This window comes from Malania oleifera, chromosome 8, assembly GCF_029873635.1.
Source record: "Malania oleifera isolate guangnan ecotype guangnan chromosome 8, ASM2987363v1, whole genome shotgun sequence".
NCBI classification, from domain to species: Eukaryota; Viridiplantae; Streptophyta; class Magnoliopsida; order Santalales; family Ximeniaceae; genus Malania; species Malania oleifera.
The window spans coordinates 107,791,426-107,935,604 of NC_080424.1; the positions used below are offsets into that span (position 1 = coordinate 107,791,426).

General features: G+C 36.1%; 11 protein-coding genes and 1 non-coding gene across 26 annotated transcripts in view; 8 read left to right on the forward strand and 4 right to left on the reverse strand.

Moving 5' to 3' along the window:
- LOC131162227 (glutamate receptor 3.3) overlaps positions 1–9,050 on the forward strand; it is a 9,858-nt gene extending 808 nt beyond the window's left edge. For 2 of the 4 annotated variants that reach the window (XM_058118491.1, XM_058118490.1), the window contains 6 exons: positions 1–320; positions 454–1,796; positions 1,908–2,185; positions 6,716–6,747; positions 6,830–7,236; positions 7,965–9,050. The exon at positions 1–320 is cut by the window's left edge. In XM_058118491.1, coding sequence (XP_057974474.1) covers positions 56–320; positions 454–1,796; positions 1,908–2,185; positions 6,716–6,747; positions 6,830–7,236; positions 7,965–8,441 — 2,802 coding nt within the window. In that variant the 5' untranslated portion in view covers positions 1–55 and the 3' untranslated portion in view covers positions 8,442–9,050. Of the gene's footprint in view, positions 321–453; positions 1,797–1,907; positions 2,186–6,715; positions 6,752–6,829; positions 7,237–7,964 lie in introns of those variants that run through there. The other 2 variants (XM_058118492.1, XM_058118493.1) reach the window with 2 other exon arrangements.
- Positions 9,051–9,471: 421 nt separating this feature from the next.
- LOC131162228 (glucan endo-1,3-beta-glucosidase 12-like) lies at positions 9,472–11,861 on the reverse strand. The gene is made up of 2 exons (XM_058118494.1): positions 10,348–11,861; positions 9,472–9,763 (listed from the first exon to the last, which is right to left on the reverse strand). The coding sequence occupies exons 1-2, from the start codon at positions 11,690–11,692 to the stop codon at positions 9,732–9,734; spliced, it is 1,377 nt and encodes a 458-aa protein (XP_057974477.1). The 5' UTR covers positions 11,693–11,861; the 3' UTR covers positions 9,472–9,731.
- A 31,555-nt stretch (positions 11,862–43,416) lies between these two features.
- Positions 43,417–48,135, reverse strand: LOC131162229 (glyceraldehyde-3-phosphate dehydrogenase B, chloroplastic). Its single transcript, XM_058118495.1, has 9 exons — positions 47,803–48,135; positions 47,108–47,224; positions 46,856–47,020; positions 46,311–46,478; positions 45,366–45,526; positions 45,155–45,216; positions 44,760–44,809; positions 44,232–44,638; positions 43,417–43,721 (listed from the first exon to the last, which is right to left on the reverse strand). The coding sequence occupies exons 1-9, from the start codon at positions 47,905–47,907 to the stop codon at positions 43,586–43,588; spliced, it is 1,371 nt and encodes a 456-aa protein (XP_057974478.1). The 5' UTR covers positions 47,908–48,135; the 3' UTR covers positions 43,417–43,585.
- A 1,489-nt stretch (positions 48,136–49,624) lies between these two features.
- Positions 49,625–59,462, forward strand: LOC131162230 (uncharacterized). The gene is made up of 5 exons (XM_058118496.1): positions 49,625–49,985; positions 57,037–57,172; positions 57,972–58,068; positions 58,543–58,629; positions 59,119–59,462. The coding sequence occupies exons 1-5, from the start codon at positions 49,925–49,927 to the stop codon at positions 59,251–59,253; spliced, it is 516 nt and encodes a 171-aa protein (XP_057974479.1). The 5' UTR covers positions 49,625–49,924; the 3' UTR covers positions 59,254–59,462.
- A 1,354-nt stretch (positions 59,463–60,816) lies between these two features.
- On the reverse strand, positions 60,817–62,080 carry LOC131162887 (heavy metal-associated isoprenylated plant protein 8-like). The gene is made up of 5 exons (XM_058119495.1): positions 62,069–62,080; positions 61,733–61,904; positions 61,416–61,606; positions 61,241–61,328; positions 60,817–61,124 (listed from the first exon to the last, which is right to left on the reverse strand). Exons 1-5 carry the CDS (start codon positions 62,078–62,080, stop codon positions 60,817–60,819), a joined length of 771 nt encoding a protein of 256 aa, XP_057975478.1.
- Positions 62,081–71,904: 9,824 nt separating this feature from the next.
- Positions 71,905–80,503, forward strand: LOC131162231 (protein S-acyltransferase 21). The gene is made up of 10 exons (XM_058118497.1): positions 71,905–72,489; positions 74,665–74,778; positions 74,863–74,983; positions 75,225–75,427; positions 76,844–76,912; positions 77,283–77,354; positions 77,501–77,629; positions 78,016–78,096; positions 78,220–78,426; positions 79,284–80,503. The coding sequence occupies exons 1-10, from the start codon at positions 72,445–72,447 to the stop codon at positions 80,190–80,192; spliced, it is 1,950 nt and encodes a 649-aa protein (XP_057974480.1). The 5' UTR covers positions 71,905–72,444; the 3' UTR covers positions 80,193–80,503.
- A 1,403-nt stretch (positions 80,504–81,906) lies between these two features.
- On the forward strand, positions 81,907–81,978 carry TRNAD-GUC (transfer RNA aspartic acid (anticodon GUC)). Its single transcript has one exon. It is a non-coding gene; the product is annotated as a tRNA-Asp (tRNA).
- A 1,090-nt stretch (positions 81,979–83,068) lies between these two features.
- LOC131162888 (MLO-like protein 9) lies at positions 83,069–87,663 on the forward strand. Its single transcript, XM_058119496.1, has 15 exons — positions 83,069–83,188; positions 84,031–84,088; positions 84,191–84,429; positions 85,205–85,321; positions 85,435–85,492; positions 85,596–85,684; positions 85,893–85,967; positions 86,049–86,137; positions 86,248–86,297; positions 86,408–86,448; positions 86,532–86,705; positions 86,915–86,950; positions 87,034–87,101; positions 87,216–87,276; positions 87,409–87,663. Exons 1-15 carry the CDS (start codon positions 83,072–83,074, stop codon positions 87,661–87,663), a joined length of 1,527 nt encoding a protein of 508 aa, XP_057975479.1. The 5' UTR covers positions 83,069–83,071.
- Positions 87,664–90,196: 2,533 nt separating this feature from the next.
- On the reverse strand, positions 90,197–93,941 carry LOC131162232 (pentatricopeptide repeat-containing protein At1g03540). Its single transcript, XM_058118498.1, has 2 exons — positions 91,413–93,941; positions 90,197–90,777 (listed from the first exon to the last, which is right to left on the reverse strand). Exon 1 carries the CDS (start codon positions 93,939–93,941, stop codon positions 91,986–91,988), a length of 1,956 nt encoding a protein of 651 aa, XP_057974481.1. The 3' UTR covers positions 90,197–90,777; positions 91,413–91,985.
- LOC131162233 (peptidyl-prolyl cis-trans isomerase FKBP18, chloroplastic) lies at positions 91,183–113,333 on the forward strand. Of its 12 annotated transcripts, none has more exons than XR_009138724.1 (7): positions 91,183–94,358; positions 111,289–111,359; positions 111,435–111,521; positions 112,228–112,377; positions 112,527–112,595; positions 112,704–112,839; positions 112,958–113,333. XR_009138724.1 is itself a non-coding variant. In XM_058118499.1 (7 exons), the coding sequence occupies exons 1-6, from the start codon at positions 94,076–94,078 to the stop codon at positions 112,764–112,766; spliced, it is 723 nt and encodes a 240-aa protein (XP_057974482.1). In that variant the 5' UTR covers positions 91,183–94,075; the 3' UTR covers positions 112,767–112,776; positions 112,958–113,333. The 12 variants fall into 12 exon arrangements, 8 of the variants coding, with proteins under 8 accessions (XP_057974482.1, XP_057974485.1, XP_057974483.1 ...); XR_009138725.1 differs by having other exon boundaries at positions 112,527–112,586; XM_058118499.1 differs by having other exon boundaries at positions 112,704–112,776.
- An 8,364-nt stretch (positions 113,334–121,697) lies between these two features.
- Positions 121,698–131,163, forward strand: LOC131162234 (dolichyl-diphosphooligosaccharide--protein glycosyltransferase subunit 1A). The gene is given in 11 exon segments (XM_058118507.1): positions 121,698–121,909; positions 122,956–123,000; positions 123,179–123,813; positions 123,905–124,052; positions 124,141–124,317; positions 125,326–125,394; positions 125,522–125,611; positions 127,830–127,948; positions 127,950–128,004; positions 128,074–128,292; positions 130,609–131,163. Coding segments are annotated over 11 exon segments (1,842 nt in total). The 5' UTR covers positions 121,698–121,816; the 3' UTR covers positions 130,801–131,163.
- Positions 131,164–135,566: 4,403 nt separating this feature from the next.
- On the forward strand, positions 135,567–143,918 carry LOC131162235 (outer envelope pore protein 21B, chloroplastic-like). Its single transcript, XM_058118508.1, has 5 exons — positions 135,567–135,937; positions 142,291–142,365; positions 142,497–142,649; positions 143,339–143,437; positions 143,644–143,918. Exons 1-5 carry the CDS (start codon positions 135,845–135,847, stop codon positions 143,725–143,727), a joined length of 504 nt encoding a protein of 167 aa, XP_057974491.1. The 5' UTR covers positions 135,567–135,844; the 3' UTR covers positions 143,728–143,918.
- Positions 143,919–144,179: the final 261 nt, after the last annotated feature.

The following is a 144,179-nucleotide window of genomic DNA, read 5'->3' on the forward strand; positions in this document are numbered from 1 at the left end:
TATCCTGTCCAAGGGCGACAGCCAATCGAATTTTCTTTGGGCGTGGAAAGATCAAATGAGTGTGATTTGGATTCTTTTGTCTTTGTTTCTATCCCTTGGGGCGTGCTCAAATGGGTTGAGAAAGAATGTTTCCTCGAGACCTGCGGTTGTGAATGTTGGAGCTATTTTCTCATTTGACTCTACCATTGGAAAAGTTGCCAAGATTGCAATTGAGGAAGCGGTGAAAGATGTGAACTCTAATTCTAGCATTCTCCACGGAACTAAACTCAAAGTAACGATGAGCAATTCCAATTGCAGTGGGTTTATTGGCATGGTTGGAGGTATGCCCTTTCTGCATCACTTGCTCTAGTTTAGTAGTAGTTGCTGACCTGGCATGCTTGTTTATGAAATTTGTGTTCTAAAAAGATAAATAATATGCTCTGTACATAAAGAACTATTGTTTGTTGATTGCAGCAATGCAATTCATGGAGAACGAAGTCGTTGCCGTTATAGGCCCACAATCTTCCGTAGTTGCCCATGTTATTTCTCATGTTGCAAATGAACTTCAAGTTCCGCTGTTGTCATTTGCAGCAACAGATCCCACTCTTTCTTCTCTACAGTTTCCTTTTTTTGTAAGGACAACACAGAGTGATTTGTACCAGATGAGTGCTATTGCTGAGATTGTTGATTATTATAGTTGGAGGGAAGTCATTGCAATTTTCATTGATGATGATTTTGGACGGAACGGTGTGGCAGCATTGGATGGTGCACTTGCGGAGAGGCGTTGCCGAGTATCCTACAAGTCTGGGATTCCCTCTGGACCTGAAGTTAGTCAGGGTGACATTGAAGATGTTCTGGTTAAGGTTGCATTATTGCAGTCTCGAGTCATTGTTCTGCAATTAAATCCCAATTTGGGTTTCAAGGTTTTTGCTATGGCAAACCATCTTGGAATGATGGGTAATGGGTATGTTTGGATAGCTACAGATTGGCTTTCATCTGTGTTAGATTCATCTTTCCACCTTTCATCAGAGAGCATGGATTTAATGCAAGGAGTTCTTGTTTTGCGTCAACACACCCCAGATTCATACAGAAAAAGGGCCTTCTTTTCTAGGTGGAACAAGCTGACTGGTGGTTCTTTTGGGTTAAATTCTTATGGGCTTAATGCTTATGATACTGTTTGGTTGGTTGCTCATGCCATTGATGCATTTTTTAATCAAGGTGGGACTATCTCGTTTTCTAATGATTCTAGGATAAATTCTGTGGAAGGAGGTAATCTTCACCTTGAAGCAATGAGTATATTTGATGCAGGAGCAGTCTTGCTGAAGAACATATTGCAGACTAATTTTGTGGGTTTAACTGGTCCTTTTAAATTTGACTCAGACAGGTCTCGCATTCTTCCTGCATATGATATTATTAATGTGATTGGGACTGGATTTCGAAGAATTGGTTATTGGTCCAACTATTCTGGTTTGTCAATAGTGCCTCCTGAGACACTCTATGCAAAGCCACCTAATCGTTCAAGTGCAAATCAAAAACTATATAGTGTTGTTTGGCCCGGAGACATGACATCAAAACCTCGTGGATGGGTTTTCCCAAACAATGGGAAGCTATTGAGAATTGGGGTGCCTATTCGAGTTAGTTATAAAGAATTTGTGTATCGAGTGCAAGGGACCAACAACTTTAAGGGTTTCTGCATAGATGTATTTGCGGCTGCTGTAAGCGCGTTACCGTATGCAGTTCCGTATCAGTTTATTCCTTTTGGAGATGGCCGTCAAAACCCTAGCTACACAGAGCTTGTGAATTCAATCACCACTGGTGTGAGTACTACTACATTAACAATTTGAAATTTCAAGTTTATGCAAAGATAGTTTCTCTTGGCTAGCTAATATTTATTTATATATTTATTTATTTTTCAATATGTGTTACAGTTCTTTGATGGCGTTGTTGGTGACATTGCCATTGTCACTAACCGGACGAAGATTGCGGATTTTACACAACCTTATGTTGCATCTGGACTTCTTGTAGTGGCTCCATTTAAAGAGTCAAACACAGGTGCTTGGGCTTTTCTGCAGCCATTTACTCCACTTATGTGGTGTGTAATTGCTGGTTCCTTCCTTGCGGTTGGATTAATTGTGTGGATTCTAGAGCATAGGATAAATGATGAGTTCAGGGGTCCTCCTAAAAGACAACTTGTAACAATTTTATGGTGAGTTCTGAAGTTAGATTCTTGTTGATGTTATTGTGTTGATCATCTATTGTGAGTTTATAACATATTTTAATGCTGGATTATAAACTAGATAACTCATATGGTACCATGCTGGAACTGTTGGTTTCCAAGGTTTGATTGAAACCAGTTAATAGGGAAAGGTGACATTTGGTTTTTGGCATATTTGGAGATTCCGAAGAATGTGAGCTTTGGAATCTCAGATGCTTATATTTGGTTCAACATAAGAATCCTACATGATGGGCATCTAAGACATCTTGGACAAAACCATCTTAAGGAAGAAAAGGGTCATGCTATAAATTCTGACACCCTTTGATTTGATGCTCTGACATGAAACAATGGCATGGTTGTATTCACTAGTTAGATATCAAGCTAGAGGCACAACATAGATGCCCTTCACCTTGTGAAATTTCTCAACAATATAATGGTGGCATGTTGGGGGAAAAAAGCAAATATATTACTTGGGTGAATGACTAATATATGCCTGCTGTAAAATAAAGACCTTATGTTTTAGTGAAATGTATCAGAAATTTTCTGAATATGGTTTTGAATTCCTAAATTTTCAAACTGAAATCAGTGTAGCTTTTTGGCACTTGGATCTTCATAGACCCTGGACAGACATAAGAAGCTGAAAGCGAGAAATTACATAGAATATTTCTATGCTGCATGATAATGAGAGAGTTTTCTCTGTTTGTTTCTATGTTTTCTTCCAATAACTTTGAACAATGGAGCAGGTTGTTTGATATCTCCTTCTTGGCATAGAATTGCAATCTGAAACTTGCTCTCTTTTTCTTTTTTCCTTGTTATCTCTTTGCTAGAGTTACTTACTGTCATTACGCATGTACCATTACCTTCTTATATCCCAGCTCTCTTATCGTCATTTGTTTGTCCTAAATTTGAAGCTGAAGGATGGGATGATTCACTCACATGCAAAGAATGTGACCGAGTTGGTACTTTAGCATTCTGCTATAGTAAAGAAGTTGAAAACTCAACAGCAGACTTAAATAGGGCATGGATAGATAAAATTTTGTATGCACACACACTCACCTCCAAGAGTGGACAAAGTAGAAGTCAAATACATTTTTTCTAAACTTAAGGGTAGATTGTTTATCTTGTAAGAATTGTAAATTTATCTCAAGTTAAAGTTTGACTACACAACATAGAGTAAGTGTTAGATATATTGTCAAAGAATAGAATAGAAAGAGTAACACAAATCAATGCAAGAGAACTAGGTGGTTGAACCTAAAGTGAGAAAATATAATAAAATTCAACGATAAAATGATCAAAGATGGTGATTGGACAGGGATAGTGTACACGCAGTTGCTATGTGGACTAGGATAACTAGCTCTTTTAAAAAGATTTCAAGTATAGGTGAATTTAGAGAAAGATTCTCGACTAGTAAGGAAAGTTGGTGGTGGGATCAAGATGTTTAGAAAACTGCAAAAACAAAACAATTGGTTATAATAATGGAAAAAATATAGAAACATAAAGAACTTTGAGAAGTGTAAAGAGGCAATAAAAAATGCATTAAAAGGCCATTAGTGAAGCTAAATGTAGAGCATATAATAAGTTATTTGCTAGACTAGATGCTAATGAAGGGGCAAGAGACATATCTAAACTTGATAAAGCTATAGAGAGAAAGAACAAGGACTTAGGTAATGTAAAAATGTATAAAAATGAGGATGATGACTTCTTGGTTAAAGAAGAAAGACATGAAAGAAAGATGATGAAATTGCTTTGATAAGTTTTTTAATGAAAATCAAGTAGAAGGCTTAAACTCAAAATTGAAAAATGAGAAAAAGACTAAAAATTTGAGATTGCAAAATTAGAACTAATGAAATTACTTTTTAAAAAAAATTAAAAAAAACTATATGACTAGATGAAATCTCAATTGAAGTTTGGAAATGTCAAGATGATAACAAAGTTATATGGTTAACTAATTTATTTAACACAATTATAAAACTAAGGAAAGATGAATGGATAAAAAACACTTTAATACCGATATTCAAAAATGGAGAAAATATTCAAAATTGTAATAGCTAATAACTATGGTGCAACTAAATTCATAATTTATACAATGAAATTGCAGGAAAGGGTAATTGAGTAAAGACTAAGTTAGAAACGAGATTCTTAGAAAATCAATTTGGTTTTATGCTTGGGATGTTGACTACAAAAGTTATGTCTTTGAAGAAGATTAATAAAAAAGTTTAGTGAAAGAAGAGGGACTAGTATATGGTTTTTATTGATTTAGGGAAAACCATGATAAGGTGCCTAGGGAAGTTCTTTGGTATGTTTTAGAAAAAGAAAGGAGGTTGGAGTAGGTAAATAGATGTCATTAAGAATATGTATGATATAATAATGAATAGCACTAGGACTACATATTGAGAATCTAGAGAATTACCAATCACAATAGATGTACATCAAGGATCTGTTTTGAACCCTTATATATTGATGAACTACTAGGAGTATTCAAATCTTGGTTCCATGGTGCACGTTGTTTGTAGATGACGTTGTCTTGATTAATGAACCTAGGAGTAAAGTAGAATCTAAGTTAGGACTTAATCATAAAGGGAGATTTAGAATCTAGAGGTTTTTGGTTAAATAGAAATAAGACAGAATATGTGAAATGTAATTTTAGGTTTGATAGGAGGAATATTGGAGAAAAGATTAATATTGATGGTCAAGAAATAAATGATACACTAGTAAATTGCAATACTTTGGATCTATTATGCAAGTCGAAGGCAAAGAAGATGTAAGTACATAGAGTTAAAGTAGGTTGGGTAAAATAGAGAAGTGCTTTGGGCGTGTTGTTTGATCGTAGAATACCCTCAAAATTGAAAGAAAAACTTGATAGGATCGCTATAAGACCAGCCATACTATATGGATCAAAATGTTGGACAACTAAAAAACAATATATCCAAAAAGTAGAAGTTTCTGAAATGAGAATATTAAGGTTGAAGAGTGGTATAATATTAAAAAACAAATGAAAATATTCATGGTGAGTTAGGCACAACAATGGTAGAAGATAAGATAAGGAAGGGGCGACTTATATGGTTTGGGCATGTGCAACATAGCCAAATAGTGCTCCATTGAGGAGTGAGTCAATTATTGTAGGGGGTAGAGGTAGACCTAAAATAACTTGGAATGAGATAGTGAATAAGGATTTAATAGCTCTTAATATATCCTTGGAAATTTCCCTTGATCATGTAAATTGTTAGAAAACGATTCATGTAGTCAATCCCACCTAGTGGGATTCAAGGCTTGGTTTGTTGTTGTACTATAGACTAATGAATTGTGTGGCTTTGACATGGTTAGAATCATAATACCATAACAGATAGAGAAGGGAGATGATTGTTTTATTTTGTGGACTTGTTGAGAGGTGTGTGAAGAAATTGGTGTAGTTAAAAACACCTAAGGATCTACTTTGAGCCCTTATCTTTTTTTGCACTAATAATTGATGAACTTACTAGGACAATCCAAACCTAGGTCCCATGGTGCACGTTGTTTGTAGATGACACTGTCTTGATTAATGAACCTAGGAGTAAAGTAGAACCTAAGTTAGAACTTAGATTATAGAGAGAGGTTTAGAATCTAAAGGTTTTTGGTTAAATAGAAATAAAGCAGAATATATGTGTTGCGCCAAAAATTGGCTGGATAACGAGGACTAATCTCTGACCGTGGCCACTTGCAAAGAATCAAACAAGAGAGGCTTGGAGGACCCGGGGTGTACTTTGGAGGATTGCTTCGATGACTAAGTTAGTGAGTGTAGGAGGATAAGATTATTGCAACAGTAAGGATAGATGAGAATAAGATGCCCTATCTCTTCGTAGAGTGCCCCTTTTGTAGTAGTGGGGGGCCTGCCTATATTAAATTTAGTATTTATGGGTCACTTATTTTGATGATGGGAGGTTATAATTTAATTTATGGATATTTATATTGGGGATTAATGGAGATTTCTTAATTTTGGTCTCTTGGTTAAGATGCCTTATTAATCTTGGCTATATTAGTTAGTTGGCGTTGTCTGTGGGAAACTAGGACGATTTTTATCTTTGACCAAGGCCACGTCGCATAATTCCAAATCGGGACCTGCTGGGGATCAATCACCCCAATCGATCCATTCTACACTGGTAAACAATTCATCGCAATGTGACATTTTTGTAATTTATTGGGAAACTTAATTGGCCCTAGTTTCCAAGAGTTTTTAGTTGCTGAAACACTCCATCATTAGTATCTTAGGGATTTTTTAAAGGTAAATTAACTTGAATGGTAACTGAATTTATGCCCCATAAGGGGAGAAGTTATGCAGCATTTGATCTTAGAATCAGTCTGTTCCATTGGAGAAGCAATATGTTTTGAACCCAATAGACGAATGCGTACATGGCTTATGCTACATGAAACAGTTACGAAATATGAAGTATTATTTAGTACTTTTTTTCTTCCCTTAGCAGGAGTAAAATTTCCTTAATCAGAATAACTTGCATCTGATATATCCTTTGTTTGCTTATCTTGCAGGTTTAGCTTTTCGACCCTCTTTTTTGCCCATAGTAAGTGAGTTTCAAGTTCGTATGGATATTTTATGGATATGGTGACTTGTTTATTGAGTTTGGTACTCTCTTCCTTTTGCAGAAGAGAACACTATGAGCACCCTTGGTCGTCTGGTGCTTCTTATATGGCTTTTCGTGGTCCTGATAATTAACTCAAGTTACACTGCAAGCCTTACTTCAATTCTCACAGTGCAACAGCTGTCTTCTCCTATCAAAGGAATTGAAAGCTTGAAAACGATTGATGAGCCTATAGGATTCCAAGTGGGTTCTTTTGCTGAACATTACTTGGAAGAGGAGCTTGGAATACCTAAATCTAGACTTGTTGCCCTTGGCTCACCAGAAGCATATGCTTCAGCACTGCAACGTGGTCCTAAAAATGGGGGTGTTGCTGCTGTGGTGGATGAACGTCCCTACATAGAGCTCTTCCTGTCAAGCCAGTGTAATTTCAGGATTGTTGGTCAGGAATTCACAAAAAGTGGCTGGGGTTTTGTGAGTATCTTTGAACTGATATCTCATTTTTTATTCAGTAGTAGCAAATGCACTCAAATATAGTAAACATCTATTTATGTCTTTTGCGAAATTATGTCTGTTATTGGGAAGAAATTTTATGAAAATTTTTAGGTTGATATCTAATTTAGTTCGGGGTGGTAAATTTTGATTCCCATGGTGGTTGAAGGGCCAAAAATTAAAGCAAAAAACCCTTATTGAATGAATTCTACAGAAAATGGAACCTGCACCAGCCAAAAAGGAAAACTTCTGTAATGGATTCCACATAAAATGGAACCCTCACTCCAGATTGCTTTTCATTTCATGAAATCCTAAAATTTCCATTACATTAATCAGTATTTGGAGAATTCTGTAGACTCATAAATCAATATTGTAAGCACAGCAGACTTGTTCCAATCAAAAAGCACATGGATTGATTCAATTTCATATGATCTCAGAGCACTCTAGGAGGAAGTAGTTGGATATTATTTTGCTAATAAATTTTTGTTGCACCAGAAATTACCATCTATGCACAGAAATTTTGGGGTCCCATGTTTTAAAATGTTGTATTTGATTGTTTTCATGGTGAAAGTATGATTTTCCTTTTAGGTAACCAAAATAATCATGGACAATGTTGGTGATTTATGTTATGGCATATACTTTCTCCAATGATTATGCATGGGAAACACGAGTTCTGACTCTTTTCTTCATTTTCTTTCATTTCACTTAAGGCATTTCCACGGGACTCTCCTTTAGCTGTTGACTTGTCAACTGCAATTCTAGGGCTATCTGAGAATGGAGATCTTCAGCGGATCCATGACAAGTGGCTCAGCAGGAGCACTTGCAGTTTAGATAGTACGGAGATTGAATCAAGCCAACTTCACCTTCAGAGCTTCTGGGGCCTCTTTCTTATATGTGGGCTGGCTTGTGTTGTCGCTCTCTTCATACACTTCTTCCAAATCATGCGTCAATTTTGCCATGTTACTACTGCTGAGTCTGTTTCCACCGGTCAGGCTAGCTCTAGGCGCCTTCGGACTCTTTTATCGATAATGGATGAGAAGGAAGATCACTCAAAGAGAGAGAGAAAAAGAACAAAAATGGAGGGTTCACCCTCAGATGATAATGATCAGGAAGATGAAATAGGGAGGAGCCCCAAGAGGAGACAAACTCGGAAGTCATCAGACTGTGACATTAACCTCAATGAATAAGCTAGCTTAGCTTTGTTAGTGACAGTGAGGAAGGATCTTGGCCTACGGCGAACCTGCTTTATTGATCAACTATCTGATTTGAATGAAGAAAGGCAGAGGAATTCTTTGATTTTTGGTCTCCACAGATCAGGTACAATGATGAACACAAATGCGATATCAATAAATGAAGATTCAAAAATGTGTTGTTAAGAGTGAACTGTTGATATGTGGTGGACTCATTTTACTAATTTTAAGGGAATATCTGCTGAAAGCAATTATAATTCCTCAAGGACATGGATGATGCTGAAATGCAAAACTCAAATTCGTATTAATGATTCAAAATATCAAGTGTAGTATAAATATTCAGGTATACATAGTTACTGATGATCTATCTGATTGTGCCCTCTAAATGTACCAAGCGAACTCAACCATCCAGTGCTATTCAAGTCTGACTCGTTTAGCATTCCCATTCAAGCTTGAGTCGATTTCGATGTACTTGATTAGTTTGAAGAGTCAAGTTTGACTGCTGTAATACTGCTTTTTAACCTAATTGAACCTTATTCCAAGTTCTGTATTTTACTATGTTTAGCATTCTGTAAGACGATGAGCAATATTATCTTCATTCATATCCTCTGTTTGTGTGTGTTTTATATTATTTTATATATATATATATATATATATATATATATGCAGAGCCTCTTTGGTCAAACAGATCTTCACGATTAGTGTGGACATGAGAATTTCAAAGCTTACCAACTCTGAAATGATTTTTGGCATATATGATGATTGGCATCTTGGAAAGTTTTTTCAAACGAGAACTTTTCAATCAAACAAAAAGCCTTTGATTGCGGAGACAAGCCTCTCATAAGGTCTCGTTTTTTCTTATTATTTCTGCATCTCTGCATGCGCCCAATCACTTTTATCTTCTCCCCATGTAAAGACAAGCCAATTTTTTTGACAAGAACATCGATTGCCATTTGTATACCCAAAATCTTCCAATTGATTATGACCAAACCAAAACCGCATACATACTTTTAGATGCCGACAGATCTTAGTTAATTTATAAATTTGCTTAGACTCTGATTAAGAACAGCGACTGCATAATTAATTAATTAATTAATTAATTAATTAAGCAAAGAAGGCATAAGGTACAAAAGAGCTGTCAATAATAATCACATTAATTCGATCTGTCCTTAATTCATCGATCTCTTTCGAAATAATATGTCCGAGATCTTTTGAGCTTTCGACTAACACATAGAAATAATGGGTTGGCTCTTTTACTCTTTTTTCGCCTGGCTTGCTCGAGTTGAGTCACTGCCGACGATACCCGCATGTCCCATAACCTGCATTGTTGCATTGAATGTCATAAAAGCAAGCCAATATTTATTCATAAAAAAATTGTATTAAATTTGTGCAGACTAAAACAAAATAAATTGTTTTTATTTTCATTATTATATCCTCAATAATTTTTTAGCAAATAAATAATAATATTGTCAAAAGGTTAGTACTAATTGTTGACTTGGTCTCCGTCTGCACAAATTTAATGTGTACTAAAAAAATATTGTGGCATATAGAATTTTAAAAAAAATGCTTAACACCATGTGAGCCTGTGACACCGCTCAATTAAGTGATGCAGCATGGGGCTACAGTCCTACATTACATAACCTAAGGGTGAACATTTAATCGATTAAAAAAATCTAAATAATGCGAACTCAAAAATTGAATAAAATATTAAAAATCAAAATTTTTGAAAATAGGAATTGAACCAAACCAAATAAATTTTTATCGAATTTATTGGATTGGCCTGGACTAATATCATTGTGGATCCGTGATGCATAACACGGCTGACAATCTTAAAAACCAATGAACCAATACTAAATAATACCTCTAATGGAGGAACTGAGGTCCCGTGGAATTGTATACTTACTTGGATCCGTGAAGGTCACGAGGCCGGTGCCCTTGAAGTCGCAGTTCCAATAGTTCCTCCCGTGCATGTGGTAGTACGCGTTCATGGCGTACGATGCGTGCGCGTGAACCTTGCTGGGCTCGTAGCAGCTCCCGCTCTCGTAAATCTCCCTGCAGTCCACTCCCCCCGCCCCACAACAGAAGTCCAGCACCTCCTGCATCACGCGCTCGTCCGCGTGCGGCTTCGCCAAACACCATACCGACGGACCCATTCCACCGTTTCCGGGCTCCTTCTGGCCCAGCCCAAACTTTCCCCCACTACAAAACTGGCAGCTCAGGTCCAAATCGTACACCTTCGACCCATCCCCATTAAAAAGCCCAAAGTTCCTCTCGCTCGTACCCCCATTTTTCTTGTTCTCATTGAACAGAGCAAACACAAACACCTCCACACCCTCATTGGGCCTCATGGGCGTCCCCTTGTTGGACTTGGCCCGTTCTATTAGCCTCGTGTTATACGTCTCGGCGTTCTGCGGGGTTGCTACAGTGTCAGTGGGGTCACCCTTCGAGGGCCACCCCGACTCCGACACCGTAACGGGGATTGTCTGGTTCCCAAACCCTAGCGATGCGATTGCGTATCGGATCGCATCAACTTGCGCGTCTAGCATGTTGGTGTACACTACTCCTTTGCGGTCGTGCACTCCAGTCGCGTTTCCCAGCATCGCGTACCTGAGATCGATGGTTTTAGGGTTATCTCGATACGCGAAGTAGGGATACGCATTGACCATGAAGGGTGCACCGGTGCTGGCCAAGAAGTTGATGATATCGGTCATGGTCGGGAGTAGGGTGGTGGCGAAGGTGGAGGTAGAGGGCGGAAATGAGGAGGCAAGCACCGCCATGCTATGTGGGGTGGTGACCTTGATTTTACGGTCGAGCCCCCGGTCCCTGAGGGCCGCGTGCATGTTTTGCATAGCCCGGACGAGCGCGGTCGGGTCAGTGTGGTCCGGGTCCGTCGTCAAATACTCGTTGCCGATGACGATTGCGACGACGGAGGTGGCAGGGATGAAGGGGAGGACGCGGGTGGTGAGCCACTCATCTGCGGCGGAGGAGGCAGCACTTATGTTGGGGACGTGGGAGTTTTCCACGGCAACGATGAGGTCGAGGCCGGTGTTGGAGAAGGCCTCAAGGATTTCGGGGTTAGAGTCGTAGATTTTGACTTTGTCGAAGAGGGTGGATTGGAGGAGCTGAGCCACCTTCTTGGGCGAAGGGAGATTGCTCCCGAGGGTGCCGTAGTTTATTCCGACACCGGAAACGGAGGCGAATGGGTTGAGGAGGACGAAGAGCAGGAGGAGGAGGGGGAAGGGAACCATATTGGTGCTGTGAGTTATACTGGAGCTGAGTGTTGCAGCAGGTTAAAGAGTGGATATTGAGTAAATAGAATAAAGCCATTTCAAAATAACAACCTAATGTGGGTGATACAAAAAATACAGGGAGAGTGTCAGCAGATATATTATTAATTTATTTAAAAAAAAATGTCATTGTCAAGCAGATGTTGATGTTTCCAATATGCAGACATAATAATTGAGAATTTGAAAATAAAGCATCCCAAGTTTGAAAAAAAACAAATACATGGGGAGGAGGGAAATTGATACTTTTTGTCTTTTGGAGTTTTGACAGCTGGGTGATGGACTCATGGGGTGCCCATTACAAAAGTACAAATTTGCCCGTTACCGGAGTTCATGCTTGAAATATATGGTTGAGCAACGATTCACCCAAAAGTTCAAGTTTATTAGATCTTTAAGTTCAATTATATGTATATAGTTACTCATCATTCACTTATTTTTTTTAATATGGAATAAACTCACAAGTATAATTCTTAACAATCTCTCTCTTCACTTGTAAGTTTCAATTGCCTCCTTTTAATGGGGGTCATCTTCTCCCTTATAGGACTAATTTTCTAAGAATCGCTCAAGTGGACCTTTTTGTTGCACCTTATGCGCGTGTCCTAAATTGTATTCCATGTGGACCTTCGAAGCAATCTTATCTCCCACATCTTGACCCTATTCAGATTCATTTTCGGTCACACACTCCCACACCCAGAGTTATGAATCGTCGGATCTGATACCACTTGTTAACACCGGAGGAGTCCATAGGTGTGTTTGATACACATGAGTGAGTACCAACTTGATTCAAAAGTTTAAGCTTATTGGGTCTTTGACCCAATCATGTATATAAGCACTTATCATCCACTCTTTTTTTCCAATATGGGACAAACACACAAGTGAAATTCTCAACAGTGAGTGCATATGAAAGTTAGACTTAATGGTTTGCACGTCAAAACTAGGCAACCAATGGGAGGGAAAAGGCAAATGAAGCAACAAGAAAACGTTTTTCCGCAATAACATTGTAGCATTAGTTGATATGCATATGAAATAGTTGATATATTTATGCATTAGTAGTTTTTTTTGTATATTTGGTATATAACCTAGGAACCCTAGCCTCGAACCGACCCTTTGGGCCTTACCGAGTGGCATCAAACTTGGAGTGCAATGGTTGACCTCTGTGACATGCTCCAATTCAACAACCAGACAAGTGCACAGCGCACGGTTACTCAGCCAGTTACTCAGAGGGAGCTCGAACTTGGGATCACTTACTCTTTTCCCACACAGCCCTTCTCACATATGCACTGCGACTGCGCCAACCCCTACCATGCATTAGTAGTTGTGTGATAAAATAAAGTTTAAAAGACTATAACTCTTTTTTGAGATTCCCCAATGTACCTCTTTTTGAGATTTTAAAAATTAGTAGGGCCTTCCTTACTTTAAAATTAGTAAAAAAAATACAAACTTTTCTTTATATTTTTGATAAAAAAAATAAAAAGATAAACCTCTCAAGTGTTATGAGTGTCCCAAAAATCAAATGTTACAAAAGGTTTATGAGATTTTTTTTTTTGAAAATTGAGAAAATGTTTGAGAAATTTTTGAAATCTAAAAAAAAAAAAAGATGAATATTTTTTGCCTTTAAATAAAAAATTAGTAAATAAGTGAAGAGTCCTAACACTAACTTCAATCAACTTTGTTAATGTGCCGAGAGAATTTCTTTGTATATTTTGACTTATGGTTTTACTTGTTCACCTAAATTTGCAAACTATTGACTCTTATTTGAAACCACTTCTTATGGAGAATTTTTGTACAAGCTTGATGTGCAATGCTAATTTAACACAAAAATTTAATTTTATAAAGTTTAAAGGTCAATCATGTATATATATATATATGAGACTCACACTTTGCTTCCCCACAATAAAAATTTCCAATATGAAGAACATGTAAACTATACTAATTATATACATGCTAATGGTTGGTACTTAAGATTTTTATAAATTCGTCATGAAATTTATTCGAGGGATAAGTTCTTACTCTCATTAATTCATGTGAGTTCAATATTAATATATATATATATATATATATATATATATATATATATATATATATATATACCCTTTCTTCACTATAAAGTATAGTTTTAAAAATCGAGCCAGTCCAACCAAGCCGGACTAGACCGGGACTAGTCAACCTCAAGCATGCATTGGAGGGGCCTTGTCATGGAAGCCGTGTAAGAAAACTTTCATAAATATATTACAGCCAAGGATCTTCAATTATCATGAACTTCACATCAATTACTTTATGCGGAAAATAAATAAATCATAAAATGTAAACTTTACATACTAGAATCGGCCATATCAAACCTATCGAGGAGAACACCCGGAGAATCCGAAGAAATCGTTTCTCCCACTTCTCCTCTTTCTCTTTCCTTCCTTCATCAAATCTATAGGATCTCCTGATGATTAGAGAAGTAGAGGCAAAGAGAGGACAATTCCTTTCTTCCTATGCCTTTATAGCTACACCCATAATAGTAGCTAATATATATATATATATATATATATATATATATATATTATATACATATATATCTATAATATTTATGTATAGGAATCTCTTCAAACCTCCACCATTAATTTCTCATATTAAATAAGCTAACCTTTTAATTAACCCATACAAATTCATATCCTTATCATATGGGACACATTTCCTATATGTGGGACCCACTTCATTCATGTGGGACATATCCTTTGGGATATAAATCCTACATTCTCCCACTTGACCCATATGAATGATATTAATATGGATTAACAAATATCCATAATGTGCACAAAACATTAGCTTATTTATACTTTTCAATGAGATTAACATAATATCATAATCAAGCAACCCATTCGTACGAGTCATGGAGGTAAATATCATTAAAGCAACATCTTCCCTTCCATGTACCACAAAACTAATAAACTACTTAACTATGATCTATAATAAGAAGTTACCATACTGTCCCTTTAATGTCTTTGTCAAAGACCATTTTTGTTTAACAGTGAACTATCTCTATAATCATGCGATTTATGGAAAACAGAAATAATGTTCAGAAACACTTTTATTGATATCATTATACATATTATAGAACAAAACATAAAGATCCACTATTATACATCAAGGATTACAACAAAGACCCATGTGATTAGCATGTTCTTTAAATGCCTTTGGTGTCAATCCTTTCGTTAAAGGATCTGCTATCATGAGCTCATTCCTTATATGTTCTATAAGTACTTTCTGTTTCTGAACTTCCTCCTTAACGGCCAAATACTTGAGCTCCATATGCTTAGCGGCCATTAGAGTATTTGTCGTTTTTGGAGAAAAAGACTGCTACGGAATATCACAATAAATTCTCACCGGCCTGGCTATACTGTCGACAATCCCAAGTCCTAAAATAAAGTTCCACAACCACAAAGCCTAAATCGTGGCCTCAAAGCACGCCACAAATTCAGCTTCCATAGTAGATGCTGCTATGATAGTCTATTTGATGCTCTTCCATGATATTGCTCCTCCAGCTAACAGGAACAAATAGCCATACGTTGACTTACGACTATCAACGCATCCAGCAAAATCTGAGTCAGAGTAGCCAATCACCTCCAACTGATCTTTTCTCATATATGTGAGCATACAGTGTTTGGTTCCTTTTAAGTACCTCAAGACTTTCTTTGCAGCTTTCCAATGCTCCATTCCGGGATTACTTTGGTACCTCCCGAGCATCCCAACTGCAAAACTAATATCTAGTCTCGTACAAGTCTGCACAAACATCAAACTCCCAACAATAATTGCAAAAGGAATATTTTCCATACTTTTTTTTTTCGAATTCATTCTGCGGACAATCTTTTAGACTGAACTTGTCCCCTTTACAAATAGGAGCGGGAGTTGGTTTACAATCAGCCATACGAAATCTTTCTAAAACTTTATTAATATATCTTTTCTAAGACAACCCTAACAATCCAAGTGATCCGCCCCGGAATATTTCAATTCCAATCACATAAGTTGCCTCACCCATATCTTTCATTTCAAAGTTCATAAAAAGAAATCTCTTGGTATCATTCAATAAATCAAGATCATTACTGGCAAGTAAAATATCATCAACATATAGAATCAGAAAGATAAACTTGCTCCCACTGACCTTTAGATATATACACCGATCAACAGTGTTTTATTTAAAACCAAAGATCGTGATGGTATCATGAAACTTAAAATACCATTGCCTGGAAGCTTGTTTAAGTCCATATATTGATTTCTTTAATTTGCAAACCATGTTCTCTTTTCCTTTAATCATTAAACCTTCAAGAAGATCCATATATACCTCTTCATCTAAATTCCCATTTAAAAAAGCAGTTTTCACATCCATTTGGTGTAACTCTAAATCAAAATGAGCCACCATAGTCATAATGATTTTAAGAGAGTCCTTTTTAGAAACAGGAGAAAACGTCTCTTTATAATCAACACCTTCCCTCTGAGTGAACCCTTTGCTACGAGTCTAGTATTATATCGTTCAATGTTGCCATTACAGTCGTGTTTGGTCTTAAAGACCCATTTACACCCAACTGTTTTAAACCCTTCAGGAAAATCAATGATGTCCTAGACTTTATTCTGTTCCATAGATTTCAACTCATCATTTATGGCATTGATCCACTTTTTAGAATCATCACTTTCAATGGCTTGTGAAAACGTAACTTGATCCTTACTAGTTCCTAAATCATAATCAACCTCTTGCAGATATATTAAATAATCATCAGAAATAGCTGGTTTCCTTACTCTTTGAGATCTCCTTAATGCTATTTCTTGTGATTGTTCTGCAATTGGCTCGATGGTGACATTTTCACTACCAAGTGATACATCATTAGACTGTTGTTCAGTGTTATCATGGCTTTCAACAACTAAAGGAACAATAATGTTTGTTAAAGGTTTGGATATCGGTATAGGAACCTGAATTTCTTTAATGACCACATTTCGTGATATATCACTCCCACTGATTTCACCATTTTCAAGGAACTTTGCATTACCAAATTTAACTATTCTCACACTATGATTAGGATAGTAAAACCTATACCCTTTAGACTTTTCTGGGTATCCAATAAAAATACCCACTCATAGTCCTTGAATCCAATTTCCTTTCATTTGGATTATAGACTCTAATCTCTACTGGACAACCCCAAACATGAAAGTGCCTTAAACTTGGTTTCCTTCCCATCCACAGTTCAAAAGGAGTTTTTTGAACTGCCTTACTAGGAACCCGATTTAGCACATACACTGCTGTTTTAAAGGCTTCCATCCATAATGAAATGGGTATTGAGGAGTTACTCAACATACTCTTAACCATTTCTATAAGAGTACGATTCTGCTTTTCAGCCACACCATTCTGCTGAGGTGTAACACCCCGACCCCGAGAGGCCTGAAATATTAACTTTTTACTACTAATTTACAGCGGAAGCAAATAAACTCAATTTTTATTAAACCAAAGCGCTAATCATCCATATTACAATCATTTATTTCAAAAGAAGAAAAATTACACAAACATAAATATCTAAAACCATACTAATATTTCTAATCAATCTTTATTTTTTCTAATCCCCACCCGCATGCTTGCTAAGCTTGATTCCCGACATGTCCTTCAGAGTTATCTGAAATAAAATACGTTTGGGGTGAGACGACGCTCAGTAAGTAAATAAGATTATTATTAGTGTGTGGCCAAAATGAGCTTTTAAAGAATTTCGTAAAACAATATTCAATACTATAACTTCAATATTGCTTTTAGAATAAATATAAATTTAAAAATTTCTGCATAAAACTTTTGTCATCAATTTCAACAGTAAATTTTTATAATCATATACTATAACTGCTAAATTAAACTTTTAACTTTAAAACTGTAAAAATATTTTATGATAAACATACATATACTTTTCCTTATACGTTTTCCTTAGATCGTCATTTAAGCACCAGAATGATTCTTTTCACGCAAACTTACACTTTTCCTTCAAATCATCAGTAACTTTGTACACGTAATTAAATATGTATAAACATATATTATATAAAAAAATCACCCTTAGGCCTTTTTGTCGTAAGTCATGTTTACCCCCATGACTAGGTTGTGCGGTCCGAAGACTGGATTTAGCTGGTTGGCCGACCAAACTAAATCAACGTACGTAAACTTTAAGTGAGATTTTCCTTATTAAGTCCTGGTCCGGAACCAGGTGTGCACTCAGGAGAAATCCACTAACATAAATAACCACTCTGTAAACAGTGTGGGTGCACTCTGATCTGTATAAGCTTTAAGCTACGGTACCAAGCATCTGTAACTTTGAACTTTCGTTGCCATAAGGGGTTTTAAAATCATCTTATTATAATTTATGCAATTTAAATAATATCGTAAAAATCTCATCTTTACTCATATTTTCATAAAAAAAAATGCAACGTAGAAATAAACTCATGTCACACAATTTTTGTGTTAAAAATATATATATAATTTTATTTTTGAATAGAAAGAAATGCTGAAAATTTACCCAAGGGGATTAGAACATTTCTTAACTCAAAAATAGATGCAAGTATATTAAAGATAGAACTAGTATAATTAAATATGCGTAAAAATAAACTCATGGAAATTTTGTGGAACTAAGTAACATAATTAAAATTTACGTACAAAATAAACTCGGGTATGAATTTAAAATAAAAAAAAGAAACTAACATAATCAAAATTTACTTACCTTCTTCCTTACGAACACTGTAACTATCTCTAAGAAATGAGATCGGAAAGAGTGGGTGATTGAGAACTTACTCAAAAATTCTCTCTCCACCACAATTTCTTTCACTCACTAATTCTTCTCTTCCTTGGAAAATTGTTGTGAAAAATGAAGGTTGAGAGCTTCCTATTTACAGGAAAATTTTGGGGAAGAAATGAAATTTATAAAAGTGTGGGGAGATGGGTGAAATTATAATTTTTAAAAATTAAAGAATGGGCAAAGTATGGGTTGTGTATGGGATAGGGATGGAGGCCATGTGGGAGTGCTTGCCACTATTCCCACTAAATAATTTTTTAATTAATTACTTACCTAATTAATTATTTTATTATTTTATTATTATTTTTTTTCCTAATCATTATTATCATTATTATTATCATTGTTATTAATTTTAAACTACTTTTAGTATTTATTTATTTTATTATTTATTTTTGAACAAGAATTAAATTTAAATTTTGAAAACTCATGTGGGCCCCACATGGTCTTGTGGGCCCCACACAACTTCGAGACCCGAATGGATCCTACGTAACTCGAATAACTCTTATACGATATTATGCATCCTACATAACTTTGAGACTTGTGTAAACCTTCATACGGCTTCGGGACTCATGTGGGCCCCACACAGTCTTGTGGGCCCCGCATAGGATACCTATATTATCATTATTTTATCATATATTTCTTCAAATTATATCAGTTAAAATATTATTTTATGTACTTATTTACGTATATAAACAGTGTCTTGTGGCTCCAGGACTCATGTGGACCCCACATAGTCTTGTGGGCCCTACATATAATACCTATATTATTATCATCTTATTATGTATTTCTACAAATTATGTCTGTCAAAACACTATTTTATGTATATATACTTATTTACGTGTACAAACAGTGTCTATCCTGTTTATCCTATGAAATTTCATTTTGACCAGGCCGACCTCCAGGGAGTGACTGAGCCGCAATGGTCTCTGAGCACTCGCTAAGACAAGGTCTTTCTTAGGCATCAAACATGGAATCAAGGATCCTACAGAAAAACACTTCTGTATTGATATTAACTTAATGACTATTTTTATTATTTTATTATTATTGTACTTTAATCATATATATATATATATATATATATTTTGGGTCATCACATGAGGCGTACCAGGCATTGTGTATTGAGCACAAATACCATGTTGTTCTAGGAATTTAGCAAATGGTCCTAGACATTGTTTTATGCCATCATACCTACACCATAATACTCACCACCTCTGTCAGATCTAATGATTTTCACTTTCCTATCTAATTGTCGCTCCACTTCTGCAACATATGCCTTTAAAGCATCTATTACTTGTAACTTTTCATGCAACAAATAGATATAGCCATATCGTGAAAAATCATCAATAAAGGTGATAAAATACTTTTCTCCACCTAAAGATGGTGAGTCAAAAGGCCCACATACATCAGTATGAACAATTTTCAGTAGATTCTTACTTCTTGTGGCTCCTTTCTTTATATGTTTAGTTTGCTTTCCTTTAATGCAATTAATACATACATCGAAATCAATAAAATCAAGGTTCGTGAGAACCCCATCCTTTACTAATCTCTCCACTCTTTTCTTGGATATATGACCCAGTCTTTTATGCCACAAGAAAGAGAATTCTCGTTTATTCTACTACGCTTAGTTCCAATATTATGATGCAGAGTGAGGAGTGTTTCAACAAACTTTTCATTAAGATTAAATTTATACAACCCCTCATACAAAATACCAGAGCCAACACATAAGTCACCTTTCATAATACGAAAACCTTTATATTCAAAATACAAACCATAACCGTCATTATCTAATCTAGACATGGAAATTAAGTTTCTAGAAATATTTGGAACATACAAATTATCAAGCAGGTCTAAACAATGACCCGATTCAAGATACAACCGAACAGTTCCAACACCCATAACTGGCACTTGATTTCCATTCCCCAAGACTATCACGTGTTCATTTTCCTTTACGCTCTGGATCGTAAGGTATCCCTGCATCGAATTGGAAACATGAATAGTAGAACCAGAGTCAATCCACCAAGTGTTAGAAGGAACTTGTGTCATGTTTGATTCGAAACATACATAAGCTAAAGGCTTACCTTTCTTTTCGAAACATGCTTTATGTTTCGGGCAATTTTTCTTTAAATGCCCATAGCCACGACAAAAGTAACACTTGGGACCATAATGTTCCTTCCTGCGAGCCTCACCACCATACGAAGTACTCGCCACCTTCAATGGATCTTTCTTTAAACCTTTCTTTATTTTCTTTCCTTTACTTCCAGCTGCGTGACTTATGACATTTATTGAATGTTGTCCCTGTTGTTTGAGTCTTGCCTCTTCTTAAACTAACATGCTTGCCAATTCATTCACATTCCATTTTTCTTTAATTGTGTTATAGTGAATCTGAAAAGGCCCGTACTGAGGAGGCAAAGAGTTCAAAATAAATTGAACAAGGAAGCTTTCATTAACATTCATTCCCAAAGTATTAAGTCTAGCAGCCATATTAGACATTTTTAGGACATGTTCATTCATTCCTTTGCTACCATCAAATTTCATTGTGGTTAGTTCAGCCATCAACCTTCCTGCAAGGGACTTATCAGCTGAACGAAATCTATCTTCCACTGCCTTAAGATATTCCTTTGCGTTGTCTAGTTAAGGGAGTGTTGATTTAATATTATTTGCTATACACATTCGCATAAACATCATACTTAATTTGTTTTACCTTTCCCATGACTTATACAAAGCTTGTTGTTCCGAACTGCTGGTTTAAGTAATAGCAGCCGATTTATCCATTCGCAGAGCTAAGTCCAAATCTAGAACACCGAGGTGAAACTGAATCTGTTCATTCCAATCAGAGAAATTTGTCCCATTAAATATTGGAACAGAAGAAGCCAGCGAATGCAATGAAACATGAACAGACACTACAATAACACAAAATGCTCACTACATTAATGCTTTGAGTTTAGAACATTTCATTAGTAAATTGCGTTCAATTTTTGGATCAACTTATGCAATATACTAATCCTTACACTTACTGGTAATTTTCTTTCATCAAGACATAATTGATAACCTTTATTAAGTTTGATTGGTCTGTCACCTTTGGGCAAGCATCCCAATCTCATTATCATTCATTAATTATCTTGATTAAATCAATGACTATTTGAAAGTTGGTGCACCTTTGGGCCAATCATAATATTCAAATAATCATTCTGTAATAATTTTTGCAAGATTATATCTCAATACAATGTTTATAATTTTTCTTAACGAAATCACTTTGGTGATAACAAGCTAATCATAATATAAACATTGAATGACTCCATACTCAGCAAAATTAATCCAAGTTTAAAGCAGATAATTAATTTCTCACAATGACAATTTTACTTGGATTAATATTTTATTTTATTTTATGTAAAATCTGGTAGCCCATGAATTAAAAATACTGCAACCCGTATATTAAAAAAAAAAACTTACAGCCACTGCCAGCCCATGTATTAAAAAAAAAAAAAAAAACTGCAACCCATACATTTAAAAAATGGCAGCCCATATATTCAAAAACTGGTAGCCCATACATTTAAAAACTGGCAACCCATATATTAAAAAACTAGCAGCCCATACATTTAAAAACTGCAACCCATGTATTAAAAACAGTAGCCCATGTATTAAAAAACTACAGCCCATGTAACGACCGGAATAAAAATGGTATTTAAATAATAAAAGAAAGGGAAATGAAAGCCGGAAACAGAAGGAAACAGTCGTCGACATTGAACTTTGAATGGAATAATGGAAAAGGAATCAGCAAGGCTTCGTTGACGAATACAGGGGATTCGTCGACGAAGGCTTAAGAAAATTCATCGACGAAGACTGAATTTCGTCAACGAAGAGATACCGAGAGGGGGTTTGAGCCGACTGAATTTCGTCGACGAAATTAATAAAGAATTTGTCAACGAAGGATGGGCTCGTCGACGAAATCCCCTGTCTATATATATGGGAAATCCGGATTTTTAAAGCTTCTCTAAGAAGCTAACACTCTCTCTCTCTCTCTCTCTCTCTCTCTCTCTCTCTCTCTCTCTCCTCTTCGGTTATCTCTCTCTCTCTCTCTTCTATTTTGGCCCTGTCAGTCGCCGGATCAAAGATTTGAGGCTACCACGATGCTCCTGACGAAGTTCTCTACAAGTTTGCCGGAGCGAATCGTCAGGGAAACGAAGTTGGGAATCATCCCTAAGTTGAGGTAAGACTTTTTAAGTTAAATTTGACTTTGTGGTAGTTATAGAAGATGTTGTACATACGAAAATACTGAACTTTAATTCTGAAAGTTTTCATTTTCAGGGGTGTTGAGTTGAGAACCCTGCGGGTGTGGGGAAAATTTTCTTAGGGGCTTTTCAAGAATCAGGTAAGGGGATAAACTAAGCTAGTTTTGTTTTGAGAAAATGCATGTGTATATATATATATAACATCTGGTTTCAGGAAAAATAATTATATGTATTTATATGATTTATATTTTGAAAATACTATGAAAATGATCGTATGATGAATATGTGAAAATTCGTTAGTATGACATGAGTATAAAATGTATGAGATACTGTTTTTTGGGAATGTGATTATGACATGGGTTTTATGATGGAAAATCGGCGTACGGGCTAAGATATTTTGTATATATATATGATTTGCCGGCGTACGGACCGTGCTATGTGGATGAGACTTGTCAGCGTACGGGCTGTGTTATGTGATTTGCCAACATACGGGCCATGCTATATGACTGTGATTTTTCGGCGTACGGGCCGAACTATGTGATTTGTCAACGTATGGGCTATGCTATGTGATTTATCGGCGTACGGGCCGAGCTATGATAAAATGTGTAATACCGGTGTATGGGCCGATGAATTTCATGATACATGTATATATGTGAAATGATATGATTGATGTGAAAATAAATGATATGAGATATCTATGTATCACATTTTTAGTATATGTTATATGATATTAGAACCTGGTTGGCTTGGTCTAGGTTAGCACTTGCACGGTACCGTTGCTATGTGTCTATGGTCTTCGTGATCATGATATTTGTGTTAACGCCGCTGTACGGAGTGGTGTGAGATTGGATAGTCGATGTGGTTTATAAGAAGTGTGCTAATCGCCCCTGGTGTATGGACCAAGTCTGGCAAACCCATCAGACTTACAGACTATATGTTTGACTTGGCAGTGATCGGCCAACTATTGTCAGGTCCCGCCTTCGGGCCACATAACCTAGTCATGTGGGGGTAATACATGACAATAGCCAGATAACCTACTAGGAATGTTTTTATGTTATTATTATGATATGAGATGAGATATGCTTATGAAATGCAGTATGTTCTACCATGTGTTGATATACATATGTTTTCCCAGATTTGATAAACAGTATTGAATATGATATGTATGGTATATGTAGAACACGGTATACTCATGTTGCCACACACTAGTATTAGTTTATTTCTCTTACTGAGAGGTGTCTCACCCCTAAATTTTATTAACTTTTCAGGAGCCCTAGATAGGAGAGCGGGAAAAGCCCCGCTGATTTAGTACTATTTATCTACCCTTTTTGAAGGGTAAGTTTCTTTTTGTAAGGATAGTTAGATTTTGTGGGAAATGTCCCCAGATATATTTTGGGATGTATATATGGAAATACTGTGGACTATAGCAACTCTAGTACATTGTAATATATGGTATTGAGATGTACATTATTGTATGTTTTCTGCTGCTAGGGCTTCTGCTGTATGTTCAGATATATCTCTGGTACCCACGGGTCCAGGTAGATTGTGACCTGCTGAACTGAAATATGGGAAATATGCTACTGATATTATTATTAAAAAAAATATGGAAAAATGAGCAGGCCGTGACAGTTTGGTATCTGAGCCTAGGTTGCTAGGTTTTGTAGACTTTAGAATGTAGCAGAAATAATACTAGAGTTTAGGAAATGATTTGAGGTTTTGTTCTATAGACTAAAGGAAGGACTTCCATGGTAGTTTATGTGTTTTTCCTAGGGTGACGATTTCAGGAAAATCATAGTAAGCTATTGTCGGGTTGTAGACACCCTATTTTTACCCATGCCCAATATATTTATTACTATTGTTATTATTATTATATTATTATTAGTAGTATTTTTATTATTTCATTTATCCTTATTATTATTATTATTATTAGTATTATTTTGTTATTATTATTTTCCTATATTATTAGTACTTTACTTGTATTTTTATTATCATTATTATTTTTTTATTTTTTATTTTTATTTATTATTACTAGTACGTTTATTTTTACTTTACTATAATTAATTTTATTTTTCATTTATTTTATTATTTTTGATATATTATTTATTTATTACTACTATTATTATTATTATTTATTATTATTACTACTATTGTTTTTATTATTTTTGGTAAGGTTGTCATTATTATTATTATTATTATTTATTACTTTTAATAATCGTATTTTATTTTTATTAACATTATTGTTATTATTATTATTTTATCTTCATTTTTATTTTTATTTTTTTATTTTTATTATTATTATTTTTTTTACTATAATTATTTATTATTTACTAGTAGTATTATTATTATTATTATTTATTACTATTACCTTATTGATGCTATTACTATAATTATTATTACTATTATTATTATTTCTATATTTATTATTACCATAAGCATAAAAGTAAAAAAAAGAAAAAAGAAAAAAAGAAAATCAAAAGAAGGAAAGTTGTTTAGGGTTTGGGATATTTTTTTATAATAGGGGGCAGCGCACAGGAGGCCGAAAGCCAAAAAACAAAAAAAAAACGCAGTCGGAGACCAAGAAACCAACCAAAAGAAAAAAGAAAAAACCCTACGATTCTCCCATCTCTCTCAATACTCCATCTCACAGTCACCGACTCCCGGTCTCTCTTCTCACCCTCTCACTCACACTGCCCCCGCAGCCCGAAATAGCTCTCCTGCCCATTCTGCTTATTCTCCCATCACTCTCTCTGAACTCGCAGCCCCCCCTGCTACTCCTCTCGCCGCCAGCAGCAGCGGCCACCAGCAACTATACCAGCAGCGGCCACTAGCAACTACTCCGGCGGCCACAAGCAATTATTCCGATAGCCCCGAGCATCTTCACGGCCCTCCATACCCGACGAACCAGCCAAGGAGGCCAGCCACTAGCAGACCCGAGCACCACCCTCCAGCGGCTTCCAGATCGCTGCAACCCTCCTCTGCAACGCCCCTCCATCCACCATCCGAGTCCAGCGACCACGGCAGGCCGCAGCAAAAGTCCAGCAACCACCGTGTCTGTTGCCTCCCGAGACGACCACCGGCCACCACTTACAGAATATCCGTGAACCTCCCTGAAAAGAAGCCGCTGCCCAAGCCGAAGAGGTCTCCCGCTGCTGCTCCAGACCATCCACAGCCTCCATCCATTCCAGCTCCAGCACCACCCTCGGCCACAGACACCAGACTTCCTTCCCCACGGAGCCACCCCCCAGAGCCCCCTGCTGTTGTTCGTGAGCCACGATTCTCGACGGCAAGATCTCCCCGGTGAGTCCCCACTGTAAGTACCTCCTTGCCCCTCTGCTGTAATACACGCACATACAAATATATACATATATTGATTCAGCTTATGTTTTATTCCATAAAGTTTAAGTTTTTATTTTTTATTTTTTATTTTCTTTTTATTAGTTTACTGCTGCATCTGTGTGTATATCCTACACAGCACACACACACACAGCAACGCACTCACACTGTCACACACATGCCTGTATATATATATATATATATATATATATATATATATATATATTTTTGGATTCGTTTGGGGTTTTGACATATAAAGTTTGAATTTTTTTTTATTGTACATTTAATTGGTGTTTTATATATGTGTATAGCTAACATTAATCTATTTTTCTGCAGGATTTTTTTTTTCTACCTTTTGCAGTAATTTTAATTCAGGTTTCATATAAGAATATATATATATATATATATATATATATATTTGACGTCGATTTATTTCATTTTTTATTTATTTATTTTGCAGGTTTTGTTTTTGTCATAGTATTAATTTAGGTTTAAATTTTTATTGTTTATATTGATGTATGTTAAATAATGAATATGGTTGTCTTTTATTGCAATATTTTCATTAGTGTGTGATGTTTTGGTATGCTACTCGTTATCATGTTTATATTGTTTCTATGTTCATCTAATATATATTGTGGTATTTATAGGTATTATTATGTGTTTCTCTATTTATAGTTCATTAAGTTTGGCTTTATGTTTATATTATTCTTATGATGGTATGTATATCTTAGTTTGTAATTATTAGTTTATTACCATGTTATTTTAGTTCATTATTAGTTTATCTTTATTATGGTGTTTTGGTACTAATATTAGGTTATCATCCTGGTTATTGTTATTATTATTATTGTTAGTATTATTAGTTTATTATTATGGTGTTATATTGCTTTAGTTTATTATTAGTTTATCTTTATTATATTATGTTACTACTTCATTAGTTTCTCTTTATTATGATATCTTTAGTATATTAGTATGTATAACTTATTGAGAATTTTTAGTATTTTAATATATATAAAGTATAAACTTACTACAGTGTGTATTTATTATTACGTGTTATGGTACTTATTGTTATTATTTTAGTATTATTATTTTTTTTTCTATTAGTAAATATCTTCAATTTTTTATTTTATTTTATTTTTATTTTTTTATTTTTTTTATTTTTTATTTTTTTTTATCTCTATGATTTTATTGCGGGGGTATGAGCCTTTGGGCATCACATACCCTAAGCTCTGAGGGAATATATGTATATATTTATTTATTTATTTATTTTCATGTATAATTATAAATTCATAAAAAATGAGTAATGTAAAGACTTATTAATTAACTTAGGGATAATTTCAAATTAATTAGGTACCGTTCGTAAGAACGGGCGCGTAAGGGGTGCTTGTACCTTCCCCTCGCGTAACCGAACTCCCGAGCCTAACTCTGGTAATGTAGACCAATTCTACCCCTAACGGGATAGTAATCATGTGTTCTAACCGCACTAAAGGTTAGTGGCGACTCCTACACCATATTTTTCCTGAAAATATTAAAAAGATTTTAATTTCGCCGCCCGGGGCACACGCGCTCACGGGACGTCGCGACACGGGTTATGTTTCTATAATGTAGGACTAGCGATTAGAAATAAGTTGGAAATGTTGAGATAAGCAGTGAGGATAGGTGGGTAAATTATAAGGATAGAATTTCTAAGTTGTGTTTGTTGTTTCCAGGATGGATCCAGAAGGAAATAGTGCTCATGCGAGTGGCAGTGATGGAGCAGGACCATCAGGTGCAGCTGGGACCGACTCTGATGCGATATTACGTAGCGTGGCTTAGCAGGTTATGGCTTAGATCGCTAGGAGCTCGAGGGAGCAGAGTGGTCCATCTGCAGACCATGGGTGCACTATAGAGAAGTTTACGAAGATGAATCCTCTAGCATTTTTAGGTGGAGTTGATCCTGCAGCCGCTGAGAATTGGATGCAGGAGACCGAGAAGGTCTTGGCCGTGTTGCAGTGTACAGAGGAACAGAAAGTCCTCTTTGCCACATATAGACTAACAGAAGAGGCTGAGAGGTGGTGGACTGCGATGAGACTATTGGAGCAACAGAGGGTGGCTCTGATAACCATGACGTGGGACCGGTTTAAAGAGTTGTTCTTCGATAGGTATTTTCCAACTACTATCAGGGAAGCTAAAGTAGGAGAGTTCCTGAGTCTGAAACAGGGACAACTATCGGTGCAGCAATATGCAGCACGTTTCATCGAGCTCTCTCATCTCGCCCCATACATTGTTCCTGATGAGGTGAGGAAAGCCAAGCAGTTTGAAAGAGGCTTGAGGCGAAGTATATTCAAACAGGTAGTGGTGCTGCGAATTCAGGACTTTGCTGAGTTAGTCGACAGGGTGGCTTTGGCAGAGATTGGTGAGCGTCTGATGCAGAGGAGCAGGGACAGAGAAAGAGATCTGCATCTGCGGGCTACCAGCAGAGTCATAGACCGGGCCAGTGGATGAGAGGTAATCATGGTAGAGGGCGGAGATAAGAGACGGGAGGACGCGAGGTGCAGACAGGTCAGGGTCCTCTAGTCTATTAGACTTGTGGTAGGAGGCACTGGGGAGAGTGCCGAGCTGGTGGTGTAGTATGCTATCACTGTGGTAGATCGGGACATATAGTGCGAGATTGTCCTACCCCACCAGATGCACTCCCAGTGTGCTATCGTTGCGGTAGATCGGGGCATATGATGCGAGACTGCTCTACCCCACCGGATGCAGTTCCAGCTCCTAGACCATATTGGGGAGGTTATTAGGCGCCACATGAGGGCCAGTAGAGGAATACAGCTCCAGCCAGGGTTTTTACTCTGATGACGGGTGAGGCTGAGGCGTCAGGTGATGTGGTGATAGGTATTGTTATTATGCTTTTTTTTAAAGCTATTGCATTGTTCAATTCAAGAGCTACGCACTCGTTCGTGTCTTTGGGATGTGTTAAATTATATGGGGCTGAAACACAATCATTAGATGTTAAACTATTGGTATCTACACCAACCGGGTCAGTAATGAGGTGTAGTAGAGTGCTTTGAGGTTGCCTAGTTGATATTCAAGGAAAGACTTTGTCTGCTGATCTGATAGTGTTAGACATGCACGGGTTTGATGTTATATTTGGCATGGATTGGCTAGTAGCTAATTTTGCTAGCATAGATTGCCGAGCACGAGAAGTGATATTCAGATCTCCGAGGGAAGTAGAATTCAAGTTCATAGGGTCGCGAGTGCAATCCTCGCCTCTGTTAGTTTCAGCTATTCAGGCTAGGAGACTACTACTGAATGGGTGTCAGGGGTTTGTGGTTGTGGTGAAAGAGATGTCATAAAATGAATCAAAACTTGTTAGCACGCCTGTAGTAAGGGAGTTTATAGATGTTTTCCCATATGAGTTACCAGGCTTGCCACCCGATCGTGAGGTAGATTTTCCTATCGATCTACTTCCAGGTACAACGCCTATTTCCAAAGTACCTTACCGAATGGCGCCAGTAGAGTTGGCGGAATTGAAGAATCAGTTGCAAGATCTGCTTGATAAGGGCTTCATATGACCCAGTGTATCTCCGTCGGGAGCTCCAGTTTTATTTGTGAAAAAGAAAGACGGGACTATGAGGATCTGTATAGACTATAGGGAGATTAATAAAGTGACAATTAAGAATAAGTATCCTCTACCCTGTATTGACGATTTGTTTGACCAGCTCCAGGATACAAGGGTGTATTCGAAGATTGACCTCAGATCCGGCTACCATTAGGTAAAGGTGAAAGCAGAAGACGTCTCGAAGACGGCCTTAAGGACCAGGCACGGGCATTACGAGTTTCTCGTTATGCCATTTGGTTTGACGAATGCTCCTGCGGTATTTATGGACTTGATGAACAGAGTCTTCCACCAATACCTAGACCAGTTTGTTGTTGTTTTATTGATGATGTATTGGTCTATTCGATGAGCTATGAGGAGCATGAGACCCACTTGAGGAAAGTTTTGCGGACACTACGGGAAAAGAAGTTGTACGCCAAGTTCAGTAAATGTGAAATTTTGGCTTGAGAAGGTCGTGTTTTTGGGGCATGTTGTATCTGGAGATAGTATTTCTATGGATCCTAGCAAGATTGAGGCGGTTGTGAATTGGGCTAGACCAAGAAATGTCCAGGAGATCAAGAGTTTCTTAGGGCTAGCTGGCTATTATCGCCGTTTCGTTGAGGGATTCTCAGCTTTGTTAGGACCTTTGACACGACTGACAAGAAAGAATGTCAGATTTGAGTGGGACGACAGCTGTGAGCAGAGTTTTCAGGAACTAAAGCAAAGGTTAGTCACGACGCCAATGTTGGTTATCCCATTAGGGGGTGAGGGGTATGTCATTTACAGTGATGCATCCTTGAAGGGACTTGACTGTGTATTGATGCAGCATGGCAGGGTAGTTGCGTATGCGTCTCGACAGTTAAAAGAATATGAAAAAAACTACGCTACCCACGATCTTGAATTAGCTGCAGTGGTACACACGTTGAAAATTTGGAGGCATTACCTGTACGGCGAGTAGTGTGAGATTTTCTCTGACCAAAAAAGTTTAAAGTATTTCTTTATGCAGAAGGAACTGAATATGAGGTAGAGAAGGTGGTTGGAACTGATTAAGGATTTTGATTGTACCATCAGTTATCACCCAGGGAAAGCAAACGTGGTAGCTGATGTGTTGAGTACGAAATCCAGGGAACCAGTGTTGACGGCTATAGAGATCCAGCATCCAATCATGATGGATCTGGAGAGACTCGACATAGAGTTGGTAGAGAGTGATCTTCCAGTATGTATTGCTAGCCTAGTAGTACAACCTACTCTACAAGAAAGAATTAAAATCGCTCAAAAAGAAGATCCGAAATTGGCAGAGGTGATAGACAGAGTACAGATGGGTCAGGGGGAGGATTTCAATATTGCAGATGACGGAGCTTTACGGTTCTGTTCCAGATTATGCGTTCCTGTCGATACTAAGATCAGGAAGACTATTTTAGAGGAAGCTCACAGATCTTTGTATACAGTTTATCCCGGTAGTACGAAGATGTACAGAGATATGCGAGAGTCGTACTGGTGGAGTGGTATAAAGAGGGAGATTGTCGAGTATGTAGCCCAGTGTTTGACATGCCAGCAGGTAAAGGGTGAGCACCAAAGGCCAGCAGGGCAGTTGCAGCCATTATTTATCCCATAGTGGAAGTGGGATCATATATTGATGGACTTCGTGTCAGGACTGTCGACGTCATTACATGGTCAGAATGCCATCTGGGTGATTGTTGACCGTTTGACGAAGACCATCCACTTTATTCCTATCAAGATCAGCTACTCCCTCAATCGTTTAGCGGAGATCTACATTCAGGAGATAGTTTGTTCTCATAGGGTGCCTGTATCTATTGTGTCAGATCGAGACCCACGATTCGATTCACATCATGATTTTAGAGAAGTTTGCAGGAGACTATGGGGTTTCAGTTATCGTTTAGTACAACATTCCATCCTCATTCAGACAGGCAGACTAAGAGGACGATACAGATATTAGAGGATATGCTTCGTGCGGGCGTATTGGACTTTGGGGGTAGTTGGACTCAGTTCATGCCATTAGTAGAATTTGCGTATAAAAATAGTTACCAGTCCAGCATTGGCATGGCACCATTTGAGGCTTTATACAATAGGAGATGTCGATCTCCTTTGTTTTGGGATGAAGTGGGTGAGCGGTGAGTTGTGGGGCCAGAGCTTGTGCAGCAAACATGTGATAAGGTTCGGCTTATCAGGGATAGGATCAGTGCAGTTCAGAGCCGACAGAAGAGTTATGTCGACCATCGCCGCAAGAAATTAGAGTTTGATGTGGAAGACCATGTGTTTTTGAAGATAGCTCCGATGAAACGGGTTATGTGATTTGGGAAGAAGGGTAAGCTTAGTCCTAAGTTTATCGGTCCATTTGAGATTCTAGATAAAGTGGGACCAGTAGCCTACAGGCTAGCTTTGCCACCTGTGTTGTCCAGGATCCACGACGTATTCCATGTTGCGATGTTGAGGAAATATGTCTCAGATCCTTCTCATATCATCAGTTATGATGAGTTGGAGCTTAGTGATTCACTGGGGTATGAGGAGATACCAGTACAGATTCTGGATAGGAAAGTACAGGAGTTACGTAACAAGAAGATTCCTCAGGTAAAAGTTTTGTGGAGGAATTATGCAGTAGAAGAGGCTTCTTGGGAGTCTGAGGAGCAGATGAGGTAGAGGTATCCGCATTTATTTCAAGAGGTCTAAGTGGGTAAAATATAAGTGGTTAAGTTGTATTTCTTTTTGCAGGTACATGTAATGGTTTAATTAGTGTAACATTTTAGTTTTGGGAGAAATTTTATTTTGTATATGTAATCTCCCAAGACTTGGAATGTAACCACGGTATTCTTCCGCCATAAGTGGGGGTAGGTAATAAAATGAGTAGACCCTTTTTCCTGGATTAAGGGATGACGAGTTACGGGAACAGTAAATTTCGAGGACGAAACTTTTATAAGGAGGGGAGGATGTAACGACCCGAATAAAAATGGTATTTAAATAATAAAAGAAAATGAAATGGAAGCCGGAAACAGAAGGAAGCAGTCGACTTCGTCGACGAACGCTTCGCGTTCATTGACAACATTGAACTTAGGAAGGAATAACGGAAAGGGGATCAGCAGGGCTTTGTCGACGAATACAGGGGATTCGTTGACGAAGGCTTAAGAAAATTCATTGACAAAGACTGAATTTCGTCGACAAAGAGATACCGAGAGGGGGTTTGAGCCGACTGAATTTCGTCAATGAAATTAATAAAGAATTCGTTGACGAAGGACAGGCTCGTCGATGAAATCCCCTGTCTATATATATGGGAAATCCAGATTTTTAAAGCTTCTCTAAGAAGCTAACACTCTCTCTCTCTCTCTCTCTCTCTCTCTCTCTCTCTTCGATTTTAGCCCTGTCAGTCGTCGGATCGAAGATTTGAGGCTACCACGATGCTCCTGGTGAAGTTCTTTACAAGTTTGCCGAAGCAGATCGTCAGGGAAACGAAGTTGGGAATTATCCATAAGTTGAGATAAGACTTTTTAACTTAAATTTGACTTTGTGGTAGTTATAGAAGATGTTGTACGTACGAAAATACTGAACTTTAATTCTGAGAGTTTTCATTTTCAAGGGTGTTGACTTAAGAACCCTGCAGGTGCGGGGAAGATTTTCTTAGGGGCTTTTCAGGAATCAGGTAAGGGGGTAAACTAAACTATATATTTTGAGAAAATGCATGTATATATATATATATAACATCTGGTTTCAGGAAAAATAATTATATGTATTTATATGATTTATATTTTGAAAATACTGTGAAAATGATTGTATGATGAATATGTGAAAATCCGTTAGTGTGGCATGAGTATAAAATGTATAAAATATTGTTTTCTGGGAATGTAATTATGATATGGGTTTTATGATGGAAAACCAGTGTACGGGCCGAGATATTTTGTATATATATATATATATATATATATATATATATGATTTTTCGGCGTACAGGCCGGGCTATGTGGATGAGATTTGCCAGTATACGGGCTGTGCTATGTGATTTGCTAGCGTATGGGCCGAACTATGATAAAATGTGTAATACCGGTGTATGGGCCGATGAATTTCATGATACACGTATATATGTGAAATGATATGATTGATGTGAAAATAAATGATATGAGATATCTATGTATCACAGTTTTAGTATATGTTATATGATATCAGAACCTGGTTGGTATGGTCTAGGCTAGCACTTGCACAGTACCGTTACTGTGTGTCTATGGTCTTCGTGATCATGATATTTGTGTTAACGCCGCTATACGGAATGGTGTGAGATTAGATGGTCAATGTGGTTTATAAGAAGTGTGCTGATCGCCCCTGGTGTACGGACCAGGTCTGGCAGACCCATCAGACTTAAAGACTATATATTTGACTTGGTAGTGGTCGGCCAACTATTGTCAAGTCCCGCCTTTGGACCACACAACCCAGTCATGTGGGGGTAATACATGACAATAATCAGCTAACCTATCAGAAATGTTTTTATGTTATTATTATGATATGAGATGAGATATGCTTATGAAATGCAGTATGTTCTGCCATGTGTTGATATACATATGTTTTCCCAGATTTGATAAATAGTACTGAATATGATATGTATGGTATATGTAGAACACGGTATACTCATGTTGCCACACACTAGTATTAGTTTATTTCACTTACTGAGAGATGTCTCATCCCTAAATTTTATTAACTTTTCAGGAGCCGCAGATAGGAAAGAGGAAAAGCCCGCTGATTTAGTACTGTTTATCTGCCCTTTTTGAAGGGTAAGTTTCTTTTTGTAGAGATAGTTAGATTTTGTGGGAAATGTCCCCAGATATATTTTGGGATGTATATATGGAAATACTGTGGACTATAGCAACTCTGGTATATTGTAATATATGGTATTAAGATGTACATTATTGTATGCTTTCTGCTGCTAGGGCTTCTGTTGTATGTTCTGATATATCTCTGGTACCTACGGGTCCAGGTGGATTGTGACCTGCTGAACTGGAATATGGGAAATGTACTATTGATATTATTATTAAAAAAAAAAAAGTGAAAAAATGAGCAGGTCATGACAGCCCATGTATTAAAAAATTGCAGCCCATGTATTAAGAAAAAAAAACTGCAGCGCATGTATTCATCTCAAAATACCAATCCATAATATATAACAGATAATCAATTCCCCAATATAAGAATTTTACTAACTTACTTTCATGTAAAGTTCTCTAACTTATGCTTGTATAATATGTGAGTATTACATTATTAATAAAATTATCTGCATGCATATCATTCAGCAGCCCTACTTTAATATCACTATATAGGGGAAAACTGTCAACGATCCACGTGAAAGAAAATTTTCAAACCAACAAAAACCCCATAAATCAATCAAAGGAATCATTTATCATATGAATTATTCAGTTCGATTCAAGAAAATATCATGAACACAAATTTTCACATGAACCCATAACAAGATTGTAAGAGGTTAAAAGAAACGATTTTTATCATGAAAGGAAGATTATGATAATTTGAAACTTTGCTCTGATACCACGGGTAAGAAAACTTTCATAAATATATTGTAACTAAGAATCTTCAGTTATCATGAACTTCACATCAATTACTTTATGCGGAAAATAAATAAATCATAAAATGTAAACTTTACAAACCGGAATCAGCCATATCGAACTTATCGAGAAGAACACCCAGAGAATCCGAAGAAATCGTTTCTCTCACTTCTCCTCTTTCTCTTTCCTTCTTTCACCAGATCTATGGGATCTCTTGATGATTAGAGAAGTAGAGGCAGAGAGAGGACAATTCCTTTCTTCCTATGCTCTTATAGCTACACCCATAATAGTAGCTAATATATATATTTTTATATATGTATAATATTTATGTATAGGAATCTCTTCAAACTTCCACCATTAATTTCTCTTATTAAATAAGCTAACCTTTTAGTTAACTCATACAACTATTAATTCATATCCTTATCATATGGGACACATTCCCTATATGTGAGACCTACATCATTCATGTGGGACATATCCTTTGGGATATAAATCCTACAAGCCGCACTCATTCTATGTTCTAATATGTGCATACATATATACATATACATGTTCATATAAAATTATATGTAAAAAATATAGAATTTGCAATAATTTAAAATATTTTACTTTGAAGCTTAAAAATATTAAGAATGCCAAATATAAAAAATCTAAATTTTTCATATTTGGTCATAAAAAGTAAAAAAAAAAAAGAAAAAGAAAAGAAAATATGTAATAGATCAATTGAACACAATTTTTATTTTGCACACTATTAACATTTAATAAATATTTATTTTTGTAGTATCTAAAAATAATAATAAAAAAGAATTTTCTACTTAATTTTTTTTTAAAATTTTCTTTCTTCTAAATAAAGTTTTAGATCCAAACAAAATGATAATAATTTATTAATATTAACAAAAGAAGTCTCTTTGTAATACACAAATGTAATATATATACATATATATATATATATATATATATATATACACATAATATTGTTGGTTCAACGTCCATTTTGATCTATGAGTTCGACTGGTTGAACCGCTCCGGTGGCTTCACTGGGTCGATCACCGATTCGGATTTTAAAACCATCTTTAAAGGTTGATTTATTATCTTAAATATTTTTTTATTATATTTTGTTGTTAAAAATAATTCAATATATGGCTTGAGCCCTTGCAATATATAGCCAACTGATACTTTATTCTCCAACATCATTTAGCATGTTAAACGACACCGTTTTTAGAAGGTTTTCGAAAAACTCCCTCCGGAAGATTCACAATTTGGTTGCGAGGAGTTTGGCGCAGCGAATCATCAGTAATCCTTGCCGCCAAGGATATTTCTCGTTCTTCTCCAAAAGTTCCAATTAACAATTGAAGAAGCGACTGAATTCTGAACTCCTTTAAAGATGCATGTTTCTGACATATTAATTCGGTGAGTTCTTCGGATGAGTTGTTGCTGGTTAATTCTCCACCAATTTGCAGTAATTTCGCGTTAGCATTACCTCCTTTTGAATTCCCCTTTCAAGCATAAATTTCAATTTCTTTTATCAGAAAAGAAATTTCATGTTGCACTGACGACGAAGGTAATTTTAGAAAGAAAAGAAAAACTGATTCTTATGGAATATTATGGCAGTGTTTGGGAGCATGTTTCGGACCTTGGATTTGAATTTGAATTTGAGTTTGAGTGGATTTGGACAAATTTTAGTATAATTTTACATTATATTTTATTTAAATCTAATATAAATCTAAATCCAAGGCTCCCCAAATGGGTAAGGATATTTCAAATCATTGAAAACAAAAGTGAAATGGGTTGAAACAGATTGAGGATCCGGAGTTTATAGTTCAATATTTAAGGTTAATTAAAAATCTGGAAAGCTGTGCTTGGGATTATGAATTTGGGAACTTAGATTTGGATTTGGGTGGGTTTAAAAAAATTTCAATATAATTTTATATTATATTTTATCCAAAACTAACACCTCTCCAAACATAACCGAAGAGTGATTGTGTTATGGCCATAATCGCGAGTTTGGAGGTTTTGTCCTGACAGTTTGTGAAAAGGTATACTGAAAAACTAAAGGCCGCAGGGAAGAAAGGAATGATTATTTTGTTACAATCCCATGAATTATACAAGAACAAAATGATTTTGATCATTAATGAATTTACTATTAGTACAACTAGTTAGATTGCAGAACTATTTGGCTAGCCAAAGTATCTTCAGTTTCATAATACATACATACATACATACATAGGGCCCTATGCCCAGGCATCACAGATGAGGTTTTAATGGTCAATGCGGTTAGATTTTATTACACAGATGAGAAATGAACTCGTAACCTTCTTGTAAAGGAGCATGCACTTGTATTATTCGACTGCTAGCAAAATTGCAGAATTTGAAGTTCTGTTAGAAAAAATTAAAGACAGATTTGATTGAGTTCTGATTATGATATCTTCTGTGTTGTACTTTTTTTTTCCAGCTCTTTTCTTTTCCTTTTCTGTTTCTTGTTGCAGCTCAAGTATAATTCTTTCTTTTGATGCCTTCATTTTGGATGAATTTCCTGTATGCTATGTTTTGTTTTTGTTTGTTTGTTTGTTTTTTTTTTCTTTTATCATTGTTGAAATCTAAAATATCAAATTCTTGTTAGTTCTCAGTAGTTTAGCAAGCTTACCTTATAGAAAACATAATAGAAGTCAAGGGCTAGCTCAGTCATAAGAGCAGCTCTTACCATGAGTAAGTTCATGGACTCATGGTTTCGAACTTCATCGCTCTCCCTTATGAAAAAACGTAATATGGTATTTATAACATATCATATCAAACCAGCTTTTACAGACTCAAACTCCATAGTAGAGATACAACAATTATGAAGCAGTAAAAGGTTAACTACAGGGTGTTGAGACGGAGGTATTTAAGGTTCATGGATGTAATGAAACTTGAATGAATTCCTTAGTTTGACGTACATGCTTTTTTTCAGCTCTTGTAATTTTGTTTTGAAAGAGTATTAAAGATGTTTAACAAACAAAGAGTAATGACCGAAATCCTCCTTAACCATATGGAGGAGATAACATCTTGTATATATAGAATAATTACACTTGTGTGTTCCTATAAAATAGGAAAGAATCAAAATACAAATATTCAAAATATATTATATGATATATCTACAGTTATATCAATCAGATATTGCAGAATCGTATTTTTATAGCTATATCAATCGGATATTATTGAACCGAAATTGATTTAACAAATATCATGGAGAATCTTCGATTCTCCCTTGTCACCCCCCTGCAAGGTGAGCATGGCAGAAGGGATAATACTGAGCTTGCTTCGAAAGAGAAAAAACTGAGGTTTGGTAACACCTTTGGTCAATGAATCGGCAAGCTGCAAATGTGAGGGGACAAAATCAATTTTCAAAGTGCCATTAGCAACAAGTTCATGAACAAAATGGTAGTCGATCGCAATATGTTTGGATTGTGGGCGAGTAACTGGATTGATTGCCATAAAAATTGCACTTTGATTGTCACAAAGAATTTTGGGTGGCACTGAGAGTGTTACACGAAGGTCTTGAAGCAATTGAGTAATCCAGGCAATATCCGCAGTTGCAACGGCTAAGGAGCGATATTTTGCTTTGGCACTTGAACGAGAGACAGTGCTTTGTTTCTTAAAGGACAAAGAGACTAAATTGGTGCCAAAAAAGATAGCATAGCCTGTAGTGGAGTGACGTGTATCAGGACATCCAGCCCAGTCCGCATCAGAGTAGGCAAGAAAATCACGACTGGTCTGTTTATGGAGTTGAAGTCCATGATGAGGAGTGCCTTTTACATAACACAAAATACGTTTGAGGGCACGAAAGTTGTCCTTGGTGGGAGCATGCATGAATTGGCAAATAGAATTCACACTGAAGGACAGATTAGGCCTGGTGATGGTCAAGTACCGAAGAGCACCGACAAGAGAACGAAACATAGTACAGTCAGAGAACAACTTTCCTTCGGCTGAGAGGTGTTGTCCGACAACAAAAGGTGTAGAGATAGGCTTTGCATCAATCATTGAAGCACGCTGCCAGAGATAAAAAACATACTTTGTTTGACTGAGAAACAAACCTTTCTCATTAGATTGAACTTCAACACCGAGAAAATAATGAAGATCACCCAAATCCTTCATGGAGAATTCCTTGGAAAGCTGAGTGATAAGGGTTTGAACCATAGAAGGATTACTTCTAGTTATGACCATGTCATCAACATAAAGAAGTAGATAAACAGTTCCAAGTGAGGAGTGATAGACAAACAATGAGGAATCTGCTTGACTGGAAATAACCCAAGTTTAAGAAGAAAAGAACTAAAGCGATGAAACCAAGCTCGAGGGGCTTGTTTCAAGCCATAAAGAGCACGCTTCAGGTGACACACATGTCGAGGGAACTGTGGATCCGTGTAGCTCGGCAGTTGTTCCATGTACACTTCTTCATTGAGAAAACCATGGAGAAAGACATTTTTAACATCTAACTGATGTAAACACCATCCAGAAGTAACAACCAAGGACAAAATAATTCTGACCGTAGCAGGGCACACTGGGCTGAAAGTATCACCAAAATCAAGACCATGAATTTGAGAAAATCCTTGAGCAACAAGACGAGCCTTATGGCGCTCAATAGACCCATAAGAGTGAAGTTTGGTTTTGAAAACCAGCGACATCCAACCACATAATGATTTTGAGGACGAGGAACAAGAACCCACGTATCATTTTTCTTCAAAGCTTGAATTTTATCATCCATAGTCGGGAGCCATTCAGGGTGTTTTGTAGCAGATTTAAAACCCCTAGGCTCTTTGAGAGCAAGAAGTGCCTGAAAAGCCTGAGAAGAACACAAAACAGTCATAGCATGATATAACCATGGTTTGAATATACCAGCTTTACTTCTAGTAATCATTGGGTGGTTGGAAGTGGTCACACGAGGAATCGAAGACACAAGTGGAGGAAGAGGTGAGTCTGGAGCTGTAGAATCCGAGAGGAGTTCCACATGAAGAGGAACTTGGGGATTAGGGGAAGGATTTGAGGATAGATGCGAAGAGTCACTGCAAGGCAAACATGATGAACTCGAAAACAAATGAGAAGAACCAACATTAGAAGAAGTAGACACACAATCCTGACAATTGGACTGTAGATTTTGCACAGAGTCACCATGATAGGGAAAATTATTCTCATAAAACTGCACATGTTGAGAAACATAGACACAATGTGTCTTGCGGTCTAGGCACCTAAACCCTTTGTGAAGGGTGCTGTAACCTAAAAAGACACAAAGAGCATATTTTGGAGACAATTTATTAGGTGAGTAATCTCTCAAATAAGGAAAGCAAAGACACCCAAAAGTGTGAAGCATAGAGTAATCTGATTGCTTACCAAACAGAAGCTCATAAGGAGTTTTGCCATCAATTGACGGTGACGGGAGTCGGTTAATAAGGAAGACGGCAGTAATGAAGGCTTCAACCCACAAAGAGAGCGGTACATGCGCATGGAACATAAGGGTAAGGCCAGTTTCTGTGACATGAAGGTGCTTGCGTTCGGTAGTGCCGTTTTGACTAGGAGTGTGAGGACATGCTAGATGGAGCACAATACCACAAGAATGCAGATGAGAGTGGAATTTATTATTAGTAAATTTGATTCCACCATCGCACTGAAAAGATTTATTTTCGCTTAAAATAGCATCTCAATGTACTGTTGTAGATGGATGAAAGTATAAAAAAAATCAGATTTTTGTTTTAACAGAATATCCAACTAAATTTGGTACAATCATCAATAAATACTGCATAGTATCTATATCCAGTAAAAGAAAGAATTGGTGACGGACCCCATAAGTCACAATGTAATCGATCAAAAGGCATGACACAACGTTCATCATTTAGAAAAAAAGGTAAACGGTGGCTTTTGCCAAGTCTACAACCAACAAAAATTTCAGAATCAATGCTCACCAATTTATTACTGCAAGAAATAGATCCTAATCTAGAAAGAGAAGCAACAGTGCGATAATGTGGATGACCAAGGCAAGCATGTCATAAACGAACAGAGGTTCGTGGTGAAGAGGATGTGGTGGACACAAAAGCATGATGATGTTGATCCAACACGTAGAGACCATTTTCACATCTTCCAACTCCAGTATTGTTCTTATGACCCGATTTTGTATGGTAAAACTAGAGGAAGAAAAGGTAACAAAACAATTATTGTCTTTAGTAAGCTAACTAATCGAAATAAGATTTTTCTTAATGCTAGGAACAACTAAGACATTTGATAGAAGAAGGGGACTAGACGGAACAAGAGATGAAATGGAACCAGTATGGGAGTTAGCTAAAGACTGACCATTTCCAACCATGACATGTTCATTACCAGAGTAGATAGCCGGTTGATCCACACCCTCGGTATCGCTGGTTATGTGGGATGTTGCACCAGAACCAGGGAACCATTCTGAGCCATTTAGATCTTGAATTGAGCAGGTGGAAAAAGCTTTAGTAAGATTGGCCGATTGCTTCTTCTTGAGTTTCAAGAAGGTCCAGCAACGTTTAGGCAAGTGTCCCTCCTTGTCACACAACTAACAGTAAATAGAGGAGGTAGATGATGGCTTCGAATTGGCAGAAGTTGTAGAAGAAGAGGAAGGCCAATTTTTCCCTTTCTTGGCCCTTACCGCTTTAGAAGCCTGCTGCACAAAATAAGTAGAGTTGGAAGACGAGTGGGAAACGGATCTTTCAAAAATCTCATTCCTCAAAGCTTTTGGAACAATCTCGGCAAAGGAGGGTAGCGGAAGCTGTGACATCATGGTGGTAGAAAAGATCTTGTAGTTGGGTCCTAATGCTCGTAAATAGCAATGGACTTTATTCATGTCGTCAATGGGACAACCAATAGCAGCCAGTTGATCACAAAGACCTTTGAAGGTGCTGGAAAACTCAGCAATGGACTGGGAGCTGCGTTGCATCAGTTGGAGTTTATCCTTGATTTGCAGTTCTCGAGCCTTCGATCAGTGCGAGAACGAGACTTCAAGAGCATGCCAAGCCTCATAAGAATGACATAAACCCAGTACCTCACTCATAGACTCCTTTGTAAGAGAAGAGTGGAGTAAACTAAGTAACGTCTGATCGATATGCAGCCAAGAAGTGTACCCTGGATTTGGCTTTGTGGTTCCATCAAAGGCACGAATTGTGGTCAAGGGAGCCATGATGGTACCATCCAAATAACCAAAAAGTTCTTGGCTGGCTAACAGAGGAACAAACTGATTTTTCCACAATAGATAATTGGAGGAAGTCAGTTTAATGGTGAGCATATGCACCATGGTTTTGAGTGGTAGAGTAGGTGAGGAAGAAGCCAAATCAGCCATGGTAGAATCAAAGAAAAAACTTTGGTTCTGATGCCATAAAGATGTTTAACAAACAAAGAGTAATGGCCGAAATCCTCTTTAACCATATGGAGGAGATAACGTCTTGTATATATAGAATAATTACACTTGTGTGTTCCTATAAAAAGGAAAGAATCAAAATACAAATATTCAAAATATATTTACGTATATCTACAGTTATATCAATCGGATATTGTGGAACCGTATATGTACAGCTATATCAATCGGATATTGTGGAGCTGAAATTGATTTAGCAAATATCATGGAGAGTCTTCGATTCTCCTTTATCAACTATATTACAATGACCTTTGTAACATAGACTACTTGTTGGAGAGGAAATCTAAAAATTGAACTTCTAGTTGTGATGGTTGTGAGGCAGAAGTGGAGGTTGCTGGGAATGAATTATGAAGGATAATTTTAGGTATTCTCTCTTTTGTCCTGAATCTTTATATGTTACCAAGACATGCTGCTATCTTTTCTCAAGTTTCTTGTTTTAGTGTTTTAGATATCCCAGTAGGTCTTTAATATTCTCCATTTTGAATTAAATGTCAAATCTCAGATGTAAATTCTGGCAGCTGCTTCTTCATTGCAAATTTGGGTTGATATGTAGTTGGACAGATGGGTGTAAAATCCTTACCAGCAGTGGAGCCCAAATTTCTATTTGTATTGCTGTTGTATCATTCTGGAATAATGAATTGCAGAAAACTACAGGAAATAGAATTCTCAAAATCTTTATTTTTTTTATTTTTAAATTTGGAAGAGTAGAACTTTTTCTTCGACGATGACCTAAAGTGTGGTCTTATGTAGTGTGTATGAATTTCAAGAAATTCTTGACAATATTCACAATCTGAGAGGACTGCGTTATTTGTTTTTAAAATTTTATAACCTGGTTCATCTCCCTTAACTATCATTACAGGATAAATATTTGATACTGAAAAGCACAGAAAAACCTTCGCCCCAACTGCCATTTGCCTTTAACACTCAGTCCTCTCCCTCCAAAATTAAAATAATTTTTTTTAAAAAATTCAACCAACTAAGCTTCATAAACTTTGCACTCCTCATCAGCAGGGTTTGTCTGGCAGAAATCCTCCAATGGGTCTCCAGTTGCCGGTGCAGGCATCCCTGGCCACTTGCTTGCGACTAGATGTGCTAAATCAACCACCCGTTGACTACAAAAAGGAATCAGGTCAGAATTAGGGCACAGTTATGCATTTGCATTGAATGTGAAAAAACAAATAGCAATTAGCAAACTAGGACATTGTTTATATGCCACTATTTTGATGGTATTATGTTTAGTACAAGTGTAAAATCTTCTGTTAGTTGGCACATACAAAACCCTTTTGAGTTATGAATGGTGATCACAATTTTTGTGTTCTAAAAATGTTATATTATGCATTTAGAGGTGAAAAACAACTTAGCAAACTATATCAGTGTTCTATGCTATTTTTATGTCATTATAATCAATACCTGTGTTAAATCTCTAACTGACTAGGCTCATTCAATAGCCTTCCAAGTGATCACTAATTTTATTTTTGTCTCCTTAGTAGGTCAGCATTCTATACTACCCTGATGTCATTATAGTCAATACAGTGTTAAATGAGGAAGCATGTACAATAGCCTTCTAAGTGATAACTATAGTTTACTTTTGTGTTCTTGGTTATGATATTTAGTATTCTCACCTGTACCCCCATTCATTGTCATACCAGGCCACCACCTTCACCATATCATCTCCCATGACCATGGTGAGTGAGGAGTCAATGGTGGAGGAAACATCGGAGCACCGGAAGTCTACTGATACAAGAGGGACATCACAGACATCCAACACCCCTTTCAATGGCCCTTCAGCTGCCTTCCTGAAGGCTGCATTGACATCTTCTGCTGAAATTCCCTTCTTATCGACATTCACAACGAGGTCAACCACCGATACATTGGGGGTCGGTACTCTCAGTGCAATGCCATTGAGCTTGCCTTTTAGCTGGGGAAGCACCAGAGACACTGCTTTAGCTGCACCAGTGCTGGTTGGGACTATGTTCAGGGCTGCAGCCCTTGCTCGTCTCAAGTCCCGGTGGGAAGCATCCAAAAGCCTCTGGATGGACATAAGCAGGAAGCATTCTTTGTTTTCAGGCAAGATTTATAAATTTTTCTTAAATGCACCTTCTTATACAAGAAAATCTCGTGGTCAATTTTGTGTGTACATGTTTGATTACCTGGTCTCCTGTGTAAGAATGGGTAGTGGTCATTGTTCCCTTCACAATGCCTGCAGAATAGTTAAGTGAACATTTAGTATCTGTTTGGATAGAACTTTGTGAGAAAAGTACAATAAAAGAAAATAAGAAGAAAATAAATTTTCATTGTATTTCCTGTCTATCTCAAATTATAATAGATGAAAAGTGAAAAAATATATTCAAATGCAATTGCAAAGTAAGGAAAATCAAAGGTTAATAACGTGTAAAGGAAAATGTTATGTTATTTTCTTTATCATTTTCCTTGATAACCATACAAGAAAAAATGGATTTTTTATATTTTCCTTTCCTTTCCTTTCATTCCTCTTAGTGAAAAAGTTTCTTAGATTATGAATAAGATGAAATGATTGGGTACGTACTGAATTCCTCGTCCATAACCTTTACAAAAGGAGCCAGACAATTTGTGGTGCAAGAAGCATTGCTGCAAATTACTAAAGTTGTCAATAAATTTCTACCAAAAGTTTATAATCTGTAACATTCGTAATGTGCCAGTGAGGGAACAAATATATCAAATTACCTATAAGCTCAACCATATGTAGCATACATATGTGTATGAAAGGAGAAACAAACCTCACAATGTTAGAAACCTCATGGTAGTAATCCTTCTCATTCACCCCAACAACATAGGTTGGAATATCAGCACCTTTTGCTGGAGCAGTTATAATGACTTTCTTAGCACCAGCTTGGATGTGTTTCCCCGCGCCAGGGCCATCCACAAAGACCCCTGTTCCCTGTGTGTCACATATTTCAATAGTCTTTTAGGAGCTCTCACAAAATCACAGGACAATCGAAGTAAACAGAATTGCAGAACCTTTATGCTGTCACACTCATGAGCAAAATCTAAGACTGTGTTTGGGAATATGGATTTTGGGCGTTGAATTTGTGTTTGTGTTAAATAGTTCCGTTTCTTTTTTACTCTATCTAGAAAAATGACTGGAAATGTTTAAAAAATAGTAGCATAAGATGTGCAAAAAGATTCATGCCTCTCTTAATATCTAAAGAGAGGGTATCTGTCTCCCATTGTCCATTGTACCTGCTCTGAATAATCCCACCAGCCCATGCTAGATTATTGCTGATAGTGAGTAAGGATTTAATATCCTTGAATCTATCAAAAGAAATGGTCCATGATCGCATAAATTGGCAGAAATTCATATAGCCGACCCGACTTAGTGGGACTAAGGCTTGGTTTTGTTGTTGTTGTTGTTGTTCTATTAAACTTCTTGCAAACAAGAAGATTTTTTGTAATAGTAGTTCTAAATTACTTTTTTTTTCATGAAATGGGTTGGATTGATATTAGTCATGATAAAAGAAAATCATTCTATTAGGTCAAGTCTACTTATTTGATCTAATAAGTACCTAGATAAAAAATAATTGGAGAAACTGCAAGATAAAACTATATTGAGTATTGTCAAATTTTACATAATGTCAAATCAAAGATTCGGACCCAATGCTGCAAAACACAATTTTAAATTTATTTATTAATTTTCACGATCAAAATTGGATGCGAGGAATTACCTCAATGACAATGTCGATGCCAAGGTCTGCCCATGGCAACTTGAGGGGGTCCCTGTTGGAGACAACCTTGACGGGCTTGCCATCCACACTGATGGTCTCATTGTCCACTATTTTTACATCTGCTTTGAAAGTCCCCAGCATTGAATCATATTTCAGCAAGTGTGAAGCCTGTTTTTGTTAGGTAGACTAATTACTATCCAAATAAGAACTTGGAAATTTGATTTAACAAAGTTGAATCCATAAAACTTAGACTGTTTAGAACTCGAAAAACATGAAAAGAATTCACCTTTTATTTTTTATCTGTCAAGAAAAATGAGAAAGAAAAAATTAAATGCATAATAAATCATAAATAAGATTTTTATTTGCATGTTATTAATTTTAAATTTTCTTAATTTTCAGTAATACTTGTATAAATTTTCATTCTTAATACCATTTCAAATATAAAAAATATATAATAAAAAATTTTATTTTCATTTTCCCTTTTTAGAACAAAATCTTTAATTCATCCAAACAAAAAAATGGCAAATAGAAGATTATAAATTTACATTCTTGACACCACCGCTGTCATTGATGACGATGACGTCGAGGGGTGAGTTTGCTCGGCCATGCCAGCACCGGAGGAAGTTCCGGCCAATGCGTCCGAAGCCATTGATTGCCACCTTCAACTTGGCCACTGTTTCTCCCTTAGAAGGAGGAGCTGATCCTGTGGCCTAATTTATGTGATAAAATTCCAATTTATCAGTACTGATATATACACAGCCAAAGAAGGATGCAGTAGAATAGCTAATGACTGATACCTTTGGAGTGAGTTGGGCAGCCACCACATCAAAAAAGGATGCTTCTGTGGCACTGTTCTTGGCATGAGTCACAGTCCCAGTAGATCGCAGCCCACAGTACTCTGCCACTTCCATTCGCTACAAGTTCATTAAAATCCCCGAAGAAAGGATCAAATTTTAAAAATCCTAGCCATGTGCTACATATATACATGGTACGTATCCTCTGCAGATCCATTAAAAGTCCCCAAAGAACAAATCAAATTTTAAGAATCCTAGCTATATGCTACATATGTACATGGTAAGTATACTAGGTTTCTTATCCATTTCATTCTTCTACTTATTGTAATCAAGAAAATGACCTTCACAAGTAATCCTAGCTATATACGTAAGGCAAGTGTACATGTGTGCGTGAGGGTGAACTTGACTGAACGGTACCAGTTTTACATCCAAACCTGAAGGTCACAATTCGAATCAGGGAAATAGTCTCTTTAAACACGGAGTTATATGATCTAAACACATCTTGCCCTTTTTAGACCCTCAATGGCGTGGAAGCCTTGTGCACTAGGTATTACATTTTAACCAAGTTGCTTATGTGAACTAAATTGCTTATCTATTTCTTTCTTCTACTCAATTGTGATCAAGTATGTATGTGCATGTGTGTGAATGTGTGTATATATATGTATATGAAGAGCGAGCGACAGAGAGAGAGAGAGGACCTTGGAAAGGCATTGAGTAGTGGGAAGAGGGCGAGAGGACTTGGAGGCAAGCCTTGAGTTGCTGGTTGGAATTCTTGAAGAGGCCAAGGCTGCATGGGAGGCCATGGCTGCCAAGCTAAAGCTAAAAGAACAACTCCCTCCCTCTGTGTGTGTGTATATATATATATATATATATATTTATTTTTTGCAGTTATTTTACTGTTATGCATATACTTCAGGTTGGAAGGGAGAAGAAGGAACGTGTGGCAAGGAAGGGTGTAGGGAGAATGGAGATAAGATCATGTTTGGGTGTGCAACTATTATGCATAGCATAGTCCCAGTTTCAACCACAGGTTGGTCACCCTTTCTTGGATTCCTATTATACCCTTGCACATTCTCAGATTGACACACACCTTAGCTGCCACAAGTGCTGCCTACGTGTATGCCAGGTAGAACTAAAAAGGTCCACACACACATTTTTCTGCTTTCTTCTGGTTGGTAGGAAAAGTTGGGATGAATGGTGCAGAGCTTTTGAAGGACAGCTTTAGGAAAATTATGGCAAGGGATGGCTTTGATGTTTAGAGAGAGAGAAAGAGAGAGAGAGTTGATTTTCAGCTTTTTTGTTGAGTTGATTTTGAATTTCTATGGAAATAGCAGTGTTAGTATTGAACGAGTCCTTGTAGACGGGCTAGATATACCTGGTTAAGGATTAGCTTAAACACGAAAATATAAAAATCTTTGAGTTTATCCATTTATCAGTTCCTCTTTCTCGATTTTTTCTTTTTCAAGTCAGATGTGGGACAACTAATAATGAAATTCCTTATAAGTTGTTTCTCACTTGCCATTTTCATCCACCCTCACTTCAAGTTCATGCAATCAAGGAAAATGACCAAAATCATGAAAGTTCATTCACCTGCAAGATTAAAAATCATGTAATCTGTAACTCTTCTATATTTACAAAACCCTGGTCCTATTTGCTTGGGCTCAACTCAAATTGTTTGCTCAACACTGCTTGGTAGAACTAATTAGGTGTCTATGCTTAGAAATGTGTGGCTCTTTACATTGTTGATCGTGAAGAGTGCTATCAAAAGTTTTAGACTACAACGAGCCAAGCATCATTCATCGCCACGAGACCCATGCCTTGGGCCTCCAATGCACCAGCCAATTACGGCCGCACCTTACTACTTGCTTGCGTTAGGAGCTTAACCTTGACTTTGATACTACTTATTAACACCAATACTCCTTTTATATAAGTTCTTTATACATTGGTAAACACTGATTTGGTTCAAAAGTTTAGACTATAACAAAGCTCATTCACGTAAATATAGTTATCAACTATTCATTCTTTACTCGTTTATTTTTCCCTGATGAACTTATAAGAAAAATTTTCTAATAACATCCTATTTTGAAGCATAAAGTTTCAAGATATGCAATTCTGAGACCCAAAAGGGAAAAATGCTGCCAAGCATTTGTACCTGAATTTATTTCAGCAATTGTACGATAGTAATTCTCTAGGGCTAGCAATTCCTGCTTGGACAAAGCATGTACAGGCTCGGATTCTTTTTGAACGAATACTTGGATGGCATATTCCCTTGGAAGGACTTCAAATATGGGCCTTAACAAAATGGATATAGCCCATCAATGAGGAACTTATTGGGCTCTTTGCCAGGCCCAGACTCCCAATCAAGTGCCCTTAAACTAGCACCTGGATGGCCCATGTAACTGAATTAGTCCAAACTTTGTTTGGAAGCTCAAGAATTTTTAGCAAACAAGGCCCGCCTTATATATCTGTATCATGTGAGACTAATCACTTAAATTTGACGTAAAACAAATTATTTTTGATAATTATAATTGTTTTATATTTTAAAAAATTGGATTTATTATGATTAACAAAATTATAAATTTTCCAAAAACGTATTTTGAAAAATATTATGCAGTTGTCAGGTGTATATTTTGTATTACCCGGTAAAATTATTTTTGTATTTTTGATCGCTTCGATATTATCGAAGAGAAAAAATAACACCTGTTTTATTTCTCTTCTCCAACCGTCATAGCTCGCCCTCTCTCTCTCTCTCTCTCTCTCTCTCTCTCTCTCTCTCTCTCGCGCAGAGCTCGGTTTCAATCTGCAGGATAAACCCTAAAGATGACTGCTCTTCCCAATTCGCTGGTCTTAACAAGAAGTTCTCCAATTCAATTATCTCCTGGTAATTTGTGTCCGTCGTTTCGGTTTTCGATCTGATCACTATCATCATCTCTCTCTCTCTCTCTTTCTCTCTCTCTCTCTCTCTCTCTCTGTGAATTTTTCTTTGAAAATATTGTTTCTGGTCGGTATAATTTCACTAAGATTTGTGATTGCCTGTAGATCTCGTTGATTCTTTGTTTTTTTTCGCTATCTAATGTGTTCTCTTGCATGCATTACTGAAACGGACACTCTCCAGCTGGAACCACGCCTGTCTTGCTTTTTTTTTTTTTTTTTATCGCTTTCGTTTGAAGTTTCATTGATCAATTCAAAAAATATAATTTGGGGATTATATCACCTAGGCAATGGATGATCGAACTGAATGAAGATGCCTAAGCATGGGGTGAAAATGGGAACTATTTCTTAAATTTTTAATAGTTTTCAGCATTTTCGATTCTATTCCGTAAATTTCTTTTCTTTTTTCGCGTTCTGCACATGAACCTAGACTAGTTGTTTGGCGCACGGGAATTGGGATGCTTCTTTAAGAGAACTTCGTTTAATTTTTTTTATAAAGTTAATTGAGTCTTTACATTTTATTTTTTAAAAAATCTGTTTTTATATTCTAATTTAGTACACTTTCCTATATCTCTAACATTTATTCTCAAACTCGCTATGAATTATTGGAAGTTGCCGGGCAAACATGTTAAGTAATAGTAAACTTTTGTACTAAAATTTTGTATTAAATTTATATAGGAATATCTTAGGATGTTAGACGTGAACAGCGAAGGAGTTATAAGTAGTTGTGGGCCAATAATGAGTTAATTAGAAGTAGTTATGGATTAATTATATGGTACGTAATATTTTTTTCTGTAATGTCATCAGCTTAGGATATTTATGTGTTAATTATAAACATAATGTGTTTAGATAATATTTTAGGAAATAAAAAGTGGACGCCAAGATATGAAATCCCCTAAATATGCTTTGATAGATGTTTATGCTGTGGGTATCTGCAAATTTCTGTGAGCAATTTAAATTATGAACCTTAATGTAGAAACTCTGAGATGTTTTATGGGGATAGAGAGTGGATGGAGTTCGTTCCATTTCATTTTGAAGTCTTTATGAATTTTTATGACTGATGGCAGTCCAACAATTACACTTGTTTTAAGTTGAAAAGGGTTTCTATATAATACAATTTTCTTTGAGCTGGTTTAACGAATGTGTTTGTAGCTCCAATGAGCTTTTCATTACTCTGTACTTGCTGCAGGAATGAATATATTAAGAATGACAAACATTGTTGCTCTGTAGATGTGGCTGTTACTAATGAAGTTCAACTGACCTCCTTGTAGTACTAGTTCTCTCTTTCTAGGGTTTGAGGATTGTTTTTGTTTCATTGGAACTTTATTAGTGCTTAAATTCCCATAAAAACATTGTTGGTCTTCTGCTTTTGTACACGTCAATATGATTAACTGTTATTTAAGTCAGGATATGGCTAAGACCGTGTCTTGCAACCAACACCCCTTAACTTAATCCCCCCCTGCCCCAACACACCCAAAAAACAAGTAAATAATTGAACGGTCTTGTGATCTTTTTCCTTTTTATCTTTCTCATTCCTCTCAATTTTAAAATTTCCAGCATCCAAGTTGTAACTGTGCCGAATTCATGGCATTAACTATAGTTCATATTGTAATTTTCTATCCCTGCAAGCTTCTAATAGCTTCTTTTTTTAAATCACTGTCCATGGTGCCATGCCCCAGTTCATAGAGGCTAGTGATTGAAATCTTCATTTTTCCAGTTATAATCTGCATTTTAACCCAGGAAAAGTAGTTTTTGAGTTAGTATAGTAGTCTTGTGAGTAATGTGAGTTTCAGCTGAATTTTTGTGCTGTTCTATTATAATGAATGCGAGGTAATCTAATGTGAATGCTTGGGGCACCCTCATTTCCATTATTTGCCTTGTATGTGTGGAAGACCAGTGTTCTTCACTGCATAGAGTTTAGTGAGTCTTGTATTCTAAAAGGAATTGAGGATATATCATGGTTACAAATCAAATTATTGAGGATATGCTAGGGTATTTGTTTGAGGTAGAATATAGAAACTAATTATGCTACAATATCAGGTGTTCAATAGCAATGGTTCTAGTTGTGTATATGTGACCACACATGTGTATTTTGGCTTTGTTCAAATTTCTTTGATTTTGTTCAAACCCGTATTCACTACTACATTGCATGTTAGCATGTTAATCAAAGTCGAGAAAATTTCACCCTAACAGTAAAAATTATGTTGGCAATATGTAGTCCACAAAAAAGGACATTTTATATCCGTTATTGTTGAAATCCTGAGTATCCTTGTATATTGAGTGAATTAGGAAAGTAGTAAATGTAGAAGATTGTATATTATTCTGTAGGGAGATTATTTACTTAGTTAGAATCCTTGATTGTATTATATATTGTAAGATTGGGATGTACAAACTATTCAATTGAAGGAATACAAAAATTCCATTATGTTTTCATGGTATCAAAGTTAGGGTTTCTAAACCTTAGTTAGCAATGGCCGACGGCGCCGTCAACAGCAGAGAGTCGTGCTCCTCTGAAACTCTCGACGGTGACTCTGACGCCACCTCCATCATGGGGTCTCTCGGATCGAGTCCAATGGTGGCATTGCGGCGACTCGGAGAACTCCAATCGCAGCCGGCGAACAAGATATGCGTCGATTGCTCGCAGAAGAACCCGCAATGGGTGTCGGTATCGTATGACGTCTTCATGTGTCTAGAGTGCTCTAGCAAGCACTGCGGCCTCGTTGCTCACAAATGCTTTGTCCAGTCAGTGACATTGGACTCCTGGTCGGAGATCCATCTCAAGAAGATGGGCATGAACAGCAAAACCGAAGCGGCAAGAGCTCGCAAGAGCGCCACTGAGGCCGACCGCAAGGACTACGAGGCTTGCAAGAAGGAAGAGCAATATTGGCGAGACGCCGAGGGCACCAGGTCCTACGCCGCCAAGAAGCGCAAGTAGGATGCTGAGAAGCGCATAGAGGCTGCCTCACGCAAGGCCAAGGCTCGCTGCCTGGCCAAGCATGAAGAGAAAAGCCTCAAGAAGTTGCTGAAGAAGCCAGATAAGAAGGCCAGCCACGTCTCCATCCCCGTTCCCAAAGTCACCGAGGCAGAGCCTTTTATTGATTGGAAAATGTTGAGGCAGGGCCTACCTAGTTCGGCAGACTAGACTTCATTTTGTTATTGTATGACTTCGTCTTCCACAAACATTTTTTCGGGTTCTTTAGCCCAAAGAGGTAATTTTTTGCAAGCCTTGAATATAACCTCTAAATCCAAAACTCCTTGGATTTTTGATTCTGGTGATTCTGACCACATGACTGATGCCTATCATCTTTTCTCATCATATTCATCCTGTACTGGAAATTTGAAAGTTAAAATTGCAGATGGATCACTCTCGTCTGTTGCAGGCAAAGGGAATATCTGACTCTTTGACTCCATTACACTAGAATTCGTTCTTCATGTTCCTAATTTATCCTACAACTTACTATCCATTAGCTAGTTAACTAAAAAGTCCAATTGTTCTGCTAAATTTCTTCCATCTCATTGTGTTTTTCAGGACCTATCATCGGGGAAAACGATTGGCAGTGCTAAGGAATGTGAGGGACTCTACTACTTTGTGGAGGCAAATGTGAGTGAACAATGTAAAATTGCTATTTGTGATTCTGCATCTACTTCTAGGGATAGTGAAATTTTGTTATGGCATTCTAGGATGGGTCATCCAAAATTTTAATATCTAAGATGTTTATTTCCTTCCATTTTTTCAAATAAAACGTCTTTTGAATTTCAATGTGAGATTTGTGAACTTGCAAAACACCAACGTAATTCCTTCCCACAATCCACATACAAACCATCTAGACCCTTTACTATGATTCACAGTGATTTATGGGGGCCCTTATGCTCTCTTAATCGCACTCACACGAGATGGTTTGTTACTTTTATTGATGATCATACTCGTATTTGTTGAGTTTATTTGTTGAAAGATGAAACTGAAGGTCGTTCTATTTTCACCAATTTTCATTCCATGATTCAAACACAATTCCAGACTCACATTCAAATTTTACGTACTGATAATGGTACGAAATATTTCAATATATTGGGACATTATCTTTGAGAAAATGGAATTGTTCATCAAAGTTCTTGTGTGGATACCCCTCAACAAAATGGGGTTGCTGAACGTAAAAATAGACATTCTTGACGTAGCTCGGACATCGATGTTCACTACAAATATGAAAAAATATTTTTGGGGCGATGCCATTTTAACAGCTACATATTTCATTAATCGAATGCCTAGTCGAGTTCTTTCTTTTGCCACTCCTCTTCAGAAACTCCAGGAATGGTTTCCAACACTTGGCTCCACTCCAATCTCTCTCTGAAAATCTTTGGATGTACAGCTTTTGTTCATGTTCATGCTCACAATCGAGATAAATTGGAACCTCGTGCTATTAAGTGTGTTTTCATTGGTTATTCTTCTACTCAGAAAGGCTACAAATGTTATGATCCTATCACAAAAAAAATTGTTTGTTAGCCTTGATGTCACGTTCTTTGAAATCACTCCTTACTTCCCAAAGCCCTCTCTTCAGGGAGAGAAATGGAGTGAAGATCGGTTCTTTGATTTCTTTGTTGATGAATCTGTGCCATATACTGAGCCTACCATTACATCATTTCCTGACCTGTCATGTGCAAAAGATCACTTAACCTCAGGGGGAGATGCAGAAAAGCAAAACAACACAAAAATGCTTGTTTACTTGAGAAAGTCAAACACAAAGAATAGGGAAAATCTCATACCTGAGACACCAAAAGAGTTGAAACTGGTGATAGCTCCGAGCAACTATAAGTCCACGCCCAATGCCGATCAAGTAATAGATGGTCACGAGCTCCGTTCTGATAAGCCTATACCTGATGACATCAATCTACTCATTGCAGTCAGAAAACAAACCAGGTCATGTACTCAATATCCCTGGTCAAAATACATGTCTTACAGAAGTCTATCTGCAGAATATCGTGCTTTTACTTCTAACCTTGACAGGATAAAAATTCCAAAGAATATCTAGGAAGCCTTGGAGATTCCTACATGGAGGGAAGCTGTCATGGAGGAAATGTGGGCTCTGGAAAAGAATGGAACTTGGGACGTTATGAATTTGCTGAGAGGGAAGAAGCCAGTTGGTTGTAAATGGGTCTTCATAGTGAAATATAGAGCTGATGAGACAGTTGAATGATATAAAGTCAGACTCGTTGCAAAAGGGTTTACACATACTTATGGCATTGACTACACGGAGACATTTGTACTAGTGGCAAAATTGAACATAGTTTGGGTACTCTTGTCCTTGGCAGCTAACGTAGATTGGCCACTATAGCAACTAGACATTAAGATGCATTTCTAAATGGCGTGCTAGAAGAAGAAGTCTACATGACTATACCACCAGAATTCAATAAGAAAGGTGAATAAAACAGAGTATGCAAACTCAAGAAGTCCTTGTATGGACTCAAACAATCTCCTAGAGCATGGTTTAACAGGTTTGTGAAAGTGATTAAAAATCAGGGATATCGACAAGGGCAATAAGATCACACTATGTTCTTCCAATAGTTTGAAAGTGGTAAGAAAACAATTCTGATAGTATATGTTGATGATATAATTCTAACTGGAGATGATACAGTGGAGATGGAAAGCTTAAAGAAAGTCCTAGCTGCTGAGTTTGAAGTTAAAAACCTGGGACAAATGCGGTACTTCTTGGGAATGGAAATTTCTAGATCAAAAAAAGGTATCAGTGTCTCTCAGCGAAAGTATATTAGTGATTTCCTATCCGAAACTGGCATGCTTGGTTGCAAACCTAGTGAAACTCCGATTGAAGCTGTAAAGAGGGTCGAAGAATGTGGAATACTAGTTGAAAAAGAAAGGTATCAGAGATTGGTTGGTAAACTAATTTACCTATTGCATACCAGACCCGACATTGCATTTGTTTTAAGTGCGGTAAGTGTGGTGAGCTAGCACAACATTTACCAAAAAAGACTCACCTAGAGGCTGTGTATAAGATCCTCAGGTACCTTAAGGGTTCTCCGGGCAAAGGACTTTTCTTCAAAAAATGTGAAAGTAAGGAAGTAGAAATCTTCATAGATGCAGTTTGGGCAGGATCAGCGGAAGATAGAAGGTCTACCACAGGATATTGCACCTTTTTATGGGGAAATTTGGCAACTTGGAGGAGCAAAAAACAAAATGTAGTGGCCCGAAGCAACGCTGAAGTCGAATTCAGAGCAGTTGCTCCAAGAATACGTGAAGGACTGTGGTTATGAAAACTCTTGGAAGAGTTACAAATTCCGGTGAAATTCCGTATCAAACTCTATTGTGACAATAAAGCAGCCATCAGTATCTCTCTCAATCCAGTTCAACATGATAGGACTAAACATGTGGAAGTGGACCGACATTTTATCAAAGAGAAGGTTGAAGAAGGAACCATCTGTATGACTTATGTACCTACAAAGGAACAAACTGCAGACATTTTACTAAAGGGTTAGCACGACAGAACTATGATGATTTCATTGGCAAGTTGGATATGATTAATATCTATGATCCAACTTGAGGGGGGGTGTTGAAATCCCGAGTATCCTTGTATATTGAGTAAATTAGGAAAGTAGTATATGTAGAAGATTGTATATTATTCTGTAGGGAGATTATTTACTTATTTAGAATCCTTGATTGTATTATATATTGTAAGATTGGGATGTACAAAATATTCAATTGAAGGAATACAGAAATTCCATTCTGTTTTCAGTTATTATCTACCTGAATTTTTGCTTGAGTTTTTATAATGATGGAATGTTTACTTTCACTGAATATTGCTTGCTTAAGTTTAGCAGACTCGAGTCCATAACTGAAGTTCATGTTGATAAGGTAGTTGTGTTTGAAATGCATGTCATTACCAATTTCTCATGAATGAACAACTTCACTTGTTTTTGTTGCTGCCCACTTCTGTCCACACATGTAGCTGTGAAACTACGTAAACTTACATATTTCCTCTCAAAATATATGCTAGGCTCTCCTTTTAAGCCAGTGGACCAGTTTCTTGGGAGCGGGGGCTCTACAAACTTGTCGTTTAATGCGAATAATCGCTTGGGTAAAGTGCAGCTTCTAAACTCCAAAAGGCCACTAACTGTTCAAGCAGGATACGGGTACTGTGTGACTATATTGTTGTCCTCTACATTTGTTTCCATTGTATTTTGTGATTTGCATGCAGGTTTTAGTTTAGAAATTCATGGTTTCATGATGGATGTTGGTTTCAAGAGTAACTTTGCGATTTCTGCACTGGCTGTTGCTGCAGTTTATATATGGAGGCTACATTGCAGCCTTAGTTTAAAAAGCAGAAAAAATGAAGTTGATCTCCATATCAATGCAGAATATGTAGAGAAATAAATATAAATTTGGAATAAACCATGTTTAATCTTATATAAGATGTTGGAGTTATCTACTTTTTAAGATTCCAAGTTTTTTTTCCTATTTGCAGATCTTTTTGGTGATTAAGTTGAGCCCTTAAGTATTATTTTAATTGGATATATTTGGGAGTTTTGCATATCTATAGTTTTTTGGATAGAAGAACTACTGGCTGTTTTCATTATGTGTCCATGAGGTGGATTTTGTTCGAGTGAGTCATCCTATATTTTGTTCACGAGTGAATTTTTTTGTTCAGATCAGAGGTACTGTTTTTCCATCAAGTTTGGAGCTATCAAAACTTTGTTTGGATGTATTCATTTTGCCCCCTTGGGCCGCTGCATTTTGAGTTATCTTCTATGCTTAATTAGTACAACATGAGAACTTTTTCCAATTTTCCTCCTTTTGTCACTTGATAATATCTACTTATTTTGCAATCTTATGCTTTCAACCTTCAAGGTTCCATTTTTTTGTCATTATTTCCCTATTTCAACTATGGACAACTAGAAATTGTAATGACAGTCTGTTATCTTGTAATTACAGTGAAGGTGGACGGCCAAGCAGTGCTGGCATTTTTGTTGGTGGTTTTGTTTTGGGAGGAATAATAGTTGGAACCCTGGGCGCTGTATATGCACCTCAGGTAGTATTGTTGTGCAGGCTGCCACCTACCCTTCGAAATTAATTTGGCCAGAAGATTGATTAATTTATTGAATGGCTTATCAATCAATGGTTGGTTGGTTGTATTTTTTTTTTTTTTTTCTTTATAATTCTTCCCGGCACCAAGATATCATTTTCCTTTTTTGGCAATAAATTACCAAGTGGTGGATGTTTTACCACCAGGTCAAGGGCTTGTTGGCAATAAACTACCATTGCCTGCTGGAAACTATCCTGCTGTTAGCCATGTGGATCTTTCAGTTTTGTTGGCAATAAACTACCATTGCCTGCTGGAAACTATCCTGCTGTTACTCATGTGGATCTTTCAGTTTTGTTGGCTGTGGGTGGTTATTGGATTTTGTTTCCATCCATTGTTTATTGTATTCGTTGTTATATTCTAGTAGTGATTTGAATTGTCCCCAAACCTTTAAACTGCCTGAAAAGTTTTGTTCTTCTCCAGATTAGCAAGGCATTGGCTGGAGCAGACCGAAAGGATCTAATGAGGAAGCTGCCCAAATTCATTTATGATGAAGAGAAAGCTTTGGAGGTGAGTAGTTATCTTTGCCTATTTCTACTTGTATTCCTTTTGGGTGGGATTAACACCTTGTACTGGCTTTTATTTTGTTATCTCTTAGTATGTTTTTTTGAGAAATTCTTCTGTATGCCTACCACACGGGGCACATCACCACCATTCATTTGATAGGTACCATGCATTTTTTTTATGAATAGGGGTCACCAACCAAATGAATGGTGATGATGTGCCTGGTATTCACATACCTAAAACACCAAGAATTTTGCATATTTTGTCGATGCATTTTTGCCTATCCAACTGCTTTTAGTACTCGTTCAATCCCTATCTAAAATTTGCTTATATGAATGTGGTACACAAGTCATTTCTTATTTGCCAATTCTTTCTTCCACCTTTATTGCAAAGCTTCTGCCCAACTTGTTCAGTCCCATAAACATTTACTGGTCTGTTTTATCTAAGATCCTTTCAAATTTGTCTCCTTAACTTCCAAGCATTGTCAAATTGCAGAAAACAAGGAAAGTACTGACAGAGAAGATTGCACAGCTGAACTCTGCTATAGACGATGTTTCTGCTCAGCTCCGATCGGAAGATGCTCCAAATGGAGCCGCGGTGAACTCTGATGAAATGGAAGCTACTATATGAGAATGTTTCTGTTTATGGGATTCGCTGCCATTGATTCCCATAGAACATAGCTGATTTTTCTGTGATCTTCGATGATTTTCTTCTTGACTATCTGTCCTGTTAATCCATCATAATGGCAGCCCTTAATGGGTGAATTTATTTTTGCCCAACATAACATGAAAGGAAAAGAAAAGAAAAAATAAAATGGATAGGAGAAAAACTGTTCAGCATTTTCTCTGAGTTCATCCATCACCATTTCTTAGCCCTATTTATTCTAACTGGCAGCTTCTCCACCACCGAAAAGAAAAAAAGACTTCTGAATGAAGGGTATTGGAAGTGAGCTAGATGAACATGGTTAGATTTTGCAGTAATTTGAAAAGTTACTTTGTTTTTGGGTGGAAGAATAAATTCTGATTCATGCTGGAATGTTTTAATTGCTCATTAAATAGAAGCTCAAGGAGGTAATTCATAGGTAGCATAAGACAAGACCATATTTAACTTCCTCGCCCATGAAAATATTTTTGTGTTTTTTGTTATCTTTTTTTAAAAAATGAACAAAATATACTGATCGTGGTTTGGTAAAAATATAATGTAGTACTTTTTCTAAGATTTGTTAAAAATACATAAATCTTCTCTTGTATTTTATAAAAAAGTTAAGTATTTTTAAGGGAAGGTTTGTGTCTTTTTGATGAACTTTAGGAGAAATACGTGGTATTTTTGAAATGTTAGGTGAGGAATGTGCTATTTTTGAAATTTCAATTAGGTTTTTGTCTTTTTGTCAAATTTCTGTACACTTCTGTCTTAAAAAATTATTACTTACTATTCTTTTCTTTTTTTAATTATTTATTTATTTTTAAATTCATTTTTAATAAGTGTTATCCTATGGGGGAAACCATGGAAGTTCTTTGTTTGTATTGTATTTGGAAATTTGGAGTTCAACCTTAAATTTGGATTTTGGTAAAAAAATAGTCTCACTTTCATCCAAGTTCACTCCAATAGTTTCTTTTGTTTTGAAGGCCTCCCAAGAATGGGAATAAGATGAAAAATGGATTACTTTTTAGTTATATAATGAATAGATAAAAAGTAGTTAATATTGTGTCTAGAGTGACCCTTCGATTTGAATTTGATGATTTTGAATAAATTTTAGTACATTTTATATTACATTTTTATTCAAATTCAAATTTAATGCTTCTTCAAATATAGGGTGAATATATTTTTAAGAGAATTACATGATCATATAATAGTTTGACTAATAAAAAATTGCACTTTATATCATTTTTAATAGTTAAAATTAGGATAAAACATTGACCTCCCCTATGATTTGACAAAAAGACAGGTTCCTCTCCTGAGTTTTTAAAAATTACATTGACCTTTCTTTACATTTAAAAATATCAGACAACTATTTTGAAGTTTGCTAAAAGGACACAAATTTTTTCCTTAAAAGATCTTTTTTTTTTTTTTTTTACAAAATATAAGTATTTCTTAAAATATCAGGGAAGGTTCTTAAAATTTTTAAAACCTCATGAGAGGTAAATGTCTTTTTGTCAAACCTTAGGAGAGTTTAGTAAAGAGAAAACAAATCTTTTACATAATTGAACATGAATTTGCATCTTCGTCGTTGAAAATTAGAGGCGGGTAAGCTTTTTCCACAACAACTGGAGGGGGGTAGTAGTAGAATAATAACTCTCCCTTGCCTCCTTCATTCTTCTCTCGAATCTCTCTGTTCTCACTAGCCCCTTTGTCCCTAAGCTGGCCGTCTACTTTCTCCTGCTTCACAATTTCCACATGCTTCCCAGTGCGTCTATAAAGGAAATTGACGAGTTTCAATGGATCGAATGTGCCTTTCACTACCATCTGCGACTTCTTTTGATCCACTCCTACACTCGAAACTCCTAAGATGCATCCATGTTAACGAATAACCAAAAAAAAGAAAAAAAAAATGGTTTAGGTCTTAATTGGAAGTTCAAGATTTTCGAAACTATTAAAAGAATTCATGCCAACTTATTACCTTCCATCTTCTCTGCACATTTCTTGACTTCATGAGCACAACTTTCACAATGCATATACACTTTGAGAACTACGACAATCACCTGAGCCTGCATATTCAAAACCGAACAAAGGATTCAACCTAACTAATAGAACAAATCACTATGCTAAAATAGAATAAGTCGATGCATATAAACCTCTGATTTCTTTGTTGCTTCAGCTTTTCCTCCGACCTTCTCTTTGGCATCCCTAGGCACTTTTGGAGAAAATAACTCCACATGTTTTTGTGTTTTTCCTTCTACCCTCTCCAAAACCTTCCATGGATCCAATTTTTTTCCCTTCACAATCACTTTATGATTTTTCCGATCAACCTCAACTTCTTCAACACCTAACCATCATTATGAGAAAAAGCCATACGAAGTTAATCTATTATAACAATGATAATTCAAGTCTATATAGAAAAATTGAATCAGAAGTTAAAGCAAAATATCAAATCAATAAAATAGAAAATCACCCTCAAAGCATCTCAAGCTTTTTTTGATCTTGGTCTCGCAGCCTTCGCAATGTATGTAAACACCCAAGACAACATTATCTCCTTTCGAGTTTGGTGCATTCTTTTTTTCTACTTCGGTTTTCTCTTCCTTCTTCCCTTCTTCCTTGTTCCCACCTTCTCCTTTTTGCTCTTGCTACATGGAAAAAAACAAAGCACTGAAAATAAATGAAACAAAAGCCAATTGAGGACGAGCTTAATAAACTAGTTTTAGGTTTGAGTTTCTTATTCCCTTCCCATCGAATGCATCAATGCATTTTTTTTTTTTAAAAAAGAGACAAAAATAGTAGAGGTGAATACCTTTCCCCCCATTGTATGCTTCAAGCTATAGTGCTGGAGGAATGGAGACAAAAATCTCATATAACCTATATACTCTCTCTCTCTCTCTCTCTCTCTCTCTCTCTCTCTCTCTCTCTCTCTCTCTCTCTCTCTCTCTCTCTCTCTCTCTCTCTCTCTCTCATTTTTATCAAGAAACCTATCAAATTGTAAATGGAATTCTTGGATCGAGCGGTTTAAGATCGTCAAAATATTGCCTTTGCCTATTCAAGTTCATCCAAATTAAATGTAAGGTAAAATTTATTATGTCTCTTTAACGGAAACTTTTGAGATAACCTTACGAAATTCTTAAACTCCTATTTACATTATAATTTCTTAATAACTGCTAAAATGTTGTTGTTAGACCACTAGCATTGAATAACAATATTTTTCGTGGTTCTTGACATTACAAGTCCACATAATAGTACTGGACAGAAGGGCGCATGGGCCCACAACTCTTCTTCTCCTCTTTTGTGGTATCCATGTAGGCCCGTGATCCTAAGTATTTTTTTTTTATTAGTATTAGATATCTACTTCCTTAAATTAATACAGAACTTATTAGACAAATAATCTTTCATTATGATACATATTTCATGCTTTAAAAAAGTTTGGATTTTAACTTTTAGTGTTTTATTGAAGAAGATGATCCTACTAATACAGATAATATGTACTATTAATGTAACACCCCAACTCCGAGGGGTCTGGGATATTAACTTTTCACTATTGATTTATAGCGGAAGTAAATAAACTCAATTATTATTAAACCAGAATACTAATTATCCATATTACAATTATTTATTTCAAAAGAAGAAAAATTACACAAGCATAAATATCTGACATCATACTAATATTTCTAAACAAATCTTTATTTTTTTATCCCCACCCGCATGCTTGCTAAGACTGATTTCCAACATGCTCTTCAGAATTATCTGAAATAAAAATATGATTGGAGTGAGACGACGCTCAGTAAGTAAATAAGATTATTATTAGTGTGTGGCCAAAATGAGTTTTTTAAAAATTTCGTAAAACAATATTTAATATTATAACTTCAAAACTGTCTCTAGAATAAATATAAATTTAAAAATTTCTACATAAAACTTTTACCATAAACTATAATAGTAAAATTTTATAATCATATATTATAACTGTTAAATTAAACTTTTAACTTTAAAACTGTATAAATATTTAATGATAAATATACATATACTTTTCCTTATACGTTTTCTTTAGATCATCATTTAAACACTAAAATGATCCTTTTTATGTAAACTTACACTTTTCCTTCAAATCATCAGTAACTTTGTACACGTAATTAACTATGTATAAACATATATTATAAAAATCACCCTTAAGCCTATTTGCCATAAGTCATGTTTACCCCCATGATTGGGTTGTGCGGTTCGAAGAGTGGACTTAGCTAGCTGGCCGACTAAATTAAATCAACGTACGTAAACTTTAAGTGAGATCTTCCTTATTAAGTCTTGATCCGGAACCAAGTGTACACTCAGGAGAAATTCATTAACACAAATAACCACTCTGTAAATAATGTGGGTGCACTCTGATCCGTATAAACTTTAAGTTGCGGTACCAAACATCTGTAACTTTGAACTTTTGTTATCATAGGGGGTTTTAAAATCATCTTATTATAATTTATGCAATTTAAAATAATATCATAAAAATCTCATCTTTACTCCTATTTTCATAAAAAAAAATGTAACGTAAAAATAAACTCATGCCATACAATCCTTCTCTTCCTTAGAAAATTGTTGTGAAAAATGAAGGTTGAGAGCTCCCTATTTGTAGGAAAATTTTGGGGAAGAAATAAAATTTATAAAAGTGTGGGGAGATGGGTGAAATTATAATTTTTTTAAAATTAAGGAATGGGCAAGGGATGGGTAAGGTATAGGTTGAGTATGGAATGGGGATGGAGGCCATGTGGAAGTGCTTGTCACCATTCCCATTAAATAAATTTTTAATTAACTACTTACCTAATTAATTAATCAATTAGTTAATCAATTATTTTATTATTTTTCTTAATCATTATTATTATTATTATTATTATTATTATTATTATTACTTTTAAATTATTTTTAGTATTTATTTATTTATTATTTATTTTTGAACAAGAATTAAATTTAAATTTTGAAAACTCATGTGGGCCTTACACAACTTCGAGACCCAAATGGAATCTACGTAACTCCAATAATCCTCGTACGATTTTATGAGCCCTACACAGTTTCGAGACTCGTGTAAACCTCCACATGGCTTCGGGACTCATGAGGGCTCCGCATAGGATACTTATATTATTATTATTATTATTATTATTTTATCATTTATTTATGCAAATTATGTCAGTCAAAACATTATTTTATGTACTTATTTACTCGTACAAACAGTGTCTATCCCGTTTATCTTATGAAATTTCATTTTGATTAGGTCGACCTCCAGGAAGCGACTGAACCACAATGGTCTCTGAGCACTCGTTAAGACAAGGTCTTTCTTAGGCATCAAACATGGAATCAAGGATCCTACAGAAAAACACTTCTGTATTGATATTAACTTAATGACCATTTTTATTATTTTATTATTATTGTGCTTTAATCATATATATATTTTTGGGTCATCACAATTAATGAAAAAAATTATGTAATTTATGGTACATATAGCATTCTTAATGTTTAGACATGCTATGATTCCAATACCCTAATTAGTAGCAAATATTTTATGCTTTTTGAAATTAAATATTGTTTTAATTTCTTAATCGACTATAGAATGATGTCATTATAGGAATTTTTAATAATTTTGTTCTAATTAGTATGTCAAGCAATAAGAGAAAATATAAATAAGTAAAACCAAAAATAGGATTAGAAACTAAAATTAAGGAGTAAATATAATTCTACTTTTTATGTTAGTTCTAATTTTTATTTCACCTATTGAGAAAGTAAAAAGGTATTTAGTCGACAAAAAAATAGAAATTTATATAAAGATTAGACCTAGCAAAGATAATTCTTAAAATTTTCTTTTTCCACCAACAACAAAATCTTGAAAAAATATAAATAAACGTTTCGTAAACATCATTCTTTATATACCACATTATTTTGATTTTCATTTTGTTCATGAAACTCGACTGAGTGAGGAACTTGAGGAGAGGCGCTCCTTTTGTTCCCGATCGATAGTGACATGAAAAGTAAATATTATACATAGAATGTTATAATTAAATTATAAAAAATAAATAAAAGTATGAATCTAAAAAATTATTTTATTGCATAAAAAATGAAGTCATATTACATACGCACCACACGTGACACATGACACCTTAAGTTGATTTGGCAATTTATTAAAGTATTAGAGGTGACAAATTATAGGTACACATTCTTAATTAGAGCCATATATATATGAAATTTATTACCAAAAATGTTATTCTACTTTTTCGAAGAATAATATTTACCAATATTAATGTGGGGCTTTATCTAAACTGAAAAATATATTTTTTCTTTACTTTTAAGTATAACCAATTTTCCTCGTTGAAGTTTCAATATATAATCAACATTCGTGCTCTTCAAGAACAATTTATTAGGAGGAACGTAGTTCTCATTTATTTTTTTAATAACCCTTCTCTCAAAAATGAAAATTGAGCCAAAAAAAATTTTGAAGTTAACTTTTAGCTTCTTGGAATTTTTAAAAGTATATATTTTAAAAATTTTTAAAATATAAAGATTGATATTATTTTTTTTGTTTTTAATAGATTATTCAACTTATGTTGACCCTAAGGAGTAATTAATTTTGATTATAAGAAATTTTATGTCTTGTGGTGATGAATATTACACTTATTATTCATAATACATGAGATTAAGTTAAGTTGAAACAAGTTTAAAACTATAACTTCTTTGATTTTGGCATGAAATGAAACAACTAATGGGCATCGGTAGGCTCATTACATGCCAAGTCATGTGCATGATCAAGCTCTCACTTCAAAAAAAAAAAAAAATCATAGATGAGCATGACAAAAACTACAATTATGTGTAATGGCATTCTTTATTGTTTTAGATCGCATTTTGAATTATTAATGTTACTTCATATAATATTATAACATGTATAAAATTTGCTGCTCCTAGAATAGTAGCAATACATCTTTTGTCCTTATATTTGTCAAATTGAAATTAACTTATTTTTTATTTTATCTTTGGGATTTCATTTTCCTTTTCTTTTTTTAATAATCTAAGGACTCCAGCCACCATTGCGCCACTTTGGGCACTATGGTGTGGAACCAAATCCGGGTGTGAAAGTTGTCCATCTATTAATATACCCTTGGTAATTCATCAGCATAATACCTTAAGGGGGAATCAAACCTGTGACCTAAGGGTAACTAAAGATATAAGTCACCCTTACTACTTGAGCTGGTTCGACTGCATAATATTGTCTATTTTTGGATGTATTAATTTTTTTTTTTTAATGAAGTAAATGTTGAAGTTTTCCAGGTATGAGTTGCTCCTTCATTTCATATTATTCAATTTTGCTTTCATGTTCGTCATGTTGAGAAATTCGAATCGTGATCTTTTGGATCGGGTGTTTTTGTGTGATCTTCAAGTTTCAAAATCCCCCATGCATAAATTTGATTAAGAGCACGATTCCAAATCCCAGAGTTTTGAATGTTTGCTAATTATTATAAAAACTATTGATAAGTTGGCTCATGCTAATGCTCATAAAAATTAAGTATTATTGGTTGTGCGATTTGCCATGTTTACTTATTGATTTTTTTTTTTGGGGTTATTATATTGATCAATATCCATGGAGTATTTTAGTTGGTTCTTTAATGATTTGTGTTGGATTCACTATTCTTGGGTTAATAGGCTAATTGGTTGTTTATAGTTGTGTATTGGGTGGAAGATTCGTATGCCAAAAACATCTGTATTATTGTTAAATAGGGGGGCAAAACGGATTGATGGGTTGGGTTCGAGCGGATCATAAACGGGTTGAGATTAAACAGGTTCGGGTTCGAGTTGACCCGTTTTTTCATGGGTGACTACTATTTAAATCCAAACCCATCCGTTTAATAAATATGTCATAAGTGTTTGAGATTACAGGTGGGGAGTCATCGGCAGCAGCACCTCCCCCCGCAGCTTATGTTGAAATTGGAGACCTGCAGTAAATGGAGACCAACAGCCCTCCACCTACCTTGCCTACCATGGCTGACATTAAGCCACCATGTTTGAATTTCTTGCTAACCACTCCACCTCCTCATGGCTATATATATAGTGTGTTGTGTTGCAGTGAGGTGTGTGTAGCGTGAGAAGAGTAGTGTATGTGAGAGGTGTGGGTGCTATGAGTGCAGAGAGGTTGTGTTGTACGTCATGAAAATTGTGGTGATAGAGAGAAAAAGAGAGACAGAGAGAGTTAAGCAGTCAGGCTCCTTATAATATTTCTTCCAATATAGTGCAGTGATGTGTGCTCCGTGGACGTAGGTCGATTCGACCGAACCACGTAATTTCCAGTGTTCCATTGTGGATGTGTTTGCTTTTTCTTCGTGTGTGATTATTGCTCCAAGATTTATCCCCAACAATAAACGGGTCACAAGTTTAAAAAATATAATTTATTGATTTTAAAATTTTAAAAACATTTCATATAAAATATAACATCCCAACCTAGGTCTGCCAGGAAGCACTGCGTCTCTCCTCCTTCACTTGGACCAGACAACAGGGGAGTGAGCCTTATCGGACTAATGATTGGCCCCATAGACCAACACATGTCCTTTTTTAGTATGTTTTGTCCTCACTCACACATTTCCTGAAAAGGTACACCTTGTTGATATGGGTAATAACATCTAATCCTTTTAAGTCTTTCTTTCACGGGATATCACATTCTCCCCCACTTACAGAACGCAACGTCCTCGTTGTGATTTCACATTTCCAAAGCCAGGCGATGTGAATCTCATCATACTTTCAGTTAGGTAATGGCTCTGATACCATTTGTAACGCCCCAACCTGGGTCTACCAGGCAGGACTGCGTCTCTCCTCCTCCACCTGGACCAAATAATAGGGGGCTGAGACTTATCGGACTAATGACTGACCCCATAGACTAACACATGTCATTTTCAGTATATTTTGTCCTCACTCACACATTTCCTGAGAAGTTTCTTAGGAGGTCATCCATCCCAAGATTGCTCCAAGTCAAGCACGCTTAACTGTGGAGTTCTTATGGGAAGACTTCAGAAAAGAAATGTGCATCTTATTGATATGAATAGTAATATTTAATCCTTTTAAGTCTTTCTTTCACAAGGTATCACATAAAATGACATTTTTTTTTTATAAAAAAAAAAAACACTCCATTTTTTTTAAGGTGACCGGACCCAAACCCGCCTAACCCGTTTAATAAATGGGTCGGATCCAGGTTGACTCATTTATAAATAGGTCAGTTGTATTAAACCCAAACCTAATTTAAATGAGCGAGTCATGGGTCACCCGTCGGGTTGTGACTCATTTTGCCACCCCTATTGTTAAATAGTAGATACTTAAATGAGGTTTCTTGATAAGTGACAAAGGTCTTGTGACATCGAACCATTATGTATCTTCATATCTTGTTTCCTTTTTATTTGTAATTGGTTGGTTATTTCACACTTAACCTCGGTATTCCTCTGCAAAAGTGAGAGTATATTAATAAAAAAATGGAGCTGCCGCCCTCTTTTAGTAAAAAAAAAAAAAAAATTCTAAATTGATTTTAGGCAAAAGACAGGAACCTCAAGTGTCATAATCAGACCAAAACTACTGAATAATTTTTCTTAATTTTTTTAAAAATATTGTAAAATTATTAGTGTATTATTTATGTCTAGCAAAATGTTAAGTTTATTTTGACAATTCTAAATATTTCAATCAATTTATATATTTTTTCGTTAATCATATAAGATCAACTTTTCTTTTCTTTTTAACGATTTCTTTTTAACAAGAGGGTTAAAAATTTTACAAAAAGTTAAATAGACTCCTTTTCAATATATATATATATATATATATATATTATTTTTTCAAATTTTACTAGTCTTAGGGCCAAATTTAATCTTACTTCTTAACAAAACTTTTAACCAAATTAAAAATTAGGGGCATGGATTACAAATTAACCAATTGGAAGCATCAATCAAAACCAAATTGACTTCAAAATATAGACACAAAGTCAAGATTTCCTTCCTCCCTTCCTTTTCTTTTATGACTCGTTCGAGTTTGGAAAATACTGAGAAAAGAAAACAAAAATAAGAAGGATTCTATTTTTTCATATTTGGCTATCAAGAAAAGTACGAAAGAAAATAAAAAATATATTAAATCAATGAATAAATTTTAATTTTACACAATCTTAATATTAGATTTTTTTGTAATTTGTTGTCATATTAAAATAATTTTTCATTTTAAATGGTATTTGATAAGAGATAAAATATAATAAAAAATAATTTTATTTTTATTTTTATTTTCTTTTTCCGAGTAAAATTCTTGATCTCCTTAAATTTTGAACCTGAATAAATTTCAAAAAACCATTTTTTTATAATTTCATTCCTAATACAATAAATAATCCAAATTCAGTGATGTTGTTTTGGCTATGCTCACTAAATCCACTCTCCATGAGCACACCTATATAATTAACTAATGCAAATATTAACGCTGACCCCTTAGGGGATACAAATGATATTTTAAAATATTATGGTAAACCTAATATTTCATTTGATATAGGGGAAGTTTTGAAAATAAAAAATATGTATCCAATACATTAAGACAAAGCATCAATATTTAATTAAATTAGTGGTTCATCTTCCCCCTCATACCTTTAAAAAATTATAGGAAAGCTTATCAAGAAAGCACTAGCAATAAAACAAGGCAATGTTTGGATGGAAAATCAAAGTCCACTTTGAATGGAACATTAGGCACTAATAGTTTATTCTCCAAAGTCAAATTTCATAATATACAATTTCATATAATTACCATTTACCAATGCCCCTTAATTTTTTTTTTTTTTTTCCTCGAGGAAGGTTGAATCTTTTTTCTTTGACCATCTCATTAATTACTTTTTAGTGTTAAGTTTGTTGGATTATGCATTGTAAGGGAAGATTATAAAAAGTAAATTCTCAATTATTTGTTATCTTTACGAAACGTATTGATCATTTCTGTAACTTATGACTTTGTACATTTTCGCAATTAAATATAACAACACTTAAATTCTCTTTATTAGTTGACTATTTATTATTTTGTAAAAAAAATTGTTTTAGTAACAGGTTTAATCTTTAATATTGAAAAAATGTCACATCTATTTAAAAGACAAACTTTAATGAAAAATGTTATCGGTAAAAATAAAATTAGTTTACTTGAAAATGCACTTGTGGGTACTATTAGAAGACAATGTAATAGCTAAAGTTTGGAATTTTTGTGTTGAAAGTCTTGAATTCGAATACAGGAAAGGGTGAGAAAAGATAAGGGATGGGAGATGGACTACTTCTTATTATATAGTTCAAGTCCAATGAGGACATCTAAAGGACCAAAATATAAATACATTTACCCTATATTTAGAAGCTAGATTTCATACTATAAATTTGAATTTGTGTCGAGAGCAAAACATAATATAAAATTACATTAGATTTATTCTATATCCACTCAAATTTGAATTTAAAACCCTAAAATTGATGTTCTCGAGCACCACCTTATATAGATGAAGAAACATATTCAACAAAAAATATGTCAAATTTTTGCAGCTGATTTTTCAAATTTATTCAGAAATGCTTTTTATTTTTATAGAGACATGGTAAACTAATGAACCGAGAATCCAAAAATAAGCGTTATTATATCGAAACAGTAAGAAAAAAGTTGGCATCGTGTTATAAATATTGGTTTGTATCTTTTTTATTAGTATTATTACTTTCTTGGGGGTGAATACGATGCAAGAAATGAATTAGGCCATAGGCTGATTTGGCAAAAGATTTGGACAAGGACCAATCTTTGATTTGGACTGGACAACAAAAGGACCAAATTTTTATTTGACTTAGAAGGGCGGCTGTGCTGTACAGAGTACCAAACAATGAAACAATCCAAAGGAGTTTGGATGGATGGTCTTACTCACTATTACCTAACCCTAGAGAAAGTCATTGGCATCCCTAAGATTTCTCTTTCCCTAAAAAGAGAATGATATTTTTGTGATTCAATGAAATATTAGAAACAACTTGTAGCATCTTTTAAGATTTTTCTTTCCCCATATGGGATAGAAATTTAATGACCAAATATGCATTTTGCTTTTAGATCAAGTAAAATTAGGTTATGTTTAATATGAAAAATTAATCGATAAGAGTAAGAATACACTGAAATTTTATTCGAGAAGTCATCCAAACTTTGAATTAAAATATTTTTTAAAATTTGAATAAAATTTAGTACTTTTTTGTATTACTGTTTTTATAAATTTATAGTAATACGTATTTATTTCAATGTTTCAAACCGTCAAAAATATAAAATAGGAACGAGAATAAATTCAATGTTTGATGCTCGGATATTAAAATAATAAACTCATTTTTAAAATTTAAATTTAAAAAAAATATAGGAAGAGAGTGAAATTACTAAATTAGGTAGGAAAATAGAAATTCATCTCATCGTGATAATGTTATTTTTTTTTTTACAATCATAAAAATATTAATATCTGTTCAAATAATTTAGTTATTCTATTCAAATAATTGAAACACATGAATCAAAAAAATAATTTCTATTTTTTAATTAAGTTAAAAATTTTTATCTCCCATTTTCATTCTTAATTTTAAAAAAACAAAATTTATTGTAAATTTCTTGAATACTCACATTCTTCTTTTCACAAATAAGAAGAAGATGTCCACAAAAGAAGGAAAAAAGAAGAGGAAGAGTGATGTACATTCTTGTAAATTTAGGGTTCGTTTGTGATCCCAATAAGCAAATTATAAAGCAAATCAAATACAGTAAAATGGGACGCCGGCACCAACAGTCCTGCAGGACAAGCATTGCTTTGCTTTCCGTGCTTCGAAAACCAGAAATGTAGAATAAAATAAGACGGGCGGTCAAAATACGTGTTTGATCAAATGTGGGAACTTCCCAATTCACCTTCCTCGGCTCCCCGATCGATGATTCCAGCTCTGGAAACCCTAGAACTGAAATCCAAGCTCGTGGGTCGTCTTCAAGCTGGGTTTTGGCATCTGGGTTGATATTAAACTTCACGAAGCATTGTAGAAACTTTTGGGTGTAAACCAGTTGTTAGTCTGAGTTCCTACTTAGATTTTGGCTTTGGGTTTGGCTTAGAGCTACTTCCTTTCTTGTTCTCCGTGACGTTCTTAAACTGTAGATGCTGTTAATTAACCCGTTTGCGCGTCGTTCTTGATCATGGCTAGGCGGCATGGATGGGAGCTCCCTGCCCACACTTTCCAGGTGAAGATTTAAACGCTTTTTATGTTTTGTGCGAAATTGTTTGAAATGTGGGCATGAGGAACTGTTTGATTCACGATTTGCTTATTATTATTATTATTATTATTATTATTATTATTATTTATTTTTAGGAATGGGGTGTGGAATCTCGTTTGAGTTCTTATGTGATGTAAGAGCATGATAGTGTGAATTTTGGAGGAATTTTTTTATTATTTCTATGTGATATGCTTTGGCGTTTCTACATGACATAATTGACATTCTTCCTGTTGGTGGTTTGCGTATCCGATAGGTTAGAGAATAAGATTATAATCCCAATGAAAGCACGAAATTTTGCGAAAATTTCTTTGTTCCATTGGGTTGAACTGAGCAAAATAGGAAAAACAAAAAAGGAGTTGAATTTTAAGTTTTATTTTTCTGCTAGTTTGCTTTTTGGAAATCAATTTTGACTTGCTCTATTTAGTATTTGCCCCCAAAAGAAGGGGGAAAAAATGGAGAGGAAGGGCCTTCAGGCCTTCCATCAGATGAAAATAATAAAAAATTTAATATTCATAGATCTTACCACTTCTTTGGCCACAATTTCTGAGCAGCTGAAATGAGTCATGGGATATTAATACATTATGGTGATCATGAAAGGCGTTACACACTTTTGTGTTCCGAATGAGTATTCAGCATTCCAATGAAATACCAGGTCTTATCATTTTACCTATTCTTAGCTTATTATATTCCAATCCACTGTACCGAAAAATCCAATTTTTTTGGCAAACATGATATACATTGGAATTATTTTCCTGGAGTTGAAATGGAATCAGATGGGAGTTCTAAGGTCACCTACATTCCTCAATAATGCCTCGCTGTCTGTATTCTGCTAGCTTTTAGAGCCAAAATATGATTTAGAATCCCCACTTCGCAGCTAAAAATGGCAGATCTCGGTGACGGGAGAATTATGTTGAACTAACCATTTCCTGCTATATTGGGTGGAAACTAGGTAGACCCTCTCCGATGGTGTCAGAGCTGGATGTCATTCACTATTTAACAGCATTTGACCAAATTCAAATGATATTGTGCTCATGCAGAGTTGGCATTTTTGTTCCATCTAAGTAATACCCTTGTCTTCCTCTGCTCTTGAGGAAGTGATATTCTCTGTTTGCATGTCTTGTGAGTAGAGCATGAACTATTAATTTAGGGTAATTTTCCAGAGCTGTTTAACCCAATCGGGAACGAAGAGGCCCTGATCAGTTCAAATGACAGTTACTCGGGCAGAAGGATGGTTCTGTATCAAAGAAAGGCAGAAAGATAATTTGGAAAGTGATTTTCAGGAGCGGAGCTAATGACTGGGAGCTGGAGAATTTCTTTGACCCATTAAATGAATCTCTACTCTTAATCAAAGGAAGAGGAGTGCCATTTGTGCAAATGCGTAAGCCTCATCACGTAATGCATTAGCCTTTTTGGAATTTGTTATTTTAGATTGAGCCTCAAGGTGTTTTAGGCCTGCCACGCCTTAAGGGTGGCCTTGATTGAGCCTTTTAAAACTTTGTATTCTATTAAAGGTGAATTGTGGGTTTGGAAAGGAATACAAGTACAACCATATAGGTTGAGAAAAATATTTGGTACAGCTGATCCCTGCTACCATTTTTTGTCTGGTGTGGAGGGAGAGAAATAGGAGAGCTTTCGAGGGTAGAGAATTGGCCCCCAGCAATTTTATAGAATTTTGGCTAAAAATGGTTATTATGGTAAGCATTTTGTGAATATCCTAGCAGCTCTTGATTTTCTTGACTGTCCGCATGCAATTTGTTTTTTGTCCTAGGGTTACACCTCCCCCCCTGATGCCTTTAATGAATTTAATTTTTCTTAGAAAGAAATTATTAAATTGCTTTGTTGTGTTATGAATTACATGTATGCTGTTGTTTTGTATACTTGAAAAGTCAAATGTATAATTTTATCTTTTAGCCTGTGTAATTTCAATACCAGCTTTCAAATTACAATCTTCTCATTGCAAACTTTGCAACTTTTTCTTGAGTGTTTAGACTTTAGAGTGATCTAAGTTACAATTAGTGTATTCTTTAGTAGGAACCTGTATGGTTATTTTTACCATTCAATGAGATAAGTCAATGAGATTGTCACCTGCCATTTGTTTGATTCAGAAGCTTGTAAATTTATTTGCATTTTCTTGGCATGCAGGTTGTGGCTATAACAGTATTTTTCTTGCTATCTGTTGCATTTTATGCATTTTTTGCGCCTTTCCTTGGAAGAGATATCTATGAATATGTTGCTATTGGCATTTACTCCCTCTTGGTAAGCATCATACAACTCTATTTATTCTATGTTTTCCCTTGTTCCCCACATTTCTGGTATCTTATTGTCTGAATATCCCCACAGGCACTATCTGTATTCATACTTTATGTTAGATGCACAGCTATAGATCCTGCTGATCCAGGAATTCTGGTTGAAGTTGACAGGGCATCAACTAATAAATCACATGATGACACAGATCTGCCTGGTTAGTGAATATGATATGACTTATTAGAGAATTGCAAATCTAAAGTGGTCAATGTCTACCATTTGATGGGTATCCAACCGTAAATGTCCAGAGTGGATCATTATATGATTGATACCCTGGAGTTTGATCAATGACCATAATATGTGGGTTGAACCCCTCCTAGGGCTTTTTTAATGTTTTACTTATCGATTATGTTTACAACTAGTTTGCTGTAGTTGAAACCTTCATGGTGTATGATCAGGTAATGCATCTTCTATTGAAGATCCTAGCAACGTAGGATTGAAGAATGGAGGAAATTATATTGGGCATGGTTCAAATTGTTGCTCAAAAGTTGCAGGATTCTTTTGTGGCTTTCTTGTAAGAGAAGATTGCCGCAAAGACGAAGATTTATTACTGCAATCAGGAGAGGAAGATGCTCTGTTCTGCACATTGTGCAATGCTGAGGTAGAGGACTCTCTTCACAAATTTCATTTCATTATGATTTTTTTTTCAGCAAAGAGTTCACTTGTATACAATTCACTTGTATACTATGTCCCTTTGTTATATCGTGGCTGTGGGTTTTAGATCTGATCAAGTTACTCATAATTGTTTGTCAACTTTCATTTTTTTTTGGAGCTGAGGGATGTTCTGAGACACAAACATTCAATCTTGTTAAGTTCCATTGGATGGAGTTTGAAACTTGAATAAGTTGATGCAGTGCTTTGAGTTGACTGGATTGATCTGGAATTTTTTTCTTTGATATTGCCTCTTGCCCCTCTTCTTGTAAATATGATTATTGTAAGCAGCAATTCAAATATTGTGGAGGCAAGGTGCTGAGGCATGGTTGTATATGTGTGAAGAGTACAGGATGCATACCAAGGCTCATCAATAGGGCATTGTGAACAGATTTGGAAGCAAAAATAAAGAAAATAAAACAATGCACTTTTCATTGTTTTTGCAAAATGAAGTGCTGTTTATTTGTGACCTATAAGATTTTTTCAAAAAAAAAAAAATTGGGGTTGAATTAGGTTGTGGCTTAAATGCTCTAATGGATGATCAGCCACTATGGTTGAGTCATTAGCCGAATAGAAAGTCCCACCCTCCCTGGCGAGCAGTTCTCTCTCTCTCCTATGTGGAAGAAAATGATTCAGAAAATGAGTGAATAATAACTGCAGGAAACTCTAGATGCTTCCAAAACAAAGTCATTTATTGTTTAAATTATATACTAATGTTTTAAGCTTATAAGCATTATGCCCCCTACATTAGGATGTTGGAAGCCTCACAATCCTCACCTCATGCATGCACAGCCTTAGCTGTGACATCCATGGCCTTGGCTGTGGACATGGCTGTGGCCACTAATGGCCTTGGCCATGCGATGGACTTGGCTGTGCGCATGGCTTGGGCCACAGATGGCCATGTTATCCATTGTCATGGGGTTACAACTGTAGCCCTCGATGGCTTGAGCAGTGGGCAGCCTTGAGCCTGATCTTGCAGTCAATAGCCCTCAGCATGCAATCCATGTCCTTTGTTGTGCCACCAATTGCTGGTTGTGGCCATGGCCTGAGTCATGTATGGCCTTGACCACAATGTAAATTTTTGTTGAATTTTGTTCTATAGATGTCTCCTATTGACAAGTTGCTATAAAAAACTGCAATTTATAACTGGTTTCCTACACTATCTCATTTTTTATGGTAAAGTAAATTTTTGTTTTAAAATTTGGTGGTATTCATGTTCCTTACAATATTCATAAGTCTCCCTTTGTTTGAATTACAAATCATGGTAATAACAAATCTAGAATGAAGTAAAATATGTTTCCAAGTTCTGATTTTATTGTACTTTGGAAAAAAAAAAAACAAGGGTTCTGATTTTGTTCATTTGCAGGTACACAAGTTTAGTAAACATTGCAGAAGCTGTGACAAATGTGTTGATGGTTTTGATCATCATTGTCGAGTGAGTTAAATATTTGTTCTTGTTATTTTCTTGTGCCTTATTGAAGTTAAGATTGTCAAATTATATATAAATGGTTTATGCCTTAAAAGTTCTCCAGATGTGGTCAAAGGCATTGCGTGCGATCTTTCAACACATTCCTTGCCCTTTGGGGAGATTTCAGCGGTGGGGTGGAGTGTTAAAATATTTAAAATATATTGTCAATGAAGGAATGTATGCTTAAGATTGTTTCTGGGTTTCGAACATGTTTTATTTAGGAGTGTCCCCTTCTCTTTGAAGTAGATCCAATCACCCTGCCTATGTTGTTTCAGGTCTGATATGTTTTATCTGCTTCTGTTCTGTCAAAATTAATTTATTTGCTTGTGTGATGCAGTGGCTGAATAATTGTGTGGGGAGGAAAAATTATATGACATTTGTGTGCCTTATGGCACTGAGCCTGGTCTGGGTAAGTTGTTGAATAAGAAGTATAAGATGCCTGTTTCTGTCTCATTTGATTTAGGCTTCATTTACTCATTTTTATTTCCCCATTTCTCTCTAAAGTTGTTTTTTTCTTGCATGTTTGTGGTTACACATGCACATGGCGTGTGTTAGCTTTTAGTTGAATTTGGGATCGGCATTGCTGTCCTTGTTCGATGCTTTGTGGATCGAAAGAGTACGGAAAAGCAGATAATAGATAGACTTGGAGATGGATTCTCCCGGCCCCCTTTTGCGACAGTGGTGGTATGCTGCATGCCTCTTTTGCCTTCATAATTTTTTGGACTTTGCACCTGCACACACATATATGTTATATTGGAAAACTGAGTCTGGTTTTGGATATATAGATTAGACCTTACAATTGCACTGGCCCCTACTTGACTCCACCTTACCATTTGATTTCTTTTCCACTTTCTAATTGAAAAAATCCTCCAAGGAGGACCCATGTTCTTTGCAGAACATGTTCTGCCACTCATATGCAGTAATGATGGCTGAAGGGATTGCTTTTATATGTCAATTTTTTATCCACATTTTATTTTTGGCTAGGCCGTCCATAATTGTTTTATATAAGTAAGCAATTTCTTTTTTCATCTGTTTTATATCACCTAAGTAATGGGATCCCTTCTTTTCAGGCTCTATGTACAGCTGTTTCTTTTCTAGCCATTGTGCCTCTGGGAGAACTATTCTTTTTTCACATGATTTTGATTAGAAAGGTTTGATTCTTCTTCTTCTCAATGGCAGGAACATTTGCAATCTCAATCTTTGCTGCAGGATATCACAACTTAAGTGTATGTCATTGCCATGATAACATTTGCAATCTCAATATTTTGCTGCAGGGTATCACAACTTACGAGTATGTTGTTGCCATGAGAACACAAAGTGAACCTCCCGGTCCATCTTTAGATGGAGGAGATCAGCAAAGCATGCCATCTTCACCAGCCAGTTCAGCTGTGACAGCCACAAGCGGAAAGAGCTCCCTTGGGATGAGCTTGCAACATAAAGGTGCTTGGTGTACCCCTCCAAGAATCTTTATGGAGCACCAGGTACTTTATATAAAATCTGGTTAGTGTACAGGGTAGTGTGGTTGTCTGTTGAGAAATTAAATAGTGGAATATGCTGAATACTTTTTAAAAAAAAATAAAGTCACCTTAATCTTTGAAAACTTAGATGTTATGATAAAAGGCGTTTGAGTCTATATTGGAAATAAGCTGGTTCAATTCATTGAATTTCATACATTCATTCTAAAATTTGAATCGGTCAACCTGTAACTAATTTTGAATGCAGGGATGTATTTCATTAATTTTAACGGAATAAAATTTATAAGTAAAATCATTTAGTTCTACTCTTGTTTTCATTAACTATTTTATAGTTATCCCTAGGCTATTGAATCTTCCTTTAGTCACCACATGGAGTTGAGTTATTGTCCCTTGTTTTGTTCATGGTGGTGAAATTGGTGGCTATATTCTGTGATTTAAATGCCCAGCTGCTCTTGGAATTATGTCTACTTCGTGGCTTTATGCATAAGTGACACATTCTACTCTACTGCTTAATATTGTAAATTTTTATGTTTGTGCTTCAAGAGCATGTGCTTAATGCATAAACAAGGAAATATAAAATATTAATAGTTAATGATATTATGTAATGTATAACATGATTTACTGGATAGAAAATAATAGATCATAGACCATGGAACCAAATTCTGAAAAAAATAAATATATGAATAGAGATTTGTTGTAAATTTAGCAACTGCACTGCCGCTACTAACACATTTGTTTACTTCCAAGGCAACTGCACTGCATCCTGAATTATATTTCGGAAAATAATCCAACATTTTTATTAGAGAAATTTATTGCTTTCTTAGATGAATTAATGTAGTTCAAATTTGACTTCTAACAAGCAGGATGAAATAATTCCTCATCTTGAGCCTGGGCGCCTGCCATCGACTGTAGATCCTGATGCAGTACAGCCGATTGACAAGGGAAAAAGAGTACCGCATCGTCCTGTCCGAATCAGCGCATGGAAGCTTGCAAAGTTGGATTCTGATGAGGCAATTAAAGCGGCTGCAAAAGCCAGAGCATCATCATCTGTGCTGCGCCCATTAAGTTCCCGACATTACCCTTACGATGCTGATCATTTATCCAGTAGCAACATTAGTGGACAAAGTAGTCCAGTTAGTACTGATTTAGGATTCAACAGCAGAAATGCTAAAGTTGGGGTGTCGAGGTTATCTTCTTCGAAGAGCTCTTATCCTCCTAGTCGCGCCAGTAGGGAAGATGTCGAAACATGTGCTCACAGCATCAGTAACTTCAGCAGTCCTCACCTCACTCACAATCCCACGCCTTCGCCTCCCCAGCAGCCCACTCCAAACACAGATCACTTCAATCCCATATACCAATCCTCAGCGGATCAATCTCCTTGGTCAGCCAAAGCAAGTGAAGGGACTGAAAGTTCTGTTCGCAACCCTCCGTTGCCCATTCCCTCAAGAAAAACCAACCCAGATAATGCTGAGAGGTTGAAGTCTTCGGTCTCTTGGGATCAAGACGCAGGACGATTTGTCTCCACAGCCTCCCGAAACATTGGTTCTTCCCAGGTTTCGGGTCCAGAGCTTCTGTACACAGGTCAGTCCATATTCTTTGGAGGCCCTCTTGTGAATGAGCAATCGAGTAGAGGGAATAGAAGTGGGGCTGGTCTGGGGAGAGGTTTGGGTTCCAGTTATTATCAGCAAGGTCGATCACAGAGGGGTGGACAGCTTCCCGTGTTTGTTCCGAATGATTCCCAACAAACCCAATTCTCTTCAAGATTTCCTTGAGCATTTAACCGACATATGAACATTTTTGTTTTGTTTTTCAGATTTAGAGTTAGAATTTACACCCTTGTCTCTTCCCCATTCTCTTTTTCCACTTGGTGTTTTTCCTGTCTTGTGCAGCTTTTGGATTCTCTAAGCCATTCCCACAATCCCACTAACCAATGCAGGTACTGGGTTTTTATTCCCCATAAGCATTGCCAGTCACATTGTATCATCTTGCTCATTTTTATTTATTTTAATTCTATTTTTGGTTATGATGTTCATACAATGAGTATTTGGTCGTTATGGTTAGTGAAGTAGTTGCAAACAACAAACAACATTTCTACTCGCATCATTTTTGGTTTCCATAATAGAACGAATATGAATGGATTGTAATGAAAATCTGAATGAAAAATATGACGCAGTCAAGTGATAAGTTCGATTTCATCAATTGTTGTGTCTCAAGTAGTTTATGCTCAAATTGACGTGGTTTGTTGAGAAACAGCTCAGCCATGTCGTAATATCAAGATCCAAACATAGGGTTCTTATTTAACTTGTGTTGTTATTATCAAAATGCCCCCTGAATTTTGATTAGATACTACAATTGCATTTCATGACTAGTGTTTGGGTTATAAATTAGGTAAAAAAAAGGAATGAAAATTTTAATTTATTCATTCCTTTTCTACTTGCTGAAGAAGAAAACTTACATGTAGAAGACAATCTAACACATGATAGATTAGCTAAACTAGGAGAAAACAAGGAAAAAATCGTATTGAAATATATTTTTATTGGTCAATCGGAATTGCCTCGAGGATATATAATTGCCTAAAACGTTTGAATGTACATATGTTATTGGACTATTTTAATAACAGTCAAAAATATCTTATGAAAATTGAACATTTTTGCATAGGTGGAAAATAAATAATATAATAATTATGGGCAAAAGGTTTAAGAATTAAATGTTTTAAAATATTTAGAGATATGGCAAAATATATGAAATTTAATTTGTCGTCTTAAGATGAAAATTGGAGAAGAGATTAAAATTTGTAGATGTAATATTTAAAGTTAAATTGGGTTGAGTAAAATGGAAAAGTGCATAGTTGTGCAATTGTAAAATATCCGTATAATTAAAATGGAAGATCTATGAAACAACTATGAAATAAGTCATGTTTTCGGGAGTTGAATGGGCAACTAAGAGATAGCATATCTAAAATGTAAAAATTATCAAAATAAAAATATTACAGTTAACGTGTATAACTTCATAATTAAAATTAAAGAAGGAATAAATTTGCAGTAAGACATGGTACCCGAAAACAATAGAGGCCAAATAACGTATTAATAAGAATGAATGGACTCATTAACACTGCACAATAGGAACCAAAAAAAAAAGTAGGCCAAGAATAATTTAAACTAAAATAATAACAATATGACAATCTTCTATTTATTAAAAGATATTGCTTAATTTTTATGTAGATTGTTAGAAGAATGATTCGTATATTTCGACCTTAAGAAAGACCTAAAACTTATAAATTTTGTTATTTTGGTACAATGAGTTATATCCACTTCCAAATGCAAATCAAGGTATTGAATGTCAAATGGAATTGTTTGATTACAAAGTTATAAATGTCTTAAATATATTTCTCAATCCAAAAGAGCTTTTTATTTTCTTTTACCCCGGCGAGCGCATATCCTTGGCACTAGAGTCAAAACTAAACATGGATTACGGATTAACGTCCAAGTCGTTGTAGTATAGTGGTGAGTATTCCCGCCTGTCACGCGGGTGACCCGGGTTCGATCCCCGGCAACGGCGAACTATTTTTTCTCCGCTTTATTGTTGCGTTTACAAAGTGGCTGCCCTGTTTTTTTTTTTTTTTAACTTACCTGCAACAATTCAACATATTTTCGTATAATATACGTTCTTTGGTTTTAGTTAATTATCAATTGCTACTAATTAATTTAATGAAAATTTGATGTTTTCCAAAATAAAGTTTATTCATATTTTATGCAAAAAAAATTTTCCGAGTTTGCATTCTTATTGCTCACAATTTTTAAGTTACTATAAATGGAATTCTTCAATCTCATGTCATTTTTATGAAAATGTCAACTTTATCCCTATAATTATCAATGATTATTCTAAAATATTTTTTAACAATATATACAATTATTCCAAAATATTCTTATAATTATATTAAATTTATCTTTATAACTACTCATAATTATTTCAAAAGATCCTTATAATTATCTACAACTAGTCCTTATATTATTTAATTTAATTTTTTATAATTTTTAAAAAATTTAAAAAATAGAAAGTCTTAGAGTGACTAGTCTTATAATAATTTTCACTCATTTCTAAAATTAAAATTTTTTTTTAAATAACATCACTGCATTAATTATTCAATAAGTGGAGTAGAAATTGTGGGATATATATAGCAATTAGCACAAAGCTCACCAATTTAAAAATATTGCAATTGTACACGTGGAAAATCCATGCAGCGAAGGAAAACTAACCAACACTTACGTACAACCGCCCGGTTCAGTACCGTTATTTATTCCATCGTACGCCGTCTAGCTCCGAATTGAACCGCCTTCCTCAAAACAAACCACTGGGGTTCTTCAATCTTTGAATAAGAATCCTCCCGAAGTACTTTTCTATTTATAGATGGTTAAATTTACCTTCTCTGCAAGTTCCAACCATCTAACCAAGAACATTTGAATGCATTTGCGCTGCGCTAGCTCTTCAATTCTGGATGGGATCATATCCTGGCCTTGCGTCGACGGAGATTGATTTTTAATTAATATTAATGTTGTTCTTTCGATTTTTGGTGGGTTTATTGTTGTTGAAGAAGAAAAATTAAACCCAAATCAAAATAGGGTTGGTTCTTGATTAGGCTGAGGTTTGGAAAATGGCGGGAGAATCGAGGGAGCTGGATCAGACACCCACATGGGCTGTTTCTGCTGTCTGTGCAATCATCGTCATTATTTCGATTTTATTGGAGAAGGTCCTTCATAAAGTCGGAAAGGTAAAAATTACAATGGCAAAAATTATCCTCTTTAATTATACACAATTACATGAACACACACACACACATGGGTGGTGGTAATGATGATGAAGATAGTAAAAGAAAAATGGAGCATTGTCAGATCATGTCATGAGGATGGTGATGATGATAATGACGATGGAAATGGGTTACATACATCGAAGATGATTGGGCTGGTGATTGTTAATAATGGTGCTGATGACTTGAATGGAGGTGGAGGAGGAAGAAGAAGATAATTGCCTAATGGGCTAGGCAGCCGCATTCTAGTTTTTGTTCTTCTTCTTCTTCCTCGTTTCTTTTTGTTTTTCAGGCCTTTCTGTGTGGCAATCTTGTGGTGATACGTACATTTGTATGCATATATGTATGTATGTGTGCATGTATTTGAAGACTCAGGATTTTTGTGATTTTCCCCTTGAACATTTTGTCTAGGAATTTTCCTGTTTGAATTTGCGGCTTCTCTTTTTTTAAGAATCTGAAATTTATAGTTTTTTATTCTTGAATGGATAAAAAAATGGTGAACAGTTTGGTTTCAACCCCCAGTGTTGGAGTGGAAAAATGAAAGGGGATTTTTATTTTTGGGTCTAGAAATGATGAAAACGAAACATTTTCACTTGGATCGATGGATCACGGAAGAAATTTTTCTCTTTCTTCCCTGACCCATTTTAGGTCAGTCAAGAGTTAGGAGATTGATGCACTGGGAGAAAGAAATGAAGGATTTTGAGTTTCTGAAGTAGGTTTCCTTTTGGTTTTGTTTGGATGCTGGTAAATGGAGGGAAAATGTTCTCTTACTAACTTCGGCAATTTGCTGTTCTGTTTCGCTTCAGGTCTTCGAAGAAAAACGCAAGAGAGCGTTGTTTGATGCTCTCGAGAAAATTAAAAGCGGTAAAAACAACAATATTACTCATTCTCCATTTTCCAATTGTATTTGTACGGTTTCTGTGGATTACTACTGATTGATCTTTCTCTTTGGATTTACCTTTTCAGAGCTTATGGTTCTAGGATTTATATCCCTTATCCTGACGTTCGGTCAAGTCTACATTATCAAAGTTTGTATTCCTGTAACTCTCGCAGATACCATGTTACCGTGCCCCAAAAGAGGGGATTATTCGCATGCTGAAGCTGCACACGAACCAGGAAACACCGGTGGGGAACATCACCGTAGGCTTTTATGGAATGAGCGCAGATTTTTAGCTGCCGATAGCGAACCTCCTGACTGCAAGGAAGTAAGTGCAGGCTGGTTCAGTAGTTCATTTCTAGAAAGAGCTTTCCTTTAGATCATGAGATGATTATTTTGGTCATCAAAGGAAATTATCAATAGGATATAACATCCTAGAAGGGGAGCTTAGGGGCAATGGTAAGGTTGTCGCTGTGTGACCTGGAGGTCATGGGTTCGAGGCGTGGATACAGCCTCTTGCAATAATGCAAGGTAAGACTGCATACTATAAACCCATTGTGGTCCGCCCCTTCCCTGGACCCGCATACACGGGAGCTTTGTGCACCAGGCTGCCATTTAGGATATACCATCCCAGTTTTAAGTAAAATGGATTTAAACCTTTAAGAAGGCCAATTCTCATCAACTGTCTCAATTCCCAGCAGTAGAGATATATTGTAGTGTCTAAGTCAAGTAAGATGGATTCAAACCTCAAAGAGGTAAATTTTCATGAACTGTTTCAGTTCCCAGCCAAAAATCTATTACAAACTTTTATTTCTTTAGCACTTCATGTTGTTGAATACAGATTCAAAAATTTCATTGTGATTTTGGTTATTCAACTGAGATTCATTCCAGAAACCTTCGTCGATTGATCTGAAAATTTTGACTTTTGGAATTTAAGAATGATTTTAAGCTCAACAGTTTTGCCGAATGGCCAAGTTCTTGTAATGTCGTGGTTAACATTTTCTTTCTTTTTAATTTCAATTTAACCTTACAGCTTTAACACGAGTTTATTATGATAAACAATCCTTCCCAATTTGTTTACTAATGAAATATTTTCATAATAGGGGTCTGTGCCGCTTATGTCCAATCATGGATTACATCAGTTGCACATCTTCATATTCTTCTTGGCAGTGTTTCATGTTATATACAGTTGCATAACTATGATGCTTGGAAGACTCCAGGTGGGTTTGAAATTGGAATCAGTTCATTGTAATAGAACTTGGATCCTGATATTCATTTTGTAAATGGCCTTGAAAAACCAAGCTATTCGTAAGTGTTCGTTTTTTTTGGGCAGATTCGTGGGTGGAAGATGTGGGAAATGGAGACTGTCAGTGATTATGAGCTCTCAAATGGTATTTTATCGGATGATAGCAATAACTTTGTACTTGTGTTTACCTCAATTCTTTACTTCCTCTAATATCCTAGTGCTAAAATTGGTGAGGGGTAATCGTGCAGATCCTTCAAGATTCAGGCTTACTCATGAGACTTCTTTTGTGAGAGACCATACCAGTTTCTGGACTAGAATCCCTTTCCTTTTCTATATTGTAAGATCTTTGTAGCTGACTGCCACTTTTCTGTTCTCCTTGCATATTCAAATTGCTGCAGTAGAAGTGACCATTTTGTTAAAATTTAAAGTTCTTTGTATTTTATATTTGAAGTATGCACACGCTTGAAGATTGGTTATATGACTGAATACCAAAGCCTTTTGACAACTGCTGAGGTTTTATTCTTGAAGTTCTTCAACTCTTGCAGGTGTGCTTCTTTCGACAATTTTTCAGGTCTGTTCGCAAAGCTGATTACTTGACCATGCGCCATGGTTTCATCACCGTGAGTATTTTAGTTGCAAGAGTTTCAATTTTTTTTCTTAATTCTGTATCGAGTAAAACCTTTTATGTTGTGTTTATGTAGGTTCATTTAGCACCTGGGAGTAAGTTCGATTTCCAAAAATATATAAAAAGGTCCTTAGAAGATGACTTCAAAGTAGTTGTGGGAATCAGGTAAACTTTTGGAATACTTGTGTTCTTCAAGATTCATTTTTTTTTGCTTTGTTTGCTCTGAATTTGTGCTGCAGTTCTTATATTGGTTGCTTTCTTCATGACATCGGCAGTCCATTACTATGGGGTACAGCAGTGACCTATCTGTTTATTAATGTTAGTGGTGAGTCAGTTTTCCTTCTTTGTCTGTTTGGCAATGGTGCTAATTAGCGAATTCAGACCCAATTAAGAACTACTGTTCTTCACAAAATGATGTCCTTTGAATTGTTCCAGGTTGGCATGCTATGTTTTGGGCATCCTTAATTCCTCTAATTGTAAGAAATATTTTCTTAGGTATTTACTTGTTTCTTGGCTTTTAGTTCAAAAAGGATGATAAAGAGCTGTGTTTTGGTTAAAGGTAATATTAGCAGTTGGGACAAAGCTTCAAGCCATTATAACACAAATGGCTGTAGAAATTCAAGAAAGACATGCAGTAGTCCAGGGGATTCCTCTTGTACAAGTCTCCGACAAGCACTTCTGGTTTAGTTGGCCTGAATTAGTTCTTTATCTCATTCATTTCACCCTGTTTCAGGTACTAAATTGAATCCTCCTATGCTGATAACATATCCATAGAATACAAGCAGTCGTAGAGGATGGCTACTTTCTCTTTTTCTTCTTTTCCCCCCCTTTTTTGAATAAAAAAAGTGCATGTGTATATATTTTTTGAATTTTTTTTTTCCTTTTTTCTGTTTTAATGTTCTATAAACAATCTCTAACAAACCAATTTTATTTAATTTTCAGAATGCCTTTGAGATTACATATTTCTTCTGGATATGGGTAATGTGCTATTTCCCTCTTTTTACTTGAATCATTAATCAAAATATCTACTACTTGTTTATGAATACTTTCTTCTCGTGCAGTATGAGTTTGGGTTGAGATCTTGCTTTCATGATGATTTCAGACTTATAATTTTAAGAGTATTTCTTGGGTAAGTTATAATTTTAAAACAGGTGCATTTAGAACCAATCCCTGAGGAAAGCTACCTCTACAAAATCTTTAGCTTCATAAACACAAGAAATTAATGGGGAATGTAATTTGGCAGGGTAGGAGCTCAGTTCTTGTGCAGCTACATTACACTTCCACTTTATGCCCTTGTTACTCAGGTATCATCATACTTATCCCTTTTCTGTTGTCAATCGATCTTCGGGACATATTGCTCAGACAGCATCAATAATTTAGTATCAGGTAATTAATGGGTACATTATTCTCGTTTTCTTTTCAATGGGGATTTTCAGATGGGTTCGACAATGAAGAAATCCATATTTGACGAACACACTTCCAAGGCCCTAAAAAAGTGGCATATGAATGCATTAAAGAAGAAGGAGGGAAAGACAGGACCATGTCCTGCTAGAACTTTGGGTGGGAGCCCTGGTGAATCCCCACAAAGCGCCCCCTTGGGTGCCCATACTATTTTCCAGAATGCAAGCCACCAGGATGACCACCTCTCAGACATGGAAGCAATCCCATTATCACCTCAGCCCCCAATTTGAATCGATCGTCATGACAATAAGTCCATTGGCCATAATAGCTTCACACTTGGAAAGGGAACTGCGGTGAAACCATTTTCACCAAGGCCTTGACTCGCTTTGGCAATGCTCTTTTTTGTTTTATCCTTTCATTGTTCATAGCATGTGTAATATTTTAGGAAACATGTTTTGTAGTTTACTTCACAGTACTATTGCTGCACATTCTGTATGCTTGTAAAGGCGGCCAAGAAACATTGTTTTGGCACTAGAATCTCTGGTTTTATTTTTTCATTTTTCATAGTAGATGTAATATTTAGGACACATGTTCTATAGCATAGTATTTCAAAACACAAAACACTATTGCTTCACATTCTTCAGTTAAATGTGGTCAAGAAATATTCTATATGCTATCTAAAGCCTGTTGTATTACCAGTTGGAGTTTCCTTGAAGCACTTGAAATAAAAGTTCCAACAGAAAATGGTTGTTCAGAAAAACATTTCAATTTTCAATTTTCTACAGCCATTTACTTTGCACTCGCACTTCAAGAATCATCAACTCTGATATCACCTGAAGTGCTTTCTTCCCCACCCAAGTAACAATCACAAGCCCTATAAATAACAAACAACCAGTAGAATAATGTAAATATTAAAATTAAGTATTAAGAAACTAAGAACACTGATATTTAAGTGAATCATTCTAAGAAGGAATTAAGAAACTAAGAACACTGATATTTAAGTGAATCATTCTAAGAAGGAAAATATCATGGGCCACCAACTTGGAAACCACTAATCAATGATAATACATCGAGGTCCACAACAATTAAACCTCAAGAACATAGGAATATCTTACTGCAGAGAAATACATAAAGTAGCTTCCAACTTACAAAATTGATGAATCCACTTACAGGAAAGAAACCCTTACTTTTTGGAAGCACCAAACAACAAACACCTTGCACATGAGAAGAATGGAGAAGAACAAACCCCCGTGTGTCGAACACCAACCACAAGGAAGCCTTGAGTTGAAATCCTGTGTCATGCAAAGAGTGTCAAAGAAAGCTTATCTTGCCCTCACTTTCTAACTATCCTTACGCATGTGCTCGCACTTCTCATGAGGGCTATACCAAAACAAACAAGCCCAGAAATCTCTCCTTTCTAGACCCATGAGAAGCACCATTGCTTGGTGAATATCATGCTCAAGTACCAAGGCTCAACAAGTATCAATAGTCAATACCCACCAAAACCCTACAAAATTTACAGAATGTAACTATAATTGAATTAAAAAGTTAGGAACCAATACTTCTTTGGTTACCATAGTAATCACAATTCATTTCCCAAAAATTATCTAAAATTATAAATCTGAATCCCATCAAATCATACCTATTTACAAATTCATTTGCAACCCATAATTCATATTGTCCAAAACAAAATCCTAACTATATGCTCAGGAAAGTAGCTTTCAAAAAGGGGTCATTATATCGGTAGGCAACTTCCATTCATAATCGCACTCCGGTTGATGATTGACTGCAAAAGTCAAATAAATAAACAAGATAACTACTAGAAATTTTAAATAATAAAGGAATACATATTATCAAGCCCATGCTATTAGGTTCTGAACCAACAATGAATATCAAGCCTACACTTTCCTACAAGCACAACCTAATAGCATGTGGAGAGGAAAACACATAGTAATAGCACTATTTACTATTTAGGACAATAACATAATTTAATAAATAAAAGAAAATTTTGAGCAAACTTAATTGAACACATGACCTCCCCTTCAACTTGTTGGCCAACAATATACATTAACGCAAGATGAACCATAATATTCTTTTTATCCGCAAAGCAAAATTGCATTAGAAGATTAGCAATTTACATAGTAAAGCACAACCTTACACCTAGCAAAACACCCAGAGCAACCCAAAAACATGAAAAACACAAACAAAGGAAATGAAAAGGATCAAGCATATGTTGCACTGTGGGAGCCAGGGTACCCTAAAATGTTGGAAATACAGTTTACAGTTATGTGCCTACATCATCCCTCTACTTTCTGCCCATCTGTATGACCCCAAAATATGAACTTCAACTCTTTGCATGGGTGCAATGTACCACTAAAATTTCTTACTTCAAATGCTAGAATAATGAGTGCCAATAAATGAAGAGGTGAGCTGGGTGGGCTGATTAGAAGAAAGGGGAAATTTGAGCTTTAAGACAAGCTTGTTAGGGGATCACCTGTGCCTTTAGTTACCAACATAAAATCTTATGAACTCATCGCTTACACACTCGCACCTGATCATCATGAGTCTAAGTTCTTACCAAGGAATATTCACCCTAATTATTACCAGGAAAATTGCAAGGCTCTAACTTTGGACAAGGTGTTAAGGATATTGAATAAGTTGAAGTCCAAGTGGAATGGAAAAATTAAGCATTATTGCATTAGAAGGAACTGTTAGTACATCCAGAGTCGCATGCTAGAGATTAGGCAGCATGCCCCAAACAATTCATGCTATGGCAATAAATTTAATCATTCCCATGGCCTTCTAAAGTTCAACAACTGGAAAAGAATGAAGTACTTTTTTAGGAGAAAACTCTCAAATTTCATTAGAATTAAGCCCAAAGGCATGGAGAGTTACAATCATTAGTTCATTACAAAGGAGGACTTTGAAAGGTTCTTGTAATTTAAAATTTGTTGGCGCACAGGCTGCACATTTTGCTACATAACGAGCTAAAACAGTATCCTTCTGTTGACATAAAAAAAAAAGTTGGCAAGCCTTGAAAGATGAAGAAAGGCTCATTATCCATGACTAAGCTGCAGGCACCCCAACTTGAATGTTTGTTGTTGATAATATCTTCAAGGACTTATTTTCGTATCAGAGACAAAAGAAATTTCTGTCCATTTCAAATCAAGACCAGTCTTCATTGCTTCCAAGATTGCCGACGCTTCTGCCTAGTAAGGAGAGTTTTTGACTTCTTTGAGACCAGAAATAAGCTTAGGTTTCTGATGGCCGTCCCAGCAAATGATTCGTGCTGAAGCTTCCTGATTGGAGTCCTTCCATGAGGCATCACACCAGATGGATGGTATTGAAAAAGTAGATGGTTTCCTATGATGAGATGGAGAGGGTAAAACTGATTGAGACGACACCTGAAAGGAGTCATAATTTCTTAGCATCGAATATATTTCACAAGTGATAGAGTAATAGTTCCATTTATAATTTTGAAAGAGAAGCTCGTTTCTCCCTTTCCAGGCACACCATGCAAATTTTGTGAAAATGCATGCTGTTTCAATTTTGTACTGCAGCTCTGTTTATTACTCTTACAAATTCTTTAATAGTTGCTGAGTTTATATGTTGCATGTTGAATACTCCTATCTGTCTCTGTGCGTGTGCGTGCATGTGTAAGAGAGAGAGGAAGAGAGACAGAGGTTGGAAAACCACATAAAAATTATCAATCCAAGCATGCAACAAATAGAATAGGAAAGCCTTCACGTATGATGCTTCATGGTTATTATCCACCATCTAAACCTGCAAAAGGTCAGTAACTTACATCATTTTGTAATGCATTAAAATTTCTCTGATTAGGCAGCAGCCAACAAGTCATTAGATAATCTACTAAACAATAACTTATATCCTAGATGGAAGAATCAAAAGACTTAGGGCAAGTCTGGGGAAAAAAGAAGCGTTGACTCCACTTTATTCTCCAAAAACTATAAAATGATCATAGAGATTCATTGCAAGAGTAGAATCAAAGGCAAAAGTGCAAAACTTATTCTTCACGAACCAGTTAGCCCACTCAGATCGATAAGCAGAAGCTTCTCATGTTGCCACATGACTGGTCTGAAGCTTCTCACATTGCCAGAAGATCAGGACTTCATTTTCCCACACATTTTTCCAGCATGGAAACTCAGGAGCAGATGCCAAGTCCCCAGGATGCCTTTTGTGTATCTTCGCCAGGAGATTAAGACTTCATTTTCACTTGCATCTTCAGGCACGAAAGTCAGGAGTAGATGCCCAGTCCCGAGGATGCTCTTTTTCGTATCTTTTACACATATATATTTAAGAGGAGAATCATTAGGCAAAACCTATTCTTGACAAACAAGTTAGCTTGATTAGATCAATAAACAGAAGCTTCTCACATTGCCACAAATCAGTCAGAAGCTCCTGTCATTGCCAGAAGATCAGGACTTCATTTCACATGCATCTTCCTGCATGGAAACTCAGGGGTAGATGGACTCAGTAGTTGGTACTTGATACAATCCCTGGGATGGCCTTCTGTACATTTTTAACTTATACATGTCCTTTGACATAGATTTTGTAAAGCATAAGATAACAGAAAATTGTTCTGGGCAATTCTTCAGCCTTGGACAATGGTTTGATCATTAATGCAAGCCCATTCCTTTTCACATTCAACTGAATCCCCGATATCTGCAAACCTGTCATTTCCAGGTACATTCAAATAACCAATACCATGATTAAAACCCATGCTATTATTAGTTTCTATCCAGCTTGTACCAGGCATTTTCTTAACTCCTCTGAATTTCATTAACCTCCTAATCTTTAAAGCATCATTCCATCGACCAACTGCTCTATACACATTTGCCAGAAGAACGTAACTCAAATGGTAGTCAGGCTCCAATATCATCATTTTCTTTGCAATGTGCTCAGCAGTAACAGAACTCGTACAGGTTGTGCAAGCACCGAGAAGAACTGCCCAAAGTGATGAATCATTTCTAAAATCAGTTTTCTCTATCAAATTCTCAGCTTCTTCTAGTAGCCCAGCACGGCCTAGAAGATCAACCATGCAATTGTAATGCTCAATTCCAGCTTTAATTTTGTATTCTTCAGTCATTGAGGTAAAATATTCTCGCCCTTGATGGACCAAACCAGCGTGGCTACAAGCAAAAAGAACTCCAACAAAACTAATATAATCAGGCTTAGTCCCCTCCTTAACCATATCACCGAATATCCTTAAAGCTTCTTCACCTCTTCCATTTTGAGCAAACCCACAAATCATGGAGTTCCAAGTTATCAAATTCTTAACAGGCATCTGCATAAAAATTCTGTGGGCAAAATCAATGCAACCACATTTTGCATAAAGATCAACTAAAGCAGATTCTACAATGATATCTCTCCAGCTACCCTGCCTAAGATACTGGCAATGAACCTCTTTTCCTTGTCCAACAGCTGCCAAACCTGCACAGGCACGTAGAACAGTCCCAAAGCTGTATAGATCACCCTTATCCATTTTCCTGAAAAGCTTTATAACAGAGGCAAAATCACCATTTTGACAGTAACCCCCCAGCAATGCACACCAAGAAACTGAATTTTTTTTCGGCATTCTATCGAAAACACATTGAGCTTCATAAACCAACCCACATTTTCCATACATATCTACAAGGCTGCTCTCAACAACCACATTTCCACAAATTCCTGTTACAATGATTTTTGCATGCACTTCTTTACCTTGCTTCAGTCTCCCCAAGTTCCCGCAGGCTGTCAAGATTGTCCCAAATGTGAACCCATCAGGGGACAATCCATAAGTTCTCTGCATCAAATAAAAGAATCCCAAAGCTTCTGCATACAAATCGTTCCTCGTATGCGCTGAAATAACTGATGTCCAACATATCACATCTGGTTCAAGCAATTCATCAAACAATCGGCGTGCATCTTTCAAGCAACGATTCCTCCCATACATATCTATTAAAGCACTAGAAATAACACCATTTGAATCGAACCCACGCCTCAAAACTGCCCCATGAAAGCACTGACCAAGCTTTACTTCTCCAAGCTGCGAGCATGCTTTGATCGATGCAGACAGAGTGAAACCGTTTGGTTCAACCCCAAAATCCAACATTTCCCAGAACAGCTCCAGCGAGTCCCGAGGCTTTCCCAGTTGAACATACCCCGATACCATCGAAGTCCAAGAAATAACATCCTTCACAATAAGGCCATCAAACACTCTCCGAGTCTCCAAAAAGTCCGCACCCAATTTGAAGTAAACGGCAAGTAAGCTATTCCCAACAAACCGGTCAGTGACGAGACCTGATTTAATTATATGGCAGTGGATTTGGAGACCGTGATTAAACGAAAGCGCTTTGATGCATGTTTGCAACAAGGAAGCATATAAGATTGGTTTAATGGAGATTTTATCAGCAGAGAAGTCTACGGAGTTCAGGACTCGTAGAGCACCTGAAAGCGAGCCGGCTTTGCACAGTTGGAGGATTTGGGACACTTTGGCAGATGGGTGTTTCTTGTAATTGCTTTTCAGAGGTGTGAGAGAGCTGCAATGGCGTTTGCAGAACAACTTCATTAATAGTACATCAATTGATATGTCCCGCTTTCAAGTATATGATTTTGTTTCCCTCCGCCAAAAAGAAAACAAAAAGGGGGAGGGATATAACGGTAATTACGAGAAGCGCAAGCGGATTACCGGATAGATAAATAATGGATGTTTTGGCTTTTGCATTTCCAACGGCCATGGCTTCTTCATTTTTTAGCTCTGATACATCGATCGTCAAAGATCATCTTCTGCTCTGTTCAAAATTCCCCACATCCACGAACCAAACAGAGCCCACGAGCCAAGTCGTTTCCCCAAAGCCCATTTTGAGAAGGCGCACACTTCTGATCTCCGTGCTGCCTCTCAGCCTCATTTCATTGCCCCAGCCATTAAAAGCCAGAGAGAGACGCAACAGACAAACCATCCCTCTTGAAGACTACCTCACTAGCCGTTAGTTACTCAACCCTCCTCCTCGTGCTAATACTTGATGCGTTATTTGTATGTGGGTATGTGTATTTTTGCAGGAATTGCTTCGATCTGGTGCCAAAACTGTGAAAACAAATTTCAAATACGAAGTGGGTGCCTATGGGTTCTGCTGTGTAATTTCTAGTTTTTAATTTGCTGGGTTTGAGTGATTTGGTTTGGCAATTGATGAGCCAGGCAGTGCTGTTTTGTTAATGTGGGTGTGTTTCGAGTGTTCTCCTGCTGCTTCTCCTGAATCCTTCATGTGGATATGCCTGCATATCTGTTTTTGCTTGATAGTTCATGAACTGAATTGATTTAATTGCCAATGTTAGGAAATTTTAATTTCCTATTGTGGACTCGCATATTTAAAAGCAATTATGTTATTGGCCAATTTTAACAATGTTAAAAAATCCCAAGTATCATTGTAAATAATAAACAAATTAGGAAAGTGGGTAAACGTGGGGGATTTGATATAATTCAGTAAGGGGAGTAAGGGGATTGTTTCCTTGTTTAGAATAGGTGATTGTATTATATAAGATTGAGATGTACATATGAAAATTCAATTCAGTATAGAATTCAAGGCTTTCGCTTACATGGTATCAGAGTTAGGGTTTTTCAACCTTAGCTAACTACGGCCAGCGGCACCATCAACAGCAGAGGGTCGACCTCTTCTGAAAATATCGACGGCGACTTAGAGGCCACATCTGTTGGGGGTTTGAATAGGCTAGACAACACGGCCTTTCCACTCTCAGTGGAGAAATTAAACAGAAAAAATTTCCGTGAGTGGGCTCCATCCATAAAATTGGTGATTGAAGGAAAAGGGAGGCTAGGTTATCTTACCGGCGAACGGAGGAAACCAGACTGACCGACGTTGTAGCCTTGCAAAAATGGAGGTCTGAAAACTCCATGGTCACCTCTTGGCTCGTCAACTCGATGCAGCCGTCAATCAGGAAAATATACTTGTTCTTGCCAATGGAGAAGGACTTCTGGGACGCCGTTCGTGAGACATATTCCGACGTCAAGAGTTACTCAATTCTTCGAGATCAAGACCCGATTGTGGTAGATAAGGCAAGGTGGGAGAGGCGTTACTGAGTATTTCATGGAGATGACCCATCTCTGGCAAGAACTTGACCTGAGCATCGACGAGGAGTAGGAGCGCTCCGGCTACAATGCACGATACCGAAGGAGGCTCGAAAACGAAAGGGTCTTTGAGTTTCTTGCTGGCATGAACCAAGATCTGGACGACGTGAGGGGATGCATCCTTGGCCGGCGACCTCTTCCTTCAACTTGAGAGGTCTTCGCAGAAGTTAGGAGGGAGAAGAGTAGGAGGCGTGTGATGCTAAGGCCCCAAGGTGACCATATTGGGCTGGACCTACCCGTATCCACCCCAAATCTAAATGGGCACACTAATGGGGCTGATGTCTCGACCCTTGTATCAAAAGGCCCAGGGGGATCCAGTCAACAACCACAAAAAGGTAAATTATGGTGTGAACATTGCCGAAAAACAAGTCATTTAAAAGATACTTGCTGGGAGATTCATGGAAAACCGGCAAATTGGAAGCCGAGACAATACCAAAAAAAATCGTGGGTACCAGGCTAGCATTGACAGATCAACTGAAAAATTACAAGGAAAAAAAACCAATACCTCCTCAAGTAGTGCATTCAGTCCTGAGCAGTTAGATCAGTTGTATAAAATGATTTCGTCAATTCAAACATCGGATCAGTCTTCCTCTAGTTCCCTGGCTCACCGAGGTAATTATTTGTCAGCTTTAAATACTTCATCCTGTTACAAATCTTCATGGATAATTGACTCGGGTGCATCTGATCATATGACTAGTTCTTATCAATTGTTTTCATCCTACTCACCATATGTTGAGAATTTGAGAGTAAAAATTGCAGATGACTCTCTCTCACCAGTTGCTGGTAAAGGAAGTATTCGCATATCGACTTTATAACTTTACAATTTGTCCTTCATGTTCCCAAGTTATCTTGCAACCTATTATCCATCAGCCAGTTAACAAAAGACTCAAATTGTTCTGCTAAATTTGTTTCATCTGATTGTGTTTTTCAGGACCTATCATCGGGGAAGACGATGGGCACTACTAAGGGGTATGAGGGACTCTACTACTTTGAGGAGGCAAGCTTGAGTGAACTATGTAATACTGCAATTTGTGATTCTGCATTTATTTCTAGAGATAGTGAACTTTTGTTATGGCATTCAAGGATGGGTCATCCCAATATCCAATATTTAAAACATTTGTTTCCTTCTATTTGTTCAAATAAAATGTCTTCTGAGTTTCAATGTGAAGTGTGTGAGCTTGCAAAATACCGTCGTACTTCTTTCCCATCATCCATATACAAACCATCTCACCCATTTACTATGATTCATAGTGATTTGTGGGGTCCCTCACATTCCCTCAATCGCACCAATACAAAATGGTTTGTTACTTTTATTGATGACCATACTCGTCTTTGTTGGGTTTACTTGTTGAAAGAGAAAACTGAAGCCTGCTCCATTTTTATCAGTTCATTCCATGATTCATACACAATTCCAGACTCATATTCAAATTTTATGATAATGGTAGGAATATTTTAATACTATTATGGGAACTTATCTTCAAGAAAATAGGATTGTTCTTCAGAGTTCTTGTGTGGATACCCTTCAACAAAATGGGGTTGCTGAACGAAAAAATAGACATATACTTGAAGTAGCCCGGGTATTAATGTTCACTACCAACATGAAAAACTATGTTTGGAGCGATGCCATCTTAACAACCACACATCTCCTTAATCGAATGCCGAGTCGCGTACTTTCCTTTGTCACCCCTCTTCAGAAATTCCAGGAACACTTTCCTAACTCTCGACTCCCCTCCAGTCTCCCGCTAAAAATTTTTGGTTGTACTGCTTTTGTTCATGTTCATGCACTCACTGGGATAAATTGGATCCCTGTGCCGTTAAATGTGTCTTCCCCTACCCAGAAAGGCTACAAATGCTATGATCCTGTCTCAAAAAGGCTGTTTGTTAGTCTTGATGTTACTTTCTTTGAAACCACTCCTTATTTCCCAAAGCCCTCTCTTTAGGGGGAGAAATGGAGTGAAGATCGGTTCTTTGACCTCTTTACTACTAAATCTGCATCATCTGAACCCATACCACCTATTGAGCCTCCCGTTGCTTCATTCCTTGACCCATCTATCGAGCCTTCCATTGCATCACTTCTTGACTTGCCAAATATAACAGAACACTTAACCTCAGGGGAAGATACAGGAAAGAAAAATAACGCAAACATACTTGTTTACTCAAGAAAGTCGAACACAAAGAATAGGGAGAATCTCATACCTAAGGCACTAAGAGCGTTGGAACCAGTGATGGCTCCGGATAACCATGAGTCCACGCCCAATCCTAATCTGGTAATTGAGCTTTCTTCTGATAATCCTGTACCTGATGATATCAATTTAACTATTTCAATCAAAAAACAAACCAAGTCATGTACTCAATACCCCTGGTCTAAATACATGTCTTATAAAAGCTTGTTTACAGGATATCGTGCTTTTTTCTCTAACCTTGACAGGATGAGAATTCCAAAGAACATTCAGGAAGCACTAAAAATACCTAAATGGAGAGAGGCAGTCATGGAGGAAATGCGGGCCCTAGAAAAAAATGGAACTTGGGAGTTGATAAATTTTCCGAGAGGGAAAAAGCCAATGGGTTGTAAATGGGTCTTCACAGTGAAATATAAATCTGATTGGACAATTGAAAGATATAAAGTCAGACTTGTTGCAAAAGGATTTACACAAACTTACGACATTGACTATACGGAGACATTTGGACCAGTGGCAAACTTAAATACAGTTCAGGTCGTCTTATCGTTGGTAGCCAACTTAGATTGGCCACTACAACAACTTGATATTAAAAATGCTTTTTTAAATGGCGAGTTAGAAGAAGAAGTATACATGACTATACCACTAGGATTCAATGGGAAAGGTGAAGAAAACAGAGTGTGTAAACTCAAAAAGTCCTTGTATGGACTCAAACAATCTCCCAGAGCATGGTTCGACAGATTTGCAAAAGTAATAAAAAATCAAGGTTATCGATAAGGGCAATCAGATCATACCCTATTCTTCCAATAGTTTGAAAGAGGTGAGAGAACAATTCTAATAGTGTATGTTGATGATATAATCCTTACTAGTGATGATACAGTAGAGATAGAGAGATTAAAGAAAGTTCTGGCTTTTGAATTTGAAGTTAAAGACTCGGGACAAATGCGGTATTTTTTGGGCATGGAAGTGACGAGAACAAAAAAGGGAATTAGTGTTTCTTAGCAAAAGTATGTTATTGATCTCCTAATTGAAACTGACATGCTTGGATGCAAACTCAGCGAAACCTCGATTGAAGCAGTAAAGAGGGTTGAAGGCTGTGGAATACCAGTTGAAAAGGAAAGGTATCAGAGATTGGTTGGCAAGCTAATCTACCTATCACATGCTAGACTAGATATTGCATTTGCAATCAGTGTAGTAAGCCAACACATGCATTCACCAAAAGAAGCCCATTTAGATGTCGTGTACAAGATCCTTCGATATCTCAAGGGATCCTTAGGAAGAGGACTCTTCTTTAAGAAATGTGAAAGCAAGGAAGTAGAGGTCTTTACAGATCCAGATTGGGCAGGATTAGTGGAAGATAGAAGGTCCACCACAGGTTATTGCACACTCATCTGGGGAAATCTAGTAACTTAAAGAAGAAAAAAACAGAATGTGGTGGCTCGTAGTAGTGCTGAAGCTAAATTCACGGAAGTTGCTCAAGGGATATGTGAAGGACTGTGGTTACGGAAACTCTTGGAAGAATTACAAGTCCCAGTGAAATTTCCTATCAAACTCTATTGTGACAATAAGGTAGCTATCAGCATCTCTCTCAATCCAGTTCATCATGACAGGACTAAACATGCGGAAGTAGACAGACACTTTATCAAAAGAGAAAATTAAAGAAGGAATTATCTGTATGACTTATGTACCTACCAAGGAACAAACTGCAGATATTTTCACTAAAGGGTTGGGACGACGGAACTTTGATGATCTCATTAGCAAGTTGGAGATGATTAATATTTATGATCCAACTTGAGGGGGAGTGTTAAAATCCTAAGTATCATTGTAAATAATAAACAAATTAGGAAAGTGGGTAAATGTGGGGGATTTGATATTATTCGGTAAGGGGATTGTTTCCTTGTTTAGAATAGGTGATTGTATTGTATAAGATTGGGATGTACATATGAAAATTCAATTCAATATAGAATTCAAGGCTTCCGCTTACAAACAACTATTGGGTATGGGTTTTGCAATGTGTAGAAACCCAATACTAAGTTAATTTAGGACTAATGAGCTTCTAAAATAACCTAGTATATAAGGAAAAACTAATAGAGTTATGGTCCCCAAGTCAAATCAGAAACAGTTTCACGTTCTTTCTTTTCCCCATCTAAAGAGAAGAATAAAAGTGAGGCACTTAAGGATTTGACTGTGGAAGATCAAAACTTTCTGCTAAAGGTTGTTGGACAATCAAATCAGACACATATATGAATCCATGTATTTATTCCGCGTTTAGTTTTCTTAATTGAATAACATGATGATCCTGGGTTATTAGGTTTTAAAGTTATTTCTAACAAGTGGTATCAGAGTCTAATCATGTTGTTGATTAAGAAACTATGCATGATCTGATCTAGGAATGATATTGATTGTATTAAAAACCTAGATCTAGGTTTTACATGATTAAAGTTTAAAGAAAACCTAGATTTGATGTGTTGTTGCATGATTTTATGGATCAGCATATTTTAGGGTTTAAGGAAATTTTATTCGCCATGCTTAAAATCATATTTTTCAGCCCTGATTTTGGATTTTTAAGGTTTGGGATCGATTTGAAGTAATTCTGATCGAAACAAAAAAAATAAAAATAAAAATAAAAGAGGGACTTTAGGCTTTAGTTTGTTTTTTCTTTCTAAGGTAATTTGTGTATGTCTAGTGTTTCAATATAAGTATATTGAAGTAATAAGTTGTCAAAGTAACCTTTATTATGTAGATGCATTTATATTAAAATATTAGCGACGTATGTGTGTTGTTCACTTGTTTGTGCGAGTAATGATCGACCCAAAGGAAGGTCATTGTTAGGCCAAACAACTTGCATATTTGCGGTGATAAATATGTTACAATTGTTAGGTTATCCATGTGAATAATAAGTCGGTCCAAAGAAAGGCTTGTTGTTTGACAGGACTTATTATAAGTATTTGATCACTGCATGAAGGATACCACTAACAAGTTAATATTTCTGTCCAAAGATAGAATATTAATGTTGTACTAGGTATCTTTAGATGAGACCCACTTTTATTTGTTAATATACCTGTCATGTATACATGGAACTGATTTAGAAATATAATATGACTTGTATATTATGACTGAGCATGTTGTTTGGTTTTGTTCTGCATTTAGTTACTGCATCTGCTACTACGATTTCTGTCAACATAAATTCCATTCCGGTGCTTAACGGCTCCAACTTTAAGAACTAGAAGGAGAACGTCATGATTGTTCTAAGTTGTATAGATCTAAATCTTGCGCTACAGACAGAACGGCCTCCCGCCCTTATGGATACAAATACCTTTGATATGAAGAGGGACTTAGAGAGGTGGGAGCGTTCTAATACGCATAAAGATCATGAAACGCTTTGTTCCAAAAGCATTCAGGAGCGCAATGTCCGATGAGGACGATGCTAAGGTATTCCTTAAGGAACTACAGAAACGTTTTGCAGAAAACGAAAAGACTAAAACAACCAACTTTTTAACTAGTCTTGTTTCAATGAGGTATAATGGAAAAGGTAATATCAGGGAATACATTATGGAAATGTCTAACATCGCTTCAAAGCTAAAGGCACTTAAGTTAGAGCTGTCTGATTACTTACTCGTGCACTTAGTTTTGATTTCCTTTCCTACATAATTCAGTTAGTTCACTGTGAGTTATAACATTTAGAAGGATAAGTGGACTCTGAATGAGCTCATTACTCATTGTGTGCAAGAAGAGAAAAGGATTAAGCGAGAGAAGACAGAAAGTGCTCACTTAGCAACTTCCTCTAAGGTTAACAAAAGAAAGAAGGATAAGGATGTTGCAGTTGAGACATCCCAAGGAAAACTGCTAAAGAAACTAGACCAAGAATTTGGCTGCTACTTCTGCAGGAAGGGAGGACACTTGAAGAGGGACTGTCCCGATTATGCCGCTTGGCGGGAAAAGAAGGGGCTGCCTAAGAAGTTAAGTCGGTTGATGCTGAAAGATTCATCTACGTAGCGACGACAATAAAGTTGAGGTTGAGGCAATTGGGACATTTAGATTGTTATTTAAATCCAGTCGTATTTTGGATTTGGAAAAGACATATGTGGTACCGTCTTTTAGACGGAATTTGGTTTCAATTTCTGTATTAGAAAAATTTGCTTATTATTGTTCTTTCGGAAATAATAATTTTTGTCTTTTTCAATATTCAAATATGGTTGCAACAAGATCTTTGGTTGACAATTTATATATGTTAGATACTATTGACTCTGATAATGAGTCCTTGCATAGTAGTTCACGAGGTACTAAATGCAAATTAACTGAGGAGGATTCCGTCACCTTATGGCACAAGCGGTTAGAACATATCTCTAAACAGAGAATGGAAAGTCTTTTGTCAGACGGAATCCTGGGACCCCTTAACTTAATAGACTTTATAGTTTGTGTGGAATGTATTAAGGGGAAACTGACATACAAAAGAAATTAGGTGCCAATAAAGCCTCAGGTGTCTTAGAATCGATACATACTGATATATGTGGTCCATTCCCTACGGCTTATTGGAATGGACAGCAGTATTTTATCACATTCATAGACAATTACTCGCGCTATGAGTACCTTTATTTGATACATGAGAAGTCATAATCTCTAGACGTGTTCAAGGCTTTCAAAGCCGAAGTTGAGAACCAACTAGGCAAGAAAATTATGCTGTCAAATCTAATTGTGATGTTGAATATTATGGTAGATATGACGGATCAGGAGAACAACATCCAAGACCCTTTGCCAAATTCCTAGAGGAATGCGGTATCGTCCCACAGTACACCATACCAAGGAAGCCTAGAATGAATGGTGTTGCTGAGAGACAAAACAGGACGCTTAACGACATGGTAAGAAGTATGATTAGTCATTCGTCTTTACTAGAATCTCTCTGGGGAGAAGCACTAAAGACTGCAGCATATATACTGAATAGGGTGCCAAGCAAGGCAGTAGCTAAAACTCCTTATTGGCAAAAAGCCAAGCATTAGACATTTACACATTTGGGGTTGTTCGGCTGAGGCTAGGCTTTATAGGCCTAATGAAAAGAAACTGGACCTAAGGACAATTAGCTGCTACTTTGGTGGGTACGCTGAAAGGTCAAGGGGTTATAAATTTTATGATTCCTCGACAAGAACCTTCTTTGAGACAGAGACTCTGAATCCGCCTCCATTGTGGGGTTCGAGAACTCCTCCATGGATTCCTCTTTGTCACCTGTGTCGTCGCTGCATTTGGGCATGGCCGCCTTGATCGGTGCCTCCGTCATGGCCATCTCCGCATTCTACAAGCGCAGCGTCGACCAGGACCTTTGCTCCCTAGTCGCCACTGGCTACCTCTCTTAGTCGCCGACCGCTCCCCTCCGATGCTTCTCGATTGGCCAGACGACGTCCTTTCTCAACGATCTGAGCCCCAACTGGTCAAACCATCCTCCCAAAGAGACGATCTTGCTTAATGGGTGTGATTTCGAACACTGGCTAGTTGTGATGGATAAACCCAAGGGTGATCCCAAAAGAGACGATATTATCAATAGCTACATCAAAAACCCTCGCGATGGTGGTCGGAAGTAAGGAAGAAGCTAGGATGAAGATTTACTTTGTTTCAACAAAGCAATACTTTGCTTTTGGGGCCCTTGTTTCTGAAGAGCTCTCATACAAGATCAAAGAATTACCCAGAGTCCATTAGGTTCTTCCTGATTCTTATTCGTATGCTAAGAATAAATATTATGGAGGGGAGCCTTTTATTGATGGGAAAATGTTGAGGCAAAGCCTATCTAGGTCGACAGACCAAACCTCGTATAGAGCTTCGTCTTCCACAAAAATTTCTCCAGGTTTTTTAGCCCAAAGAGGTAATTTTTTGCAAGCCTTGAATATAACCTCTAAATCCAAAACTCCTTGGATTATTGATTTTGGTGCTTCTGACCACGTGACTGATGCCTATCATCTTTTCTCATCATATTCATCATGTGCTGGAAATTTGAAAGTTAAAATTGCAAATGGATCACTCTCGTCTATCATAGGAAAAGGGAATATCCGACTCTCTGACTCCATCACACTAGAGTCCGTTCTTCATGTTCCTAATTTATCCGGCAACTTACTATCCATTAGCCAATTGACTAAGAATTCCAATTGTTCTGCTAAATTTCTTCCCTCTCTTTGTGTTTTTCAGGACCTATCATTAAGGAAGACGATTGACAATGCTAAGGAGTGTGAGGGACTCTGCTACTTTCAGGAGGCAAATGTGAGTGAACAATGTAAAACTGCTATTTGTGATTCTGCATTTGTTCCTAGGGATAGTGAAACTTTGTTATGGCATTCTAAGATGGGTCATCTAAATTTTCAATATCTAAGATGTTTATTTCCTTCCATTTGTTCAAATAAAACGTCTTCTGAATTTCAGTGTGAGATTTGTGAACTTGCAAAACACCAGCATAATTCCTTTCCAAAATCCACATACAAACCATCCAGACCCTTTACTATGATTCATAGTGATAAATGGGGACCCTCACACTCTCTTAATCGCACTCACACGAGATGGTTTGTTACTTTTATTGATGATCATACTCGTATTTGCTGGGTTTACTTGTTGAAAGATAAAACTGAAGTCCGTTCTATTTTTTCCAGTTTCCACTCCATGATTCAAACACAATTCCAAACTCACATTTAAATTTTACGTATTGATAATGGTACGGAATATTTCAATAATATCTTGGAACATTATCTTCAAGAAAATGGAATTGTTCATCAAAGTTCTCATGTGGATACCCCTCAACAAAATGGGGTTGCTGAACGTAAAAATAGGCATATTCTTGAAGTAGCTCAGGCATTAATGTTCACTACGAATATGAAAAAATATTTTTGGGATGATGCCATTTTAACAGCTACATATCTCATTAATCGAATCCCTAATCGGGTTCTTTCTTTTGCCACCCCTCACTAGAAATTCCAAGAATGTTTGCCCAACTCTCGGCTCCACTCCAATCTCTCTCTGAAAATCTTTAGGTGTACTGCATTTGTTCATGTCCATGCTCACAATCGGGACAAATTGGAACCTCATGCTATTAAGTGCGTTTTTATTGGTTACTCTCCTACTCAGAAAGGCTACAAATGTTATGATCCGGTCACAAAAAAAATTGTTTGTTAGCCTTGATGTCACATTCTCTGAAACCACTCCTTACTTTCCAAAGCCCTCTCTTCAGGGGAAGAAATGGAGTGAAGATCGGTTCTTTGATTTCTCTATTGATAAATCTGTGCCATACACTGAGTCTACCATTGTATCATTTCCTAACCTGTCATGTACAAAAGATCATTTAAACTCAGGGGGAGATGCAAAAAAACAAAACAACACAGAAATACTTGTTTACTCAAGAAAGCCAAACACAAAGAATAGGGAGAATCTCATACCTGAGGTACCAAGAGAATTGGAACCGGTGATAGCTCTAAGCAATCATTAGTCCACGCCCAATCTCGATCAGGTAATAGATGGCCATGAGCTCCCTTCTGATATGCCTATACCCGATGACATCAATTGACCCATTGCAGTCAAAAAACAAACTCGGTCATGTACTCAATATCCCTGGTCAAAATATATGTCTTATAAAAGCCTGTCTACAGAGTATCGTGCTTTTACTTCTAATCTTGATAGGTTAAAAATTCCAAAGAATATCCAGGAAGCCTTGGAGATTCCTAAATGGAGGGAAGCTGTCATAGAGGAAATGTGGGCTCTAGAAAAGAATGGAACTTGGGACGTTATGAATTTGTCGAGAAGGAAGTAGCTAGTAGGTTGTAAATGGGTCTTCACAGTGAAATATAGAGCTGATGGGACAGTTGAACGGTATAAAACCCAACTTGTTGCAAAAGGGTTTACACAGACCTATAACATTGACTACACAGAGACATTTGCACCAGTGGTAAAATTGAATACAGCTCGGGTCCTCCTATCCTTGGCAGTCAACTTAAATTGGTCACTGTAGCAACTCGAAATTAAGAATGCGTTTCTAAATAGCAAGTTAGAAGAAGAAGTCTACATGAAGATACCTCTAGGTTTCAGTAAGAAAGGTGAAGAAAATAGGGTATGTAAACTCAAGAAGTCCCTATATGGACTCAAGCAATCTCCTAGAGCATAGTTTGACAGATTTGCGAAGGTGATAAAAAACTAAGGATACCGACAAGGGCAATCAGATCACACTATGTTTTTTCATCAATCTAAAAGTGGTAAGAAAACAATTCTTATTGTGTATGTTGATGATATAATCGTAACTGGAGATGATACAGTGGAGATGGAAAGATTGAAGTAAGTCCTAGCTGCTGAATTTGAAGTTAAAGACCTGGGACAAATGCGATACTTTTTAGGAATGGAAGTTGCCAGATCAAAAAAGGGTATCAATGTCTCTCAGCAAAAGTATATCCTTGATCTCCCAACTAAAACTGGCATGCTTGGATGCAAACCTAGTGAAACCCCCATTGAAGCAGTAAAAAGAGTTGAAGACTGCGGAATATCAGTTGAAAAGGAGATGTATCAGAGATTGGTAAACTCAGTTGAAAAGGAGATGTATCAGAGATTAGTGTAGTAAGCCAACACATGCATTCACCCAAAAATACTCATCTAGATGCCTTGTACAAATCCTTAGGTATCTCAAAGGCTCTCCAGGCAAAGGACTCTTCTTCAAGAAGTGTGAAAGTAAGGAAGTCGAAGTTTTCACAAATGCAGATTGGGCAAGGTCAACAGAAGATAGAAGGTCTACCACCGGATATTGCACTTTGTATGGGGAAATTTGGTGACTTGGAGGAGTAAAAAACAGAATGTAGTGGCTCGAAGTAGTGCTGAGGCTGAATTCAAGGCAACTGCACATGTGAAGGACTATGATTACAGAAACTCTTGGAAGAATTACAGATCCCGATGAAATTCCCTATCAAACTCTACTGTGACAACAAAGCAACCATCAGTATCTCTCTCAATTCAGTTCAACATGACAAGACTAAGCATGTAGAAGTGGACCGACACTTTATCAAAGAAAAGGTTGAAGAAGGAATCATTTGCATGACGTATGAACCTACCAAGGAACAAACCGCAAACATCTTTACCAAAGGGTTAACCCCGAAAGAGGTTCGATGATTTCATGTGCAAGTTGGACATGATCAATATCTATGATCCAACTTGAGGGGGAGTGTAGAAATTCCGTGTATGTTGGAGAGATTTAGGGGGTATTTATTGTATATTATTGAGTGAGATTCTTTTAGGAGATTGTTTCCATATTTAGAGTGGAGATTGTATTTTAAGTAGTTTGTATTGGCTTGTACAAAATGAATTCAATAAATACAAAAATTTCATTCTGTTTTCAAGAGCAAACTCAATGACCTCAAGAAGTGATGCCATTAAGGAGATCCACTAGAGAAAGGAGAAGTGCAATTTTGGATGAATATATTGTCTTTCTCCAAGAACATGAGTTTGACATAGGTGTGGTGGAAGATGATCCAATCAACTTCCATCAAGTCAAACAAAGTTCCAATTCTCAAAAGTGGATTGATGCCGTGAATGATGAGATGAATTTCATGAAAGCAAATGACGTTTGGGATCTCGTCAAATTACCCGAAGGTGTGAAGCCCATTGGTTGCAAATGGATATTTAAGACCAAGAGGGATTCAAGGGGTAATATTGAGAGATATAAGGCACGTCTAGATGTTAAGGGATTCACTCAGAAGGAAGGCATTGATTATAAAGAGACTTTCTCTCCGGTTTCATCAAAAGACTCTCTCAGGATTATAATGGCATTGGTGGCTCATTTAGACTTAGAGCTTCATCAGATGGATGTAAAAACAACGTTTCTCAATATTGACATTGATGAAACAATTTATATGGTGCAGCCTAAAAATTTTATTTCTAGAAATTCAGAAAATATAGTCTGCAAATTAAAGAAATCCATCTATGGGCCCAAGCAGGCTTCCTGTCAATGGTATCACAAGTTTCATCAAGTAATCATCTCGTATGATTTTAAGGTATATTCGGTTGATAATTATGTATACCATAAGGTTAGTGGGAGTAAGGTAATATTCTTGTTTTGTATGTCAATGACATATTGTTGGTGAGTAGTGATATAGGCTTATTGAACGAAACCAAGAGATTTCTAACCAAAAATTTTGAGATGAAAGATCTTGGGGATGCCTCTTTTGTATTAGGAATTCAGATACATCGAGATTGCTCTCGAGGTATACTTGGGTTCTCACAAAAGAGCTATATCAAAAGAGTACTGGCTAGATATGGCATGAAAGACTATTGCCCAGGAGATACACCCACAGCTAAGGGAGAAAGTTCAGTCTCAGTCAATGCCCCAAGACTAAGGTTGAAAAGAAGGAAATGCAAAAGATTCCTTATGCGTTAGCTGTAGGAAGTCTTATGTATGCTCAAGTATGTACGCGTCCGGATATGGCGTACAGAGTTCGAATTTTAGGCAGATATTTGAGTAACCTAGGATTGGATCATTGGAAGGCAGCCAAGAGGGTTATAAGGTATCTTCGGAGAACAAAAGACTACATGCTCACCTACAGGAAATCAGGTCAACTTGAGATCATTGGGTATTCTAATTCTAATTTCGCTGGATGCCAAGACAGCAAGAGATTCACTTCGGGCGATATCTATCTGTTGGCTGGAGGTGCTATTTCTTGGAAGAGTGTTAAGCAGGCTCTCATAGCTCCTTCAACCATGGCAGCAGAATTTATAGCATACTACGAGGCATCTAATCAAGGAATTTGGTTGTAGAATTTTGTCACAGGGCTGCATATCTTGGATGAGGTTGAAAAACCGCTCAAAATCTATTGTGACAATAAGTCTGCGGTGTTGTATTCAAACAACAACAGAAGCTCCACCGAGTCAAAGCATATTGACATCAAGTTTCTGGTGGTTAAGGAAAGGGTTCAGAGTCGTCAAGTGTCAATAGAACATATTGGGACAGACTCCATGGTTGCAAATCCACTCACCAAGGGTTTACCACCCAAGGTGTTTCATAAGCGCACTGCTTGTATGGGTGTCGTCTTATTTGACGATGTTTCTGCAGAAATAAAGTAATAAAGGAATGCATTTTTATGTATTTGTGACTCTAAATGTTATCTTCCTTTTGGAAGAGCTAAGGACTAAGGAACTAAGGTTGATCTCATAAGGAATAAAGTAGGATCAGTTGGGATATGCATGTTAAGGTTAAGGAGCATGCATATTACCATGCTACACATCTATACTCAATCTATGCCATTGAGTGTATTAGTGTAGTTATCATTGATGGGTTTAGTTACGAATATGAGTGTAACAAATGCCGCTTTGATCCCATGCTAGTATATGAGATAAACAAGATTGAATTAAGGAGATGTTATAAGGATAATAGTCATATTGTGTACACTTAAGGTTTGGGTAATATAATTGTTTCCGATATTTATGTGTCACCCAAGTGGGAGATTGTTAGAAAATTTTAATTTCCTATTATGGGCTCGCATATTTAAAAGCAATTATGTTACCGGGCTATTTTAACATCTATTGGATATGGTCGTTGTAATGTGTAGAAACTCAATACTAAGTTAATTTAGGACTGATGAGCTTCTAAAATAACCTAGCATATAAAGAAAACTAAGATAATTTTCCAGATGCAATGTGTGTACCTATGGATTCTGCTGTTTAATTTGTGTTTTTAATTTGTTTGATTTGTGGCGGCCTGGTTTGGCAATTCATATGCAATGGGATTGTTGCTTTATTAAAGTGTGTATTAGTGTTATTGCTGAGAGTTTTTGTGGCTTGCAATGGCTCCTGAAAATGGCAGACTGCTATAGTTTGTTGCTTCTAAATTTTGAACCACTAGGTCCCTGAAATGTGTTTTTTTTTTTTTTTACTTTTGAAGGCTGATGAGTAATGTTAATGAACTTGCTTTTTTTTTTTTTTTTTTAAGGTAAAAGAGGGCGGCACCTCCTAACTTTATTAAAAAACCCCTCACTTATGGCAGAGGAAAACCGTGGTTACAATTTTGAGACTTTGGGACAACAAAAGCAAATTCCAAGACCCTAAAACTAACTTAACCAAACCAAAAAACTAAGAAACTAAACCACTAAAAATGTAATAACACAAAACATCATGAGCGCAAAGAAGGAAAACCCAACAAGTCCAATCGAATCATTCCCCTGACTTGCTGAGGAAGATCATCTTGGCAACTATATGATCGAGAAATACCAGATTCACCCTGTTTGGCAAAGAAATCTGCACTTTTATTCGCCTCCCTGTAAACATGTTCCACTTTGAACTATATGCCTCTTAATGCTAACATAAGTTCTTCCCACAATTCCCATAAGTTCCAAACTGAGCACTTCCCAGAATTTATCCACTGAACCAACAAAGCAGAGTCACATGCAATCTCCACTTGATCACCGAGATCTTTGCACAGATTAATCCCTAAAATAATCGTCTTTAATTCAGCCATGTTATTTGTTCCATAACCCAATAATGAGGAAAAAGCTGCTTTAAATAAACCTTTTTTATCTCTTACCACGTCTCCAACACCACAATTCCCTGGGTTACCTCTACAGCTCTCATCCACATTCAACTTAACCCAACCTATCCCAGGTTTACACCATCTGACTACACGAGGAAGACGAACCCCCACATTTTTTACTTGAATATCCAAAGCACGAAGGACTACAATATCCGTGCAAGAAGCAGGTGCACATTTATTTAACTTGTCTGAAATAGATCTCAGCCAATATTTAATATCAAGCCACACAGTTCTCACCGAATCATGAATTGATTCCATCCTGGCTCTACATCGACAAGTCCAGAGTCTCCAAATGATGAGACTAGGTATAAGACCTACCAAAATGCCTAACTGTGAGGCCCGTCTTGCACAACTAAATCAGACATTAACTCTGCCTTTCCAAGTACTCGTTGCCATACAACTAACTCCCAACGCCACTGCTGCTTTTTTCCACACAAATCTAAAGCTAAGGATCAAACTCAAAGAGCCCAAATGTGCAAGGTAAGAAGAGAATAAGGAATAACCAGTTTGATGTCAACAATCAAATGGTTGCACGAAATGTTAAATGGTGTCTGTTCCAAATATTTGGTAGTGATGCATAAGTGGTCAAAGTTTGAGTGCAGTGCATAGCTTTCTCCATCCTATCATGCCCAAGGACTCTAATAATGGATCCTAGCTAGTTAATTTTTTTCCCCTTTAATTCTTCCTAATACTTCAAATTGACTTATTTTGATTTTGAGTGTGTTTGGGAACAGCCTCTATGAAGGATATCTTCTAATAGTTGGTTGAATTGTTCCTATTAAGCAAGTACCAACTTAGAATTATAGCTGCTTGTAAATATGTAGTGCTTGGCCATTGTTCTTTGCTTTGCTCAGTGAACTAATCTGGATTTAAATAACAAAAAGTTGCATAAAATACTAACATGGAAGTTTAGTATGTAAATGTGCATAAATTCTTTTGAGCAGTAGCACATCAAACTTACTAGGCTAAAAATAAGGAAGGTAGTTGGACATTGCCCTCTAGTTTTTGGATTCAAGTAGACGTTTTGCGTTTTTGTTTGTATTTTATTACTAATGTGTAATTTTTGGGGCAGCTGATGGACTGAAGTACTTCGATGTTATAGAAGGGGAGGGTCCGGTAGCAAAAAAAGGATCAACAGTTAAGGTTTGTTGGTAGTGGAAGTTAAGATCTCTTGTTTGACAAGTTTTTGGATGCTTGCCCTAGCTTATGCCATTGCAGGTGCACTTTGACTGCTTATACCGGGGTATCACGGCTGTGTCGAGTCGAGAATCTAAACTTTTAGCTGGAAATCGCATAATTGCTCAGGTTGTTTCCTTTTCCATTGATCTTTCAGAAGGAGCTTCCCTGCCCATATGTCGGCACCGTTCGTTGTCATCTTCATCATTGTTTTTCAAGAGAATTCATAGACATTCTAACCAAGCCAAAAAAATAAAGTTGTCATTCTTCAAAATAATATGAAACTATGCTGGGAAGTTCAGCAAAATTGTTTTTGCCCTCGTGCCCAGAATTTGGAAGCCTTCATTACCAAAAGAGATGAGTCTCAGCATCGTAAACTGCAGCCACGGCCAGCCAAATCCCCAATCCCTTGCAGTTTTCTTACAGATTATAGTATTTGAAATGCATGATTTGGTGATTTTCTTTTGTCTGACATACCCCTGGACCCTGACATCCAATATCCAATATCTTGCTCTTGCCTCTTTGCATATGCTGCTGTAATGCTTCTCTCTAATCTCATCATCCTACCTTTTTTTTTTTTTTTCCACATCTCAGCAGGAAGCTTGATGTCCAAGTGACTACAACTGCATAGGCATTTATCGCTTCTTTATGAAATTTCAAGGAACATGTGCCGTCCCCTGGATGGTCCTTACAATTGTTACTGACTGATGAAAACTCAACATAGCTTCTTTATGCACTGAGCACAAGCTTTCAAAGTTGAACCATATAGCATTTTCTTTCAAATATTGACATCTTTGATAAATTCCTGACAAATACTTTGTTTTACTTTAATTAGCCTTATGAGTTCAAGGTTGGAGCTCCTCCTGGCAAGGAACGGAAACGTGATTTTGTAGACAACCCAAATGGTCTATTTTCTGCACAGGCTGCACCCAAACCTCCCCCAGCAATGTACTCAATAACTGAAGGGATGAAAGTAGGAGGGAAGGTGGAAACATCCTCTGTTCTCTTTATGTGTAGATTCAACACTAATTTTCCCATCTCTGTTTACATGAAAACATTTTGTCACTTTCACCATTCATTCAAAACACACATATATTATATATACATATAAATTCATTCTCTTATTGTGTTCAGAGGAAAGTGATTGTTCCTCCAGAGGCTGGATATGGAAAAAAGGGAATGAATGAGATCCCGGTAAACTCAGTGAGACAACAACACACTCATGTTGACTAATTTCTTGGGTTTTGCTGAAATAGTTTTTTTCTTTTTTTTTATCAAAATCACTAATTCATCACAATCTCTATTTTGCAGCCAGGTGCTTCATTTGAATTGAACGTCGAGCTCTTGGAACTAGTACCCCCAGAGGCAAAATAGGCAACTTTAGGTATCAGATGTTCAAGCTAATTGAAATTCCCACATCATTCTAGTTCTTTATCCTCTAGAAAAGGTTAGGAGTTTTTTGCCGAATGATTCTTTTGTTTGGGAACTACTGTTATGCCGATAGTCTTTATTTCCCATTTGTGTACATCTCAATCCACTGTATCTCACACTATTTCTCTTATCAGAAAAGTAGACACAAGTTGTAATCTGCCAGCCTGTGCAAGACAAGAACTTTCTTGACGTTTATCCTTTCCAAAGAACTCTCTTTTCCCCTTTTCTTGGGTGTTATTGTGGAACATTGCAATACATGGTTCCTGACTTCTTGTAATTGCTACAGCATTACTTCTGTTTTAAATTTTTTGGAGAGGTCTTGAATTTGGATTTGTATTGGATTTGGATAAGATGTGGTTTAAAATTATATTAAAATTTGTCCAAATCCACTCAAATCCAAATCGAAAGTTCAAAATTCATGCTCCCAAACACTATTTAAGAAACTTCGTAACCCCTTCCAGTATGGGGTAATTTTTCTAGGATTAAAATTGAGCATGTGGAGTTTTCATTTTTGAATTGTGAAGAATGGGAATAAATTCTCCCTACAATTCTGCACAAATTTGAATCCGATCTCCCAACTAAACCTTGTGTTTGAAAGCATAGATTTCGAAACTTGTATTTAGACTTGTGCAGATTTGGACAAAAATGCAGTATAAAATTGTATTAATTATCTTGTAAATTCACACAAATCTAAATTTAAACATCGCTATTTATAGTCTCAAATACTATCTTTGTGTTTATATGGGCATGTGTGATTGCAAATTGAAGTACAAACCAAGAAAATTATAACATAGACAAATTAAGCTCTCATGTCAAGAAAAACCCTTGCCCCTAAACATTGCAGGAAACACAATATAAAGAGTTTAAAAGGGCTTTTTAGTTGTGTAAAACTATCGTAATTGTTGGGAATTAACAACAAATTTTCGAAACCTGTGAGAAACAAAATAGGGAAAGAATATACACTAAAAAAAAAAATCAATCTCACGCACAAGACAGTATTTACGTGATTCGGTAATTTTACCTACATCCACGGAATTGTAGGGATTTCACTATTATCAAAAAGAAAAATATAGAGAGTGCGCCAGTACAATACTCTCTCTTTCGCTCTCTTGCGAAGTGTGACCACTTGACCTAATCACCCAAAAACAATTATTTTTATATGTTGCACACAAGGTTCTGAATGGGTTACAAAACGGGCCCAATTGGGCCTTATTGCCCAATCTTTCGTTCCATGGACTAAATCTTACAATAGAAATCTCTTATTGAAAAAAAGTCCAACAGTCATTTCTCATTCTTAGTATTCAAGCGACTTGTTTAGATAAAAAATTTTAGTTGAAAAAAAATAAAGCAAAGGAAAATAAGAAGGAAACTCATCTTCCACTATATTTTCCTTCTATACCAAATACTACTAAAAATAGAAATTTATTTTAATATGGTTAAAATTAAGAAAAATCAAATGTATATTATGTGTAAAATCATATTTTTATTCATTGATTTGATAGTTTTTTATTTTTTTTTTTATTTTTACTTTCCTTTCCTTGATAGTCAAACATGAAAAAATGGATTCCTTCATATATTCTTTTCCTTTCCCTAAGATTTTTCAAATTACAAACAAAACCTAAAGAAATACAAAATATCACTTTATTTTTCAATTTCAATATTTGCATGTGAAATTTGGAAAATCTTTTAAATTTTCAAGTTATCTGTATAAATATTGAAAATTTGAAAAATAAAGTAGCATTTTTAAATTCTTCAAAAAATTATAAATGAAAAATAATCTTTATTATATTTTTTTGCTTTAAATTTTAAATCGTTCAAAAACATGGCGTTGGTTTTTAATTTTGATATAAAAAAGTTAAAAATATATATTTTTATTATTATTTAAGCTCCCCATGTAAATACTAAAAAAACAACAAAGCTTTTTATATTACCTTGAAAAAAATTGATGGTAGAAAAGTTGTTTTTTGTATCTTAATAGTCCATAAGAACCATAAAAATAAAAAATAAAAAATAAAGTAATTAAACTTTCAGTCAAATTGGAAGGTAAGAATTTAACATATTTCGGCAATTGATTCATTTGATTTAAATGGTTAAGGGTTTATTGTGTGAGTGTGTGTAAAGAAAAGGTCTTGTTTGGATATAGATTATGAATTTTAAGTTTTGAATTTAAATTTGTGTGAATATAGATAAAATTTAATATAATTTTATGTTATATTTTTTCTTAAATTGCAAAAACTCAAATTATAAGCTCGGATAAGAATTTTGTGAGAGAAAAATAACAAAAAAAACTATTTTCATATATTTTTTTATTTTTTTATTAGAAAATAAAATTATCTATGTTTGACTAAAAATTTAGAAAATCAAAAGGCTGAGTTAACATGTATAAAAATAATTTTTTGTGATTTTTTAATTTTCTTTTGTAAGAAAACAATAAAACATACACATTGCTAACATGTTGTGCATTATAAAAGGGTAGTTCAGCTCCCACGTATGCGGGGGTCGGAAAGCGACGAACCACAATGGGTTTATAGTACGTAGTCTTACTTTGTATTTTTGTCAAAGACTGTTTTCACTCCTCAAACTTGTGACTTTCATATCACACGGTGACAACATGTTGTGCATTATCTATTAATAGTTTTTTTTTTTTTTTGTCTTAAAAGGGGAAACTTCAAAATTTTTCAAACACTGTCATCTTCTTGTCAAATTTAAAGTTATTATGACTATTTTATAATTGTTTCTCGCCTTTAACATCCAATTAGATGTGACTAACAATAATTTTCTTTCCTTGGATGATAATAGTAACATGGCCTTTAACTATCTTTCAAGTATATTTGAATATATTGAAACTTTTATTTTGGAGGTCTACTTAATAAAAGGTAGAAAGCCATTTTTGATGGGGATGGGCTATCTCTCTTATTTGTATAGCTCAAGTTGAATTGACCCTCTAGTGGTAAAAAAAAATCTATTTCAATTTTAATCTTGTTGAAGACAAACTTTTTTTTTTTTTTCTCTTTGAAAAGTTCATAAACTCTAGCTATTTACAGCATAATTGATAATTTGAAATGATTAATCTGGCTAGTCTTAGTAATGCTTGGAGGTTGATCAGAATCAATGAGCAATCAAACAAACTTAACTATTTAGGAGGAACTGGATCTCAATGTAATTGGTAAAACTTCTTTTAAACAAATGCAGAATGAATCTAATTAGTATATTATTGTAATCAGTGTGTAACGACCCGAATTTTTTTTAAATAGAATTTAAATAATAAAGAGAGAGAGAGAAATAGAAATAGAAACAGAAACGGAAGGAGGCCGTAGATTTCATCAACGACATTGCATTTTGGAAGGAAAAGAAAAGGGAATGGAAACAAAATAAAATAAAAGGAAGCTGCCAAGCTTCGTCGACGAACACAGGATTTCGTCGACGAAGTCTTAAAGAATTTCGTCGACGAATACAAGTGTGAAGGCCCGGAAATTTAAAAATGATTAAAATAATTTAGAAAAAAAATAATAAATAAAATAACAGATAAATAAATAAAAGAAATGATGTGGAAAAAAGAAAAAAAATTAAATTAAAAAAAATAAAAATTTAAGAAATTAAATTAAATTAAGATAAATTAAATAATTAAATAACTAATTATTAAATTAAATATTATTGTATTGGATTTAAAAATAATAATAATTAAAATAAGATATATATATATATATATATATATGTAAGTTAAAGTAATATAATATATATATATATATATATATATATATTTATGTAAAGTTAAGAATCTGACAGAAGATAAGAAAGAAGAAGAAGAAAGAAGAAGGAAGAAGAAGATCAGGCGCAGACCCCCCCCTCTGAAATTTTCCTGTGCACGCGCCAGCCCTCCGTCTCCGCTTCTCTCCTTCTCTCAATTACTCGGCGAGTTTGCTACGGATTGGGAAATAGAAGGTGCCGTTAGAATCTTGGTTCCGCTGCCGACATTTCTATTATGTGAATAAATCGACGAACGGACACCACCACGGGATCCTAGTCGTCGTCGCCATCATTTTGACGTAGGTAATTTGTCAATTGGGATTTTCTAGGTTTTACTCCAAAGTGAGAGTGGGATTTGGAAAATTTGGCAATTTGACTAAATTTAAGGGTATTATTATTTATTTAGAACTTATGACCCTAGGAAGTATTAAATTAATATTTTATTCATGAATAATTTATTGGAATTAGGAATTTAATTTCAGGGTCCGGGTGAGCGCCGCAGGTATTTTTCGGAGTCCCTGTTAGCGTAGTTCAAGAAATCAGGTAAGGGAAAAAATATATATTAAATCAGAATTTTTATGAATTTAATGGAAAAATAAATTGTGTTATATATACGTGTATATGTTTCAGTATGGGTAAAATGCCAACTGTTTAAATTATATTTTTTTTCGAATTTAGGGTTGTTTATTAGATATGTATATGCAAAAATGAACTGATGAAAGTGAGAAATATTTTCAAGATAATTAAGTAAGAAATGAAAGGTATTTTCAGGATATAAACATTAAATGTTGGTTGGCTTATTTTACAAGCAATGTATGAATTTTTATTACTAAATTGTGTGGCATGAGATTCTGTGCAAATATATGTTAAATGTATGAGATGCAGGTTAAGTAAGTAAAGTAATGAAAATAAAATATTATATGGACAATGTTGCCTGTGTATGTTAAATGCAACCATGTAAATGTAAGACAGCTGAAAGAGAGCTATGTTAGCAGATCTAGTACACTTCTGTGTAGACTAACTGATGACAGCTAAAAGGAGCTGTGTTAGCAGATTTAGCACGTTCCTACGTAAACTAACTGATGATGGTTAAAGACCAGCTGTAGTACGAAGTAATGAAATGAAATGTTATGCAATGAAATGACTGATGAAATGGTAATGAAATGAAATGACAAAGGCAAATGATGTAAATGGGAAAAAGTCACTTAAAGTGAAAAGAAATGCAAAATTAAGTTATGAACAGGAATGAATGTGCATGAATGTATAATGACAGAAAAGAATAATGTATTATGACAATAGAAGTATGTATGTATGTAGAACATGTTACGATTGGGCGAGGCATACCTTTCGCCTGAGGGCCTGCTGAGTAAGGCGAGTGCACTAGTAGCTTCAGATGTGGCAGTAACTGCATAACGCACTAGGGCAGAGGGAATCTACTTGTATGAGCGGGTAGAATTCCCTATCCTTAGGGTCTTTGCCAGTAAACTATTGTTGAATGCGTGAGTACGAGATCAATTTAACACTTGAGGGCTTACTGAGTAAGGTGAGTGCCCTGGTATGCTTTAACTGCGCCCTTTGGGTTGCCTAGGTATCAGAGCAGAGGGGTGCTACTTGTATGGGCGGGTAATCACCCCTATCCTTGGGAAATCTCATGGGTTAAACATTGGCATGTGTTTGATTAGGATCAGGGAATGCTTTTGAAAATTATGTTAAGGATTTTCAAATGTTAAATATTATGTTATATACAAACTCATATTGGCCACACACTGCTTTAATATATGGTTTCTTCCCTTACTGAGATGTGTCTCACCCGAATATAAATTTATCTTTTTTTCAGGATTTCATCAAGTTGAGCTTTAAGAACTCAAGGTTCTATAACATTATTGGGAAATAGTAAAAGAAAATGGTATATTTCTATGTTAATTATGAGATTCAAAAATTTATATTTTACGTCCTTATATTTTAAGTCTGTGGAGAAAAGAAAGTTCGTGAACATACTGAATTATTTTGGGAGTTATGTAGATTTATGGAAATGCAGGTGTTCGATGATTTAATATGGATTATAGTTAGAATTAGTAAACTCTGGTATTATGTTATATGGAGATTATGATCATGTTTTCCGTTGCGTATGTTATGGAATATGATTTATGAGGATATTATTAGGTATAACGCGTCGAACCCGGGTTTAAGGGTTCGGGGCGTTTCAACAAGGCTTCGTCGACGAGAAAATACCGAGAGGGGTTTCGGAGATGACTGAATTTCGTTGACGAGGAGTGGATTTCGTCGACGAAATTTGTGAAGAACTCGTCGATGACGATGAAGGTCAGGCTCGTCGATGAGTTCCGCCACCTATAAATATGAAAAATTCGATTTTAAATTCATTTTTTAAGTTTCTTCTCTCTCTCTCTCCTCTCTCCCCCCTTCGGCTCTCTCACTCTCTCTCTTCGATTTTGGGTTGGTTTTATGCCGGATCGAAGATCTGAGGCTACCACGACGCTCATAGCGAAGTTCCTTGCAAGTTTGTAGGAGCGGGTGGTCAGGAAAACGGAGTTGGAAATCATCCCTAAGTTGAAGTAAGACTTTTTAAGTCAAATTAGACTTTATGATAGTTAGAGAAATTGATGTATGCATGAAAATATTGAGGTTTAATACTGGAAGTTTTGAGTTTCAGGGTATTGAGTAGAAAATCCTACGGGAGTCAGGCTAGGAAGTTGTAGGGGCTTTCTCAGTAGCCAGGTAAGGGAATAAACTAAAACAGATATTTTCCATGCCAGTTATTATTATTTATGAGCACGTCTATTTTCAAAAAAGCCTATGTTATAATTGTTTATCATATATGAAACGTATGTTTGGAAAATACTGCCATTATGAGAAAAATGTATATGCATGTATGAGATGCCAGAAAATCATGATTTTATTATGACTTTTAACAAAAGCATGTGTGGCATGAATATTATTTTACGTGAAATGAGATAAGATATGAATGCTTTTACAAGTAAAACACATTTTCAGGTATTATGAAATGATGAGTTATATTGTGATGGTTTTGACGATTATATGATGAATGATGTATTTTTAGAATGTATATACTTGAAACGATTTGGCGTGAGGCCATATTTTATGTTATCGGCACGAGATCGTATTTTATGTTATCGGCACGAGGCTGTATTTTATGCTATCGGCACGAGGCCGTATTTTATGTTATCGGCACGAGGCCGTATTTTATGTTATCGGCACGAGGCCGTATTTATATTATTGGCGCGAGGCCATATTTACTATGATTTTGGCGCGAGGCCATAGGTATGATTTCGGCGCGAGATCGTATCTATGTTTTCGGCACGAGGCCGTAATGATGTTATGTATAATCATGTATTTTATGTTTTCACAACCAGGATGCTAGTTTAGTTCAAACCAGGATCTCAGTACCGTAGCTATGGGTTGATTTTGGCATGAGGCCTTATTAGTGCTACCGTCCCACGAGGGGATGGGAGATGGATAGTCGATGAGGTTTTTAGTAGAGTGTAGACGTCCACCTGGCAGTCCGGACCAAGGTATGGCGGGCCCATCATATTTACAGACATATTTGATTCGGCAATGGTCGGCTAGCTATTGTCGGGTCCTGCCTTCGGGCTGCACAACCTGTCATGGGGGGTAATACATGACATTAGCTAGCTATTCATCCAGAGTTGATTTTCAGTATTACGAGTTATGATAGATATTTATGTATGTTATGATTTATTAACGAATATGAAAGTACATGATTATCCAGTATGATATTATGATTATTTCCAGAGTTATGAAATGTATTATACTTGTATAAGCACTTTAAATATTCATGTTGTCACACAGTTGTATTTAGTTTACTTTCCCTTACTGAGAAGTGTCTCACCCCTATCACTATTAAATTTTTTAGGAGCCCCTAAGAGACCAGCGGGTCAGGGCCGCCGTTGAGTTAGAAAGATTACCCTGTGAAGAGGGTAAGATTTTTGTACTAGGGTTAGAGTTATTTTGTGTGACCCTAGAGATATTTTGATGTATATATATATGTACAAGAGTACAATATTATAATGTTATGAAAGTTCTGGTATTATGTTTTATGGATGGATGTATGAATTTTTATGTTTACTGCTACGTAAGTTTTCCGCTGTGTATGACAGGAGTCCCCGCAACCCACGGGTTCGGGATGTATGAATTTTTATGTTTACTGCTGTGTAGGTTTTCCGCTGTGTATGATAGGAGTCCCAGCAACCCATGGGTTTGGGTCGACCATTTTATTTAATATGTTGTATTTCATGGAGGGTCGCTACACAGTGAGTCATAAAATGACTAAATTAGCAATAATTTCACTTAATTAAACATAATAATTAGGGTAATACATAAATTTGTTTGTTAGTCACCCATTTTCTAATTCGGCACTCAGCTATTGCCTAAATATATTTAAAAAATTATTTGATGAATTCAATGTTTCAAACTTTGTTTTATAAATTGACAACATGCAAGACATTGCTAATCAATCTAAGCTGCTAGAACATTTTTCTTAACATTAATCATTTTTTACAACAATTTTCTTACTTTCAAATTCACACTCTAAATGCTTAAATTATTGAACTCCCTTCATCTTACTAGGATAGAGGGAGGATCGTCATAGTTTATGTAATCTTATCTTGACTTTTATGTAGAGAAGAAGTTTCCTAAAATTGAAACTCTTAATTAACTAGTCACAGAGGAGCAAACTTGTCGTTGATTCAAAGGTACATCCTTCCAACAATCACTTCTGGTTGCTAAAAAAATAAATTTTATCGTAATATTAAGATGAAGAGATTAAGAAATGGTTGATCGTGATTGATGCACATGATGATAAGAGATTTTGTTAAAACGACATTATACATTTTATATAATTTAGTGCGTAATACATTGCAAATCGAGTTTTATTAACCTAACCTATTTAAATTATTATTATTATTATGTTATTTATGAAATTTATGAGAAGATATATAAAAAAAAATACTACTTCTGACGTGGACATTTCTGATGTGGGCTTCGACCAATAAGAGTCTGCCGCGTGGATAGAGGGCAAGGCATGGGACTACTTGCAGCAGCTATTGTACGATGGGTGCGCATTTTTTTTTCCGGGCTGCGTCTCTAACACCGCCATCGAAGGGAGGGAGAGGGAGGGCCTTCCTGCTCTCTCTGTTAACTAGAGTGTGCGCTCCGGTCTTACTCCGATCGACTACACGAGAAAAGCCATGGGACTTCGTCCAGATCTGCTGCTATTCTCTATCGCGCTGCTCGCAGCACCAGTTCTCTCCGATCTACTCCTTTCGAAGGTTGATCGACGCGTAAGTTTCGTTTTCTCCCTTCGATTTCTATCGCTAAGTTTTTGCCATTCCTGTTCATTTCAACGCTGTGCCTTCGTGAGATTCTTTGGCGTTTTAGTTGTATCAAGGATTGTGTTAGAAAAAAAATGCAAATTTTGATTCAAATGTGATTGAAGATTACGAAAAATTAAAGGTTTTACATGTGACGCAAATTTTTTGTTCATTGATTTTCTGTTCATTTTGTTTATTTCTCAATTTTTTTTTCATAGCTGAAGTAAATCTTCGCATTTTCCTCTGCTCTCGGGTGTGTTTTCCAAGTTTCAGGCGAAGCCTTTGTTTTCCTCTTGTTGAACCCTAAAATAGAGAGCTTTGGCATGGATTGCGCTCAGGGTCTCTAGAATCAGTTTGCTTGCGAGAAGTTGAAGCTCCGGTGTTGGTTTTAAGCTTTTCTTTTTCAGTTATATGTGGATTTCGATTATTTGGTCAATGGATTGGTGTTAGGTTGAATCGGTTTATATGAACATCATCTTGGTGAATTACTGGATTCGGGTTGTGTTTGCTCACAGAAGGCTTGTCGTGCTCTACTATCTTCTTTTATTCTAATGTTTTAGGTTGATAAAAAAATGTGATGAAGTGGCTGAACTAAAAAGGATAACATGCATTCTGTCTAGTATTATTTAAGGACCATCTTGGAAGGAACTATGTTTCCTATTCACAGCAAGTATAAAATTTGCTTCATTTTTCTTGATGAGATGCCATGAGAAAACATGCGCCACCTGTTTTAGCATTCTAGCCTTGTTTTATTTTTTAAATATTCTGTTTTTTCTACGTAGAATATTGTTAAATAGTATGTTGCATAATAATGTACAGAGAAATTTTTTTAGGGTTTGTCATCTTAAGTGAACATTTGCAGTAGTTTGCCTTACACACACAATCACATTCATAGCTAAATATATAAAAACCAGAGAGAGAGAGAGAGAGAGAGAGAGAGAGATTTCCTGGGTACTATTTATTTCGTAATCATTTGCCTTGTGATCTATTGCTTACAAGATCCATCTATTTTGCAGATTGATTTGACCTCACAAATTGTTCGTATCAGTTCAACCCTTAGGGTAACTAACTAATAACCCCCCTTCTGTAGTTTTTTATATGCATTCATTGAAGTTACTATATTCCATTTAATGTTTATGGAATTCCAAAACTGTTAAATCTTTAAATGAATCATTTTTTTAAATTTATAATAAATGGTCTTTATTTCTCATTTTGGCTTTAACTTGCCTTGCTTTATAGGTGGAGAATGCAGGAACAACGACAGCCTCAGAGGTTAGGTTGACATTTCCTGACCACCAGGCCAAAATGCTAGCGTATTTGGCTGTAACACTTAATGAAGGCAAAGGGAAAGCAAAAGGTCCTATTGTCAGTCTTCCTGTTGAAGTTGTTCGCCCTGAAGGAATGCCTCGGGACTTGACTGTATATTCAGTGTCTCTGCCTAAGGGTCTGGGCAAAGGGGAAAGCATGACTTTGGATGTCTTGGCAGTGTTTACCCACTCACTGCAACCATTTCCTGAGAAAATTACTCAGGCTGATATCCAGTTTGTTGTGTTTCAGGAAAGTGCATACTTTCTATCTCCTTATCCTGTCAAGGTTCAGTCTCTCAGTGTTAAACTGCCTGATACCAGAATTGAATCTTATACAAAGCTAGAGAATACCAAGACTCATGGTTCTGAGATCAAATATGGCCCATATGAAAATCTTCCGCCCTTCTCTTACACACCAATAATCATTCATTTTGAAAACAATCAGCCCTTTGCAGTTGCTGAGGAGTTGGTAAGGGAGATAGAAATTTCTCACTGGGGCAACGTGCAGATCACAGAGCATTACAACCTCATCCATGGAGGTGCTCGAAGCAAGGGGGAATTTTCCAGGTTTTTCATTGTGTACTAAGGTTTTATTTGTTATAGGTGATTACAATGTGATTTGGAAGTTTGGTAATGCCTTGTTGTCTAAATTCTACAGACTCGACTATCAAGCACGGCCACATTTAAGAGGTGCATCAGCATTTAGAACTCTTGTTGCGAAATTGCCACCAAGGGCGCATTCTGTTTATTATAGGGATGAAATTGGCAACATATCAACATCTCACTTATGGGGTGATTCTAAAAAGGTGGAAGTTCGATTCATGCCAAGAGAGAGAAATTTGAATTATTAGTTTGTTTTTCCTATTTTTGTTCATGTATTCTCTCTAATTGCAGACAGAATTGGAAATCGAACCTAGATATCCAATGTTTGGTGGTTGGCGAACTTCATTTACCATTGGATATGGCTTGCCTCTTCAAGACTTTTTATTTGAGTCACTGGGAAAACGTTTTCTGAACATTTCTTTTGGTTGCCCCATAAATGAGGTTGTAATTGACAATCTCATTGTGAAGGTATGCAGTTTTATTAAGAGTTCAGGTTTGCTCATGGTTAAAGTAACTATCAGTATTGAGTTTTTTGGTCTTTGCTAGAGTCATTTTGTGATGTTGATGCTAAGGCTTGCTTCTTCGATTTTACATTGTAACGTTGATTATTGGATGTTCTGCTAGCATGATCAGAAACACAGAAAACTGAGAAAACTGCATTCCCTGCAATTTTATATAGTTTTTGTCAAATTGCAGCTTTCAGGTTGATGTTAACCCTTACTTAGAGCTTGCTTTACAGTTTGCTGGATGTAATAAACACTATCATAATATTGTTTATTGTCAAGATTATCATGGGTGAGTGCTTTTTTAAAAAAATAAATAAAAATGCTGAGCCAAGGCCTTGGTGGTCTGTCATATGAGAGGCTTGGGTTGACTTCAGCCTGACACACATTTTGCTATGTCATTTGTCCCACTGGAATAGTTTCTTGGATTGCAAACTATGCAGTATCTATCTGTGTTTATTTTTTCTTATTCATTGATATGTGTGCACATGAATGCCTTGTGCACATGTTTTAATAGATTTAACATGTGAATTTACTCAGGCAGCTAATCTTTTTTTTAAAATCATTTGACAAAGGGGACATTCTTATCAGGATTTTGTGACAACACTTTTACATGCTTGTGCTAGCCTTTGTGGTTTATATATTTGGAAGTCAGCATTTTCTAATGTTTCCCTTTTCTGAGTACACGTGCGCATGTGTGTCTATATATATAGGTAGATGGATTCTTAAATGCTCTGGGGACACGCTTAAGTCCAGTAGATTGTTTTTCATTTTGTTTCTAACAAATTTAATCTGTTAAATGGCTATTGTGAGCTACTATCCATGAGTTTCTCATACTTCAGATTGTTTATTTTTTTGGTGTTTGTGTTCATGTTTGCGTTGTGTCATTACTGTGTGAACCATGAATTGGAGTGTTGTTACTTGTGCGGGTGTTATTATCTTCATATTTTAAATTTATGCTCATGCACTACAGGTTGTTCTGCCTGAAGGTTCAAGTGATATTTCTGTTTCTGTTCCATTTCCTGTAAAACAATCGGAAGAGGTATTATGTTTTTTTTATGTAAACTTTAATGCCTTGAAATCAAAATCTTAGTTGTATGTCATCTTTCAAAGTCCTTGAATTCTGGAAGCTGCTGTTCTGTTATAATTATGTGTGTGTGAATTTGCAGATAAAATTTTCGCACTTGGATATCATTGGTAGACCTGTGATTGTGCTACAAAAAACCAATGTTGTCAAGGAGCATAATCAGCATTTTCAGGTATTTGTTTTGACCCTTTCTGGTATTAGTTAAAATATCTTGCAATGCTTTCAAAAGGTGGAAGCCTCTTATACATAATAAGCCGGTTGATCTTATGTTACAAATAAATATGCTTGATGAATTATTAATATAGAAAAGGATGAGAGTTTTGATAAAGATTTGAATTTGGTCAAAGCTGGAAGTTGCATACTCTATTCAGTTAAAGCTATTCTACCCTTTTTGCTGCAGAAGAAAAATGTTCCTGGCAATCAAAATTATGATCAACTAAAATAAAACAGGATTGAAAAAAAAAAAAAAAAAACACAGAAATTGGTGAAGATCTGTACATATAGGAGTGGCCTTTGGCCACACAGACACTTGCAAGCAACAAATCTTTAAGCATCCAACTCTAGGCTTGAGCTAGCAAGGGCTGTCCAGGCCCTATGAAAGGCTGCCAGGCCCAGCCGACTCCAGTATCCTTTGTACACAACTGCTTTTGAGACGATCCCTCATCTTCTCTTCCTCGCCCTCTCTTCTGCTCAACACGTGAAGTGACTTCAGTAGCCTTTTCTGTTGTTTTTCATCAGCAAGTAATTTGCACAGTGATGAAAACATCCTTCCATTGTTTTGTCTAATGCTTGGAGCTCAAGGTGTCAAACATTTGGATTGGAACTCGAGTTGTCAAATGAGTGCATTAAAGCAAACTAAAAGGAGAGGGAAAAGGTCAACTACAAGGAATGAGCAATACTACCAAAAGCACAACGCACTTAAAAAACATATGAACATTTTGACAACTCTGGTTTACAATTTTCATGCCATTTGTTGAAAGATCATTTGGGAAACCTTGGGGTTTTTTTGGTATCACTGTCAAGAAAACAAAAACCATAAACAAAAATTGAAAACTAGAAGTAGAAATTAAAAATTCGAAAACTAGCAACTTGGTTGATTATATACTAAAACTGAAACAATTAAAAACTTGATTGAAATCATGTTTATTTTTATCCTAGGATCAAATACTGGTTCAATACCATGCCACCCTTCAAACACCATTAAAAAAATTATTTCATCGTCACGTAGCAATTTAACTGCACCATGCTACTAAACCTTCATAAATCACAAGTTAAAAATATTGCTGTACCAGTATTAAACCTTAATAAGTAAAAAGTTAAAAATAAGTTTAATGCCTAAAAGAGAAAAGTTTGCTGAAGGATAACACATAATATATATTTTCCTGATAAATATATTTTTAAACCTAGCTTTTAGTACTTCTTGAACAAAATAGAGACTTTTTAAGAAACCAAATGCCTTTTTGACAAATACCCAAAGCACGTAGATGGTAAAATATCCCCGATTAGTTATATAATCTTTCTTTATATATATATATTATTGACCAATTTCGGCTTTTAGGGCAAAAAGAAACTCAACTCCCTGAGGTTTGGCCAAAAGACAGGGACCTCCTCTGAGGGCTCAAAATTTCATTCCCTTCCTACAGTTCTAACAATGTCACACAGATTCCCCGGGATTTGCCAAAAAGAACACATTCCTCTCAAAATTATATTCTTTTGACACAAAACTACAAGGGGCGTTTTGTTACTTTTGGAAACCTTACGGAGGTCCCTTCGAATCTTGACAAACCTCCATGGGAGGTAGTGTCTTTGCTCTTCCTTATGCTTCGTGAGGATTCTCATCTTCTTCGTTACATTCTCTATTCTTAATTATATCTGCTCTTTTCTGCCAGGAAAATTAGTTCGAGAACGCTGGGCGCAATATATTTGCAGAGGCAGTGCATGTACTCATCTCTTAATTTGTTTTTATGAAGTTGCGTTTTGCACACATAGTCACACCCCACACCCCCCACAAGCGGTTGGAGGGGCATCTGTCTCCCATAGTACAATTGTAAACCAAAGACATGGTGAGAGCAAAAGCACCAGTGACATTAACCAAGAAATAACACTTGAACTAGCACTATCTGTTAAGCTCTACTTGTTAATGATCAATTGACATGATTACATGTACCGAAGGTGGCTCTCATAAGGGCTTATTATGAATGATTAATTGAATACACTACTGAATTATCAATTCCTAATGTTTCAGGTCTATTACAAGTTCAACAAGCACTATCTGTTAAGCTCTACTTGTTAATGATTAATGAATGATTAACATGTACCGAGGTGGTTACATAAGGGCTTTATGATGATCATTGAATACACTACTGAATTATCAATTCCTAATGTTTCAGGTCTATTACAAGTTCAACAAGCTTTCCTTGTTAAGGGAGCCTTTCATGTTGATTTCTGGATTTTTCTTCCTTTTTATTGCGTGCATCGTGTATACACATGTTGATATATCAATCTCACGTCTCTGTCTATTTGGCCACCACTGCAATGGAAGAGGTAAGTAGATGTACATGCCATGTCAGTTCCTGTGTTATGACTTAAGAATAACCAGCAATTCAATCTTGGTGCTCTGTGCTTTCGGGCAAGCAGGCAAATCCGCAGGGTCAAAGTCCTACTCCGCGGTGTTTGAGGATCCACGACAGGCTAGAAGCATCATTACGTGATCTTTCTAGGACAGGCGATGTTCAAGCCTGTAAAACTGCCCGCAAAGCTGCTGATAGTCAGTTGAAAGAGCTTTCAAAGGAGTTGAAGCCCTTGCTGGCATCCTTGCATTCTTCTCCACAAGCTTCCCAGATATTGCCCAAGGTTTGGTTGCTCTTTCCTTTCTCAGATTGTGCCAAAGTTTTTCTCATATTTTAGTTATTTCTGTAGTAACAATAGTTGAGAGTGGAATTTCTAGTGCACTTTTGACGTAGGCAAGATCGACCATTTCTGAAAAATTGGCTCAGTATTTAGCTGTTATTCCATTTAACATCAAATAGGATTGGAGTCATTTGTTTTCCATTCCATGTTATGGGTTAATAAGAATCTTTGCATAGTCATTTGTTTTGCAAAGACAACACATTTTCTTTTGTTGGTTCTCAAATTCTTATATTGTGACTGTTCCTTTTCCTAGTAATAGACCACCTTTGAACCGGACATTCTAAAGTTGTCATGAAAATCGATGCCTTTTTGGAGTGTATGCATATCTGCTAGTCTTTGACAAGATTATCCTTTTTACTCTAGTGATGGACCAACTGACTAAGAGTACAGAAGTTGAGTTAGAATTATGGAGAGAAACTTTGGAATTTGGAGGCTTTAGGATAAGTAGAAATAAGACAAAATATATGAAATGTAATTTAAGTAATGGTAGGAGGAATATTGAAGATAAAGTTAAACTTGATGATGAAGAAATAAATAACACTTGTAGATTTTGATACCTTGGCTCTATTATGTATGCTGAAGGAGAAATTGAAGATGATGTAATGCATAGAGTTAAAGCAAGTTGGGTAAAATGGAGAAGTGCTTCAAGTGTGCTTTGTGATCATAGAATACCCTTAAAATTAAAAAGGAAGTTTTATAGGACATCTATAAGACTAGCTATGCTATATAGATTAGAATGTTGAGTGACAAAGAAATAGAATATTAAAAAAGTAAAAGTTGCCAAGAAATGCTTAGATGGATGAGTGGTATAACACTAAATGATAAATTAAGGAATGAACATATTCACGGTAAGTTGAGTGTAGCTCCTTTAGAAGATGAGGGACGACCCAGATGGTATAGACACTTGCAACATAGGTCATATAGTGCGCCAGTGAGGAAGAGTGAGTTAGTTACTTTGGAGGGACAGTAGAAGGGGTAGGGGTAGATCTAAAATAACTTGAAAAGAGATAGTGAGTAAGGATTTAATATCCCTAAATCTATGAAAAGAAATGGTACATGATCGCATAAATTGGCGGAAAATGATTCATATAGCTGAACCCACCTAATGGGACTTAAGGCTTGGTTTTGTTGTTGTTGTTGTTGTATCAAAAGTGGTTATTGCACAAGCTGAAAACAGTTCTTACATGTCGTGTTTAGAGATAACCTAGATTATTGTCATCTTTGCATGCCAATTTATTTAAGGCTCCATTTGGATAAGGATTTTGTGAGTGAGGAGGGGAGGAAAGAAAATAAGATGGAAATCAATTTTTCCTTGTATTTCTTTCTATCTCAACTATGATTAAGAACAAAAATTTGTCAAAACATGATTGAAAATTAAGAAGTACTAGGAAGCTGTTTGGTATCATTTCTGTTTCGGTTTTTTGTTTTCATTGTTTAAAGTGAAGAAATAAATTATGACAATGCATTTCTTTGCATTGCTTGGTTTATGTTTCAATTGTCGATTTTGAGCTGTTTCCAGGAAAGCTGAAAAGTAAGTTTTATGGTTTTCAATTGTTTTCGTAACTTCTCGTCAAAATTCTTTAAAATCGAAAATCAACTTCACTTTTTTCAGTTAAATCAGTCACTTTATGCATATTTTTCAATTAACATTAAAATTAAATGACAATTTGAAATTAAAATAAAATTATCCATAAATTAAAAAAAATATTAAATAATATAATAATTCATTTGAAAAATATTTTTACTATTTTTCAATTTTCATGAACAATAAGATTGTCTTGTAGCACTTAAAAGCTAGTTTTGAAATATTGTAATTAAGTAAAATAAGTATAATAATTTATATTATAATATTTTAAATTTTTATTATTTTGTATTTTATTCTTTTAAATACTATATTTTAGTTATCATTTGGTTCAAGGTTAAAAATGTGCATTTGTTTAATCAAAGGTTTCAATTTGTGTTAGTTTAGAAATATTAACCAAATATGATGGGTTCTAGCTTTTAGTTTTTATTTATGGTTTTTAGTGATCATTTTTATAATTTTTGACAGTGACAAGGGTAATGACTTGTACCATAAAATATTTTGTGTACTCATTTGTTGTACATATATATTTGTTTCATTCTAATTTTCCTTGATTATTCAATAAGAACAAGTCAGTTCCTTCATGTTTTTCAAGTTCCAAGGAGGAGCCTCAAATGTTTTCTATGAAGGATAATAAATCAGCATTTGAATGCTTATTCACCATGTATGTGATGCAGGTGGAGGAGCTGGTCGCCAAAGAAAGAGAATTGCAAGAAAAGGTAATGTCTAAGCACTTGACTGTAGTGGATGGTTACGAGAAGAAGTTTGGGGGGCGGGATCTTGAGAATAGGGTTGCTTCGCTGCAGCAGAAGCTGATGGCTTTGAGACAGGAGGTTGATGATCTTCTTGAGTTCATTGATGAGATCTAAATCAGCTCACGGCCTTGAGACAGGAGGTTGATGATCTTCTCGAGTTCATTGATGAGATCTAAATCTAACATATGGATAAAATTGAGTCACCGCACTCTAGTAGTCTCGCATGACTTCTTTTGTTTAATGGTTTGGTTTGCGGTCAGAATTTTGTTGTGATGAGCTTACTCCCAAGTTTTTCTTTTTGTTTTCTTTTAAGTTAGGTTTATGTAACTGACATACAGTTGATTTGGCTAAAGGGTGCTTTGAATCCCCGCCACCCGCTTCTATAATTTGTTATCCCTTATCATTGACATCTCAAGACAAAATATTTCACGATCCATCCCGGAGTTGGATAGAGATTAATTGTACTCTTTCGGACAACCTTGCCTGTGGATCAATTTTGCTACTGATTGCTGTTGAGTAGCTGTGAGGGGATGCTCCTTTGTGCAATTATACCTTCTGCAGAGTTTATTCACTGTGCACTTCATGTTCTAACACATCCCCCTTTTCTATGTGCATGTATGAAAGAGAATTGGATGATATGCTGAAGAAGTTAGCGTTCTACTTGTTTCTCTAGACCGACTGATAGGAAGGCTTAAGGTGAGAGTAAATTCCCATAGAGCCTTCTATGTATAAATTATCAATTTGGCTCACATTTTTGCCAGTATTAAGAAAACAGCTTGGTATGAGGATGAACACCTTTCACTGGACAATATTGTGATGTCAAATGGATTAATTTATTGGGACGACATTGGGTTGTGTCTTTGTTTCACGGGGTAAAAATAGAAAATAAGGGGGTCTTATAGGCTGGGATTGGCAACCAACCACAATCACAATCTGTACGCGAATTTTATTTGAGCTTAGTTAACTCTTTCAAAGCTTAGTATTAATACCCTAAATTATGGTATTCCTGTTCTTCGCCTATACATATTGCTATTAATGTTTGCTTGGGAATATGATTTTGGGACTCCAAAAAAAAAACAAAAAAGTTTATATAACTTAATATTATATTTTATCTAAATTTGTGTAGATTCGAATCTAAATTTTCAATTCGGGTGAGGTAAATAGTTAACATTATTATCTTTTTTGATAATCTACAAATTGAGAAAAATTCTAAGTGGATTTCCTTTTTTTTTTTTTTTTATTAAAAGGTAAATGTATATTGATCAAAGTAAGTATGAACAATTATTTTGGGCATCCCCAGGCAAGACTAAGGAACCAAAGGTTCCAAATATACAAAAGCTACATCAACTTCCCAGGAACAAAGGTTCTAATCATACTAAAATTACATCCAGAGACCCGGGCATACCCAGGATACATCATAAGCCATACATGAGTTATATCAGAATTACATCAAAGCCTAGGCATCCCTAAGGGTCATTCAGACCAATTCATACATAACTAGCTTAGGGTGAAATACTTGGAACTAGCTAACCACATACATATCAAATTTGTTAAATACGGCCATGTGAGTGTGTCTTTGAATGACTTTAACAAGCTCAAGGGGAGAGATAGCTCGCCCTTCAAATCTGAATTTGTTTCTAAAATGCCATATAAAATACACGGTTACAGTCAAGTCAATTTTCTTCCCTGCAGATATAATGTTGTTCTCTTTAGCCTCCTTATGCATCCATTTCACAGCAGCCTTTATGATTGTCATACCCCTCTTTAAGCCCAGCCATTCCTTAATGATCTTCCAAACCTCATTTGAAAAGTTGCATTTGACAAAGAGATGATCCATAGTTTCATTTTCAGCTTTACAGAAGGTACATTGCATATCAGTTTCGACCCCCACCAACTTATCACATGTAGGGAGTCTTCCCTTCATTGCTAGCCAGAGGCAGAAGGCTTGTTTTGGCTGGGTTCCATTGAGCCATACTTCCCTAACCCAGGGAATTTTATGTTTCATTTCTCTCCAGAAATCATAGCCTCTATGGGAGCAGCAATCCCACTCTTCTAGTAGCATAGAAGCACTTTCCACGCCCCTAGATTTCTCCACCAACTGATCTCGGATCTCCGACAATTTTTTGAATAGGTTAGAGCCCTCCTTTGCTGTAACCTCCCAAGTGCTGCAATTTCTTAAATAGTAATGGTGAATCCACTTAGCCCATAAGGTGTCTTTCTTGGCATGTATGTTCCAAAGGCCTCTAGTCAATAAGGCCTTATTCCAGGATTTCAAATCAACAACCCCAAGTCCACCTTCATCCTTAGGGAGACAGATATCTTGCCAAGCTACCAGTGGTTTCCTTCTTCCATTCCACAAGAAGACCCTACATAGCTTCACAATTTGATTGAGCACATTCAAGGGGATGGGGAAGATGGCAAGCCAAAAGCATTCCACCCCTTGAATGATTGATTTAATAATCTCCAATTTCCCTGCATATGAGAGGGTATTCCTTGGCCAAACCTTCAACAAGTCAGAAATACGATTGACCAAGGGACTGTAGTGCACAGAAGTCAACCTGGAAGAAAGCAGAGGGACACCCAAGTAACGAATTGGGAATTCACCCAAGCACATACCAGTTAAATTCAGAATTTTTCCCAGTTCCTAAACCTTAATCCCAGCTTGGAACAGACTTGATTTTAGGGAGTTAGCTGCAAGTCCCAAGCACCTGGAGAAGTTTTCCAAGCAATCCATTAAATACTTAACAGACACACAGTCACCCTTGGAAAATAACATGAGATCATCAGCAAATATCAAGTGTGTTATTCCCTGTTCTTCACATCTCGGGTGGTATTTAAATAAAAGTTTCCCTTCCAGTGATTTCAGAAGCATTGGCAGATACTCCATGTATAGAACAAATAAAAGAGGAGAGATGGGATCACCATGTCGAAGGCCCTTCCTACCTTTAAAGAACACACAAAATCTCCCACAAGGGAAATGGAGAAGGAGGTGGAAGAGACACACTCCATAATCCATCTGACCATCATAGGGGGGAACTTCAGGTGCACTAGTAAATCAGAGAGAAAAGTCCAGTCCATTGTGTCATATGCTTTCCTTAGAGCTATTTTCAAGAGGCAACTGGGAGAAATTCTCCTTCTAGCATATCCCTTTATTAATTCCTGCACTAGATAAATATTTTCCACCATACTTCTCCCCTAAATAAAGGCAGCTTGAGTAGGGTTAATAAGGTCCACCAGGCAAGGCTTGATTCTGGCTGCCAATATCTTAGAAATAATCTTGTATATTACATTGCAGCATGAAATGGATTTATAATCACTGACTGAGTTGGCATGGGAAGCTTTAGGAACCAGGGCAATAATGGTATGATTAAATTGCTTCAATAATCTACGACTATTAAAAAATTCTTTTACAGCATTGGTGACATCCATCCCTACTATGGACTAGGCCTGCTTGAAGAAACCAGCTAAATAGCCATCAGGGCCAGGAGATTTACCATCCCCAATGCTAAAGAGGGCATCCCTAATCTCCTGATAAGAGACAAGAACAATCATGATCTTACACCTTTCATCACTAAGAACAGGGCCATTAGCCACCACTTGTGCATCCTGTTTTGAGCATTGTAGCTTATTCCCTAGTAACTGTTTGTAGTAACTAAGGAACTCCTCTGCTACTTGATCATATGATTCAGTAATCTCCCCATTCTATTTAGTTATAGCAGAAATATGGTTCCTTATTCTATTCCTTTTTAGGATAGCATGAAAGAAGGCAAACCCTTTATCACAACCTTTTAGATACTTGTATTTAGCCACCTGTGCCATAAATAATCTGTTGGCCTCTTCTAACCTAACTGCTTCCTTCCTCTTATCCCCTAACAACCTTTGCAGCTCCGGGCAATTGGGGGAGTCATGCAATTTCACTTGTAACTCTAAGAGCTCATTACTTGCTCTTTTAGCTCTAGAAGTAATATGAGAGAAATGCAGGTTATTTGAAGCCTTCAAGGGTTTCTTAAGTGATTGAAGTTTTCTTGCCAAAAAGAACTGAGAACATCTATCAAACTGACCCATCCATACCTCCTCAACTATCTTCTGAAAGTCCTCATGGTTAGTCCACATATTATAAAACTTGAAGGGGACTCTACCCTGCCCCAGCCCTGCAAGCAATGAGATCTTGCCCACTGAATGGTTAGACAGAACACTAGGGAAGTTGAAATGCACCTGAGCATGCCAACCATCCATTAGCCATTCCTGGTTCACCATTACTCGATCCAATTTACACTAGACTCTGCTGTTGGACCAGGTGAGCAAACTCCAAGAAAAGTTAAGGTCAAATAACCCAAGCTCACTGCAACACTCTCTAAAGTCTTTCATCTCGTATTCTGAAGGGGGGACACCATTAGATCAACAAGGGGCATGCATTTTACCCTTAATGGAGGTGTGTGCATATAATAGCTTGAAAGAAAAATAGAAAATAAAAAAATAAATATAATAATTTATGTGGTTCATAATTTGCTCGCATAAAATTTATACTAATAGAATCTGAACTTTTTAATTAGGAGTATGCATATCGTGTAGTTGAGAAGTTTCAAATATTGTTTTATATAACACCAAATAACATTCCATTTGGGTAAGGTTTTTAAGTTTCTCATCTTTTATATGAAACTCACTTATTCTATATTTAGAAAAATTTTGGATTAAAAAATAATTGAAACCAATTCAAATTTAAATCTAAAGTTCCAAATATATGCTTTTAAAGGCAACATCACTGATTTTAAATGAATAATCTTTCCTGAACAGCAGTAATAAGCATAAATATTTTATTGATCTTGTTAATTAGCTATGCTAAGTTTATATAAGAAGCTTTATATTTTAATTTTTGAAAGGAATCCTGATAAATTTAGGAAGGTTGATTCGTAGGAAATATCGTGCTGTGCAATGATGGGGTTTGCGCAAAAATATAAGCCGAGGCAAAAATTGCTGGGCAGAATTGACCAACACGTGATTTATGTATTTATTTATTTTATCTATCTTGTGGGGGCGAATCATAATTCAGTGGAAACTAGAAAGCAAGGCGGCGGTCTAGTCGACGGAGTGCAGGAGGATCCGCCATAGCTAGGGTTCTTGGGAATCTTGGCGACCCATTTAGCAGAGGTGGATTGAAATGGAGACTTCTCTTAGATTCGGCGGGGACTCTAAAACTCTGAGAATCCATGCCAAGGAAAAGCTCCCCATTGATCCCAAAACTCACTTGGAGGTACCACTCCATCCGAAACTCTTCTTCCACCCTTCTTTTCCATGCTTTCTTTCACTGTGTGAGACATTTTTACTTACATGTAAGCATTCCTTTATGGGTTCTCGTTTTTTCCTTGAATAGAAGCTTCTTCATTTAACTATAGTATGGTTAGTTCTTCGTTCCAAGTTATGGTTCTCCATGTAAAGAGTTCATTTTTGCCAAATTTCCATGAAGAAAATGTCAATGCAAAAATTTATTTGGTGTTCAGTATAAAGAATATCATGCTTGGGAATACAATGCCATTTTGAAACTAAAGATGTATTCTCAAGAGTGAATTGGGTATTTAAAAAATTATTTAGCAGAATCTGAGTTTATTTTAAGCCTTTTTAAAATAACCAATCACAACCTCACTGCAATTCCAATCACAGTATAGTAATCAGGGAACGTACCATACTAATCAACAATCCTATGTATATATGAATAATTAAAAATACAATCCAGATATTAATCTTCAGCACTTTAAATATTCAGTTCTGAATTTCAGCAATCAGCCAAGAATTTAATCGATATACAAGTATTGATTTTGTTTTTAATTGATGAATTTTACAATATCAAACAAACTCAACAGTTTAACAAGCAAGTGCTCTTCTTGTATTCAAACAATTAATAAATCAATATGAGATAATCTCAGTCGATTAAATCAACTTAAAACTTGCAATTTCAGCAGCATTTGATTTGTAATGAAAATTAAGTCATTCACAATATTCACAAGTAACCTTAAATCAATTTCAGTTTCCTCAAATCAATCTCAGCATTCAACACTACCCAACTTAATTCTAAATCATGCACAGCAATTAATAATCAATAACTAATTGCAGAAAAGTAAAGAGTTTAAGGGAAAGAAGAGCGAATACCAGATTTTTTACAAGGTTTGGCCAGCAGCCTATGACCTTGTCTCAAGCAACCTGCTATGAGGATTTTCTTTACCACTTCGTTCAACAAGTGAAGCAAACATCTCTCTGTTGGCAGGTGGAGACCCCTCTCTAACGTGAACACCCTCTCGCTAGGCAATGATTTGAAAACCTGAACCGTCAATTTCAAAACACAGCAATACAAGTATGTTTGTACAAAAAAATACTCTCAGCAGAGCAGAATTTATACAAGTTAGATCACAATATACTTCAATAAATCAATATAGAGATGAAGCTCACGAAGATATTAAAAGTATTCTGATTGTAGAATGAAGGTTTAAATGATCAAACTAGAATTTTCGTGTAGGGTTTTCAGCAAAAACGCACAGCAGCCTTTCATAAAGTTTTTCAAGAGCAGAACACAATTTTGAATGTATATGTGAGTTATGTCTTACCCTAATTGCGTGATAAACATCTTTATATAGGGTAGAAAACTTTTTGACCGTTTTCCCCAAGTTTGGAAACCATATCGTTCAAGTTTGGAAAGAAAATCAGCGCTGTTAGAAGTTTAAACATAAACTTCAGTCGCCTGAACCTGAGAGGTCAATCGCTTGAACTTATTCAAGTTAGCGCTCCAGAATAGGTAGTAGTGGGTCAGTCGCCTGAATCGGTTCTGTTTTCTTATAACACTTGCAGTAGCTTATCAATCGCCTGATGGACAATCATCAGTTGCTTGAACATCATACTACTTAGTGTTTTTGACATTTTGATTCCAAAACTTATTTTTATTGACTTTGAAAAGTATTTTAGACCTTTAAAAAGATATTTTCCATGTTTTAAATCAAGTCTCTAAGTCCAGAATAAATCCTAAGAGCTTCAAACACAATATTGAAGTTTAAAGTACGTACATGAGACTCTGAAAGAATAAATACTAATAAATTCCTAAGTCTTCATGTCGTATAGCTGTCAATGCTTGTCCTAATCTTTGATCAACTCTTCAATACGTTCATATTCCTCATGACTTGTAGCTTTAAGTTTAAACTTCATTGAAGCTCTTCAAGTAGAATCACTTTACTTTGCACTTGATTCCTGAAACTTAACTCAAAATCACATTTAGTGACCTTAATTTGTTATCATCAAAACGAGATTAAGCCTTTTTAGGCCACATTTTATTCCAAATAAATAGGTGGGGTTACACATTCTCATATTATGTGGGAATATTGGATTTTGAGGGTGCATTTTGGGATTCCCAACTCCCATTCTTGTGAATTCTCAAAGATTCCATGGATCTAGGTGTTGGTTAAAACTTGTTCAGAACATTGAAAACATTAGGAGAATGGGAGGAAAATGTGAAGAAATTTACTTTTCAATTTTTGTTTATCAAGGTTTGGAAAAAATAATGTGTGTGTATGTAGTAAATCAATGAACAAAAATTTTATTTGACACAACATTGACCTTCGATTTCTAAATTATGATTAGATTTGAACTAATTTTAATTCTTAACATGTTTACAATAATTGATACAGCAACAACAACAATAGCATCTGGTCTTATGTCCCACTAGGTGGGGGTTTTGTTACATGAATCATTTTCTACCAATTCATGCAATCAATGGCATTTTCTTTGGACAACTTAGGAGCGATTAAATTCTTCCTCAGTATCTCATTCCATGTTATTTAGGTCTATCCCTACCCCTTCTAGGATCATTAATAGTAATTAGCTCATTCCTTCTTATTAGTGCACTAGTTTCCTGCATTTTAGATGTCCAAATCATCTAAGCTTCCCCTCCCTTATCTTCTATGGGAGCTATGTCTAGCTTATTGCGAATATATTCTTTCCTTAATTTATCCTTTATTGTTATACCACTCATCTTTCTTATCATTCGCATTTCGGCAACTTTTATTTTTTGGATATGCTCTCTCTTAGTTGCTTAACATTTTGATCCCTATAACATGCATGGTCTTAAAGTTGTGATTTTCCTTTTAATTTTAAGGATATTTTACATCGCATAGTGTAACGGTCTTGAGCTCAACTCTAGTGGGATATTGTCCGCTTTGGTCCACTAGCCTCACGAGCTTGTCCTATAAAAGACACCTCACTTAGTTGAAGTCTAAACCCTTCTTATAAGTCTGAGATCTTCCTAATATACATTTGTTGTGGGACCGTGAAAGGCTCTCCCAACTAATCTCTGACGTCCTTGTCAGTATGATTTCCTTAGTACACATCCAATAAGTTTGTGACAGACTCTCCTATCCAATTTCTAACATCGTTGTCAGCGTGATTTTCCTAGTAAACATATGATATGAGATCGCGACAGACCCTCTTGTTTGATCTCTAACATCCTTGTCAAAGTGGCTTAAGCCTCTATGTAGGATCCACTCACATGATAGTACCCCCAGGGTAAATCCATTCACATGATAGTACTCCCAAGGTAGATCCACTCATATGATAGTACCCCCAAGGAGGCTTTGATACCAAATGTAATAGTCCTGAGCCCAACTCCGGTGAGGTATTGTCCGCTTTGACCCACTGACCTCACTGGTTTGTCCTATAAAAGACATCTCACTTAGTTGGAGCTGAGACCCTATTTATAAGCCTAAGATCTCCCTAATACACATTCGATGTGGGACCGTGACACATAGCATGCGTTAAGTACTCCTACAATTTACTCAACCTACTTTAACTTTATGTGTTTGATCCTCATTGATTTTTCTTTCCACTTGCTTGATAAATCAAAGGTACTGAAATCTACTTCTGTTATTAATTTCTTGACCATAAAGTTTAGTCTTTTCTCCAACATTTCTTCTACCATGGTTGAAATTACATTTCATATATTTTGTCTTATTTCTACTTATTCTAAAACCTCTAGAATTTAAAGTTTCTCTCCATAATTTTAACTTGGATTCTGCCCCTTCCTACTTTCATCAATCAAAACAATATCATATGCAAACAACATACGCCATGGGATCTGGTTTTGGATACTCCTAGTGAGAAAGTGCAATAGAAAATTGATTTCCTTCTCTTTATTTCTTCCTTTTCTCCAACAAAATTCTTGATCCAAAGGGAGCTGAAGTGAAAATGGTTTTGGCTGTGATAGTATCGTCAGAAAGTGCATGCCTGCGAGGGTAAGTCAATTAAGTTCTAAGAATCGTGAAGGATGCTGGATCATCATCTGAATCTCTGGTATGCCAACATTATTACTAATTCTATTGTTCTTGTCTTAAAGTATTTGCAAATTAGTAGTGCTGTAGGGCTTTATGGGTACATGTGCAAGTACACAACTTAAGATTGTACTGTTGAGGCTTGTTTGGATGAATTCATTGTATTTCAACTTTGAAACTGCAGTTTTGTACAAAATTGCTTTGCCATGAAAACATTGGAAAATAATGAAAGATTGAAAATTAATTAACCTTCGACCAGGGGCTCGAGAAGTACATGTTCTCCTTTCATTTTGGGTTCCTTGGATTTCAAATTAATTTTTTTGTAACTTCCTTATATTGAAACTTCTCATACTGTTAGATTGAATGACTTCAATTTGCTATTCAATTGTTGATAAGATGCATCAACACTTGACAATGAGGGACTTAAAGGTTTTATTGGATCCTTGATACATGACATGTAGACCTCATCAAGCCTTGGGGCAATTAGGCCTATTTGACCAAGTGTTATCAAAAGATAAAGTTGTTTATATGTGTGTGAGGCGCGAAGATCTCCTATTGCCTAAGGCACTAGGTGCTACGAGTGAAGTGAGGTGCTTGTTGAAAAAATAATATACCCCCTCCCCCCACACCAAAAAAGAAAAAAACTAATGTATAAATCAATGAAAATCATCAAGTTAAAACTCCATTGAAGATATAAATTCTGCACCATAAGAGAAGGACTATCTTTCAAAACATAATATTCAACAAGTGAAAATATATATCCAAATATGCTATAGGCCAACAAAAAAAGAGGGAACTGAAGATGCTCAACCTGCAAATTACAACTTCTGAGCAATAGGCAAAAAAATCCTATTAGTCATCAGCCTTCCAACTAATTGACGCTGCAATTCTGTTTTTTCCAACAACTCGGTTGCCATGAAATTCTGTTCTTCTACTTTCTTCATCCACTTTATCATTAGAGCCTCAAAACGTATAATAGAGAATGGAAGAATGCATACCCTTTTTGAAAAAGGAAAAATAAAATTTTTCTGAAAGGAAATTTTTGCGAAATGTGCCCAAGGTTACACTGAGACACAGAAAATAAAAAATTAATAAAAAAGAAGAAGAACACTATGAATTATGTGGTTTGACGAAGTGCATATGTCTACTGAGTTTTTGGAAAATTTCTACTATATCATCAATGGGAACTGCTTGAGAGATTCAACCCTAGGCTATAAGCATATATATCCACGGAGACATATAGTCCCATGGGAAAACTTTAAAATACCTTGTCAACAATATAATGACACTACAGTGTACCTCAAAATACTGTGTCGTGCACAAGAGGGAAGGGCAAGGGGCCCTTGTAATACGCTTTAAGTGGATAACCCTTATGAATATGAGTCACAACTTGGTATATATATATATATATATATATATATTTAAAAAAGGTTGGACCAAACTTTTCCTTAACTGAGGCATGCATTGGGACCTAGGTGAGCACCTAGGCAGGGCCTGAATGTCTCCTCACCTAGATAAAATGGGCTAGTTGATGTTTGAGCACCTCTCTGAGGGGCCCAGGCAACTTTTGACAACACTAATATAACCATCCTTCTTTTAAGGTGTAAAATAATGAAATATAATGGGAAATCTGTTATATTAACATGATGCAGAATTAAATTTTTGGAAATGGGCTTGAGGCATGTCATCTGCATTTATTCTCTAATACATTAGATCCCTAATCTTTTGAAACCTCATAAATCATGGTCCATTTGCTAATTTTTTTTACCACAGAGCATGTTTATACGTCTATATTTGCAAAAGATCCTTTATCCGCTATCATATTTCGGACCATTGAAATAATTCTATTTTGACATTGTTGCATTCAACCTACAAGTTGGTGAGTATAAACATTCAAGAAAAAATATAAAATTAGCTCATTATAAAAACTTGCCATTTTTGCCTATCAAAAATATGACATTGTATTTAGTCGTAAGTGCATCTGTCTGTTTGTCTATTTGAAAAAATTTCCATTCAAAACAGTTATAAATGATACTGTGTTAAAGATCCACTTGCAGACCATGATTGTCTACCTGTTCTTTGTATGCTTAACATAAGACATTGTTGAGGTAAATTATGCCTATACTTGTTTGTATGCATGTTTTTTGAGGTTCTTTGCATGGCTTTGATTTCATTGGTTTGTATACTTTTGGTCAATAACATAAAATGTGTCTTCACACAATAAATACATGACTTCCCTGGGGATTTGTTTATCATGAATCTATGATGCTGATAGTGATTGTGATCATGATGATTTTGGCAGGTTCATGGAGAGTTTGATATAGGAGTTGGAGCTCCAAGTTATTTTTGTGCAGCTATAAGACACTCCTACCATGATGTACGTACTCACTTAGTTTTTATTACCCTTCAAGTTGTTGCATGCAAGTGACATTAATCATCTTCTTTGTGTGTGTGTGCGTGCATGTGTGTGCACATTCGTGTACTAATTTATTTGCTAATTAACTGTAGCTATCTGCCAGCCTTGGCATAGGATTACATTATGATAAACATGAGAAGCTCCGGTATAGTGTACAAGGGAAAAAGGCATTTGCTGCGTCAAGTGATGGCTCTTTAAATTTTAATATCAAAGGGCGATGTGATGTTGACAAAGAACTAAGAGAGGTGGGTGTTCCCTTGAATATTGTGGTTCTTTGGCCCAACTGCCTCTCAATATGATTTCTAAGGATGGATGCATCTGCATATATATATATTCCTTATTCAAAATTTAGTTATCTGTTGTTTGTATTTTCAGGGTTCTATCTTACATCTTCATCTATTGCTATCAATTGCTATTGTAATTGTTCATTCCCCCATGGTAGGCAAGGCTTGTGCTTCTTAGATGCTTTTCTGTTGTCCATAATTTGGACTGATGACCTTTGTCTAACATTATTATAAGTCAAATCAAATCTGTCGCAAGAAATCAAGTACCTCTTTTAAGGTAAAGAATAGTTTTATTAGGTCCAAAGAAAGGGAATTATAGTTGCTAACTAGTAAGTACTAGCTACCCTAGGAAGAGTACAAATTAAAAGTTTGTTCTACTCATGTCATTCTTCATATGAAAATTGACTATTCTTTTCTCTTGCTATTGATATTACACTCCTTAAATTTTTCCATATGAATGCACAAGGTGTGTGCATGCATGATGACAGACATGTCCCCTAAAATTTTTCATCATCAGGCTCCACACTATCCCCCTGCTTTTTTCCTTCTTGTTTAGACACATATATTAGAATGGGTTGACAAAAGGGAGGTGAGACTTCAATTTTTTTTACTTATTCCATGGCTACTTATACACGTTATAATACGAACAGAAAAAATCTAGAGGGGCAGCTGAATTGAGTTGGAGCGTACTCAATTTTCAGGAGGACCAAGATGTGAGGTTCAAACTGGGCTATGAATTATTTGACAAGGTATGCCACTCCTCTAATAATTGAAATTTTGAACCTTAGAGAACTTCTCCAATAGTCTCGACCATTGCTCCCTGTCTGGCCCTTGAACATTGACTTATGGAGGAAAATTCAGCTTCTGCCATGGTCTTTTCCCCTCTAGTGTAGTTTTTTCAAACGCTTTTATTCACATTGTGCTGCTGGTTGCTAATGCTGCTTTCCAATTGCAGGTTCCATACTTTCAGATTAGAGAAAGTAATTGGACATTCAATGCTGATGCTAATGGGAGATGGAATTTCAGATATCTCTTGTGAGGAAAGTAGACCTTTTTGATTTATTTTTATTTGTTGTGGCAGAGAGATATTTATGTGCTGAAACAGCTCTTTGTTATTGTATATTTGATGGGCAGCAACTGAGCTGACCCTGATTAGATTGCATTGGTGTTTGTTTAGGTAATGTTTGGTTTGGATCTTCAAAAGAGAAAATGTTTTGTCACCTGTCCTTACATCCTCACTTTGTATGTAGGTAATGTTTGGTTTGGGTTTTTAAAATAGAAAATGTGTTGTCACCTGACCTCATACCCGCACTTTGCAGAACACAGATGTCCAAACAAGAAGTTCAAGGCACTGTATTCTCACTTTTTAATAGTTTTATGTAGGTATTGTTTGGTTTGATCTTTTACAATAAAAAATGTTCAGACCCCAAAGTTGATATTATCCTAACTTTATGGTTAAATATCTTCACCGGTAACCCACTTTTTAAAACT

Coding starts and splice junctions, on each gene's coding strand:
- LOC131162228 (XM_058118494.1), bottom strand. CDS start 11,692: ATGGTTCCCTTCCCCCTCCTCCTCCTGCTCTTCGTCCTCCTCAACCCA. Junction 9,764..10,347: donor CGTGACCTTCACGGATCCAA/GTAAGTATACAA, acceptor GCAACAATGCAG/GTTATGGGACATGCGGGTAT.
- LOC131162229 (XM_058118495.1), bottom strand. CDS start 47,907: ATGGCCTCCCATGCAGCCTTGGCCTCTTCAAGAATTCCAACCAGCAAC. Junction 45,217..45,365: donor GAGGTTTCTAACATTGTGAG/GTTTGTTTCTCC, acceptor AGTAATTTGCAG/CAATGCTTCTTGCACCACAA. Junction 44,810..45,154: donor GGTTATGGACGAGGAATTCA/GTACGTACCCAA, acceptor ACTATTCTGCAG/GCATTGTGAAGGGAACAATG.
- LOC131162230 (XM_058118496.1), top strand. CDS start 49,925: ATGACTGCTCTTCCCAATTCGCTGGTCTTAACAAGAAGTTCTCCAATT. Junction 57,173..57,971: donor ACTGTTCAAGCAGGATACGG/GTACTGTGTGAC, acceptor TTGTAATTACAG/TGAAGGTGGACGGCCAAGCA. Junction 58,069..58,542: donor GCGCTGTATATGCACCTCAG/GTAGTATTGTTG, acceptor GTTCTTCTCCAG/ATTAGCAAGGCATTGGCTGG.
- LOC131162887 (XM_058119495.1), bottom strand. Junction 61,607..61,732: donor AAGCTTGAGATGCTTTGAGG/GTGATTTTCTAT, acceptor AATGATGGTTAG/GTGTTGAAGAAGTTGAGGTT. Junction 61,125..61,240: donor ATGTGCAGAGAAGATGGAAG/GTAATAAGTTGG, acceptor GATGCATCTTAG/GAGTTTCGAGTGTAGGAGTG.
- LOC131162231 (XM_058118497.1), top strand. CDS start 72,445: ATGGCTAGGCGGCATGGATGGGAGCTCCCTGCCCACACTTTCCAG. Junction 74,779..74,862: donor TTGGCATTTACTCCCTCTTG/GTAAGCATCATA, acceptor ATATCCCCACAG/GCACTATCTGTATTCATACT. Junction 78,097..78,219: donor ACATGATTTTGATTAGAAAG/GTTTGATTCTTC, acceptor ATTTTGCTGCAG/GGTATCACAACTTACGAGTA.
- LOC131162888 (XM_058119496.1), top strand. CDS start 83,072: ATGGCGGGAGAATCGAGGGAGCTGGATCAGACACCCACATGGGCTGTT. Junction 86,138..86,247: donor AAAGTAGTTGTGGGAATCAG/GTAAACTTTTGG, acceptor TGACATCGGCAG/TCCATTACTATGGGGTACAG. Junction 86,951..87,033: donor CATATTTCTTCTGGATATGG/GTAATGTGCTAT, acceptor CTTCTCGTGCAG/TATGAGTTTGGGTTGAGATC.
- LOC131162232 (XM_058118498.1), bottom strand. CDS start 93,941: ATGAAGTTGTTCTGCAAACGCCATTGCAGCTCTCTCACACCTCTGAAA.
- LOC131162233 (XM_058118500.1), top strand. CDS start 94,076: ATGGATGTTTTGGCTTTTGCATTTCCAACGGCCATGGCTTCTTCATTT. Junction 112,378..112,526: donor GGATGAAAGTAGGAGGGAAG/GTGGAAACATCC, acceptor TATTGTGTTCAG/AGGAAAGTGATTGTTCCTCC. Junction 112,596..112,703: donor ATGAGATCCCGGTAAACTCA/GTGAGACAACAA, acceptor TCTATTTTGCAG/CCAGGTGCTTCATTTGAATT.
- LOC131162235 (XM_058118508.1), top strand. CDS start 135,845: ATGGAGACTTCTCTTAGATTCGGCGGGGACTCTAAAACTCTGAGAATC. Junction 135,938..142,290: donor ATCCCAAAACTCACTTGGAG/GTACCACTCCAT, acceptor TGATTTTGGCAG/GTTCATGGAGAGTTTGATAT. Junction 142,366..142,496: donor TAAGACACTCCTACCATGAT/GTACGTACTCAC, acceptor AATTAACTGTAG/CTATCTGCCAGCCTTGGCAT.